General features: G+C 33.9%; 12 protein-coding genes across 14 annotated transcripts; 6 read left to right on the top strand and 6 right to left on the bottom strand.

Annotated features, from left to right (window-relative positions):
• Positions 1 to 7,717: 7,717 nt before the first annotated feature.
• On the bottom strand, positions 7,718 to 12,467 carry LOC122579223 (ammonium transporter 2). Its single transcript, XM_043751344.1, has 4 exons — positions 11,734 to 12,467; positions 10,748 to 11,033; positions 9,948 to 10,051; positions 7,718 to 8,300 (listed from the first exon to the last, which is right to left on the bottom strand). The coding sequence occupies exons 1-4, from the start codon at positions 12,364 to 12,366 to the stop codon at positions 7,863 to 7,865; spliced, it is 1,461 nt and encodes a 486-aa protein (XP_043607279.1). The 5' UTR covers positions 12,367 to 12,467; the 3' UTR covers positions 7,718 to 7,862.
• Positions 12,468 to 19,309: 6,842 nt separating this feature from the next.
• LOC122610424 (L-gulonolactone oxidase 3) lies at positions 19,310 to 21,321 on the top strand. The gene is made up of 3 exons (XM_043783416.1): positions 19,310 to 19,996; positions 20,134 to 20,389; positions 20,477 to 21,321. Exons 1-3 carry the CDS (start codon positions 19,310 to 19,312, stop codon positions 21,292 to 21,294), a joined length of 1,761 nt encoding a protein of 586 aa, XP_043639351.1. The 3' UTR covers positions 21,295 to 21,321.
• A 591-nt stretch (positions 21,322 to 21,912) lies between these two features.
• Positions 21,913 to 32,601, bottom strand: LOC122611139 (TOM1-like protein 9). 2 transcript variants are annotated; one of them, XM_043784112.1, is made up of 10 exons: positions 32,224 to 32,601; positions 27,492 to 27,570; positions 26,182 to 26,280; positions 25,990 to 26,109; positions 25,743 to 25,894; positions 24,699 to 24,780; positions 24,411 to 24,496; positions 23,891 to 24,079; positions 23,227 to 23,696; positions 21,913 to 22,798 (listed from the first exon to the last, which is right to left on the bottom strand). In XM_043784112.1, exons 1-10 carry the CDS (start codon positions 32,322 to 32,324, stop codon positions 22,245 to 22,247), a joined length of 1,932 nt encoding a protein of 643 aa, XP_043640047.1. In that variant the 5' UTR covers positions 32,325 to 32,601; the 3' UTR covers positions 21,913 to 22,244. The 2 variants fall into 2 exon arrangements, with proteins under 2 accessions (XP_043640047.1, XP_043640048.1); XM_043784113.1 differs by having other exon boundaries at positions 25,990 to 26,103.
• Positions 32,602 to 35,231: 2,630 nt separating this feature from the next.
• Positions 35,232 to 36,605, bottom strand: LOC122610423. Its single transcript, XM_043783415.1, has 2 exons — positions 35,838 to 36,605; positions 35,232 to 35,729 (listed from the first exon to the last, which is right to left on the bottom strand). The coding sequence occupies exons 1-2, from the start codon at positions 36,603 to 36,605 to the stop codon at positions 35,232 to 35,234; spliced, it is 1,266 nt and encodes a 421-aa protein (XP_043639350.1).
• A 3,273-nt stretch (positions 36,606 to 39,878) lies between these two features.
• LOC122579648 (pentatricopeptide repeat-containing protein At5g13270, chloroplastic) lies at positions 39,879 to 42,383 on the top strand. The gene has a single exon (XM_043751857.1). It carries the CDS (start codon positions 39,959 to 39,961, stop codon positions 42,212 to 42,214), a length of 2,256 nt encoding a protein of 751 aa, XP_043607792.1. The 5' UTR covers positions 39,879 to 39,958; the 3' UTR covers positions 42,215 to 42,383.
• An 887-nt stretch (positions 42,384 to 43,270) lies between these two features.
• Positions 43,271 to 46,373, top strand: LOC122580256. Of its 2 annotated transcripts, none has more exons than XR_006320763.1 (4): positions 43,271 to 43,372; positions 43,468 to 43,614; positions 43,689 to 43,823; positions 45,874 to 46,373. XR_006320763.1 is itself a non-coding variant. In XM_043752536.1 (4 exons), exons 1-3 carry the CDS (start codon positions 43,281 to 43,283, stop codon positions 43,795 to 43,797), a joined length of 366 nt encoding a protein of 121 aa, XP_043608471.1. In that variant the 5' UTR covers positions 43,271 to 43,280; the 3' UTR covers positions 43,798 to 43,823; positions 45,874 to 46,373. The 2 variants fall into 2 exon arrangements, 1 of the variants encoding a protein (XP_043608471.1); XM_043752536.1 differs by having other exon boundaries at positions 43,671 to 43,823.
• A 794-nt stretch (positions 46,374 to 47,167) lies between these two features.
• LOC122579121 (D-amino-acid transaminase, chloroplastic-like) lies at positions 47,168 to 50,145 on the bottom strand. The gene is made up of 5 exons (XM_043751228.1): positions 49,787 to 50,145; positions 49,388 to 49,431; positions 49,029 to 49,207; positions 47,982 to 48,655; positions 47,168 to 47,424 (listed from the first exon to the last, which is right to left on the bottom strand). The coding sequence occupies exons 1-5, from the start codon at positions 49,938 to 49,940 to the stop codon at positions 47,333 to 47,335; spliced, it is 1,143 nt and encodes a 380-aa protein (XP_043607163.1). The 5' UTR covers positions 49,941 to 50,145; the 3' UTR covers positions 47,168 to 47,332.
• A 7,328-nt stretch (positions 50,146 to 57,473) lies between these two features.
• Positions 57,474 to 60,894, top strand: LOC122579414 (putative receptor-like protein kinase At3g47110). Its single transcript, XM_043751586.1, has 3 exons — positions 57,474 to 60,189; positions 60,274 to 60,665; positions 60,748 to 60,894. Exons 1-3 carry the CDS (start codon positions 57,489 to 57,491, stop codon positions 60,775 to 60,777), a joined length of 3,123 nt encoding a protein of 1,040 aa, XP_043607521.1. The 5' UTR covers positions 57,474 to 57,488; the 3' UTR covers positions 60,778 to 60,894.
• Positions 60,895 to 64,898: 4,004 nt separating this feature from the next.
• On the bottom strand, positions 64,899 to 65,657 carry LOC122610422. Its single transcript, XM_043783414.1, has one exon. The coding sequence runs from the start codon at positions 65,655 to 65,657 to the stop codon at positions 64,899 to 64,901; it is 759 nt and encodes a 252-aa protein (XP_043639349.1).
• A 12,692-nt stretch (positions 65,658 to 78,349) lies between these two features.
• LOC122609713 lies at positions 78,350 to 84,159 on the top strand. Its single transcript, XM_043782662.1, has 3 exons — positions 78,350 to 79,038; positions 80,072 to 80,152; positions 83,522 to 84,159. Exons 1-3 carry the CDS (start codon positions 78,645 to 78,647, stop codon positions 83,950 to 83,952), a joined length of 906 nt encoding a protein of 301 aa, XP_043638597.1. The 5' UTR covers positions 78,350 to 78,644; the 3' UTR covers positions 83,953 to 84,159.
• An 11,077-nt stretch (positions 84,160 to 95,236) lies between these two features.
• Positions 95,237 to 100,717, top strand: LOC122578922 (eukaryotic translation initiation factor 3 subunit L-like). The gene is made up of 8 exons (XM_043750973.1): positions 95,237 to 95,682; positions 96,712 to 96,870; positions 96,977 to 97,308; positions 97,829 to 98,168; positions 98,566 to 98,714; positions 98,858 to 98,951; positions 99,071 to 99,142; positions 100,451 to 100,717. Exons 1-8 carry the CDS (start codon positions 95,317 to 95,319, stop codon positions 100,493 to 100,495), a joined length of 1,557 nt encoding a protein of 518 aa, XP_043606908.1. The 5' UTR covers positions 95,237 to 95,316; the 3' UTR covers positions 100,496 to 100,717.
• Positions 100,718 to 104,367: 3,650 nt separating this feature from the next.
• Positions 104,368 to 110,768, bottom strand: LOC122578409 (aspartate aminotransferase, cytoplasmic). Its single transcript, XM_043750363.1, has 12 exons — positions 110,489 to 110,768; positions 110,341 to 110,412; positions 109,337 to 109,398; positions 109,159 to 109,242; positions 108,005 to 108,104; positions 107,753 to 107,873; positions 107,278 to 107,441; positions 107,041 to 107,178; positions 106,499 to 106,620; positions 106,278 to 106,372; positions 105,867 to 105,987; positions 104,368 to 104,633 (listed from the first exon to the last, which is right to left on the bottom strand). The coding sequence occupies exons 1-12, from the start codon at positions 110,678 to 110,680 to the stop codon at positions 104,549 to 104,551; spliced, it is 1,356 nt and encodes a 451-aa protein (XP_043606298.1). The 5' UTR covers positions 110,681 to 110,768; the 3' UTR covers positions 104,368 to 104,548.
• Between the last annotated feature and the right edge of the window lie 33,411 nt (positions 110,769 to 144,179).

Below are 144,179 nucleotides of genomic sequence, written 5' to 3'. Positions count from 1 at the left end.
TTAGCAATGTTGACAACATTCACATATAGGATACAATTGAATATTTCAACTAATGCAATAAAATTAGGCATGTGAATGACCTGGTCATAATTTTGAATGATGTCATAAAGAGGTCATACATTTCCAATTTATAAAGTTTGATTTTGAAAGACACGTGGAGATAGCGAAAGTACTTGCTACGGAAGCAAAGTGATTAAAAAGAGAGCATCGTGTATATATGTCAACAAATTAAGAAAATAAATGTTTCTTAAGTTCATTTTTGACAGATTTTAGAGCTTTTCATCATGTTTCTTCTTGATAAACAATATATGTAGACCCATGGAAGATTTAATAGATGATTTAATACACTTGCAATTCTGTCTAAACAATGCAACTTTAATGTTTCAATAATTATTCGGTTCATCAACACAACATGTTCCATTCTCTTTTGTAACAAAATAAAGCAGCTATAAAACGTTTGAAAACATAAAGTGTGATATACAAAGCCTAATCATAATTTCTGTAAAAGGCCAAATGGGCAGATCGTCATTGTTGGGCGAGGACTTCGAACATGTACTTTTCTGGCTAAACCGAAACGGGTCAGGTCAGGTTAGATTGGCCCAACCCATAAAAATTATACTAACAATAAAGTAGGAACTAACATAGGCATTAGAACATATATAAAAGAGGGGTATTGAATAGGCACTTCTTCAATTGCATAACTCTGGCAGGTGAAAGACTTTCACTTTTCTCACCAATTGAATTGAGTAATTACTTCTCACCATTCATTATTGTTCATTAAGTGCCGATCATTTATATATAAACAATAAGTAAACAAACAAATACAACATAAATAAATTTAACAACATTTAATAGCTTGCTCACACATACACAAAATTAAGAAAAGTAAGGAAGAAAAACATTACCCTCATCAATGAAATTCATAGCTCTTTAGAACTAAGATAATCAGAATTAACATTAACCTCTTTAATGAAATCCTTAATTACCATCATAAAGAGAGGGGTTAATCTTCCTTAGGCTTTCAACTTTATATGTATATAGATAGATAGATAGACAGACAGATTATAAAAAAATAACAATTTATTTTTAGAAGTATTAAAAAACTTGTAATAATTTCACTTAGCACCCTTTAAAATATTTTACCTACACTATCTTCTTAACATTAATAATTGCACTGTCAATACTTTATCTTTTAAAATATCTCCATTAACTCTTTACATCAATTAATTATACACCCAATTATCTGCACCACTCAATGCTTTATCTACCACCAATAGTCGCCCCCACCACCATATCATCGCTGGCGAGGATCACTATTGCATTGTCTGAGTAACGTGCTAGTAATGATAAGGGATAATGACCTATGAGTGTAGCTAAGTAAGCCAAAATGTCTATGTAATATAACCATCTTTAAAGCCGTCTATGCAATGCAACGAAAAACGTATTTGTGTCTATGTTATATATATAACCGGCTAATCTATAGGTTACCAGTCATCAAAAGGTTAAAACATGGTTTATTTCATACAAAATGACAAAAAAAAAACCCTACATGCTCTTTATACATATATACCCAAAAATCAAAAACCCCTAATTTCTTTTGTCTCTGTCGACCCAAACAGTATTCTCCCCCACCCCATCACTTAAAACTCCAGTCAACCACCACCACAATCAGCCCGTCCACCAGTGTTGGACCACCATCGAACCACCGTAACACCACAACAGCAGCCCACTATACCACCGCTGGTTATCACGAGTCTCCAAATCAAAACCATCTTCATCCAAGACAAATTCCTAACCACCAAAACACTCATTCCCTTTCCACCCCCATTCCCTTTCCACCCTTTCTTTTCCATGACAGCAATTACTCCACACTCACTACACCACCAGTTTTATATACACATATTTAGATCATGAAATGTGGGGGTCTTGTAGTCGTTGGTGTCGACACCAAACGAGCACCAAGAGCAGATCCGAAATTCGTTTCAAGTTTACCAAGTCCAGTTTGTTTTGTTAATTGATTCTTGTAACAAAAAAGTATGGTGTCTAAGAGGGTGTATATACATACACATGAAAATTAATAATATATCTGAAATCAATAAGATAACACAAGAAGATCTTCAAGAAGAGAAATTACGAGATATTAAACAATATCTCAAACAAGATACATGTCAAACAACAAAAAGATGGAAAAAAAAAGATATACGTGATCTTCAAGAAGAAAAACACAAGAAGTGGCCCGTTGTGGTGAAGAATAAAAAATATATAGTGATCAAGATCTGATGATGTATATAATGTACAGAAAAACATGGTTTATTTCATATAAAATGACAAAAAAAAAAAAAAAAAAAAAAAAACCTCAACTACTTGATTAACCATGGCTAATCAAAGGGAAATAAAACTAGTTTAGCCATGGTTAATCAAGTAGATGAGTTTTTTTTGTCATTTTATATGAAATAAACTATGTTTTAACTTTTTGATGACCGGTAACCTATAGATTAGTCGGTTGCATACATCACATAGACACAAATACGTTTTTCGTTGCATTGCATAGACGACTTTAAAGATGGTTACCTCAAAAGTTCATCTCAAATCATCAGGTATATATATATATATATATATATGTTCATATACCTAGTGTAATTTGAAGTATATTCATATATATACTTTTTGGATAATAATAAATCAACATAATTAATGTGTCTAAAAAATCAACCTAATGATAAGATGTTGACATTTGGAAGATTCAATTGATAAGATTAGGAAAGAGACTTAGTGGAATACACATGTCAAAATTTTAAGATTTTAGGTTGATTTTTAGACACACGTTTAGATCTATTAATCATTTCCTAAACTTTATATCCAATTCAATTTTAATGGTTCGACTCTAGCTAAATTAGTGTGCAATAGTTTATCGTGAGTATATTACGGGCTTAGCATCGATGTTGTTGACTGCAGCATAATTAGCTGTAGCAAGTTAAAAATCAAGGAGACATTATGTATATTTATAAAGTAAAAATGTTAAACTTGTAAAATATGGATGTTGGGTACAATGTGTTACACATTTTATTTCCTATATATCTATACTATTTAATAAAACAAACTACCCTTTTTATCTTTAAACTTTCTACTTTTGAAAAATCAAAAATACTATTTTCCTTTATTTACTAATTTAAACATCTTCATCTAATATATCTATAATACCCTTAATAAAATAATTTACAGTATAGATACCCCAACACTTAAAATAACTACAAATACCACTTTTAATTTACATTCACCAATCGCCTCCTTCATCACCGTCCCCACTGCCGCCCCCAACACCGTCACCACCACCACCACCACCTCCGCCATCACTACTCCACCGTCACTGGGCATAGATCTACTAATTGCAAATATAAACCATTTTTTTCGAATACAACAGATCAGATGATTGTTTTGAAAAAATAAAGATAAATACACAACATACTTTTGTATGTGTCTAAACTAACAAAACTACAACTCATAAGCACAATAAATCCATGTTAGAAAATCTAACATTATCCTTTCACAAGAAATAATGAAAAGGAAAATAATATCTAAACTTCCCGGGCTTCACAATATTAGATAAGTGGTCATCACATTATTTTTTAAAATTAAAAATCCTACAAATCAAATACGTCTAGTTAGGTAGCATGTTAGCAACAAAAGAAACAGAAAATTGATATATGAGAATCATGTTTACAAAAATTAAAGCTTGCTTCTAAATCTAAATCTAAATCTAAAACAGATGGTTTTCCAAAGAAAATAACATCAAGAGAGGTCCAAACCAAAAGGCTGGTCGCGGCACATATATTTGTGTTTAGTACGGCTACAGATGCAGCAATGTTGGCAGCATACGGTGCTCCTCCGTTGAAACCAGACCATCCCATCCATAATAACCCTGCTCCTGCAAGCATCAACAATATATTGTTTGGAGGAAACATTTCTCTATCACTTTTTAATCTTGGTCTAACTTGTAATAATACAATATACATACATCAATACCTATCAATTCATCAAATATAGTAACCTTTACTACCAGTGTATCTTATTTAGTAAAAATGATTGATTTTTAGTTATAAGGGGGCAAAACATGAATTTATGTTTTATTGGTGAGCTAATTAACTTTGGACTAATTTAATACGTACTAGATATTTAGAATTTTATAAAAATTGTGAAAGTTGCGCAACTGCCTATTAACCTGCTTAATTTTTTTTAAAACGTATATATATTTAATACGTTAAACACTTTTGCGGGTTTATCGTATTGAATTATTTAAGGTTTTTTAATATTTCGTTTATTTCTATTTTTGATTTGATTTATCCATATTTTTATAATGGTTTTATTTAATTGTTTTTTTCTCTTACCCTATATTACCTTTCGAATTTTACCACGTCGTAATCCTTTTTGGTTTTTCTTGCGCAGCTGCCTGCCAATCTGCATTTTTTTATTATTAAATAAAACATATGTGCCTAATATGCTAACTTTTAAGCGAGTTTATTATATTTATTTATGTTTGATATAATAAACATAAACATATATTTATATTCTTTTTTATGTTTGATATAACAAACATAGACATATTTTTATATTTCTTTTTATGTTTTTGGTTTTCTAGTCAATACCATTACGTATCACTATTTTTTTCAATCGCATTTTTCTCTTTCGTAGTTTATCCAATATGTTGAAAACTTATATTCAATTATTTTTTTATCGTACTTTTCTACTTTGTGATTTTAACTAATATATTGACAACTTACACTCAAAAGTTTTTTACTTTCATTTTTTATCTTTGTTTTATTGCACATATAAATTTAATGGATTCGTTATTATAAACTTTTAGAAACGTTTTTGGTATTGACTTTAGATAAATATGTGTTTCATATGTCAAAGCTTTTACTAATATTCTAACCACAATAATTGATACCACGTAATGCACAGAAGTAACCTAATGTGGTTTTGCCCTTATCTATAATATAACTAAAAGAGGCGGTTAGGGGTACACTTGGCACCCTTAATCTCCTTTTTTGTGCCTAATACTCGCTTCCGTCTTCTCCTTATTTATAATTTAATTTTTTAAATTATTTTCTTATTAAATAGATATCTAATATCTAATCTAATATAATTAATTTAATTTTTTTGTGCTTAAGTCTTCTTATACAAGATTTTACGAGCCACTGACACTATTTCGGTTCTTAATTCATGTCATCCCAATTGCTAACCCTAACCTTTTTGGGCTAATCTAGGTATTTTTATTTTTTTTTACAATTTAATTTTTTGAATTTGCAATACAATGACTCATATCTAAGATACTATATATGGTTTGATTCCTTCAATGACTCAAGTTCATCGTTGTCGCTTGCAAACTTTCGTGTCCAACAATGAATCGAAATTAAAGACCAAGTGCAGTTCATGTTGTTTTTATAACATGTACAACATATGAGGTTTGTTCAATTAAATTTATTTTTTCTAGTCTCCTCCCCTTTTTTTCTCATGTGGTTTCCATTAGTTAATTTCATTAGGCTTGAACATGTTAAGAATTGCTGTTGTTGGGTTAGAAGTATATTCCGAGTAATATCAAATGACCTTTTTTTTCTCTCTAACTGTTTTCTGTGTAATGATTTTGTCATAGGACTATTTTGGCTTATATTGTACGCTATATTGTTTGTTAGGTGTTTTAATAAGTGTATTGTTAACACACAACAAGCATATAAGGTTAACTTTAAATCGTTTAGTTTAAAAAGTGTTGTTTGTGTTTGTAGTAAGTTTTGATATAACAAACTGCAAATTTTTTATTTAACGAAAGTTGAAAAAAAAGGTAAACTGTAATCAGTATTTATATAAAGTTAATTTTCATATGTTTCATTCTTTTTTCGTATTGGTTAAGTTGTGATATTGGTCACAGAGATTTTGTCATCTCCACGATGATTATCATGTTTAATATAAAAATTGAACCTTTTGTGATTTTATGATGAAGGTTTTGTTGGATTGATGTATGTATTATCATGTTTAATATAAAATTGAACCTTTTAATTTGTGATTTTATGATGCGGGTATTGTTGTGTTGATGTATGTAATTGATGAAGCTCATAAAAGGTTCTTTCTTGATTGGCTTTTCATATGTTTGAAATCATATATATTTTTTGAATTTGGGTTTTAATGGATTAGTATATTTTGTATAGTTGAACCTTTTACAAATTTGATAGAATTTGATACATATAATGAGTTTGTTTATGTTTTGGATTTTGTCCAGTATGAATAGTCAGTGGAATAAGCGGAAACTTAGTTTCGGTTTAAAATTTTTAGTTTTCATGTAGCTACAGTTCTAAGGAAGAATCATAGCATTTAATCGAGGATCAATTAAGTGAATGGTGATTTTTTTTAGAACGACATTATAATATACTCTAACCTCTAAATTATACGCATGCATGAGATGAAACTAAAAACTCTCAAAAAACCCCTATTAATCCACCCCCACAAAATGTGAGAAGTGAGACTCGAACCCAAGTGGATCCTCCCAAGGTCAAAGACCTTACCAATGGGCCACCAACCCCATATGAATTGGTAATGTGTGTTGCTTGATATTGAAGTATTCCGTATTTTGTATTCCTCTTTAGCGTAAGGATTAGTTTATTACGCATTACTTTTTCGACTTTTTTTTTTTTATCTTTTTTGGATCGTTTTATGTTCTAATTTAGGTGTTAATTTTATTCAGTATCTATTTAATTTACCTGAATTCTAATTTTTTAGCTTTGATTAATATATTTTGAGACTACCCGTCCATTGAGCGGGCCTGAACACTAGTATATATATATATTTGAAACAAACCTATCAATGATATAATACTTTTTAATTAAATGGTTCAACTTAATTACACTAGAATAATCCTAATTTTACTAGTTTCATATATGATACCATGTACGGGGTATCCTTTGGCTGATTTTGATCTCATTCCATCACACGGATGATGAGATGCAATATTAATAAAACATCACGCCATCTTAAACTGATTTTCAACCAATTTATACTTTCACGTTATTGACCTTTCAAACTGATTTTTTTTTTCTGTTATTTAACTTGTGATTGTACACTAATTAAAGTTCTTCTTTTAAATGAAAAATACATCTATCAAGAAAAATATTGATATCTTTTTTATCTTTCAAGAAGAATGTTATTGCATTTATCACATCCGGTGTGCTCTTATTAACACAAGTTTTTTTTTTTGAAAGACACTAAATGGCAAATACCTCTCATACGGGTGCGTCCACTCTTCGATTCTTTACAACGCTCTAAAGGATTTGTCCCCCATGTGTTAGATAGTATACCGTTGCTAAGGTCCCTCACCCTCATGAGGAAATCACAATATGGAAAAATCCCTTGTCACCGGGTTAACACCCAATGGCTATAGAACACAAATTGGAATATCCTTTCTAAGTTATTAGTTTAGATATTATTGGATTCAGCTGGATAAGACTACTTTCTAGATATTTATATGTTTTAAAACTAGAGTCTAAATGAATATTGGGTTTAACTTTTTATGCTGGACATTTCATATTGTTTTGTTAATTCAACACTTTTCACATAGCAATGGAGGCTTGTGCTTTATATTTTGGGATCAAATGTCAAATTTAACTCTTTTCACTTACCAATGGAGGCTTGTGCTTATCATATTGAGGTCAAACGGATTAGAGGTCGAAAATAAACGTAACAAACTAACAAATATTATAAATTAACGATCTCAACATGTGTATTGCGCACAAATTTCAAGACTAGATATCAATATATACAAAAAAAAATAATAATATTCATAAAAAGAAAAGGTAATGGTGATTCATTATATGAACCTACAGGTTAATAGTAACACCTCTTGCAGCACCATTTCCATAATCATAATTTGGTGTTGTCTCGGCTGCTCCAAAAATTGAACCATGTCTTGTTGGATCATATTTTTCACCATCACCCCACAATGCATACGCTTCTTCTCCATGAACAGCATCATCACCGATCATCAACTCGTGGTCAGGCATTCGTAATGGCATAAAAATTCTAATTACTAAAAGAATGATACTTGTCGATATAAGGTTCCACCCGATCACAAACAAAGCTGCAACTATTTGTTTTAGGAATTGTTTACCGCCATTTCCACCATAAAATGCACCCCTTGAACCAGTAACTGGCAAAACTATGTCACATAGGACTGGCTCGGCTAGTAATCCTGTCAACAACCCGCCTAATAGACCAGCTACGGCGTGTGTATGAAACACACCAAATGTATCATCTACCTATATTGTTTAAAACATCCAACACATTTTTAGAAATAAGAACGTGTACACTGTTGGAATATGATCACATTATAATAAACACATGTCCGAAAATCATTTAAGCTTACGGAGTTACAGAAAATGACACGTTAACTCTATATTTAATTAGTATATTAAAGTAATATATTAATTAAAACGATCACTAAATAATTAAATAAACTATGTTAAAAGTTTAATAGTGTTTAATTAATTAAAAGAGAAGGATTAAATTGTAAATTAGAAGTTTCCTAATTAGACAGTAAGGGGGGGGGGGGGGGCGAAATTCGTAGGGGAGTTTTCTAATCCCATTCTAACTTGGTCACCAAGTTAGAAAACCCTTCTAATTAATCCCTATAAATAGAGATCAAAGGTTAAGGGTTTTTCATTCATTAAAAGCAATTGGTTTTGAAAACCCTAAACAAAATCTCTCTCTTTTTCTCCCTCTTGGTTCGATCGGCCGAAAAACCCAAAGGGGTTTTTGGTTCTTGGGGTTCGACTTTTAGGGTATTAGACAACAGGTTTGTAAGTTTGTGATTGGGTACTAGAATACGATATAGGGGTGTCAAGTGTTCGATCGTAGAGGGATTTTAGTTTAGACCCTATAATAATAATAATAATAATAATAATAATAATAATAATAATAATAATAATAATAATAATAATAATAATAATAATAATTATCAACATTATATGGTATTTTAGTTATCTACTATCGTATCAAATACACAAAAAGTCAGCAACATTTTTTAAAATAAAATAAATTATTAAATAAATGCAAATAAAAAACTTATAAAGTCTAATTAACAAATATAAGAAATAGCAAACTAGTAATTTGATATTTGTTTTAATTTTTTTTTTTTTTTTTTGATATATTCTTAGAATGTAGATATAAGTTATTATGTTAATTGGAGTTTAATCATCAATTGAATTATTTATAAGTTTTAAACTTTTTAGTGAAAATATGTTTTTAGTAATTTAACTATAAATAATCATGAAAAGCTAAAAAGTGTTAAATTTTTTATTGAAGTTATTTATTTAATAAGATTTATCTTTTTATGGAAAAGTTAAAGGGTATTAATTAGTTATGGATTTTTTAAAATTGTAAGTTAATTAAACTTTTTCTACAACTATTAATATAATTAATAATTAAAAGGTTTTTTTGTTCCAAATTTTTTAACTTATAATTTTAATTATGATACATGTAAATTAAAATTTAGGTTAACTAAAATTTTTAACTTGTTAAGAAGTGGTTAGGTTAATAGTCTTTTATTATATATAAAAAAAAGTTAGTTGTAAGATTGGTCCCTGTAGTTTTTTCATTTTAGCAAATGGGGGTCCTTGTGGGGTGGAAAGTACATAAATACCCTCACACGTACTGCACACGTGGACACTTGACGGCCACCTTTAACGGATCCGTCAAAATTGGACCAACTTTGCAAAACATTCTCAAAATAAGGACCCCATTACAATGATTCTTGAATAGGGACCTCACTTGCTAAAATGCACAAACCACAAGGACCAATCTTGCAATTAACTCGAAAATAATTAAACACCCAAAAGTTCTTTCAATCAAGATATAAATGCAAACAAAGGAAAATAATGACAAGGATATATTGATATGATATGTACCTTTTGAAGCCAAATAGATTTCTTGTGGAGGATCATCATCGAAAACCATGGAATGCTACCTGAGAGTATTCCCATTACAATCGCCGCCCATGATTGCACCACCCCTGCACCTCAAAAACACCTCAAATCATCATGTAAATCTATATGACTATGTATATATACTTTTGATCCAATTCAATTTTAATGTGGTTCGGCTACTCTAGCTAAACTACTAGTGCTGTACAATGTTTTAACGTGAGCATATATATAATTGCAAATCTAAACCATTTTATATGATATAGCAGTCATTAGTCAAGGAATAAAACAGATGAGATAATTGTTTTGAAAAAATAAAGATAAATACATAACGATCCTTTTGTATTTGTGTGAGCTAACAAAGTCATAAGCACAATAAATCCATGTTAGAAAATCCAACATATCCATAAATAATGAAAAAAAGAAATTACGAGTAATATTTGAACTTTCCGGCTCCACAATATGATATAAGTGGTCATCAAATTATTTTTATTTTAAAAAGTCCTAAAAGTCAAATGCGTCTAATTAGGTAGAATGTTAACTACAAAAGAATCAAAAAATTGATATTTGAGAATCATGTTTAAGAAAATTAATGCTTGCTTCTAATTCTAAATCTAAATCTATTACATCCTATATATTTTGTATTTGTTGAATGCGTCATATGGTGAATTTCTGTTGAATGAGATAAAAAATGTGGTAATGTCAATAACTTTAAAACAAGCTAGAATTAGATAAATTTCTAGAGGAAATATGATTGAAAAACAATATATAGAAATCGTGCTAACCTGCTCCAGGGGTAATGCATACGAGACCTGTCATCATACCTTGAACGGCCCCAATAACAGATGGTTTTCCAAAGAAAATAACATCAAGAGTGGTCCAAACTAAAAGGCTGGTCGCGGCACATATATTTGTGTTTAATACGGCTACAGACGCAGCAATGTTGGCAGCATACGGTGCTCCTCCGTTGAAACCAGACCATCCCATCCATAATAACCCTGCTCCTGCAAGCATCAACAATATATTGTTTGGAGGAAACCTTTCTCTATCACTTTTTAATCTTGGTCCAACCTGTAATAATACAATATGCATACAATACATATCAATGCATCAAATATAGTAACCTTTACTACCAATGTATCTTATTTAGTAGAAATGATTGATTTTTAGTTATAAGGTAGTCGGTAGCGTAGTCAGAGCATCAGGTTTAAGGGGACCAAAAATGAATGTTATATTGGTGAGCTAATTAACTTTCGACTAAATTAATACTTACTAGACATATAGAGTTTTATAGAAATTGTGAAAGTGTGATAATTTTTGCCTCTAGGTAGCTTCGATACTGGTCGGTAGTGTAAAAACAATGCATATATTGTCAAAGTTTTCTGCAAACAGTTGGTTTCTCAGGAACTTAGCAAACCACTTGGCAGCAAAGCATATTTGTTATAATATCATATTGGATAATTGTCTTCGTAAGTCTTGTGTCCACATTGCTTTAGATTATTCTTTAAATTATTCTCTATTGGTAGGTACATATGTGAACTCTTGTCTCATACAATTATTAGATTACAAGAGTGGCTTTTACCTAACTGGGAATTAAGATAACAATCAAACCATAAAAACTTTTTACTGTACATAAAAATAAAAATAAACAATTAGCCCAGCACTGAATTAATAAATATCATGATCCTAACGCTATTAATTTATAGAGGTTTTACTGTATTAACTTGATATGATATACAAAATGTATAGATGGATAGATATAGATACATACCCAATAGGCTGCAGTGAAACCAGCAATCCCGGATGATAGATGAATAACATAACCACCAGAATAATCAATAACACCCCAATGATACAAAAAACCACCACCCCACAAACTAAAAGCACCAACTGTATATGAAAAAACCAGCCACAAAGGAACAAAAGCCATCCAAGCTCTAATATTCATCCTCCCAAGAACAGAACCAGCCAATAATATCATAGTTATAGCTGCAAAATTAAATTGAAAATAAACAAGTGTTGCCATAGGATAAAACGGCTTACTTTCCGATTCCAACGTTCCGTTTTTAAAATTATGTGTACTTTCTGGCACCACGGCTTGTCTGATCAGATACTTCTGACCCAAAGCCGGGGCGCCTTTTCCCCAAAAGGGAAATAGCTCATCACCAAATGCCATTCGGTACCCAACTAAAACCCAACATATAAGAACAGCTGCAAATGCATATAGGGCCATGAACGCAGAGTTCACGGCCCATTTTTTTTTAACTATCGACGCGTAGAGAATTACGAGTCCTGGCATGCTTTGTAGACCGACTAGTGTCGATGCTGTTAATTGCCATGCGTTGTCGCCTTTGTTGAGCCAGTCCGGGACCGCGGGCATATGGGTACCGTATGCGTTGGCCATATATACGTTGGTTTTAGTAATTTTTGGTTGGATCGATATGATACTATGTATGGTAATATGGCTTTTTGGTTCCAAATATGATCGATATAATGATGGCTTTTGTTTAGATATTTAGGATGAAATATGATAAGAAAAGAAGAGGAAACACGTTTTGGTCAAAAGTCGTCGGTTAAGACTCTAGTCTATTTCAAAAAGTCAATGATTATAAGTTGTAAAACGAATGTTTTAATATGTATACGTGTTTAAAATCATTATAATATGAATAAGTGTTTAGTGCGAGGTGTCTGGTTGAACCTTTGAAATTACCAATTTTTTAACGGTAATTATAATCTTACTCCTAAAGTAAGCGTGAGATCAAGCCGAACTTTTAATGAGCTACTGATCGAGTTCATTTAAGTCGGATACGAGCATAGTGGTTTTTGAACTCGAAAACAAACTTACTACTCAATCGGTTAGTTTCAGGAATCAAGCTTCATAAACTAATATTCAGTTCGGCTTGTTTGAAAGTTCGTTAAGTGATTCAGTTGAGTCAAGCGAGCTATTCGAGCTTCACGACTCACATGAACCCAACGATATTATTTAAAATGAGTTTTATGAGTTTTTTAACTATCAAATTGGAAGCCGAGTTCACGTAGATAGACAAATTTAACTCGAAATACAATAAAATGCAGTGCAAAAAAAAAAAAGAACATCAACAAGTCGTCGGTTAAGACTCTAGTTTATTTCTTAAAGTCATTGATTATAAGTTGTAAGGTAGAACAAGTCGTCGGAATCTTGATATGTCGATGGTTGGTTTTCATAAGCGAGAAAAAGACGGGTTACTTTCGCCCAGAACGTAGGATCCTCTTGATAGTTCTCCCACAACGGATCGTTTGACACCTCGTGCCAAACTTATTTCTTCAGACCGGGTCCACACTCGTGCCATTTGAATTTGGAGCAGAAAATATAAAAGAATGTATAGAATATATAGAGAAAAATATAGGAAGAGATAGTTTTAGTTTATATAAAATGAATGAAAAGTGGGTATATATATATATAAAGATTTAAAAAAAAGAAATTGTCAAAATAGCCGTTAACGGCTACTTTTTTATTGAAATTCGAAATGTGTAGGGTGATGTATATTGATCGGCCAAGCAATTTTTTGACCAAAGTCGCCCCTCGAGGCGGTGTACCGGGCGGCGAAGAGGGCGGCACGGGGCGGCGGTGGGCAATTTGCCCCCTCACTCTGAATAGCCTAAACAAATAAATTTCTATTCAGCTTGGTTCACTCAAAAGTTCATTTGGTGATTCAAAGCGAGCAAGCTATTCGAGTTTCACGAGTTACGTACATTAGCCAAACGATTCAAAACAAACTTACTACTCGATCGGTTAGTTTCAGGAGTTGAGCTTCATAAACTAATATTCAGCTCGACTTATTCAAAAGTTCGTTAAGTGATTCAGTTAAGTCAAGCGAGCTATTCGAGCTTCACGAGTCACATAACGATATTATGTAAAATGAGTTTTATGAGTTTTTTAAATATAAAATTGGAAGTCGAGTTCACGTAAATAGACAAATTTAACTCGAAATACAATAAAATGAAGTGAAAAAAAAAAAGAAAAAGAACATCAACAAGTCGTCGGTTAAGACTCTAGTCTATTTCTTAAAGTCAATAATTATAAGTTGTCTTTATTCTATAACTAAGAGAGGATAGTCGAAATATTATGTGGTTACTCCCTTATCATGACAACTAAGCATATTTCATACATGTCTTTTTTCTATATATTTTCAATTATTTTTCTCAATTTATATTCCAACTCATATCTTAATCATCATCATCAATTATTAAATTTTTTTTTTATCACCCATTAATTAATATATAAAGTATATGTTTATTTTTTAAAAGATATAGATACTTAAAAGTTCTATACATGTAAATCAAGATAGATAGGTAGATTGCAAATGTTTGTCGTAATCTTTTAAAAATATTTAATACATTAAATATGTTTTAAAATATATATTGGTTATGTTTGGATATAGATTGCAATAAGCAAGTATAGTTATACTATTTTTTTTTAGATATGTTTCTAAAATAATTTAGTCGTAATATTTTAAAATATTAATAGTTTGATTATATTTCAAAATTAATATAATTAAGTTCTTGATATAGATTTTTTATTTTTTTATGATTTATTAATATTTATGTTTCGTTAGTTATACTTTAACAAGTTTGATAAATATCATATATTCATAAATTATAATTTTATTATTGGTATCAGTTGTAATCTCACTATTTTTTTATATTATCATAAACTATGAATATAAATGTAATTATTAGTTATTTTTAATTTACGTTTTCAGTTAGTCTTGCACAACGTGCGGGTTTAATCTAGTAAACGAATATTTTGATATGTATACGTGTTTAAAATCATTTTTATATGTAAAGTAAATTACACTTTTCATTCTTGAAGTTGACACGTTTTTCACTTTTGATCTCTAAAGTGAAAAAAATTACAATTTTGACCTTAAACTTGGCCAGTTTTTTTCAATCGTGGTCATTTGGCCAGACGAAGTTAAATTTTGGTCGTTAACGATACATCCCGAGGGACTAAAAGTGAAAAACATGAAAACTTTAGGGACGGAAAATGTAATTCATTCTTCCATTCATCTTCTCCAATAAGATTCCGGATTCCGGTCATCTTCTCCGATGGACTCACAAACTTATTATTTACACCCAATGACCAACTCCATTTCTAGCTAGCCATTGACCGACGAAAAGGGTGGTTGCCCCCTCTCCCTTTATCACTCTTTCTTGCCACTTCCATGATACGTTGTCATTTTCATGTTTGAGCCAATGATTTCTAAACTCCCCATTCATTAATCAATCAACAACCATTCAAAATTATATATTATGTGCTCTATCATCTGCTGCTGGTGCTCAATTATATTCATATCTATATTTATATTTCTATCTGGCTGGCTGGTTTGATGTTGAATGTACATTACTAGCGATGATGATACTTATCTGCAATATCTTATAATTTTTTTCCCAGCATAAATCGGATAACGGGTGAATTCGAGTCGTATCTTGGTTGACTGACTGTAAAATTTTGTTTGTAAACAAAAATCCACTCGTACGTATGAAATTTGATATCGTATCATTTGAGTAAATGATTTTGTTTGTGGTTTAGATTTTGATTAAAAGTCGAGTTTTTATTAGGTATCGTCAGAAAATAAAGGAAAATTCCATCGGAAAAGATTATCGGAGAAGATGACCGGAAAAAAAATGGAAGAATAAATTTAATTGTATGATTTTCACTTTTCGTCGGTCCATGGCTAGCTAGATATGGAGTTGGTCGTTGGGTGCAAATACTAAGTTTGTGAGTCCATCGGAGAAGATGACCAGAATCCGGAATCTTGTTGGAGAAGATGAATGGAAGAATGAATTACATTTTCCGTCCCTAAAGTTGACACGTTTTTCACTTTTAGTCCCTCAAAGTGTAACGTTAACGGCCAAAATTTAACTCCCTCTGGCCAAAGGACCACGATTGGAAAAATTGGCCAAGTTTAATGTCAAAATTGTAATTTTTTCACCTTAGGGATCAAAAGTAAAAAATGTGACAACTTTAGGGACGAAAAATATAATTTACTCCTATATGTATATAGGACTATAGGTGTCCAGTGCGAGGTTTTTGGTTGTACATTTGGAATAACCAAAATTTTAAGTTGGAGTTGAACTTGAAAGAGAAATTTATTATGGATTAGTTTCACGAATAGAGCTTGATAAATTAATATTCGGCTTGGTTCACTCAAAAGTTCATTTGGTGATTCAAAGCGAGCAAACTATTCGAGTTTCACGAGTTACGTACATGAGCCAAACGATTTTATTTAAAGTGAGTCTTATGTGTTTTTAACTACAATATAAGAATGGTTAATTCATACTCATAAATCATGAAATTATTGGAGCTCGAGCTCGATTAAATAGATGATCTTATCAGTTCAAGACCTCATGAATATATCCTAAACTAATCTTAAATTCACTCATGTTAAAGATTGGACTTCTCTCGTAGAAGCATATTGGCAAATGGCAATTGTCTAAATGGTATATTTGATTCCTATTAATTTGTTTCAGTATGCTTAAGAAAGTAGGTTTGATAAGCATTTTTCAAAACAAAAACCACAACCCTTAATATGTATAAACGCTTTTATTATTGGTCGGAAAAATTAAATTAAACAGAAACATAGATACTTATATTGAGATGAAAATAGTTTATAGTTTATACACCTTTAACAATGATGTTAAGATAAATGTCATAAATCGCCTATGTAGCCGGTTAATTAATCATCACTTATGATCCTTGTGTTTTCTAATTTCTTCCATCAATTGGTGTGTTTGGTAAGGGAAAATGAAATCAAAGAAATGAAAATTATTTCAATAAATGTTGAATAGTAGTGATCGAGGTCTTAAAAAAGGCAGTGATAATCGTACCATAACATTTGATACATCTACCACATTGTACATATATTATAGCAAACTGTACAAGTAAGTAATGTATAAAAATGATAGATTAATTAAATTTTGTGGTACGAATATCAGTTCCTTAAAAAATGGAATGACTAAATGGAGATTTGACGTTAAAGGTCGTCGTTGGTCTTTCTAGTTTGGAGGCTGTATTATGCAGTGGGTCTTTTCGAATTTTCAACTGCACGGCTGCAAGTTGTGATTATTTAATCATTTAATGTGAATGGAATGGATCGTAAAAGAGACATGATCTTTAGCTATCGACAGTGGAACAGTGTCGGCTTATTTGGAATTTTTTGTTTTAAAAATCTTAGAATTTGGTTTTTAAATAAAGTTGACTGGTATCTAAAGTAACGAATTCCTTTTTACAACATCATTGTTTGATTAGATATGTATTGTTCTGTCATTGCATTTTTACGCAACTGCTTTAAATTCATTTTGGTCATTCCGGCTGAAACTAATTTTAAATTTTGTTTTACTATCTACCCTAGCTTATCAACCCGGATGTTACCCGGACATTACTATGATATTTTTTATTTTTAAAGCATATATAATCGTTATTAACGTTAATTAATATAAAAATGATAAACTTGATGTAAAAACTCGTAAAGTTACAACTTATTTTATAAATAATAAAATATAAGAGTCTAGTGAACTATTTATAAAAATAAGTTTGAGACAATAACTTGGATTTGAAATGTACAATAGAGACATTAAGATAAAAATTTAAAAATTTACAAAAATAACAAATTTAAAAACTTAGCTTGCTAATTTTAAACAACTTGCGATTACCCATTAGAAATGATAAAATATTTATCTAAAAAATAAAAATTGAAAATGTAAATATGACATCACAAAATAGGTTTTTTTGTAAGATTAATTTTAAAAATTGATTGTGATAAACTATATAAATTTTCTTATATAAAAAAATAGATTATATGATTAAAGTATTTTTCTTATTTAGCAAAGAGATAAAGATTAGAATCGTTAAACTTAAAATAGAGCTTTTTTTAACCATTATGGTATGACATTATTTATGAAAATTTAAAACATTATTTTTAAATAGTTAGAAAATATTAAACACTAAAAGAAAATAAATAACTGATGTCATAATATTATTCTTGTATGGAAAGTATGAATTATAGAAAGCCTTGGTGATGCCACATATGTAAAAAAATTTAAATGATTACCTCATAACAATTTTCTTTTTATTTATATATAAGATAAGATTTTTACATTTTTAAATTATAGTTGTTCACTTGTACCAATAACATAGATTTTTTTTTCTAATGTGACACATGTTTACAGGGTAAAAGAATTTATAAATCTAAAGGAGAAAAATTCAGACAAAGCCCAGGCCTGATTCTAACCAGCCCGATCTGCCTTATTCGATTTAAACTTTGGTTAAAGAGTGGCCCAAACCCGATTGAGTCTTTATCTTTGTAACCACTAACCAGTAGGCAGTAGTCCAGTATGGCACCCGCCTGCCGCAGTGCTGCATACCATTTCTACATTTAGTTTTTTTTTTTAACGGCATTTCTACATATAGTATTCTATCTATCCATTCATCTGTACTCCCCTATGAAAAAAAATGATTGGGTGGTGTTAAAAATTTAAAATATTTTAAACATACAAATTTACTTATTTGCCGCTACACACTTATTATTCTCTACCCATGTTCTTCCATATTTTACAACTATCTTTCTTTGGCAAACATGTTCCTCTTTCTTTGGCAAACAATCAAAGAAGTAATACACAAACTGACCAAAAATAAAGAGTCAAAAACAAGATAATCGTGACATGAGAAACCCTGTCCATGGTATCCGCCGCAACGTGCGGGTACCATACTCGTTAATATTAATTAGACATGTACCCGAGCACATCGCCGCCACCACACCACCACCATTGTCACCGCCGCACATCGCTGTCGCCACACCTTCGTTGCTACCACCATCACCGCCGCATCAGCGGGCATCCGTCTAGCTTACCAAATGAGCTAATGCTAGTTATTTAAACAAATAAATCTTAAATAAAGGATTTTGGTAATAAAGTTACAAGTAATGGAACGAAGTTGATGTGTCAGCAAAATGACGTATTTTGAATTGCATTAGACTACAAGAAATACAAACCATTCCTACCACCAAAGGTTGGCGACGTCGAAATGCTCTATCTCACCACATTAGATAAGTACCTACATGCTTGTTAGAAATCATAAATCATTCTGATTCATGTGGTTCAATTTTTGTTAAAAAACAAGAAACGGAACACAAAGGACAAAACGAAGAACTTTTTAATTGTATTACTAAATGTTATTAACAAATTCGTTTGTCCAAACTTCCATTCTTTGTCTTTCTTTTTAAAAGCATCAATCACTAAACATATATAGATTGTAATAGTAAATAAACACATCAAGTATTCATATATCCTCCCTTTAGAAAATATACATGGCTAACCCGAAAATTGCTTTGTTTTTGTTCCTAATTACTTCATGGACTTCAATAACAATCATGATCAGCCATGCCATGCCGCCACCACCACCTATCCAGTGCAATACCAGAACCTCAAGCTGCACCCTCCACAACTCGTACGGTATATGGGGCGATAGAAAAGATTGTTACGCTTCGAGAGTCATTTACCCAACAACACAAGACCAACTTCTTTCAATCGTTGCAGACGCGACAAAAAACAAACATAAACTCAAAGTAGTCTCCAAATTCTCACATACCATACCAAAGTTTGCTTGTCCAGCCATTGGAAACTCATCGGTTCTAGTTAGTACTGAGAAATTCAACTCAAAAATTGATGTCAATGTTGATGGACTCACTGTGACTGTGGATTCAGGAGTTGGTCTTCGGGATTTGATAAATAAAGTAGAAGATGTAGGATTGAGCCTTGTAGCTGCACCTTATTGGGAAGGTGTTAGTGTCGGCGGGTTAATTAGTAGTGGTGCTCATGGGAGTTCTTGGAAAGGTAATGGAGGTGCAGTTCATGATCATGTGGTTAACATTGATATAATTGTTCCTGGTTTACAAAATGAAGGTTTTGCCAAGATTCTTCATTTGGATGCTACAAATAATGAGTTGTTTGATGCAGCCAAAGTATCATTAGGTACTTTAGGTATCATTTCCAAGGTATGTGATCCACAAAACCTGCAATTTTTGACAAACCACAGAGACGATTTTTGTAATTAACTCTATCAATTATTATGGCTAGTTTTCAAATAGGTATTTGCAAAAGAATTTCTAACATATATGAAAAGTACATATAGGTAACACTAAGTTTGGAGAAAGGGTTCAAAAGAAGCATAACCTTGAATTTTACCGACGACGTTGGCTTGGAGGATAGGTTTATGAGTCATGCCAAAACTCATGAGTTTGGGGACATTACGTGGTATCCCTCCAAACACACGGCTGTTTATAGGAATGATGATCGGGTTCCCTTAACAACAAAAGGGGATGGTACCAACGACTTCCTTGGATTCCAGTCTAATCTCATTGCTGTCTCTAAAACTACAAGAGCAACCGGTATGTTCAAATGTCTTCCTCTTTTCTCTATACTGTACTACCAAAGTTCAAATAAGAACCTAATGATATATACCATTCCATGAGCAGAGAAAGCATTGGAAAATAAGAGAAATGTTAAGGGAAAGTGTGCAATGGCAAGTTCATTCATAGGCTACAAGAAACTAATAGCGAATGGGTTGAAAAATAACCTGATCTTCACAGGATACCCGGTAATAGGCCGCCAAGGCAAAATGCAAACCTCTGGCTCATGCTTATACTCATCAACAAGAGACATTTTAAACGCATGTGCTTGGGATCCACGTATTAACGGATTAGTTTTCTATGAAAGCACTGCCATTTTCCCAGCAGAAAAATTCGCGAACTTCATCCGTGATGTCAAGAAGTTAAGGGACTTAAATCCAGACAACTTTTGTGGTATTGACATATACAACGGAATTTTAATACGTTTCATCAAGGCATCCACTGCATACCTAGGCCAACCTGTGGATTCAGTTGTGATTGACTTCAACTACTATCGAGCCGACTCTGCAATGACACCTAGGCTAAACCAAGATTTGATGGAAGAAATGGAGCAAATGGCATTCTTGAAGTATGAAGCAAGGCCACATTGGGCTAAAAATAGGAAAGTTGCATTTACAAAAGTTGAGAAAAAGTACAAATACTTCAATAAGTTTATGGCAGCTAAGCTGAAAATGGATCCACAAAACATATTTTCAAGTGAGTGGTCCAATGAGTTGTTGTTTGGAAGTCAAGGAGGAGAGGATTACAATGGATGTGCATTGGAAGGGGAATGTATATGTTCGGCACATAGGCATTGTAGTCCAAACAATGGTTATTTTTGTCAGTCTGGTCTTGTTTATACACAAGCTCTTGTTTGTAGATACTCACCCTCATCTTATAGTTGATTGTATAATTTTGTTAATATCACTAATAAGCTGATCCTTTTCTTTTCAAGTTGTCTTTAGGCTGCCTCAATTACATCATCAGTCTATATATCCCTTGCGAATATATCAAATTCCCATGTGTATATTTACAACTTGCGAGTGAACCTTGCATCTCTATTATAGAGAAAAAAACCAAGGCATAAAGAAACAAAGATGTAAGTCCTAAGATGTTTATAGAAGAACATCCAATCTATTGATGTCTATAAAAATAAACACAACAAACCTAATACATTTGTTGGTCTACAAAAAGTCCACCGAATTTAAGTTCCAAGTTACCTGGTATCTAACATGTATAATATGTAGCACCATGTACCATAAGACTGTATAGTGACCCAACAAAGATAAAATAGATACCAGTCTACCAATAGAAGAAGGTGAAGTCAAAAATTCATATTCAAATATCAAAATTCACTAGATTTTTTGAGTTCTAAACGAGTTTACAGCAGATCTAGCAGCATGCAAAGCGTGTGTGAAAATATTTGTGTTTATAACTCTATTGCTCGGGAACTACAAAAATGGCATCTCTTGTTAAGACATCGAGACCAAGAGAAAACGGATAGTATTAACAAACAATAAGTATGAAACTGAACTAGAAGGTTCGGTTATAAGAATGAAGTCAAATGTTTTATACAGAAATTCCAGACAGATGAAACAATATGAAAACCAGCACAAAACAAATATAGACCTTATTGGAAAGCGGTGTTTTCAGCTCGCATATGTTCTCCCCTCAAACATGTAATGTACATAAATCCAAGGAAAATAAAATTTGGAAACAAATATAAAGCCTGGAAACAAGAATATAAACTAAAAATGTTAATCAAAGATTAAAAAGGATTTTTATAAAAAAGAAAAAAAAAAAAAAAAAAAAAGCAAGTATATAGGGCGATAAATCATACGGTAACATACTATTATCAGCTTTTGTTTGACTTAACTTTGGAGAAATCAACCAAGTCTCCAAAAAGTTTGTCTTCTGCCTTCATAGGCTTTCCGGATGGCACATGTACATACGATGCATTAGCCATAGACGGACCTGTGTAAACTGTACCAGTGTTGAGAGATAACCCAGACATTCTTTGATCAACAAACTGAGCATTTTGCTGCGGGCCATATCCATAACCGTATCCGTAATTGTTGACATAGCCGTAGGGCTGTGGCATATGATTAGGGTACATTTGCTGAGCTATTTGCTGAGCCATCTGTTGAGGATACATTTGAGGTTGAATTTGTTGCTGCGGAATCATACCCATCATTTGTTGTCCTTGAAATTGTTGTTGAGGGTAGACAGCCTGGCTGTTCAATGCCGGAAGATGGTTGTTAGTAATTGGCTGCTGCATGTACATGTTCAGTCCCTGATCGTTGGGTTGTAGCCCTTGCTGCTGTGAGTATTGAGGACCTCCTGATGGATTATCATCTGTTGTCTGAGATTCCCAGGGTGGCGGTGGTAGTCCATCGCTTGTCGGAGCACCTATTATAGCACTCAAAGAGCTTAATACTTGGAGCTATATGAAGCAACTTCATCCAATTTACTATAGAAGGTGGTAAATTTGGATTTTATTTTAATTCATAATGAGTCAATCAGTTAAACTAAAAAGATTAGCTAGAATGAATAGGGGTTGTCTTAGAAGTCACTCATGGCATAATCATGTGTTCCACAACCTCTTAAATTCTATTTCTAACTTTGGTATCAGCTAACTGTTTTCGCATATATAACCGATGCGATAATTGTTTATGATATTGTCCTGATTCCCTTCCTGACTGAACCTTTCATAGTTGGTTACCTCATCACCCCCTATTTATCTCCGTAGCAAAGACATTTACGCCAAAAGTAAGCAATATCTGATGTAATTTTATTGACATGGGACGATGAATCCACAATACATAGTTTTTACTTACCATAAGATGGTTGAGGTGGATCCTGCAATGACGGCTGTTGAGATACATGCCCATTCCATGATGAAGTAGCTCCTTGGTTAAATGGTGTTTGATGCTCATATTGGGCTGGTGGCACAGTGTTTGGGGTATTACCATTTGTATATAGTGGAGATTGATTAGATGGAAAATTTTGGGGCTGTTGAAATTGAGGTGAAGAAAATGCTTGTCCAGCCGGAACACTTGGCATACTATTTTGTGAAAGCATATCAACAAGGGCCAAGGCATTGTTCTGAGATACAGAAGTAGTAGACTCAGGTTCACCCATTGGTACAATAGCTAGGGAATTTTCAGGTGTTGGTGAGCTGAAGTCATCACCACTCAAAAGGTCAAACTTGGGGCTGACTTTTGCTGGAGTTTCTGCTGAGGGGTCATTTGTTGTAACTGGAGTTATAGCAAGTAAGTCTGCAACACCACCACTGTCAGGGGTAGACCTGCATACAATGGAGATCATATATACTTAAGCAGCAATGTTATAGCCCACTAACAACATACTATTATAACTAACCTATAAAAAAAGGAAAGAAAAAGACACAGCTTTTCGCCTGCTCCAATTTCGATGATGAAACATTTGCATGTAGGCCAAAATGATACTTTTTGAAAGGGAAGAACATAAATAGTTGATTACCTTGGTGTAGGTTGTGTGGTGTCTCCTGTATCAATAAGAGGAGAATCAACAGGTACCAATGCTTTACTGGTTTCAGGCTTTGAACTTTCTGATGGAACAGGAGTTCCAGAAACAAGTGATTCATGCTTAGATAGAACCCGCTGCAGGTCATCATTCAAAGCTAAACCCTGACATAATAGTGATTCGTCCCTGTCACAGTTAAAAACTAGAATGTAAGTGTATCCACAAAAAGTCAAACTGTTCCATTCATTAACTGCACAGATAGATTTTAAAGTAAACACCACAAAAATGAAAAGATCAACACTCTAGCATCATATGTCGTTCTATATGACTTCTAAGTTTCCATGGCAAGATGTTGAAGCATGATGCAATGAGAGAAGTCATCAGTGGCCATAAATATAGCTTGGAACAAACGATGATAAAAATAAAACAAAAATAAATGACACAAGCATTTATGAAAGTTAGGAGAAGCTCATGTTGATGCAAAATGTGGTGAGAAAAGTTGTATAAAAGGCCTTACGAAGTTGAGTTCACAAGGTGTACCACTCTTTGTTTGTAGGTACGACACTGGTCCACCAAGTCTACGATGACCTCTTGCCTGAGCCCCTGAACCCAATACACAAATGGAGGCTCAGTTATTATACATAAGTATCACAAAAATGCATGAATAACAACGTTTAGTGATTATTAAAAAAAATGGATATAGTAACCATGTAGCTCTTCATGATTTAGCTACAAGATAAGCCACAACAATAGATACACCAAAACAAAATAATAATTACATCACAATTTCAGTTATGCACTTTACCTCATTCTTTTCTGGATCTATTGCACTCAACATTTCTGCAAGGACATCCATGATACCACGTGCATTCTGGAGCTCGGTCAAGCTAAAAGGAAAAATTTTTAACAGACACAGAATAAAGAAATTGATCAACAAACTACAAGAATGAAGACAACTATGTATAAGATGGTGCAGAAACCATTGAAAAAGAGATGCATAGTTGTCAATTTCTCATTTCAGACACACATATCAAATGGTGACAGATCAAGGTGATGTTCCGTTACATCAAAAGACTAAAAGAAATATTTGTCACAAACATACAGTGACAACTCCCCTTGGCGACTCCATATACCTTTTAGACAACACTATAAAGATATATTTGAAGATATATGATTGTAAAATATATGCAAATGAGTCTTTCTGAAGATATCTATACTTCAAGAGTCTATACTTTACTTTTTTGATTCTTCTGATTTTTTATATTTATTTAAGCTTTGGAATGCGTGAAAAACATATAAGGAAGAAAAAAAATGTAGACATTCCCCAAGAACTTTTGCTGGTCCAACTCCCACGTCGCTTACAGAAACTGTTTCTACAATTCAAAAAAAATGTATATGGAGAGAAAAAGACTTTGAAGTGTACTGTAGAATTGTAGATGATGATTAAAGCAACAAGGAGAGAAAGCTAACACGTTAATATAATTCAAACATAATGCTTCTAACAGAGACACTGCTTGTCTTGATACATGGCATACACTATAACAGGATTACCCATTCATAGATTACTGGTTGGGCATGTGCTTACGGACATTACTGAAATTTCCTATATACACATAGGCGTATTTAGCAACATTATCATATAACTTCACACGTATTTAGCAACATTATCATATAACTTCACATCTAGTGCAAATTCACAGCTACTCAGTATACAGTATCAGACTATCAGGTACTGATACTCAAGCAAGCAAATATTAACAAACAATCAGAATATCAATGAACAGCTAATAACAGTCATCTTGAAACATCTGCAGGAAAAAAAAAGCCAGAAAAGGACTTTATAAAATACCTTAAAGATGGAAACTCAGCGTCCGCAGACGACTCAGCTGCTGCATTCCCATTTTCTGGATTATTTCCATATGATGACCTGGTCTGTGTTTGTGGGTTTGTCAAGACAGGTGCTGGTCTGTCAGACTTCTGAGGAAATACTGCCCCTAGACGCTGAAAAAGGTAATCAAGTCCAATCTTAGAAGCCAAAGTAGAGTGTTCCAAAAGATACTGAACATATATGCCATATTTTTTCTCAGAGCACTTACCAATAACTCATGGTATGCTGCGTAATACTGAGGATACCTTGCTCTTGCCCCTCCAAAAGCTTCTTGCCAAGTATCTATTAGAATTAAGATCTTCTCTTTTACATGAAAATCAGGCTGCAACTAAGAAGATCATGTCATGTTACAAAATACCGATGGATGTAAACAAAACATGATACTTAAGCAAGCCCTAACCTTTTTCTTAACTATTTTCACCATCTCATGAAGCAGATCTCGCTCAGCTACATGCATATGGACAAAATCTCCGCAGTTCTTCATAATTGTTTCCAAAAGCTTAAACACAATAGAAAATTGAAATTTTTTATGAGAATACACTGAAAACAGATACTGCTCTAAAAAGCAGTACTGACTACTGGGTAAACAACTTTGAAAGGAAGTTGGTGTAGTTCCGATCAGATTCTTACACATCAAGTCCCACAAACAGATAAAACAAAAGCAGATAAGAAGAACTCTTCTTGTAAACGAAAAAATAAATAGAATATAATGCCATTCTATTGATTATTCTTGTAAACTAAAGAATAAATAGAATATAATGCCATTCTATTGATTGATAATAAAAGCTTGCAAATAAAAATATACAATTGAAAGCCAATCACGATTGCTAATTGTTGACCCAAGGTTATCTCAAACTATAAATTTCATTATATAACCAAAATTAAAACTATCTAAAAATCAAGATAATTATAATTATATTTCTCTAATAACATGGAAAGTAAACAACACTGTTCATATTTCAATCATCTTATAAACTTCGGGCGGAAACCAAGAAAGTTTGGCATCTATAAATCAAGCTTTTGAAACTTATTATACAGCGGACATCTGAAAACAACGATGACCAAATTCAAAAAAAAAAAAAAAAGAAAAACGGACATAGTGAGAGAAGAAAGTGAAGGCAACCCCTTTCTTCGTCATAGACAGGTTTGAGCATCATTCACCCTCCCCCTTCTGCAGATCCAGTGACATGTTTAATATATGGTAAGACCTCTAAATTATGAAAAACATATTAGGATTGGTGCCACACTTGCGTAGGATGGTATATTTTAACTCTTAAGATTTGACATACTCAATTTCATGAGTGTACATACTTAATGGGGGAAAAATCGAATTATTAATGTTATTCTTTGGAACCATAAAATTCTCCTTAATTTGTGTTTTTAAAGAAGATAAATTACATAAATTGAAATTATTAATGTTATTCTTTGTTCAAAAAGAATTTATAGTTAGTGGACATGAAATCATATAGTTGTTTATAATAGTTGTTTTAATATACAAGATAATTAGAATTTATATTAGTATCACATGGAAGATATAACATGAAAGGAAAAAGGGTATACAAGTAATTAGGTAGGATAACTCAACAAGGTGTAATTACAAACTTCGAAAGCAACAAACTAGTAATGCTCAAGAATAACTAGAGATTGAGTCTATCTAATTGTGACTGGTAAAAATTCTACACAGATAAACAAAGTAGTTTTTGTGCTTACAGTTAACGCAAGAAGCTGAGCTTTTGGATTCTTGCTTCCAAGACGTTTTTTTATGCCTTTCACAACATCCTTGGCTTGCCTGAATAAACAATTCCATTAATGTTAATACCACATGGATTAACAGCCATATAGAGAGTCCAAAAACAAAAATGATTTTATTCTATATCAACAATTCCATTAATGTTAATACCACATGGATTAACATGCTTTCATTCTTATGCACATCCTATGTAGTTAATAGCAGCGCTATATAAGGAAAAATAGCGGTCAAAATAGCAGTTCCGCTATTATCGGCGCTATTTACCGCTATCACTCCGATATTTTGATTTCTAAATAGCGGTGATATCACTGCTATTCAAGGTTTTGTTCATAGTAATAGATTTTAAGACTTAAAAAAGGTTTACAATAGCATAATTGATTTGGAAAATAAAGATTTCATAGATTTAGAGGTAGTAGAAGAAAGTCTAGATGGGAAAGATGAAGATAGGATCAGAAGCATCACAGAAATCGTGATAGTTAACTACATAACACCCCTTGGACTTCTATTAAACCCATCAAAAATTGACATTTTGAAAGACTTGTGATATTTTTATTAAATATATTAAGTATTAAGTATTAAATATTAAATATATAGATATTGCATAATATTTTTAGTACCGCTATACCACTGCTATATCACCGCTATAACTGACGAGAGCAAGTACCCGCGCATTGCGGCGGTGAGATGACGGGGGTGATAGGTCATAGAGTGTGATAGCCAAATACCTTAGCCGTACGGGCTCCGCCCTCGGATTTAAAAATTCGTTGAAAATATATCGAATGACATCTCTAATGAAAGAGCATGAAATTTTAAGAACACCCATATAATTTTTATAATTTATCAATGTACGATTTTTGAGATAAAAGATTTTGAATGAATTGGAGGAAGAAATGATTTATGGAGGAGAGAAAAAAAAATGATTGGTTGAGATTTGAGGAGAGAGAAAGGGTGTTAGGTAAATATAGAATTGAAATATGGGCATTTTGGGAATGTAAATGTTGAAACTTAAAATGTAAACAGGGAAGATCTCCTTTATAATATAGTATAGATATATCATATATCGAACCTTGACCGTTATACCGCTATTTTAGTAACTAACTACTTAGTGTACATCCCTTCACTTCATGCAAGTTATGCAAGCTACTGAGAAGTTTGGAAAGCACAAGGCAATTTATGTATAACCCACAAAAGAATTCTTGACAATTGACAAACCACCTCATAAACATAGAACTCATCCACAAAGAAATTATAGAAATCCTAACATATTCCTGTATAAAGTTTTTCGAAGAAGTCATGTATTTGATATATGTATCTATCTGGGGTTTTTTGGCACTAAACATGATCAACCAAAAGAAAGAGTCATATTCGCAGGACATGCTATCCTAAGTAGTTAAGGACCAAAACTTCGGTGTATCGATCAAGGACTGGTATTTGAAATATCGGTTATTTCAGTGGTATTTCAGTGGCATTTCGGTAATCTTAATATTATGAAAAATATTATATACAATTATATATATACCAAAAAGATTGCAATTATATAAGTTAATACTCAATCTAAATATCAAAGTCAAGCTTAAAAGTGTCGATATTTGATAGATTAGTGTTAATACTTGAAAAATTGAGTGTTTCTTATGTTGTTGGTTAGTTTGGACAAAAATAATTAAATATAAAATATAAAAAATCTGAAAAACTGGTATACCATCGAAATTTGACCAATTTCGGTGAGATTTCGGTAAATTTCACCAAAAATCTCGGTACCGAAATTTTGGACAAAAATCTATACCGGTATACCAGTGGAGGACCAAAAACCGAAATACTACCGGTATACCACCGAAATTGACTACACAGATGCTATCAAAAATTAAGAGAGTGACTAGCAGCGACAAATATATCAGCCAGAAAGAGCACATAGATGTGTATGTATATATATACATTTGTCTTATTAATTGTGATTATTATTTAGAATTTAAAAAGCATAGGTATATATGTGGAATCGCAGTATTAGCCCACGTTATGAATATTAAGATGGAGATACGGGAGCATAGTACATCAATCTGGCTAAACCTCCACACAAGAGGTGAATCAAATATTTATAAACTCATGGAGACAATAACAGCCACCCTCTTCGCTTAAAACTAAAAGGTGACCGTAACTCGCTTACTCTTGCCTGACATTCAGCAAAAGTTATATGTAGTCCCCCAAGGATCCACCTTCCACATCAACCATTCCCATTTCTCAAATATCATGCAATGACAAACTCCGAATGGTGAAGATTATGATGCTTCATGCTTCTAGAAGACAGCCAAGGTCAGAAACAAAGCCAATGAATGTAAGATGCTGCCCAAGACAAACATACCAGCAAAAACATTTACTTTCATGAGCTACAGCCTGGCACCAACACAGGGGTAAGTAGATTTCTAAATGAAACTACTCATACAGTTATGGTAGACACAAGGTTCAACAGTCACTTAATTATAATGAAAATGAAGTGCTGAAGGCTGATATAAGGAGGATAATAGGCGTAGTGCAGAAAAATTCTGATATACCTCAAGCCGAAGCTCAGTCACATATAATATTGTGGTGTCTGGAACCCAATCTGTTGGATAGAGAGTGAAATTCAATACCATGCCCAACATTCGCTATATCAACAAAGGGCAAAGTAGACCGAAAGCAATCTTGTGGATTATGTGTTGGCCAGAAAATGATTTTACCTGAGGTTGACATCAACATAAATCAATGTAGAGGATTTTTCGGGTTCCAGAACACAAGATGATAATTTGACCTCCAAGATGTGATACTTGTCAGGCAGCTGGCCAAGATATCAAACACCATAGAGCTGCCAAGGGAGCAAGTGCATGAGCATGGTAACCTTACGATGTCAGGCTGTCAGCAAGTTAATACTGGGAAAAATTCCAGCATGGAATAGCAGCAGTTGGTAAGACATGGTCAAACATAAACAAGCAAGATAGTAGATCCTAACATGGTTAGAGCCTGTCCTCCACAATCACGAGCACCAAAAGAGAATATTACATAGAAAGGCAAGCTAGAATTATTGCTAGCAAAGATAGAGAAGCAGATAGAGAAAGAGAGAGCTGGATAATGATTCTTCATATGCCAGCAGGGATGGTACTTAGAAGTACAGTGGCGCAAAGAAAAGAGGAATATGCATCAAGGGGGGGACTACATGAGTCTTTGTGCCAAAGAGAAGTAGAAAATCTTGCAGAATCTCCTCATCCATTGGATGCATTCAGTACATTTTTCAAAGCAAGTAACATGGTGAAAATGGAATCGGAAAAAGAAAAAGTGAAGAAGCCATATATATATCAACACATGGAAGTGGAGACCAGGATAAAGACCATGTAGGCATGTACCTACGTAGGTATTCTTCTTATGTTCAGTACTATAGCATATTAGCATGACATATCACAGAAGTTCAATAAGACATGTAAACAAAAAGAAATCAAAAGCTTATGGCTGGGAACACGATTTCAGTATGAACCATTTTGGACATGAGACTATCTCAGAATCTAAGACAATTTTTTGCAGAAATAAAGAACCGATATTGGGCAATTGCCTCTAAAACAGGAAGAGAATACTAGAATAGATTAGGGACAAGAGGTTAGGGACAAGAGTGCCAGTGATTCAGGGTTTTTGTCTCACTTATTATGCACATACCTAAGGCAAACTAAAAAACAGCATTATAAGCTGGGCTACTACTTTATAAACAAGATGATTTCATTGTGAGTTTAATGTTTCTAAACAGCTCCAAGGATCCATCAAAGCGTGAATGAGTTTAGGAACTGTACCGAAGCAGATGATACTATGCTAACTAGGTTGGCTTTCAACACATCCAATTACAGAAGCCAAATGGAAGGCTTCGGGTTAGCAGATATGTTGATAGTTATATTTAGCGAACCATTTATGTTCCCTATTCCATTGGCTGCTTCATGAGAACCAATGTGCTATAATATTCCCCAAAATCCATAATTCCTAAAGAGCTACTATTCAAAGCAAGGACCACCTAGTTGCGCTCTACAGTCTATATGTCGGAAACAAAAATATCCAAAAGGTCCCATTGTGAACTCATAAGGACTACCATTCAAGCCACGGATTTCCTAAATGTACTTTCATAATAAACAAACACCGTGAACTGGGACATCCATAAGTCAGCTTTGATATAGTTAGATTTTCATCTGATTATGATACATTGTATACTTACGATTGATAAAGAAGAGAATCGATTGGGATATTGAAAAACCATAGACTAAGTTGCACGCAAGCTACAAACTATTCTATTGGTTAACGCCCTTGCATATGTATCAGGCTTTTATTTTCCTTCTTCCCCTACCGTAATCCAAGTTCATTAAAATGTAAATTCTAGTTGACGAGAAACGTGAAGGTATTAAGCTGTGTGGAGACGATTGCACTAATGACTATACAAAATACTATCAATCACATTTATACCAGTCGATAACAAAACAATGTCGGCCGGGCCGACGGAAACCGCCTCAAATATAAGTGAGAGGCAGGGATGAGAACAATCTAGAAGTCCAGATAAATAAAGTAAGCAAAACATATATAAGTTCCCAATTTCAATTCACTAAACAACTAACTGGAATAAATTCATAATCATAACACTAATAATTAATAAAACAAATTGGAGATAAAAAGAATAAAGGAAGGGATACTGACGCAGGATCGTGGTTGCAGATATCGCAGATCTCAGTATTCATGGCCCAATCAGGCCCAATTAACATACTGCTTGTTGCTCTTTCCACCATTGAATTCACCATTTTTTTTTCTTCTTCTTTCTTCTTCTTCTATTTGATATTTGATATTATTATTTTATAAAATCAAATCCCCCACCCACCGATCTTCTTCAGATCACAAATATCTAAAATGTTATTTATCAAAATTCAATCAAATAAAAATAATATAAAATAAAAAATAATACTGGTAGTAGAAGTAGTAGTTGTTTATCTCTAAAATCCTGTTTGTTTGATTTTGGTGGGTGGGTTTTCGATCTGTGATCGCTGTTTCTTCTTTCTAACTATTTTTAATTATTATTATTCTTTTTTTCGTTTCATTAACCGAATAATAATTATAAAGTTTTATTTAATAAAAATATAGGAAAGAAAAAATAGCCAATTAAGTTATGCCACGTGTTTTGGCTCAAAACCACTGTTTTACGGATTTTTGCTTGAAAAAAGAGTTTGGGATCATGGGGTGATACAAGTCAAAAAAAACAATAGTCGGTTTTTAACCTTTTCCGTCTTGTAATCTTCTACTTGGGGTTTGCTATAATTGGAATGTTTTAGATCGTGGCCGGTTTCTAAAGCTAAGATGTTTTATGTGGCTTGGGTAAATATGATCTTCATCTAATTAGGTCTTTTTTTATAAGGAATGGAGTCCTGGAGAGTCCTGACTGTCATGTCAGCAGGACTCCCTTCAGGATTCTCCCTGCCTATAAGACAAACTTCTTTAGAACTTTTTCGCCACATCATCAATTCTTTTATATTTTTTTTTATTAACAAAAACACATTTTATTATTAAACAAACACATTACATTATTTAACAATAAAATACCACACATAATTAAAAATACCATTTTAAATATCATTTCATTGTTAACATACCCGAGTATATTTTCTAAAATGTCAAACTAATATACCATTTTTATAAATATCAAATAATGTAGGGTCTAAATTATAAATTTGTTTGATAAATAAAAAAATATGAATCTAGTCATCTCTATCTCTTTCATTGCCATCCAAAGTTCCAAGTTCCAAACACTGCAACTTCTATAGTTCTATACATACAATTTTCTATCTCTATAGTTTTCTATTACCATAATAATAATAATAATAATAATGATAATAAATAATAATTTATACAGCCCCTACCCCACACGCTACCCACTCTCACGTGTCCTTCATAGTCTCTGGGAGGACTCCCGCTCGAAGACGCAAGGCTAGGACTCTCCATGCCAACAACGTCCTGCGTCCCAAGCCATGAAGACGCTCGCGTGGACGATCTATAAGCAGAGGCCTTAAAAGATTCACATTAGTAAAACATGAATTTAAATGTTTCACTTGATTATTAAAACACACATTATTGAAAACTATCTGATATAATACCTCATGTTCATGCCTATAGGTATCCCCAATGGAATAACCATGTTGATGTGCACGCCGGCGTCCTCAAAATATTGTAGGTTCAAAATGTCACTCGGTTTGTTTAAACAAAATGCCCACATACATATTAAAAGCGTTCAATATTAGTGCACCCTCAAGGTTTAATAATTTCTTTATTCTTTATATTTTTCTTTTTGTGTATATTGAGTCAAAGTTTAACTCTAGTAGTATATTATCTGTGGTCAGAATGAATTTGATAGCAACATTTATATATGCGAGTGTGTATTTTATTAAATGTAAACACTTTTTTCTTAAATAACATTAGGTGTTTTTAATTTAATATGGATGATGATGTGACATAGGTAAATTGAATTCCAGTGTGTTAGGTTGCAGACAAAATAATTTCAGTATGTTGATTCAGTGTTTTAAAACAGTCTGCTGATGCGCTGAGGTGACCAAAATGCTTAGACATATTGTAATTAACATTGGAAATGACCTTATGTCCAAAGACACGCCATGATTTTGAGTTAGAAATGGCAAAAAAAAAATTTACCAAACTATTTAAAAGCACCGAAGTAAGAAAAACAATCTTACAAAAAACTACCGATAAATAACAACAAATACAATAGGAAACAAACATGAAAAATGTTGCAAATCTATATACCCTTATAAAAAATTTTTAAATACTTTCAAATTTTGATATGGGAATGATTTTTTTTACTTCTCTTAGTCAACAACTTAATTAACAAATTATTTTTAAAAATGACTAATGTATCTGATTATGTAATTTTTCAATGCATAATTAGTAATTGTGTTGCTCGTAAAAATCACCTAAGTTTTAAATTTATAAAACAAAGATACACTAATGTTACACACCAACACTGTATTCTGTCACATAAAACCACTCAGATTTTGGAGATCATACGAGTCTTTCAAGGCACACCTCCATCGTTCTTTTTTCTTCTCTATTTATAAACGTTTCATCCAATTAACGCCATTATTGAGATGAGCAAAAAGCGAAATTCATAAAGCAATGAGCAGATCTACTTTGCCAACAGTTTTCATATCTCTCAAAATTCAAAGATTGGATAGAGATATATAGTACACAGTCACACTTTGTTCTCCATTAATGATGAACGCATTTTTTTATTGTTTAGGTGGTAACACACTAGATGTAGGCCACTTCAATTAAATACTCGTATCTTATATTGTTGATGAAATGGAGATGGTGACAAACAATCTCAACCAGCATTAGCCACTCTTTATAAGGAACGGCGTCTAACCCACGTCTAACACTATTAATCAGTTTCTCTCTCCTCTAGACACACCCCTACTTATAACCCTCATTTCTAACCCACTTCTAACACTATTCATCCATTATTATATTATTTCATTTTCATTTTTCACAAAACTAAACAAATCCATTTTATTAAAATTAAAACACATTTTATTATTAAAAAGCACATTACAATATTTCAAAAAAAAAACATAAAACAAATTACATTTATTTTAAAACTTAAAAATTAAACTAAAAAACATAAATTGCGTAAAATAAAGTACTACGAATTAACGTTGACGGCCGCGTTCCGGGAGATTCCAAACATGTTCAATCAGAGCATTGCGGAGTTCATGATGAGTCTGTCTATCGCATAACTCCCCGTACATACGAAGTTGTGTTGAACACCTTTCATTCCATGTGCGAATTGGGAGGACAGTATTAGTTATTAACTCTTCTTCAAACGCTGTGATTGCGCGCCCGTTATCTTCAACGATCATGTTGTGTAGAATCACACAACATAACATGATACGTTTTATCTTGTTTACACTGTAGGCCCGGGCTTGTTGCTCAACAATCTGGAAACAACCTTGAAGAACCCCGAACGCTCGCTCGACATCCTTCCTTGCAGCTTCTTGGTATCTCTTGAACTTGGTGGTTTTCGGCTCCATCGGGCACTTGAAAGACTTGACAAGGGTGGCCCATTCAGGATATATACCATCAGCTAAGTAATATCCCTTTCCAAAGTGGCGGCCATTCACCGTAAACTCTACTTTAGGAGCCCTGTCCTGAAGTAAATCGTCGAACAAATCTGACTCGTTGAGGACGTTGATGTCGTTGTTCGAACCAGCAGGGCCAAAGTAAGCATGCCAGATTCACAAATCATATGAAGCAACCGCTTCAAGCATGATTGTGGGATGACCCTTGTCGCCTCGAGTGTACTGCCCTTGCCATGCCACCGGACAGTTCCTCCACCCCCAATGCATACAATCTATGCTACCAAGCATACCCGGAAAACCATGAACCTGCTCATGTTTAGCAGTTATCCATTGGATATCTACTTCTGTTGGCCTTCTCAAGTACTCTTCTTGATACAAGTGTATGACACACTTGCAAAAAGCATCTAAACACTGGTACGCAGTATCTTGCGCCATTTGCAAGTACTCGTCCAAAGCATCAGCCTTATAGCTATACGCTAACTGGCGTATTGCTGAGGTACATTTCTGGAAAATGTTAAAATCAGGATGACCAGAAGCATCTGTCGGTGCTTTGTGGAAAAATTGAAAATGTTTCGGTAGCGGTTGAACGCTGTTAAAGGAGTGTATATCTCGCGCTATGCGGAGAAACATTTCCTTTCGCATTCTAAACCTTCTACGGAACATGTCGGGTGGGTAGGTGCAGTTAAGCGCAAAGTAATGATTGTATAAAAGTTTTGCAGCACCAAGGTGATCTCGATTGATCACCCTTCTAGTCAACTTGGGTGCTGAAGAACTTGAAGCTGCTTGGCCCTCGTTTTCTTCTTCGTCAAAGATAACGTTAAGACAAGCAGTTATTGCCTCAGGATTGAAAACTGCATTCATCTGTGAAACAGCTCGATTGATTGATTCGTATTCGGTTGCTTCGTAATCAGAGCTAAAAGAGGAGGAAGCTGATGAATCAGACATTTTTTTGTGAATGAAATGCTTTGAAAATGAGTAAATTATGTATGTTTGATAGTGTGATGTAAAATGGTTGTATGATAGAGGTATATATAGGAGAAGGAAAAAATTTTATAAAAAAACAAAAATCATCAAAAGTAGCCGTTAGTTTTAAAAAAATTTGAAAAAAAATGTTTTTTTTTATTCGGCAAAAGATCCGTTGGTCGGACCCCACACGCACCACCAGACGTGCGTTTGATTTCGGACGCAAGCTCCCCGACGCCAGCTTAGACGCAGTCGTGCTACTAGCGTCTGACTCGTTGGCTGCGTCAGACGCTCGAGAGACGCACAAAACGAGTGCTATAAGGACCGGCCTTATACCCACATGATACAGTGGAATCTTTAAAAAAATTGTTGTTAAATATCATTGGCGGATCCACAAGGTAATTAGGAGGGGGAAAGGCCCCTATCTTTTAAAATTCCTGGATTCGCCACTGTTAAATATGGCATACCTTATTGTTGTGTGGATACACGAATAAACCCATAGGTGGTATATATCTATATTTCATAATGAAGCAAACCCATTTCCCCCATTAAGTAGCGAGTCAACGATAGAGAAAGTGAAGGAGCGTATGTTTTGTGAGTAGGTTAAATTTTAATTTAAGAGTAATGTGAGTATTTTAGAGGGTGCGTTATAAAAATAGTAATATAAGTAAGGGTATTTTAGACTTATCAAGTTATTAATTAAGTAAAGTGAAACAAATGAGTTTGCTTTATAATAGAAAACTAGCTAATTAACCCGGGTTTAACCTGAGCTTATTAATAAAAGTTTTTTAATATTAAGTTACGTCAATGTCTAAGAACTGTGAGATAGTTCAACCATATTCATGATCTAGAATTAGTATACTTTATATTTCGAATATATACAATTAGCTTATTAACCTGGATAATATGCGGATAATTTAAGAAACTAAACTTTAAAAGAATTTGCGACGACAGTAAGCTATTTTTATAAAATGATGATGTTATAACAATTGTCTTTTACAATATTTAATATACTCGTGCTGATTTATAATATTAAGACGAAAACAAATGATGATACTATTATTGAAAATTGACATATAGTCGTTTAAAAAAAACAAATTAGATAATTACATTTTAATTTACATTGTACTTAGGCATAAAAAGAAATAAATCATAAAAAAAAACTAGAAATTGATTTAAACTTTAAATAGGATGATGTCATAAATCAAGAAAATAAAAAAAACAATTGATATAAATAAGTGTAATAATGACAAGTAAGTATTATTTAAAAAATAATGATGTCATAAGAATATTGTTTTATTTATATAAGAGATAAGAGATATATATAATATAAACATAGATATAGAAATATAGATATTAAATATGTATAATTTAAACATTACTAATTTGCACTTAATTATTTTTTAGAGAAAATGTCACAAATGGTCCCTATGGTTTGTCACTTTAGCGTTTTGCCCCCTGTGCCTTTTTTTTCATTGCTACTGGTCCCTGACTTTTTCGTTTTCATTGCCAGAAGCCCCTGACATTAACTTCTGTTAAAAATGGCCGTTAAAACCCTTCACATGCTAGCCACGCGAGGGTATAATCGTCCTTTTAGTAACCACATGGACTATATGTGATAAAAACTTTTTTTATTATATATATATATATATATATAATTTGTATAGAATGATCCATATTCCTTCAAAAAATTATTTATTTCTATCCGTTTCTTAACTTAAATTCTATGATTTTATCCCATATTCTCTGTTTCTATCAATTCATCTATCAATCTGTTTTACACATATAATAAATATATATATATATATATATATTTGTGTACTTCTGTATCTTTGATCTATACAGGAGGTTATATTTTCTCTTTTCTTCTTTCCCTCCTTTCTGTTTTCCTTATTTTTCTGTTCGCCGGAAAACCCGAGTTCGTCGTGAAAAACTTCTCCCTTTTTGGCGATGAATTAACGTTAGAGATGGATCATTTGAATTGCTTATCTTAGATCCATTAGCAAATCCATTCGGCATGTATACCGAGATGTAGGATCCGATGCAGACCCAGTTGTAGACCCGGTTTAGTGGGTCCAATTAGTAGATCCGATGGCTTTTTGAACCCCGCGCCATGGAGGAATGGATTGATTGCTCTAGATCCATTTGCTAGACTCGCCGTTTGCTGACACGAATGTAAACCCACTCGCTATTCTCACCCAGTGGTAGACCTGGTTGTAGGCTCCATAGTAGCCTTTGTGTATTTTGAATATATGTTTCTGTTCCAAGGTTTTGTACACTGGTTAAAGCACATATGTTTAATACACCGGATTTTTATACCGAATTAGTGGTGTCTATATGTGATCTTGGTGTGTATGTTTATGTGTTTGTTATGTTTATGGCATATATGTGTATATATATGATATAATGATAGGTATATTATACTGTACCTATAAAATTGAAATGGAAAGAGAGATATGGAAAAAGAAAAACAGGGGGCAATTATACCCTCACTTGGCCAGGTTGTAGTGATTATGGTGGTGGTTGGAATAAGGAAGAAAGAGGAGGAAGAAGAAAGGTGTTTCTTTTATGTTAATGGACAATTATACCCTCACTAACGGTCTTAAATTAACAGAAGTTAGTACTAGGGGCTTCTGGCAACGAAAACGAAAAATTCAGGGACCAGTAGCAACGAAAAAAAGTACAGGGGGCAAAACACTAAAGTGATAAACCACAAAGACCATTTGTGACATTTTCTTTATTTTTTAATTCAAATCTTTATATATAACAAAGAAGGATTGTTTTTTAGATGTAATTTTAGAAATATTAATATGTGTTAAAAGCACATAATTTTTAAAAATATTTTTATTTCATTTATGATGTCATATTTAAAAAAGTATTTTTCTCTCATTTTTGTATAGCATTAGGCTTTCAACCGCACATAATGCATAATGCTTATTTAAATTTTTAATCTTTTATTTGAAACAAAGAATTTTTTTAATTATTTTATATAATATTATGAAATGCCTTTTTATTAACGTAATAGGTATTTTTATTTTATGTATCATTGTGTTAGACAATTCACTATTTGCATATCAAGTTATAAAATAACAAAAATTACATATATTCGTTTACATTTGTTTTTACAAATTTAATTAAAAGATCGAATTGAACCCGAGTTAATTAGCTAATAGTCATTTTATTTGTAAATTTTTTAAGACTTTACACTGATCCACACTGGACTGCACCCCATTTGTATCTGCAACTCTGCAAGAAAGAAGCTGCTATCTTCAACTTCTTCCATAAATGAACAAAGCAGTTACTTTACTTTTTTGACATTCACAGACCAAACAAACATGGCTTCAATTCCTCCCCCACCCTCTGACAATATTACTACTCAATCTTCATTATTTAAAACTGCAAATTTCACCAAATTTTCTCTAACATCAAATAACCCAAAAACATCTCTGCCTCTTCAACAACAACAACAAAAAGATGGCCTTATAGAAAACCTTCACTTGGTTTCGCTTTCGAAACAAGGCAAAATCCAACAAGCACAGAATTTCATTATACAAATGAACAAATCCGGTGTCCCCATAACACTTGATTCCTATGACTGTCTGCTCAAAACATGTACTGATTTAAGGTTTTTGTCAGCTGGGCATTTCATTTTTGATCATTTCAGACAGAGTTCTCTTAGTTCGGTGTCTGTCCAGAACCGTGCGTTACAAATGTACTGCGAATGCTCGAGTTTTCTTGATGCATACAACCTGTTTGATGAAATGACTCAAAGAAATTTGGCGTCGTGGGGTATACTTATATCTGGGTACTCGAAAGCAGGTCTTGTAGAAGAAGCTGTGAAGTTGTTTTCATCTATGGATACTGTTAAACCGGATATTTCAATCTATTTAGACATTTTGCGGTCTTTAGCAGACTCGTCGAGTTTACACCTTGGTAAACAGATGCATTCACTTGTAATCAAGAATGGATATACTAATATTGCGAAAATTGATACGACTATATTAAATATGTACGCAAAGTGTGGGTGTTTTGAGGATGCACGATTAATTTTTGATAAAATGGCTGAGAAGAACACTGTAGCGTGGACTTGTTTGATGGTCGGTTACGTGCAAATACAAAAGGGGAAACAAGTTCTAGACTTGTTTCTTGAAATGATAAAAGAAGGCGTTCCACTGGACGAATATGTGTTTTCCATCGTCTTAAAGGCTTGTGCTTTGTTAGAGAATTTGGCAATCGGTCTGCAAATTCATGGATACGTGTTGAAGCTCGGGATGGCTAATGAAGTTTCAGTTGGAACTCCTCTTGTTGACTTTTATGTGAAAAGTGGAGCTTTAGAATCGGCTACTCGAGCCTTCAAAAACATATCTGAACCAAATGATTTTTCTTGGAGTGCTTTACTCACTGGCTATTCCCAAGCAGGCGAGTTTGATGAATGCCTCAAAATATTTAAGTCTTTGAAAAGTATCAATGCAAAGCTTAATTCATTCATTTACACTACCATTTTCCAAGCATGCTCAGCAGTTGCAGATATTAGTTTTGGTGCCCAAACTCATGGTGATGCTATAAAAAGAGGTCTTGTTTCGTATTTATACGGGGAGAGTGCCATGATTACTATGTATGCAAAATGTGGCAGATTAGATTATGCTCGTCAAGTATTTGATTCTATTCAGAAACCTGATAGCGTGACATGGACTGCTATAATCGCGGGTTATGCTTACCATGGCAACGCTTCTGAAGCTCTACGCCTTTTCAAAAGTATGCTTTCTTATAATGTGATGCCAACTTCTATAACGTTCATTGCAGTTTTTACTGCTTATAACTATTGTGGGTTGGTCGAAGAAGCTAAAGCTTGTCTTGACTCCATGAGTAGTTTTTATGCCGTGGAACCAAGTATTCATCACTATAACTGCATGATTGACATATATGCGCGTGCTGGGCTATTAAATGAAGCGTTTGAAACGATAAAAAACATGCCATTTGAACCCAATACCATGAGCTGGAAGTGTTTATTAGGGGGTTGCTCGATTCATAAAAATCTTGACATGGGAAAAATAGCAGCTGAAAACGTTCTACTACTTGATCCACATGACACATCGGCTTATGTTCTCATGTTTAACTTATATGCTTCGTGTGGACAATGGGAAGAAGCAAGTTTAGTTAGAAAATCAATGGCCCTTCTGAAGTTAAGAAAAGATGTGAGTTGCAGTTGGATAAGTGTCAAGGGTAAAGTGCATCGGTTTGTAGTCGGGGATAGACATCATCCACAGGTGCATGAAATTTACTCAAAGTTAAAGGAGTTTGACTACTTAAAGAATGATACTAAGGAAGTGACGTTAAGTGAGGATGACGTTTTGTTGGAACGTAAAGAACAACTTCTTGACCATAGTGAGCGACTTGCCATTGCGTATGGTCTTATTTCAAAGGGTAAAGGATCTCCTATAACGATCTTCAAAAATCTGCGTGCTTGCAAAGATTGCCATGAATTTGCAAAACATGTATCAATGGTTACTGGACGTGAAATTGTTATTAGAGATGCTAACAGGTTTCATCACTTCAAATCAGGTACATGTTCTTGTGGCGATTATTGGTAAGGTGAACTACTAGTCATTCATAGCTCAAATACAAGTACAGAAAAAAAGGAAATAAAGTGATTATAGGTTATGTTTTTGCTAATTTACTGTTGATAGTGAATTTGATACCGAAATCATAGATTGATGTACCTTTTGTATTAATAATACATTCTCCTGTTGTCAAAGAAAAGTTACAGTATTGTGTTCTAATTCAAATACCATATACTAATATCATTAGTAATTAGTAATTCTTACTAGATGTCAAGTATTCTTTTTTGCTTTTATACCATTTTTTGTTATTTATGGTAGCATCATCGGACCATAAGCTTATGTCCATAGGTCTCAACGTTACAACTTACAATGGATGGTTTCACACACTTCTTAAGAAACGCAACATACAAATCAAGGAATGATTTTATTATCCACTTCTTTTCATATCCTCCAAAACTAGCTTTCTAAGAGACTCTGTCACCACACCTGCTTTGCCTGTCAAGTGTCAACCAAATCAAAAGAAAAAGGGAAATTAAGTGGCAACTTCCCTGTGCATATGAAATGTCCAACTTCATAGCAATCATGCCAGAGTAAAAACAATGTGATCATTTTAATTAGATCCCACACACAAAACCAACTGGTATCGCCTACCTTTTCTTGAGATTGTGGGATTAGTTTCAACAAACAAGACCTTTTGTATAGCTTTTGTGTTCATACGAAATGAGAAGATCGGCAATTTCAAGTGGGCGTTACACTGTCTTAGACAAACACTAGATGGCTATATGATGCAACGTACATATCAAATAAGAACAAATTTTAAGTACATATCAAAGAAGATTCCTTTTTCCTGCCTGTTTCCTCTCAAGTATCAACCCCCCATGCAAGGACAAGGTTAAATAGATAACCGTGTTGACAAATGACAAGTAGCACATATATATAGCCCCACAACTATATATAAGTAAAGAAGCTATAATTTCCTTCCTGTTTCCTCTGATCAAACCGTCCAAATACGTAAGAGTTGACCTGTTTTTGATCTCTATTATAAAGCAGTATCGTCATCATGCCATTCTTAAAAACCATCCAATCGCTATACAAAATGAACATGACCACTCAAATGGAGAATTCAAGCATTATTCTTACTACAGCAGGACGTCCTCCCGCCCCCCATGATCTAACCCAGCTTCCTGAGTATGTAAACCAACCTCCATATTCAACTGATGAATTATATCGAACTTATAGGTTTAATCGTGGTTGTTTTGTTACATGTTTACTAAATTTTGAAGGTCACTAGCTCTCATCAGTAGTAGTCCTGAGACCGACGTCTTACTCCTTATTTCAAGTGATATTCCCACTACCCAACCAGCAGCACTTGCACAGCTTGTCGTTCCCATCGCTGAAAATGAGCATGACCACTCAATTAGTACCATCGAGTAAGTATGATCAAATACTTCATATAAAAATGGGTCAAGTGTTTTGCTTTTTCAAGGTTTAAATCTCCTGATAGGCAAAATGAGCAGTCTGTGATGATGACACCCTTAAGCATCCAACATTCAGCACATGATTCGAGTATTTTGCCCGAAAGAGGTGAAATCATTGCATCAGCTTCCACTTGAAATGGAGAGCAGAGCAAAGATCTAGAGTAAGTTCTCTTTACTAGCATCGAAACCCAACTAAAACTGAAGTCATCATGCGTAGCGTCGAAAACCTTCAAGCATTAAGGAAAAGAATCGTGTTATAACCGGTTATTTTGTTTTGAATCCAAATACAACACAATATTTCAGTCTAATACAAATTACCTAATCATAAATGTTATGTGATTTGGCTAATATATCTTACAACCTCCACCTTGTTAGCTAATTCACTAATTTCAACAACTTTTTTTTGTTGTTGAAGGGATACCCCAATTAGCTTTTAGATACAACATCAGAAACGTTTAACAAGTAGCCTGCATGACACAATACCATATTATTTACTTCATATATACGACACCCGTGTATATGTGGAACAATCTATGGGAAGGGATTTCATTTGTCAAGTTGGGTAAATGTTGATCCTTGATTTAAAATTAACCAAAACATGACATTTTAAAATCAAAGGTTAAGATTGCTCTAACTTGACCAATCAAGTTATTTATAACTTGATGGAACCCCTTCCCGCAATCTATAATAGCAAAACACATACCAAAAAAAAAAACAAAACTACATACTAGGGATACAAACACAGCCGGCTTAACTATATATATAGGTTAGGCATGGGCCTAAGGCCCCCAAAATACTAAAGCCTCCATTTTTATATTTTGGTTTAATCTTTTAGACTTTAGACTTTTGTGTTAAATGCTATTACTATACAAGGGTAACAAAAATGTCTAAAAAGAAATGGACAAATAAACTTTATGACCTCAAGAATAATTTTTAGGAAAAAAAAAAAACATCACACAAATAAAGTTACAACCTTCAACGGAAATAAAAAAGGAAAAAAAAAAAGAGAAAACTAGCTATTAAGAAATCGAAAAATTTGACAACTGATTTTTATTCTGATTTCCAACAACGAGTTAGTGATTAAATATTGATTATATGAAAGACTTTCTCCTAACAAATGGTGCATAATTTTGCTTCCTTTTTGTGTTTACTTTAAGTTGTATGTTAATCAACTAGGCCCCCAAAATTAATGTCGTTTAAGGCCCCCAAAAAGTTTAAGCCGCCACTGGATATAAATAAACGAGATGACCATCTAGTCTAATATTTAGTAATTAATGACTCAATTGAGTCAACATGAGATCGAGCACGCTCTCTAGAAGAGAGCTGTTGAGCACACTCCGGCCTCTCTCTAGATCTGAGATCGAGATCTCTTCTTTTCTTTCGGCTTTGCTCCGACTAACCGTCGAGACTATTTTTTCAAGGGTAATACCCTGGGCCGGAGGCCCCTTCCACTATGGTGAATCTGAAAGCAGCCTCTCTACCTTTGAGTAGGGGTAAGGTCTGTCTACATCATACCTCCCCCATACCCTGGCTTACGCCGAGATTGGGTACCGTTGCCATTGCCGTTGAGTCAACATGAACCAACTAAGAGTCAAAGGTGGAGATTTTTCTTATGTCCATTTTGACGTAAGTGGTATGAGTTGTTTCATCCCTTTTGGTAGTCTTCGCCGTCATAGTCTCGGAACGATTTTAGTTTGTGAAATTTGTTGTATCGCTAGAAATTGTTTCTCTTTGTACTTGTGATTTCACGTCTAGCAACTTGCTAGCTGTGTGTTTTTTTTAATATAATATCATTATGCTGTTAAAAAAAATGTACTCCCAAAACTTGCTAATCGACAAGTTTTGGCAAAGAAATTCGACCAATCAAAACACACCATGTATACACGATAAAATTTGCCAAAATGTTATAAAACATGCCAAAAACAAAGTTGTGGTGCCAACTCTTGCCAAAACTATCCAAACAAGAAATATCATATATTAAGTACAATAGTACATAATTGATAAATCTGTGAATTCCATATTACAGTACAGTATAAATTCTTTTGTAGATGCAAGTGAATTTCTATTTTATATCTAGTTTAGCCACACTTTCATTCATACGCGAAATTGTGAATTAAGTTCACGTTTTAGTGAATAAAAGACTTTTATTATATATGCATTTTTTACTTTGTAATTTATATTATACACAATTACACATACATATTTTGTCAGAGTTCACGAGAATTCAAGAGTGTTGCAACATTTGTATGCTGGGACCTTTTGCTTCCTGTATGTATCATTGCTGGGATTTATACAAGTGAAGTTTGAACACACACACTCCTCTCCTTTTGTACATCATGGTGCCTTTATCCTCATGTCACTTGTTGCATTGCCGAGTGCAATAATGACTTCAGGGTTTATATTTTATGAAACTGATCCAATGAAAAATACGAACAGGAAAATCCTAGCCGCGTTTTGTTTATTTTCGACCATGGTTGCACCGCTCTCCCTTATCCTGGTGTTGTACCTTTCTTACAAGCTTAACTGGATTGGATATTTAATCATACTTGCATTTTTTGGCGTCTTCATTGCATATGCCTTTAATGCATTTGCAAGTTCACTTATGAAGAAAACATGTATCCACTATAAAGCTTATGATCAGATGGTCTAGAGGGATTTAATCAAATTTGTTGTATTTGTTGATTTAATCAAATTTATTGTATTTCTTTCAATTTTTTTGTATTTATGAACATAAATTTTGAATATGGTCTTCATTACTAGTGCAGTTAATTTTGTGTTTTGGTTTCGCCCCACATTGAAAAGCATGCAAGACTTTTGTTGAGTGAAGATGACATTTTGTTGGAGTGTAAAAAACAACTTCTTGACCATAGTGAGCGACTTGCCATTGCGTATGGTCTTATCTTAAAGGGTAAAGGATCTCCTATAACAATCTTTAAGAATCTGCGTGCTTGCAAAGAAACATGTATCAATATGGTCACTGAACGTGAAGTTGTTATTAGAGATGCTAACAGATTTCATCAGTTCAAATCAAGGACATGTTCTTGTGGCAATTATTGGTAAGACGAACCGTTGGTCATTCATAGTTCAAATACTAGAAATACAGAAAAAAGGAGATAAAGTAATTATGGGCTGAGTTTTTGCTTATTGACTGTTGATGGTGAATCAGATACAGTAAACATAAATTGATATTGATAACACACTTTCTTTCCTGTTGTCTAGAAAAGTGACAGTATTGTTCTAATTCAAATACCATATATCAATATCTTTAGTAAATGTTACTAAATGCCAAGTATTCTTTTTGCTTTTGAACGTTCTTTTTTTCTTCTTTTATAATTCTGGTAGCATTTTCAGACCATAAGCTTATGCTCATAGGTCTTAACGTTACATAGTATGTTTGTGATAATGCCGCACACTTCTTAAGAAACGCAAACAAACAGATTGAGGGACGATTTTATTATCCACTTCTTTTCAAGACTTTTATGATATCTTTAACACCAACAAGAGATAAACAAACTAGCCGTTGTGACTCCCATTACCAATTAAAAGAAACTGGTGTATAGTTTTACATTTCTGCAACTAGAAGCACTTTCTGCACACATCTTAAACTTTTCTACAAATTAATTTACGACCAATCGACCATAGATTTTTTTGAACCATAGGATGACTAAACTTAAGGAACAACAGTGCGTACTGTTGATGGGCCACTTTTCATATCCTCCAAAATTAGCTTTCTAAGAGACTCTGTCACCACACCTGCTTTGCCTGCCAACAGAATCAAAAGAAAAAGATAAGTTTCAGTTTCCCTGTACTGTTGAAATGCCAAACTTCAGAATAATCTTGATGAATAAAAACAATCACCCAGAATACAATGTATAAAGCATACTTTTACATATGGTAGATTCATTTCATGACAATTGAGTTGCTTCAAGTGGAAAATGAATAAGTTCGGAAATGGATAACTTTATACAGGGCGAAACGGGTCAGGTTGACCCAAAATAAGTTTTGTACAATATTTGACCACATGAAGCATACATTTTATCATTCTAACCAGTGATATAGGTGACGTGCCAAAAGATACCTTTGATACGTCATCTATTTTCCCCATTTACAATGGTACAATCAAGCTTCAGACAGTCAAATAATGTTGCAATTACCTAATCGGACAAAAGCTGATAACTTCTAAAATGGACATTAACCCTTACACAACTTAAAACACCTAAAGAAAAATATGCAGCTTTTTGAGTGATTTAGGAGTCCTTTAGAAAATAAGCTAGAGTTCGAAGATTCAATTGTGTAAATATATTATGAAATTCATTTACCATTTCCTATGACCTGATCATCCCATTGCAAAACTGGTCGAACAAGAACTCCACTACCAATCAGCATCATTTCTTCTGCTCGTTTTCCTTCCTCCACAGTCACATCTCTAACTTTCACCCCTCTAACTTTTCCTTTTTTTACCAAATCACCCACAAGTTCCAAAACCCTCTTTGCTGTACACCCACTCAGTATTTTATCAAAACGTGGCATCAAAAGCTCACTATCTTGGGTAACAAAAGCCACATTCATGTTAGGCCCTTCTGCAATAAACCCTTGTTCATCCAGCCAAATGGCAGCATATGCACCATTTTCTTCTGCTTCCAGTTTTGAAAGAACATTTGGAAGATAGTTTACACTCTTCATGGTAGCAAACTGTGGTGGCTTTATTGGAATAGATGATGTAATTACTTTGATGCCCTTGTAACTAGCAGGTGTCTGATCTTGAATAACAATTGCATAAAGAGCTGATTGATGGCAGCCCGAAGGAGAGAGTTGGAAATCACCAGGACCTGAAGAAAGCCAGTATCTTAATGATCCGTTTTTGCAAGACGAAGCACTCACGGTTTGTACAAGTATTCTTTTTGTGGTCTCTTTATCAAAAGGAGGGTCTATTTTTGCCTTCATTGCTGAACCCAAGAAACGATCAAGGTGTTGCTCCAACTCATACAGGCATCTGGTGTATTTCATAGAATAATGGAGCAAAAGTTCAGTTATCCTTTAGTCTTGAGATAGATTGCTCAAATGTCTTTATTTTCCGACTTTTGAGAGAATGACGGAATGAGACACTTAAGGCACAGTGGGTAACAGGTCAAACTAGCTCAAATTTTTTTATTTTGTTGAAAAGTTTTTATTAATCCCATATATTTTCCCAAAATCATCATCGGAAAATCTTTACAATATCGTTCTAAACCACATAAATCATATTAATCAAAATGAAACACTTGTAGAAATATGCATATAATGTCAAGTTTTACATTTTCAAGAAGACTTATTTGGTGGTTTGATCATGCTTACAGATTGCTGATGCAAAAGGTAAAATTTCTTACCCGTCCACTATGGCGGCTGTATCAAAAACACCATGTCCTCTATGAACCATATGATCATCCATGGGAATCACCATGGCACCTTGATCAGTTATAATCCCACCAAAAACACTCGAGTACATAGCCATATATCGTTGTGTGCTCTGATAACTTTCTCGATTTTTCCTCAATCTTTCTATTGCCTTAAAATAGATCAGCTCATCAATATAGAAATTCTTATACAAAGGGTCAGTTCATTATCTGATCTCATTCTACCAATCTACCATTATATTCCAATAAACGTTTTTCAACAAGCAAACGCTTTTAATAACTTGAAACATATAAAAACACACGAAAACTTGATTTAGACATTAAGAGATTACCTCTGCAGCAGAAAGAAGTGGAACATTGTGTACAACAGTATGTTCTGCAAGCACCAAATAAAACGTTGGTAAGAAAAAATCGACGTTATATATGTTTTAAACAGAAATGATCATGGGTTTGAAGTATTCTTATCAGTTTTGTCACCTTTCAAATACAATCTCGTAAAAAAAAAAAGGATAAATGGGTGGGAACGTCTAGTCCGGTCTTGGTACCCAAAACACACACGGCATAGAACTGATTAACCAAACACTCCCTAATTAAATCTAAATCAAAATCATAAATCAGTTTCTAACTAAACTCTCATAAGTAATCCAATGGCTTTTTTGTCTCTAAATAAATCTAAATGCAACTAACATGTTACAATGATGATCAAGTAATGTTTTGAGGATCTTAATTACCAGTATTCAATGAGCATTTGAGCACAAAATGATGATTATGGGATGATCTTGGAGAGTGAAATTGGGGACTTCTTCCTCTTCTTGAATATGAATATCTCAAAGGATTGTTTGTTTTCAGTTGTGAATTATAAATGGGTTTCATCAGAGAAGCCATTGAGACTAATAAGAGGATTCTGATTATATGAATTTTGTTGAATCAGAAAAAAAAAAGGCAAGGTCTCCTCTTTGTTCTTACTCTTTGATTCTTTGTTAATTAATTAATGTTTAATGTTAATTTTCTCACATAATGACACGGCTGCCGGCGAGCGTCTATTTCCGTCTTAAAAAAAATTTAGTTGTGACTGTAGGTGGGAATATGAGATGCGACAATGTAGATTGGATCAAGCGAAAAACATTATTAATATATATACATGGTATCCGTATAACGTGACGGTGGTCTTGACAGTGACGTTATAGGGTTGAGCCAATTGTTGGTAGTATTGAGTGATGTAGATAATTAATGTAAAACTAATTAATGTAAAGAGTTAATGGATATATTTTAAAAGGGAAATGATTAATCTTCATAACAAAATAGCCTAAAAATCCTAAAACGGAACAACCTTGAACCTTATGTAACACTGACCGTTCCAATCATCAGATATATTAGTGGATAGTAACCATTATGTGTCGTTACTTTGTGGGCTGTTGCTGGATCATAGAAACCTCAACTTACGATGATGGTCTACCGTTTTAAAAGACTAACCCGAATCTCCTTTTATACAGATGGAACAACCTTGAACCTTATCCCGCCGCAACGCGCGGAGTAAAATTTTATTTATAAGTAATTCGAAAAAGAAGACAAGAAAAGTTTCAGTTTTTTATTTTTGAGTTTTTTTTCTAAAGGAATAGAAAGTGCAGGAAAAAAAAGTGTGGATTTTTTTTATTCAAAATTGTCCTGTCAAATATGCCTTTATTTGATACAGAACCGTTGTGAGAGGGAGAATCAGTATGGGAGAAGCGAGAATTGAAAACTTCAAGTAAGAAAGGAAAGATTTGTTTCTTGCATATATCTTTTTCCATAAAAAGTCATTAATGCTAGGGCATAATTGCTTTGATTGAATGAACGTAACCTTGGTTGTATTCTTTTCAAACAAACCCAATGGTGGGCGAAATGTTGCCAATTGGTAATAGCCGAAGGCAAAAAGAGAGAGATAGGGAAGAGGGGATTCATTATAGTTAATCCACTTCACGTTGTATCCCATAATTACTAATCAATCCACTCGAGACGTATTATCTACTCATCCACAACCCACTATACCATAATCCCGCCATAATCTTAATAATCCTTTCCACATTATCCTCTCCACATTATTATCCTCTCCACGCTATTATCTTCTTCATATTTTCCCCCCTTCCACAAACTACCCATTGTAATCAAGTAAGTTTTATTTTGGATTTTTTAAAAGAAATCAATTTAGTTTTGTACTTTTGTTTATGGGAGTGAATATTACTACCACACCTTTTAATAAATTTACCACACTCATGCATCATTTACTTGTATAGGCTATTATCTATACTCCTTACTAAAAATTATATGAGGTGTTGAAAAGTTTACATGTTTGGAACATGTAATTTTACTTTTTTACCCTCACTTCTTCTTTCATAGCCATCCTCCATCTCCCAATAAATATCTCATTCTCCTAATAAATACAGATCAAGATATGATATACCCGTGGAAGAAAAAATACAGTCATGCTTCCTTCTTCAATCACGATAGTCACGACTTGATATGCCCTGTCTATGGTATCCGCCGCAACGCGCGGGTAACATGCTCGTATCATTTGTATATTGTGGTAAATTAATCAATTCTCTTTGTTTATTGGATATGGCAAATTTTATTCTTGTTTTTTTGGAATTAATCCTTAGAATTTTGTGATTTCTTTTGTTTTTTTATGGTACAAAGGGTAAATAGAGAGTTTCATCTTTTACGCCTGCCTTATGCAGATAATTACCCCTTTACCCATCTCGTTTTATAGAATCTCCTTTCTATAACAAGGAAAAAAACATTCAGACACCCGACAACCAAATCCAACTCTTTATACCTGCAAACATCTTAGATCACCACCATCTAGAATGGCCACCAACCACCGTCGTCTACAACCACCTACAACCACCGCCGTCTGCAACCACCATCTGTCACCGCCGTCTACAACCACCACCGTCTACACCCACCTCCAACCACCGTTGTCTACCGTTACCGGTTCCAACCACCGTCACCTACAATCACCACAAGAATTATCCCTTTACCCATCTCTTTCTATAGACTTATTCTTTTTATAACAAAAAAAACATTTAGCCATCCGACAACCAAATCCCAACCCCCTATACCCCTAAAACTCTCCAAGCACCACCACCTACAATGACCACCAACCACCGCCATCTACAACCAACTCTAGCCATTGTCGTCGTCTATAACCACCTCTAGCCACTGTCGTCTACAATCACCTCCAGCCACCGTCGTCTACAACCAACTCCAGCCATTGTCGTCGTCTACAACCACCTCCATCCACTGCCGTCTACAACCACCTTTAGCAACCGGCGTCTACAGTTACCTTAACCAAACCACCTCCACCTACAAGCACCGCTAGGCACCACCATCTTCAATCACACCAATGCCTAAAATCACCACTAGCCACCGTCGTCTACAATCACCACCAACCAACCACCAGCGTCTACAATCAAAATCCAACTGCGTCACCACCATCTGTGGCTGCCGTCATTGATGATATCCGAAGTATAACACCGCATCACCCCTGGCTGGTTGTCGTCATTGATGATATTCGAAGGATACCACCGCATCACAACCACCTGTTGTTGCCAAATTCTACACCATATAATGAGGTTATTATTTTTTGACAATTGAGTTTTGACATAATCTACCTCTCTTCTGAAGTTTTTTTTAATTTAGGAAATTGAATGTTGTGATACTAAATATAATCTTTATAAATTTTGTAACCATCAATTTGAGAAATTTTTTTAACTTTTCATTATTTAATTAATTAAAAAAAGTTTCAAATAATTTTATTACTAAATAATTTTTAGAGTTAATGACATAAATCGTCCATGTGGTTTACCAAAATAGTCATCTTTCGTCCTTAAAAATCTAAAACCTCAAGGACAGTCCTTTATAAGAGGATAAGATTCACGTTTGGTACTTTACCTATTTGACTGTCACTTCTCTCCGTTAAACCCCCCACGTGCTTCCCACGTGAGGGGTATTCTAGTCATTTTTACTCTAAAGGACGAAAGGTGACTATTTTGGTAAACCATAGGGACGACTTATGTCATTAACTCTTTACAAAAACCTAATATTTTTTCATCTTTTTGTTTCACTTACTTAAAGCCTAGATATTCTAAAATTACATACATATATACACATACATAAACACAATAATACATATATCTCTATTTGAAGATCAATCTATCCAATTTCATTCATCTATTTAAATGAAATGGCTACCATTAATCAAAGGCAGAGAACACAACAAAAAAAGAATGAATGAAGATGGGGATACCATCACTTTCCTGCAAACCACTGCTGTGCCTTTTAGGCCATTAGACCGTCGAATCTTTCAAGCCATCAGTTATATATATCTAAATGGTGACGACGAAGATGGGGAGGTCGACGTTATAGTGATCGAATTTTATAGATATAGATCTGGATATAAATATCGATCAGAGGTGGGGTGCGGTGGTTGGATTAAATATATATGGACCTGGATATATATGGTGACAACAAATTTTATAGATTTAAATACAAGTCAGCGGTGTGGTCCCCGACGGATATGCGTGCACAACAACATGTGGGTCTCCATTTGCGACTGCCAGATGTGGTGTGGTGGGTCGAATGGGGGCTCACGTTAGTGGTGGTGATGAATGGGTCTGACGGAGTTGATGATGAGTAGGGCTGGCGGCGACGGTGAATTGTGAGATGCCGACGGTTTTTGGTGGTGTGGTGATTAGCAGTGGAGGTAGCGTGGGTCTTATATGGCAGGTGGTTTTTCGATGTGGTGATGGAGGTATGGGGTAGGTGTTGTTGATGTTGATGTCCAGTGTGTGGTTTTCCGGTGAGGTAGCCGGAAACTCCAAAAACAATTTCAGAAAAAGGTACAAACTGTAACTTAGAGAGAGAGAGAATGATAGAGAGAGAGGGTGACAAAATGAGATATATGAAAAATTTATAGATATATGTATAGATATATACTTAGAAAAAGATAGATGTAAATGTATAGATATATCAATAGAAAGGTTTAAAGGATTGAAAAAAAAGAGGATGATTTTTTTGTTGTTGTTATTATTAAAAGAAATAATTACACCTTTTGGTTTTTGTAATGAGTTAATGACATAAATCGTCCATGTGGTTTACCAAAATAGTCACCTTTCATCTTTTAGAGTGAAAATGACTAGAATGCCCCTCACGTGGGAAGCACGTGGGGGGTTTAACGGAGAGAAGGAAACGGTCAAATAGTCAAAGGACTAAACGTGAACCTTATCCTTCTATAAAGGACTGTCTTTGAGGTTTTGGATTTTTAAGGACGAAAGGTGACTATTTTGGTAAACCACATGAACGATTTATGTCATTAACTCTAATTTCTATTTCAGACCCAATATTTAATATGATTAGAAAACAATTGAACATAGTTTTATAATTTTAAATTTATAAATATATAAATCACCAATTAATATCGGTTTTCATTAACTTGTATCTCAAACTTTATCTTTTCATTCTATCATTAATCTCAAATATTGTTTTTCAACGGTATATTTAGTCTTGGAATTTTGAGTTTAAGAATTCATCCCTTTTTTTTTTCCAGCAAATGATACATTGTTAAGCCATTAGCATAGTTGCAAAGTGGTAGAAAAAATCCTAGGGCTACAATGAAACATATGATGCTAAGTTCAAGTCAGCCGCCAACCCAATCTACCACAGGTTTTGGGAACAAAGATTTCATATCACCATCCAATTAACCAACAAGTTCATCAACAATTTCCAAACGAAAATACCCCTCCCAGTCACAAACACCATCAAAAATTTATCAACAGCTCATATGTAACTCTACATAGTATTTGGTTTTATAACAATGTCTTATTATTGAAATTTATTATTGTTTTTTTTTATAAACAGCTCATATATAGATGATATAATGTAGGTCATATATAGTACTTAAGTTACTCTCAAGCTTTCCACCACATACGAGGAAGTCGAAGAGGATGGTTATGATTTTGTTTACAATGGTGTCCCTAAAAACCATGGTGTGTTGAAAAAAAAGCCCCCATGTCGTTATTGTGGAGCAACAAAGTTTAAATTTGAATTCTCCACGATTTGTTGTATGGGAGGAAAGACAAAGTTGGGTGTCACATGTGTTCCAACAGAACTGTATAATCTCTTTACGGCTCAATCAGAATTGGGAAAGATGTTCAGGCACCACATACGTTCGTACAACACAAATTTTTTGTTCACTTCAATGGGTATGACTGCTGGAGTTTATACTTTTTGTGTTCATTGAGGAATGTATCACCAGGTTGATCAATTAGTACCGAGGGACGGAACACCTAGGTATTTACAGTTGTACTTTTATGATGCGGACACCGAAGATCTGAGACTTAGATGGCCAAATCTTGATAAGAACATCGTAGTTCGCATCTTGACACGTGCTCTTGCTGCAAATCTATATGCAACAACCTTTCGCAGCATGGCTCATTTGGGACCTCTTAACAGCTATAGAGTCACTTTGAACACATCGGTTGAACTTGACCAAATGGTGTACAACCGTTCTACAACATTAGAGACAATAAATAGGCTTTCTGATGATATTTTGTTAACTTTAGTATAGAGAATTTCAACTAACTTTTATTTTAAACCTTTTATGATAGAGAGTTGATTGCAACAGGGTCCATGTTCATTTTTTCACATAATCAACTAACTATCATTCTTGAAATTTCTACTGAATTTTATTGTTATAAGGGTCATACGTGGTCTGATTATATTTTAAGTTCAAAGCGGTCTAATTGTGTCTTTGTGGAATAACAGTTTAAAGATTATATATTGTGACCAAATGATCATGTGTCCTGTTAACCTTTTTGATGATATATATTTTTTACCTTCTTATCTACAAGTTTTTACCTTATTATATAGAATTTCAGAAAATTTACATAACACAATTTGACTACATGTTGCTGGGATATGGGTTGAAGGAAATGACAACATGATACCAAAATCTCCTTGATAACCTTGGAACTAGAGGGTGTCTGGTCTTAGATAACATTTGTATAAAGAGATCATTGATGGCAGCCCCAGGGAGAGAGTTAGAAATCACGAGGACCTGACGAAAGCCAAAATCTTAACGACCCATTTTTGCAAGAGGAAGCACTCAGAGTTTGTACAAGTATTCCTTTTGTGGACTCTTTATCAAAAGGAGGGTCTATTTTTGCTTTCATTGTTGAACGTATCCAAGAAACCATCAAGGTATTGCTCCAACTCATACAAGTATCTGGTGTATCCCATAAAATGATTGTGCAAAAGTTCAGTTATCTTTTAGTTTGGAGATAGATTGCTCAAGTTTCTTCATTTTTAAACTTAAAAAGAAAAGCAGAAACAAATGAACTTAGAGTTAAAAAATACGTAGTTTAGGCACGAATATGGTAAAAATAGTTAAAAACAGTTAAAATTTCAATGCCGGTGAAATAGGTATAGTTGACCTCTAAAAGCTAGATGGATGAGGTTTTTCATATTCAAGTTATCATGGGAAGGCGAGTCTTTCTGACTCTGGTGTACGTGGTTTAACCGAGGTATCCCGTGGGATTTTTCGAATCTCTTTTAAAATATTTTAGAAATACTGTATGAAGTAAATCATGATTAGAAACTTTACCAATGCGACCAACAGAAGATATAACCCAAATCGACCCACTTTACATGTATTTTAAAAGATGCCATTATATACCAGAATTAGTAACCCAATTCCATCTAGTGACACTTGCCATGCTATCATTTTAGCATCCGCCATGCTATCAATCAGAATGAAACCTATTTTTGACCGTACACCACCAAATATGCTTTAAAGTGTTGTACAGTATAATACTATATAGCATGTTTAGTGGTGTACAGTCAAAATATGGTGATGCACAGATCACTTCCCTTTGTGGAACTATGCATAAAAAGTCAAGTGTTACAGTTTCAGTAAGACTTATTTGGTGGTTTGATCATGCTTGCAAATTATGCAAAAGGTTAAATAACTAACCACATGATCATCCACTACTACACTAGTTTAAAAAAAAAACTCTTACTTTTTATATCCGTAATAACTTATTAATAACAGTTTTTAGGGTTGTTATTAACATTTTTCAGATATAAAATATCATTTTTTTATGTGATAATTTGCTAGTGATCTGATGATAACTAGGCTTATATGACTCATGTCTTGCCTTTTAAAAAGAAAAAAATATCAGTCATGTCTCCAAAGAAAATTCCACCTTGCATTAATGTAGACCTACTTTCCGCACAGTGCCCACATAGATAATTAGTATTATTTCTGTATTGGGTCTAGTCAATTAAATGTGTTCATCAATGTGAAAAGGAATTTGATAAATGACATTCACATAACAACTTGCAAAATCTAAGGATAAAAAACTAGCAATGTACATGATCTGAAGTTCATATCCAAAAATGAGCCCACTAATTTGTTTATCATCGTATTATTCCCCTCGTATTTCTTTTCTATTTTATGCTATTTTTGTAACTTTGACTACCGCTTCTGCTGGCGGAAATGCGAGTGATCATGCGGCGTTGTTGTCATTTAAGGAGATGATTATTCATGATCCATATGGAGCTTTAAGCACATGGAACAATTCCATACATTTCTGTAATTGGCATGGTGTTTCTTGTGGAAAGCGACATAGAAGAGTGATTGTCCTAAGACTCGATTCGACAGCCCTAGAAGGCTCTTTATCCCCCCATATAGGGAACCTAAGCTTCCTTCGTCATCTTAATCTCGGGAATAACAGCTTTCAAGGAAGCATTCCTCACGAACTTGGTCGTATATCTAGGCTACGTGTCCTCGATCTTGAAGAAAACAAATTCAGCGGATCCATTCCAACTAACTTGTCTGGTTGTTTTAACCTTGAAGCGCTTGGACTTGCTAAAAATATGCTAGTTGGAAACATACCCAATGAGATCAGTTTCCTCTCGAAACTTACAATAGTTACAATTCATAAAAATAAGCTAACAGGTGGGATCCCACCTTCCTTAGGGAATATTACTTCAATGGAAGCGTTCTCTGCTTACGGAAATCCATTTGGTGGCACTATTCCAGAGACATTAGGTAATTGGAAAAACTTGACGCAAATTGGCTTTGCTGAATGCAACTTACATGGAACCATCCCTTATTTTCTTTACAATCTTTCACTTCTAACTGCTCTATCCTTCCCTACTAATAACCTTACCGGTAGTCTTCCTCCTACCATAGATCTCCCTAATCTCGAGTGGCTTGAGTTAAATAATAACAAATTAAGTGGACTTCTTCCACCGTCTTTATCTAACTGTTCGAAATTAAACATACTTGAAATAAGTTACAACAGTTTCATAGGGAAGTTGACCATCGACTTTGCAAAACTAAGAGATCTTCGTTTCCTGTTCTTAATTGGTAACGACTTTGGACGAGGAGGAGATGTGAAGTTCTTAATTGATTCTTTGAAAAACTGCAGCAGCTTAATAAGATTGGGGCTTACAGAGTGCAACTTTCAAGGAATGGTTCCACAATCAATAGGTAATCTGTCTCAACAACTTGTTAGGTTACGCTTGGGAGGAAACCGATTTTATGGAGCTATCCCTTCAAGTATTGGTAATCTAGTTGGCTTAAAATATTTATCTTTAGATGCCAACCAATTCTCCGGAAGCATCCCCTCTACCATTGGTATGCTTCAAAACCTAGGATTTGTTGCTTTAGATGAAAACCATTTTTCTGGTCCAATTCCAGAAGTCATTGGGAACTTATCTTCATTGATTACGCTTCGTTTAGGTTCCAATAGACTCGAAGGTCACATTCCAACAAGCTTAGGAAATTGTCAAAAGCTGTCGGAGTTGCACCTTCATGACAACAAACTCAGTGGCACAATACCTAAACAGCTTTTCCAACTTCCCTCTCTATCGATAACATTTAACCTTTCTAATAACAACCTATCTGGTTCACTTCCAAATGAGATCGGAGACCTCAAGATGCTGACCGCACTAGATATATCTTATAATAATATATCGGGTGATATTCCAGTTGGGCTTGCTGGTTGCACAAGTCTTACATTCTTATCCCTCAAAGGGAACTTACTTCAAGGCATGATATCATCCTCGTTACGTTCGTTGAGAGGATTGGAGGTACTTGATATTTCTCATAATAATCTATCAGGCCGAATTCCCCAATTCTTAGAAAGTCTTCCATTAAAATTTATGAATTTATCTTTTAATGATTTTGAGGGTGATGTGCCAGTTGTAGGAGTGTTTTCCAATGCAAGTGCTTTCTCTATTTTGGGAAATAGTAGGCTTTGTGGGGGTTTGGTTGAACTTCGGTTACCCAGATGCAAAAAGACAAAGAAACAAGAACGAAGGTTCTATTGGATCATAATAGTCATTGTAGTTACATTACTGCTTTTTGGAGTAGTTTGTTTAGTGTATGCTTGCCGTAAGAAGAAAAAGAACAGAGAATTTCCTCAAACATCAAAGAATGAAGGCTTCTTAAAAGTGTGGGTACCGAAATGGTACGGGAGAACAGGGGGCTACTTCCACGCTAACTTTTTTACCATGAAAGTTACATATAATCAACTTCATAAAGCTACCAATGGCTTCTCTGAAGCCAATTTAATTGGCAAGGGTGGGTTTAGCTCCGTTTATAAAGGAATCCTTGAACATGATGACAAATTTATTGCGGTCAAAGTTCTACATCTACTGATTCGAGGAGCACACAAAAGCTTTATAGCAGAATGTGAAGCATGGCGAAATATTCGACACCGAAATCTCTTAAAGATAATAACTTTGTGTTCAAGTGTTGATTTTCAAGGCAATGATTTTAAGGCTTTGGTTTACGAGTTCATGCCCAATGGGAGTTTAAATGATTGGTTGCATTCAAGTGCAAGTAAATCTAAACTTAGCCTTATTCAAAGAGTAAATATTCTCATCGATATCGCATCTGCACTTGATTATCTTCATAACGAATGCTTAACAAGAATTGCTCATGGAGACCTGAAGCCAAGCAATATTCTACTTGATAATGATATGGTTGCCCATATTGGAGACTTCGGTTTGGCAAGATTTCTTGGAACAAGTTCAAACAAACATAGCTCAACAGGTGTTAAAGGAACAATTGGATATGCACCTCCCGGTAAAGTTAATGCATTTATATATGCTCATTTTTATTTCGAAATATTTATATTTTTTTAAAGTACCTTCTTGTTATAAATTATAGAGTATGGTCTGGGGAATGAGATCACTAGCAGTGGAGATGTCTATAGTTTTGGGATATTATTATTGGAGGTCATGACTGGGAAAAAGCCGACAGATGACATCTTTGATGAAGGGCTGAGCCTTCATAAATTTGTTTCTGCAACCTTTCCGGATCATGTAATTGATGTTATTGATGAGAGCGCAATTGTTATGCAAAACACTAAAGCAAATGCACAGAAAGTGGATGAGTGTTTGGCTTCAATATTCAAGACTGGAGAACTGGATGAGTGTTTAGCTTCAATTTTGAAGATCGGAGTATCATGCTCTGTAGAAACCCCGTCATGCCGGATGAATATCAAGATTGTTGTCGAGGAGTTGATGCGTATACTAGATATATTATTGAAAGCTTTTCAGGTACCAATTTTACTCCTTTTACGCAATCCTGTTAGAAAACCACCAGAATGAGTAAGATATTTTGTTCTATGTTTGCATGCAGGTACATCACCAACCTTCAGTGGCAAATTAAAGATGGAAAATTAAAGGTTGCAAGGAGTGGGATATGCAATAGGTAAATAGTTATTACTTTTTCCATGTCTGTATGAAATACTATGAATGTGATTTAATTAATTACCTCGTTACGTAAGTTTATTAGTTTCATGACATAAGAAATTTAAGTAATATTTCTGTTTGTTTAAAAAACATTAAGTGACTTTTACATTTTAAGTGTATAATGTTTTAGAATGTGCTAGTGTTTAAAATAATTAATATTTAAACCCAAGAATGGTTGCACCAGCAACAAAATCCACCAAAGCCTATATTAACATGCTGGTACTTCTGTCCAAGTCATTGGAAACCAATATGAACCCAGACAATAGCAGCAAAGGGCAACCCATAACGACAAAGATCCAATCATTTAATTTTTCAGTTTGCGCAATCCGCCGACCATATGCTCTAATCAAACCAGGTCCCTTTCACGTATTGTTTTATGAAAATCAGTAAAAAGATATTTTCAAAGCATTTTCATCATTCTGAAAGGTAAAGATATAAGTACATCTACACAAATATCTACAATCTATTCGATCACTATGAAACTAAACTTTATTGGTTGTAATGGATCAATTCTTATGTTGCTGCATCAAAAAGCTATGAAAAATTTATTATTTTATTACATTAAATGAAGCACAAACAAATGTACGTACCTTGACCTTCAGACACAACTTCAACAGAACTGTGGCATTACCACTTGATAGCAACCAATTCAATACAAACTAATGAACTATGTATCTTTTGTTCTCTGTTTATTTCTTTCTTTTATACTTTCATTTTGGTACTTCGTCTGTTGGTCGTTAGCAAATCATCATACATATGTTACATGAAAACATGATTACTGCTTATGTCATTGATAACTTCTTGTGTCATTGATCTACATGAGAATCCGGAATCTAGTTCAGCTAATGATAGGGTAGGTTCATGTTTTGTGTTTATGGTCAAAAGAGTATAATGGAAACAAATACCTAGTCAAAATTAGATTTAACTATTGCAGTAGTATTTTGGCACGCCGATTTTTATTAACAAAAATGTAAATAAAACTTGGACAGCAAGTGTTTTAGGCCAACCAAATCCAACGTGTTCCTACATGTACCCAAAGATTGCCCATTTTCACCCATCACCAAAAGTGCCAGTTTTATAACACGGAATCAACAATATAACCAAGTAAACCAACTACAGGGATCCCCTTCCCCTATCACCAATAGGTATCCATGACCCACAGCTCTACAACTGGCCTAGAATTACATCTTCCACCCCCTGAGATAGTTTTGTTGATGAAAACATACCCGGAATCCATTCATGCTTGGCCCCATGAAACTTCAAAACAAAAGCCACTTATCATCTCCATGCTTTTAATCAAGCCAAGTACAGCCCATAATTTGCATGTCAAAGCAAGACCTTCATAAACATAAGCTCAAAGGAATGACATGATACTTATCATATTGAGCCTTCTCGTCATTACAAAACTATTGATTCTATTGCTTTTGGTTCACATCACAAGCTTCCCATGCTTATAATTGTTTTAAGTGTATCATAAAATTGGTTCACATCACAAGCTTTCCATGCATGCTTATAATTGTTTTAAGTGTATCATAATGTAAAAGTCGTACATTATATATAGTCAAATGTCTCAGTTTTCAGAGGTTACTCGCTATGATCCAAGAAAGAGGTTGCAAAGATTTAAATTTATTATTTTTTCCTTACAGAGGCTAAAATTGAAAAAGAAGTTTATGGCAAAGTTAACTCAGCTTTCCCTTAAACTACTTCTGCTATAATTTACCTAAAGAAACATTTATACATTGGCCTAAGTTACCATGTTACGCATGTAGGGTATACAAAAAGCTCAGTAATTAAAACACAGTTTTTAAACAAAATCTGTATATATAAATACAGAGGCACAAATCTCTTAGCATATAACTTCCATCTATAATTGAAATGTGAAAAGATGGAGACCTTCCAATTACAGCAACTTGAAAAAGAGATAAAGAGGGCAGATTGTCGAAAAATGGTGAAGTGGGTAAATTACATAAAAGAAAACCATGATATCTTAAAACAAGTTCTGCACATTTACCTACTCTCGTCCTAATTAAATTACTTAAATATGTTCAACTACATATGTCTACGTCTATTTTATTGACTTTTGTTACCACCTTGACCTTTGTCTGCGGGAAGCAAGGGTCTACATAACCAGTGGAAAATGCTATCCGGAGTTACTTTCAAATAAGTGGACTCTCACTATCTGTATCTGTATCTATATCTATATCTATCTTAATTTTAATATATACTATAACACAGTTGAACTAATTACTAATTAACCAATCACATCGTTCGATTTCATCAAATTGACTTTTGATGATGTAATCATTTAGATAAACTATAAATTAAAAATCCTAATAATCATTATCCAAATATATTATTATATTAATATCTATATTAATTTGTAGAAAAAGTCTTATTAATTTATACTTTTTTGTTTTCCATCAATAATTTACATTTTTTAGCCCTGAATACTTAATTTATATTAATTTTTAGCCATCAACTTGAGAGAATTTTTTAAAATTTACAATCATTTAATTAAATAAAAAAAATTTAACATGTGAAATATTTTATACAAAAAATTATTTAAAAACCTAATGACTTATTAACAAATATTAGAAGAGTCCTAATTGTTATCAAAGAATATAAAAATAATCCTAATTGTTATCATATTATCATAGAACAAATGATTGAAAATAAACATATGCGTGTTATGAACGCGTATCATGATTAAATACATATACTTGAATGTCAAGTTCGGGATCACAAATATGTTTATATTTTAATTCTTAATTATTTTTCCTAATAATATCACATTATGAGTACATCTGTTTCAAAATATATTATAATGGATAAATTATTATATATAGCATGTGTCTTGTGGAATGACTACGACAAAAAATTTCATCAATATGTCTAGGCTAATAATGACAGTGAGTAACCTATGATTATTATACTACAACTTGCAAAATATAACACTTAAAACCGTGTTATTTTTAAAATTGTAAACTTTTATGATTTAAATGTATGAAGATCTAATATTGTTAATATCGTAAATCTCGTGTCCAGTGTTGGACACGGGTATAAAATCTAGTATCTATACTATATTATAAAGCAAATCCATTTTTCAACTTTCAACTTTTCAACATTCAATTTCAACAATATACACATGATAATGCATGATGTACCATACATCAATGTCTACAACTTTCTCTCTTCCATAAATCATTTTATTCCTCTAATTTTTTCAAAATTTTTATCTAAAAAACCGTACATCGATAAATTATAAAAATTATATGGATGTTCTTAAAATTTCATGTTGTTTCATTAGAGATGTTATTCCATATACTTTCGACAAATTTTTAAATTCGAGGGTGAAGTCCGTACGGCTAAGGCATTTGGCTATGACACTCTATGACATATCACCTCCTATGACCTATCACCCTCACCATCTCACCGCCGCAACGCTCGGGTACCTGCTCTCGTATAAAGATTAATCAGCACTTTACAAGCTTATATAATAAGCATGTCTACATAAATCAGGTTATCTCTACCAAACATTACTTGGCTACTTACGTTAATGATTAAGCATGCTTTACCGGACAGACCATTTTGTCTCACATAACAAAAACCATTTTGTGTCACATAACAGAAAGTAACCAGAAAGTAGTAATACAATTACCGCCAAACATAATAAAAATTAGACACATTAATCCCACTACCTTGTGTGCCTGCCACAATGGTTGTAAGATTATACCTCCACACTTTGCAATGCAACCATATCATGGCCTGCAATTTATACCCATAAAAACACTACAAAATTTCATTGATCAATCAAAAGTAGACTTTCCATGTAGGACTTCACAGAGAAGGTTACACTGTGTCCAACAAACCCGAGATCCTTGATCCGTTCCGAGCAAGAGTCATAAGCGAAAAGAGAATGAGATCCATGGTCAACTATAGGTTCGCAATTCTTCATAAATCCACGTACCATACAGAAAGGTGAAACCCGTGTACTAACAGTGAATAGTTTTGTAAACGATTTAGTAACACCTTGCCCCATCATCCATACAACACAAATTTCAGGTTCATGATTTCAAGCACGACAGCAGACTCCATTCGCTTAGAGATAGATAAAGAGGCCTTATCTAGGCATGCTAAATTATCTGGAAGGCATACTTCTTCGAATCCCTCACTACTCAAATCAAATGACATAATCAGATTGTGAAAACAACATCTACCATCTACGTTAATCCTCTCAAAGGCATGCCAATAAATAAACCCGTCAAGAGCAACCTGAGACCAACAAAACCTAATCGAATTACGAAAAGGGATATTGTTTCTTCCGCTACATGATGGACTTTTCCAAATCCCCGAGCTTAAAGTAAAAACCTCAACACGTGAAGGGACGTGAACTGAAGTGTCAACTCGATATCCAGGATTATTAATCTTAAAAATCTTAGGGTCCTTAGTTTGAGGACTAACCCCAAAACCTAAAATAGTTCCACACCCTTTATACAGAACATTCAGCACAAACACATCAACACATTTTCGAATCCAAGGATTCCAGAGAACAACCATATAACTTATTTTTCTGTTCTCAGAAAGACACGGTCGGTTTGGGTCATAACCATACAAGCAAAACAAGCCGTAAGAGCAACCGACAATTCTTGAATCTCTAAGATTGTTAACAAAGTTAGGAAATTGGTGTTCGTCCAAATTATCATCAGCAACCGAAACATACTTGTATTTGGGAATGTCATAGATACGTATAGAATGAAAGTAATACCAAATAGGATCAATCATCAGTAACTTAAACATCTTTATATTCAGGAATTTTTTATCTTTTTCAAAAGGAATGTACCTTAGTAGCATATTGTTAGAATATTAGCACATAAACATATAACAATTCACAAGTACGCAGCGAAAAGGAAACGTATATGCAATACTATTAATTAACAAAGAGAGAATCAAAACGTGTACCTTTGTGCAAAGCTTCCAATATAATTATTAATAATAAGATTATTATTATTATTGTAGGGTTTAAAGTAAAACTCCTCTACGATCGCACACTAGACACCCCTTATACCGTATGCTAGTACCCCGATCACGAACGAACAACCCTTTGTATAAAAACCCTTTGGATCGAAAATTCCCAAAACCGAAAACCAATGTTGTCGACTTACTAAAAACAAAAACCCATAATTGATGCTAGCATTAGCATTAATTATATATATGTTTTACAAGGAATTCGTAAGCAACAAAACCAAAAATTCAAAACTCTTTTGATTTTAACTTACGGCCGAACCAAAGAAGGGAGGAAAAGAGGAGTAATTTTCTTATGTGAAGTAATGAATAAACCCTTAGAATAAAGCCTCTATATATAGGGATTATTTAGGGTTTATTTACTTGGTGACCAAGTTAATCAAGACCCCTAAAAGGCTCTCAAAAACCGGCCCCCCATATGGATTTAGAGCCCAACTCTAATTTTCATATTTCACATTTTAATCCTCCATTTAATTAATTAAATATAATTAACCCCTTAATATATTTAAATTAATCATTTCGTGATCTAATTACTTAATATATTACTTTAATATAGTAATTAATAATATAGAGTTACCGTGTTATTTCGTGTGACCCCGTAGGCTTAAATTATTTTCGGACATACGTTTATACTTAACATGATCACACTCCAACAGCTCCCACTTGAGCATGTTATTTTATAAAAGTAATAACATTGGTTAGCGTCTAGCAACACGCCAATGCTCCCGGAAATATTTAAGAATAGATTCTTAAATTGCCAAGTTGAAATGATTTAGTCTTTTATATCCCTTTGTTCAGATACCCTTGTTAATTATGAATATGGATCAATGTCATTTCATAATTTAACGATTATGTTTCTCATTTCTACAATTAATCAAGATTACCAAATTAGTCAAGACCACCTCTTGAGTTCATTTGGATGTGGCCACACAAACATCTTCAATTAATTAATGAGGGCGCCAAATGGTATCATACTTCAGTTGCAAATTGAAGGAACAAATCCTGTATTGACTACAAGTGTCTGGCCATGTTGTTTCTTAACATTTCTGAAAATAGCCCTTTATTACTGTCTTGTTCAGGACAGTTAGGAACTATATCAAGAAATGCAATCTACACATGCATAACTCACTTGTATCTCAAGTCAAAGGATAAATAAAGTAACCATTTCACGAATTTCATTTAATGACGCCGATCCATAAAATGATAATTCGTTCTGTGGGGTAAGTCCAATATTCACCTTTTGAATATCATGTGAGTTTGGTACGATCCACCATCTTCAAAATATTCCCTTAAATATTTTCACCAATCTCTCACAATTGTCTTACTTTAATTATATTCTCATATAATTAATCGACAATAGACATTTAGAATATTCAGCTAATATTCATGGATTTAAACATGCAAATATAGGACACAATTATTATAAAAATGAAACCACTTATACCGCGTATAAAAATTTATTTATTGAAATAACAATTGTTTAACATCCCATTATCAAAATACCAATCACAGATTTACATGATATAACTTAGCAATAACCTATGCCCACAGCATACTTATTAACCTTTCCTTTTGACAATACCTTTGTAAAAGGATCCGCTAAGTTATAATCTGTGTGAACTTTTAGTAATTTGATTTCACGCAATTCGCTTTGCTCACGAACGTAGTGATATCTTATCAGGTAATGTCTGACATCTTTCTGAACCCCAGGTTCATTGGCAATGATAATTGCTCCGGAATTATCACAGTATAGTTCCATAGGTGTGTTATTTGAGGATTATCATATTAAAATCCAAAAACAAACTTTCTAATCCAGACAACCTTCATGTCGTCTTCTCTGAGACGACAATATACTCAGATTCTATTACGTACATAGCAACTGTGGTTTGCTTTTAGCTTAAAGCATTCCATTGTGTCTTCATGTAAAATGAAGACGTATCACGACTGATATTCTTGATTCATCTTCATCAGTCATGAAATCCAACATCACAAATTCTATTACCATTTGAATTTTGATCAGGATTTCAACCATACACCAAGAATAATTCTTTAGTAGCCCGCATCTACTTAAGAATACTTTTCACAGCAGTTCACTGATCCACTCCGGGATTTTGCTGATATCGGCTAACAATATTTTGAGTGAACACAACTTCAGGTCTAGTGCATCTTTCCGTGTACATGATAGATCCCACAACCGAAGCATAAGGAACTCTTTGCACACGCTCCACCTTTTCAGGTGTAGAAGCACCGTTCTTGCTAGATAAATTAAGTCCTTCTTGCATAGGCAAATTCCCGCGCTTAGAATTTTCCATCTTGAATCTCTTCAAGATCTTATCAATATAAGCACTTTGACTTAATCCAATCAACCGTTTATTTCTATCTCTATAGATTTTGATTCCAAGTATGAATGTTGCTTCACCCAAGTCTTTCATAGCGAAACACTTTCCAAGATAAGATTTAACGTCTTTCAACATTGGCATGTGATTTCCTATTATCAATATGTCATCGACATACAAGACAAGGAAAGTAACATTACTCCCACTAGCTTTGCGATATACACATGGCTCATCAGGATTCTGAACAAAATCAAGCCTTTTGATCTCTTCATCAAACCTTTTATTCCAACTCCTTGATGCTTGCTTTAGTCCATAAATGGACCTTTGAAGCTTGCATACTTTGTTGGGATATTTAGGATCGACAAAACCTTTTGGTTGTACCATATAGACTTCCTCGTCTAGAAAACCATTCAAGAAAGCGGTTTTGACATCCATTTGCCATATCTCATAGTCATAGACGCTGCTATGGCTAAGACATCCATTTCCTCATAATCAACTCCAAAGAATTGAGTATAACCTTTCGCCACAAGACGAGCTTTATAGGTGTGTACATTTCCATCCATGTCGGTCTTCTTCTTGAAGATCCACTTACACCCAACGATTCTACCATTTGGTGGAAGATCAACCAAGCTCCAGACTTGATTGTCTTTCATGGATTTCATTTCCACATTCGCAGCTTCAAGCCATTTGTCAGATTCCGGATCTGATAATGCAACATTGAAATTAGGAGGTTCATTCAAATCTCCTACTACGTGTTCTTCAGACTCAATCATAAGATTTAACCTTTCACGAGCACATATTGTCCTTGAGGACCTACGAACTGGAATCGCTTTATCTTCAACTTGCAGTTCACTTAGAGATTCATCTCTTTGAACATTTCCCCCCCAAGTTGAAGATTGCTAGTATCTTTAGAAGTTGACACATCTTCTTGATGCTCATCAAGTTCAACAATCCTTCCACTGTCCTCTTGAGATATGAGTCTCCTTTCAAGAAACTCAGAAAATCAAAAAGTCTTTGACAATGTTTCCGGTAGGAAAGTAGAAGTAGTAACCCATCGTTTCCTTTGGGTATCCTACAAAGATGCACTTAACACCACATTCATGCAGTGTCTTGTCAACCTTGGTTGGAACCATATTCAGAATGCATGCAACAATCTCTAGAGCATATTCCCAAAATAAAATGGGAAAGTCTTAAGGTTCATCGTTTTATCTCACCATGTTCAACAAGGTTCGATTCCTCCTTTCACATATACCCTTATATATAGGAGTAAGCTCTAGGATAAATCCACAAGCTTTTAGATGATCCTTAAACTTTTGGCTTAAGTATTCTTCATCTCGATCCGAACAAAGAATCTTGATGGTTTTACCGAGTTGATTTCCTACTTCACTTTTAAATTCCTTGAATATTTCGAAGGCTTCATGTTTATGTTTAATCAAGTAAACATAACCATAATGACTGAAATCATTCATAAAAAAATGAAGTAGCTAGTACCTTTCCTTGACACAAGTCTAAATGGGCTACATACACCGAATGTATTAGTCCAAGTAATTCCTTAGCCCTCTCCGGTTTTATGCGGAAAAGGTATCCTTGTCATCTTGCCGAAAAGACAAGGCATGCATTTGTCAAATGATTCATCATTTGATTTAACGATCTCTTGTCAAATGATTCATCATTTGATTTTAAGATCCCTTCAATTTGAAGTATGCATTTCTTGCTAACGACAACACATTTATCAAATGATTCATCATTTGATTTCAAGATCCCTTCATTATGAAGATTTCCAATGTGTTTCTTGCTAACGACAATCCCAAAAAACACGCAATTTATCAAATGATTCATCATTTGATTGCAAGATCTCTTCATAATGAAGATTTCCAATGCGTTTCTTGCTAATGATAATGTCAAATCCATGCATTTATCATGCATTTATCAAATGATTCATCACTTGATTGTAAGACACTGTCCCTTTGAAGTCTTTAAATACCTTTCTTGACAAAATTAAACAAGATGACTATGTCAAAAATAATTAGAGTCCAAGTTAAACTTGACTCTTTGCTATTGAATTATTATTTGTATAACAATGCATATAATTCAATTTTGAAGATACTTGAAGCACTTGCCGAACCAGCTTGCTTCTTCTTCACATTCAACTCAGCTAGATACTTTAGCCGTATGCTCCTTTTGCCAAAAGGGACTTTTAAGGTTTTGAGACAAACACAATTTGTTTTCTCTTACCAAAAATCTTGCCCTTAGCTTACGATTGTTTTGCTTTCCGAACCTTTCCCCCCTTGATCATAAGAACTCGGGATGTAGCAGATTTCCTTGGAAGCTCTTTCTCATACTCAATTAACATGACATGAAGTTTAGCTGTGGTTTTACTAATGCTATGCATATTACAATTGCGCACGAACTCCTAAAAAATCCGCTTTTTAGGTTCATGCCAATAGTAATATGCAGATGATAAGCATAGTTTAACCTTTCCAATTTCCCATGAGTACCTCTTCAACTAGAGTACTTGAGGACTAACCGATGTTCCATGCTCGTGTCGCAAGTCATGAAGTTGATCAACTAGGTCAAACAACTCCACTCCGGCTTGCTTTTAGTACAAAGACTTGAGTTCAGTGAGCATATCACATGGAAATGAATGCTCAAATTGCTTTTGAAGGTTAGCATTCATGCTTCCCAACATCAAACAAGCAACCTCATAATGTCTATCGTACCGAGCATTGTTTGCAGCCAACTTTCAAGTTGAAGCATTCGCTCCCAGAACAACGGTGTCTGCTCATCAATGACTAGAAACCAGTCATTGAAGTTTGGCTCCAGAAAGTCTTTTCCTTTCTAGAATCGACCTGAAAGCCGATTGGTGTATGTTTTGAGAACGATTTGTTGTTGCCATCTTCAAAACAGACAAAAGTTCAATTATCGATATTTTTGATAATTAATCCGTAAGAAATGTAATTTACCCTTGTTAAATTCATCTAACAAATTACTTTCACTAAGGCTAGGATCCAACTTGACATACAATCATTTCATCAGTTGATCTGCTAGAAATGACGGTATTCAAAAGGTAATCGAGAATCGATAATTGCATTCATGCAACTCCTAGAATTATGGGACTTACAACAACACTGTAAAGGGGTATTAAATGTTTTGTAAACACGTTTTGTCCCATCTTATGCCACGGGTTAAGGTCTCACCTCTTAACTCGTTTTAAGTCACCCAATTAAGAACATGTAGATAGTCCACCGCTGTCTCACAACGAGTGGTAATCCACCTTGAAGAGATACAATTCACCTACGTCTCTCGTAGAGCAAAAAGCACTGGCAAGTGTTCTTAGCAAAGTGGGTGGCATTGACTTAACTTTAAATGGGTAATGCATTTGATGTGAATCAAAAGTTTATGTTTGAAGACTCATGCATAATCTTCGAAACATAATATTTAATAAAACTATTTGTATAGTCTTAACAACGCAAGAGAGCTCGGTAGCTCTATTTGAACGCACAAAGAAGCGCAAGGGCAAAGGTTTGTGATGGACGCAATTAAAAACCCGCCCTTTTAGAAGACTAGCGCACTCCGACTTATACCTCTCTTAGAGTTTGTTCAAATGGGTGAGCCGGTGTATCTCAAGGTTGTAAGACTCCAATTTTATTAATGAAATCTCTATTTCGATAGTTCTTAGTCAAGTTTATTTCAAAAACCAATTTTTGCATCACCTTTATACAACTTATAAACAATACAAAAATTAATAAACTTACTAATTTCCGAACTACTTAATCAAGTAACAAGTAAAGGTAGGCCACCTAAACATGGTCACTATGGTTCATGCATATATTTAAACCCGGCTCCCCCTTCTGAAAAAGAGGACCACATGCATCAAGTTACCTTGATTGCGTAAGCCTTTAAACAAAATAACTAACAATTAGCACATAAACACATAAAACATGCTGACTGGAAATTTCCAGTAGCTTCACGACCAGTTTAAGCCTGTTTCTAGTCCGATTCAGCTTTCGACCAGAACTACAAAGTTGTAGCCCTATGAGTCTATAATCTACACTCCGAATTTAGGCTTCTAACTCATTACCGATTAAAAGATATGAATTTTTTAGTAAACTGTCGCAAACCAGAAAATTTACACGAAATTTCACATTGTCACATAATTATCTAATAATTAACCCTAATTATTGGATCATCATGCTTTGCAAAAATATATCTCTATATATCCAGTAAAATCACAATTAATTTTTCATGAATTTTTTGTGATTTTACTATTATTTAACAACTTTAAATAATTAAGATACACATAATCATGCAATTCATCACATAAATCATGTCAATTCACAATTCAAAACTTGTTTGAGGGTTTCAATCTCCATTGAACAAGGTTAAAACTTTAATTAAACAAAAACCCTAATTTTTATTTAATTAAGATCCGATTTAATTAATTAAAAAATAAGAAAAACAACCTTTTAATTATTTAACAATTAATTAAAATCAACCAACCCTTAAACCCTCCCTTCAAGTTTTGATCTTTGTAATTAATAGATCACATATGTGGCTCGTGATACCACTGTTAGAATATTAGCACATAAACATATAACAATTCACGAGTACGCAGCGGAAAGGAAACGTATATGCAATACTATTAATTAACAAAGAGAGAATCGAAATGTGTACATTTGTGCAAAGCTTCCAATATAATTATTAATAATAAGATTATTATTATTATTGTAGGGTTTAAAGTAAAACTCCTCTATGATCGCACACTAGACACCCCTTATACCGTATGCTAGTACCCCAATCACGAACCAACAACCCTTTGTATAAAAACCCTTTGGATCGAAAATTCCCAAAACCGAAAACCAATGTTGTCGACTTACTAAAAACAAAAACCCATAATTGATGCTAGCATTAACATTAATTATATATATGTTTTACAAGGAATTCGTAAGCAACAAAACCAAAACTTCAAAACTCTTTTGATTTTAACTTACGGCCAAACCAAAGAAGGGAGGAAAAGAGGAGTAATTTTCTTATGTGAAGTAATGAATAAACCCTTAGAATAAAGCTTCTATATATAGGGATTATTTAGGGTTTATTTACTTGGTGACCATGTTAATCAAGACCCCTAAAAGGCTCTCAAAAACCGGCCCCCCATATGGATTTAGAGTCCAACTTTAATTTTCATATTTCACATTTTAATCCTCCATTTAATTAATTAAATATAATTAACCCCTTAATATATTTAAATTAATCATTTCGTGATCTAATAAATAATATATTACTTTAATATACTAATTAATAATATAGAGTTACCGTGTCATTTCGTGTGACCCCGTAGGCTTAAATTATTTTTGGACATACGTTTATACTTAACATGATCACACTCCAACACATATGAGTCTGCGATTGACGGACACAGTAACTAGTAGCAAACTTGGGGCTGTCGATAAGTGACTTCCATTGTTTTGAAACAGACCTGAATTTAAGCAATGTTTTTACCGGAACCATTTCGATTATTTCTACTTGCAATTCCAAAGGAATGTTGTCTGACATAATTTTTTTTTTTTTCAACTTCTAGGGTCTTTACATTTTTTTTTAGGGGATAATGCAGTGATTTTTTTTGAGACTTGTTAGTTGTTGAGAAAGGTACCGTGACAAGATACAAAAGTAAAAAATAACAGTATTTGCTACATAGCCCATGAAATATGGATCAATGATGTTCTTTCACCGAAGTCCAAACTCTAGGTTTACACATATACTCTGTTCATATGTGTGACATCCGTCACCAAAACCGGTACTTTATTATAGTCTCTAACTTAAATTTCAAATTTCTTGACTAGTCAATGTGCCTATATAGTCTGACAAGTGTAGAATTTTGGTGAATAAAATCAATAATTATCAAAGTAATTTTTATAATCAATACAAGTAGTAAAATAGTAATAATAATAAGATTATACATCAAAAATGGTGGAGTATAACATTTAGGGGGAGAGGGGGACGACCAAAAGAGAAAAAAAAAAAAAAGAGAAATTGTATTTCTATTAGAACTCTTGTTAAATTATATATTAATATATCCTAATTACATTCAAACTCTAAAACACTTATCCTTATAATAAATATAAGTAAATACCTAAACAAAATTATAGCCCATTCTTGTTCTTTTTCTCTTGCCGTCGAACCAAACCACACCACAAAGAGCAAATTAAAATCATCATTGAGCCATGTTTTTATAAACTTTATTTCAAAGCATTCATTCTAAAGATTACTTGGATTTGGTAAGTAATATAATTTTTGTTATGTTTTATTTTTAAAGGAATTTTCATCATATAAAACCTATGTGAAAAATTCTTATAAATTATATCTATTCTATTTTGTTAAGGTATTTAAAGAGTGATCATCACTTGGAGTAAATTATTTATCTTTTCTTTTCATATATATAAATTTATCTTTATATTTATCGATCTTTTATTTTAAGTAATCTATTTGATGAATATATATATTATGGCAAAATATATAATAATGAATGAAAAGTGTTTTTTTTAAAGGTTAAATCAAGAGCTTGAAGTATAAATCATATTAATATTAAAAGTTTACGTATTATTTGTGGTGTAACAATTTATATAATATAAGAACTCTAATTATGGAAATCATAATAACATATGTATATAGGTGTTGGAAGATTTGAAAGTATATATATAAATATTTATTTGTAGTAGTCTTTAAAACAATAAGTTTGAGTTATTTCAGAATCTGGACAGATTTGGTTTGCCAACTTGAAAAGGTCGTATCTTGGTCATGGAAGATGGTTAAGTCACGTTTTTGGTGTCTAAAATTATGTTCAGGAAGTCTACTTTCTGGTGGAAGTGGTTTCATATCAAAATATGAAGTTTAAGGTTGTCAAACGAATTTTATAACAAAACTGTGCAAAGCTGAGTTTTCCGAACAGATTTAGGTCGACTTCAAATAGTCATATCTTGGTCGATTTTATGAACTGGAAGATTATTTTTTTCCAGAAACATTTTTAAGATGTTAAGAGTATACAGTAAAAATTTGGATTTTTTTTTGAAGCTTCGAAGGCCCTTAACATTTATAAAACTTTTCTGCGCGCAAACAGTGAATTTTCAGACTAGTCTGTGATAATGGAATTTTAAAAAAATAGTTAACGTGCGAAATAAATTAAGCAAAAATTTATGAAAGTATATAACACTCTAAGGTTACAGTGGTTAAGATTTGAAAGCTTGAATTGTTCATTTCATCCTAATAAAAAATAGATAAAGTTACAAAAATTTCAGTGAATATGAACTTGTAGAAACCAATGGTATATCATTAAAACAAATGCACTATATTAAGTTATGTGACTTGTAACTTAATAATACATGACAAATCAGTTGTGAATATTTTGAAAGTAGCCATATATGTATATCATCAAATGCGGGTTACAATGGAAGGTTATTGACCATGTCCATAATTGTAACTTGTACATGTATATGTTGTGTAGATTTTAGTGATCTTTTGGACTTTGCACAACTGCTTGCTGATTAAGGTGAGTTTCGTGGCCCCTTTTTATTTTATTTCTTTGGGGGAAAATGATGCTTAAAACACTTTTCATTTTTTTACTAGTTGTGCCAAAACTTGTTTGTTTTCTTGGACAAATACGTGTAATTATGAAATGTGTATGCTAGCTTGTTTGTGTTGATTCTATGATGCAATAGATGTTTGTTGATATCTATTGAAGACTATTTGAAATCTATCGACCAACTATATACTCCAGCTGGTAGTTGTTGGTATTACAGTGTGTGATTGAGATGTTGGCAAGTAGTGATGTGATTGTGTTGTTGGCAAGCAGTGATGAGTTTGTGTTGTTGGAAAACTATGATGGCATTGATCGGTATTTGGTATGCATACATGCTACTACATGTTTATATTTACACTATTGTCCAAACCTCATATATCATGCACAACAAACTCATTTATATTCCTTTAAACCTACGAACTCACCAACGTTATGTTGACATTTTCGAGCATTCATTTTCAGGTAATAACAATGCTTAAGGAGAGTGAGCATATGGACCTTAGGAAGACTAATAAAGAGATCCTTCATGGACTCCTAGATTGCATTTGAAACATTGAACACTATTTGCAATTGCTACTTCTTTGCTATTTTGAGGCGTGTTGCCTAGACTTTCCGCTTGTGGAAATTACTTTTATTTGGATTTCATTTAGTGCTACTCTATTATAAATCACATGTGCTATGTTATGTTTTTTTGTCATATCCTACAATTCCGCCTAAGGTGGGGTGTGACAATATGTCATTTGATAAGCAATTGAACAAGCTTTTTTTTGCTAAACAAGAAGGTTACCTGCACAATATGACGGTGTGGCAGCCACGGATGGAGGTGGTGGCAGTGGTAATAGTAGTGACAACGTGGTTATTAATGTAAAAGTAATTGATATAAAAGCAAATAGTGTAGTTATTTTAAGGATTAAGGGATATATGTTGTAAATAATCTAATTAAGAATATATTAGTGGAAACTATTTAAATAGTAAATAAAGAAGATATGAAGTTTGGATGATAAGGGTTGGAATTTTTTTTAAAGATATTTTGGGTAGATGTAGTGTGTGGGTTGTGAATGTGTTAAATGTTGAAAAGAGGAAAAGATACTTTGTTTTATAGAGAAGTAAAGAAAAAGATATCTAAGCACTAATAATAATAATAATAATAATAATAATAATAATAATAATAATAATAATAATAATAATAATAATATTGGATATGAGTTTATCCTCTTTTCATTCTCTTCTTTCTTTCGGGGAACTTGAAAAAGATGCAGTGACCTTACTCAAGCGAATCAAGAAGTTCTCCGCTGCACAAGACATTAGAGCACGTGCTGCTGCTCATATATTTAGTATGATTAGTTTTGCTATAACTAGAGGAGTAGAGACCCAGGTAGTATCTCGGGTTCCTACTAATTTCTTGTAAATCCTATTAATTTCTAATAGAAGTAGTGTTTATAATAATGATGATGATGATGATGATGATGATGATGATGATGATGATGATGATGATGATGATGATAATATAATGTAGTTTTAAGAGGTTGGTGATTGAAAATCGGTTTAAAAAAATAAAAGCAAATGGGTTTTGAAGTTAGATAATTAACTTATAAACCATTGATTAGAGGAAAGATGATAGAAGATAAAGACAATTTTTTGGTTGAGAAACATGTTGGTACGTGTAGATTCTTTAGATAAGGAAAACATGGGATGCATTATTACAGCAACGCGTGCGTTGTTACATTATTATGATGCCAACCAAGTCAACTAAGGTTTAGGAATAGAACGAAATGGACAACCATACATGGCTCATATGAAATAAACTCAAAAAAAAAAAACATAGAAATACATTAAACCTTCAATATTATTATCATCTTATAAAAACCTCTAAAACAAAAATGAAAAAAAAATATGCGAAAAAAAAATCCCTTTTTTGATTATTGATAAACAAAAATAAAAAAAAGTTAGATTCAAATTCATAATCTAACAATTCAGAAACACAAAACAGAAAGGCAAAAAAACAACATATTGAACAGATAGATAAAAGAAAAAGAGAAGAAACCGGTTGAACAGATAGATAAATGAAAATTGACGATATTTTTCTAAGTATAGAATATCCAAAACGTTTTCTCACACTTATGGTTTAAATTGTTTTAGGACGTTACAACTTGTCACTATAGAGAATCGACTCATGACTTAGGCTAAAACCGATAATAACTATAGCCAATTGATCTTTGATGGTTAATTTCATACGTACATCTGAATTATTAAAAAAAATAAATAAATTCCCTGATGAGAATATGAGATACCACAAAATAACTAAAAGCTTTATATAAAGACTAAAGATTTGGTTAATAGTAAACCAACCATTTTATCATAAACAATACAGTCAAATCGAAAAAAAGCGATCTAACCCGGAAAACTATCAAACCGAACAGAACAAAACAAAAAGAATCCAACAATGTTTTGTTTTTAAATCGGTTTGTGGCCAAAATCTCACCCTTTAACAATAATTTTTTTTATAAATATAATTGACTTTTGATAATGTAATTGAGCAAAAATGAGAATAAAAAAGAGAAGGGAAAACGAGGAGTAATATCACTCGAGTACATCAAGAGTTGTTGTAAACGTGAAAAATAATCAAAAACAATTAAAGCATCATCCACCGGTCATCTACCAATTCCTTTCCCTTCCCCCCCAATTTGTTTCTCATTTCTAGGGTTTATAAACATTCTCAGATCAGCTCACTTTCATATATAAATATAAATATTATATTAAATCATTCAAATTGTACAACCCACTGAGCCACATAATAATAATAATAATAATAATAAGCAGCAGCAGCTGGTTTTAACAATAAATAAAAGAAATATGACAATTGGAGACGCATTAAGACAGGCATTTATGAACAATAAACACGAATACGACAGTCTACAAGATAAATCACTAATTTTGAATAATAATAAGATACAAAGACTTTGTATCATTGTTTTTACAGTGATGATTGCATTTTCAATATTAGTTTCAACAATTATCAGTTTGAAAATAGTGTTTCCGGCTGATCCCGGAAGACGGCCGTTTTGTAAAGATTTAAGGATATTACAACAGCAACAGCTGCCTGTTCTTTCTATTCATAGTAATTTTAGGGATGTTGAAGGTGGGGCTTTTTCGCTTACCGATCAAGAGACTGTTGATTATTATTGGATGGTTGTTTTTCTTCCTTCTGCTACTATTTTCGTGTTTTCCGCTCTTTATTTGTTTGCAGGTCAGTCTGCAGTCCCTACTGCATATGTTTTCCCATCTGTTTTATATATATATAGGTATATTGTGTGTGTGTGTGTGTGATTCGTTTATCGGTTCAAGTTACTGACTTTATGGTTTAGGAGGACTAGAGTAAGTAGTTACTTGTGCCACAATTGTAATATAGGTAGAGAGCTATGTACAACAATGCCGATTGGATATATTGTGTGTGCGTGTGATATGTTTATCGGCTCAAGTTACTGACTTTATAGTGTAGGAGGACTAGTGTAAGTAGTGCCACATTTGTAATTTAGGTAGACGGCTACCAAGTTTGTAATAGATCATGACTAATTTTAGAAGCTGTGGCATACTGAAAGTATGTGAGGCTTGTAATGTGTACGAGTTCTGTTTATTGCTTATCGAAAAGTTAATGCATGTATTGACCCTATGCCCATCTCATATTCAACAAGATATATATAGAAGGGTGAGAGGGAAGCTTTTGTACATTTGATTGCTCTAGCAAACATGTGTAAATCATCCAAATTATTGTGTGTCTAAAGATATTATAGTTTGGTGTTTTTTCTTCTCACTTGCAAATCAAATTTGGAACTCAGACGCAGTGTAATGCCTCCTAAGATAGTCTAGAAATACTTATTAAATTTCTGATGATTAGCATCCAAACTTTTTTTGAATGAAATGATATATTTGCTGCTAAAATAATCTAATTGTTTAAAGTAGGTTGCATGGATGTGCTAAAATGACTTATTATATCGTAACAGAACTATATGGTATTTTTGTTTGAGTGGATAATGCATCTAATGTTTCTACTCTAGAAAACATTAATTGAGAGAGAATTACTCTTCAAGATTTGGAGTGCAGACATCCATCTGTTTGAATATACAGAATCATAGAACTATGTTAAATCATGCATTACTCAGTGCTGTTACTCCAATATTAGTTATGTGACTTTTTGGCATGCTTCCATAGTTCCATGTCTATTTTTTTTGTTGGATATATGCAATTTAGCATTGTACTCAGTCAGTAAAAATGGTATGCAGGAATTGCTGTATCTTATACTGCTCCAGTGAGACATGGGTGCCTCAAGGTGGTTGAGAATAACTACTGTGCTTCTAAAAGAGGTACCTTTATGTATCTGTTTTGACTTGATTTCTGTTTAAATTGAAGCCAAACTCAACTTTTTCTTTCTTTCAGTTAAGTGTGTATATTACTGCTAGTTTTTTTTTTGTTTCAAGTATGGATGGGGAAATTATAGAGCTAATTAGCTACTCAATGGAACTTTAAAATTGATAAAAGTTAATGATTGAGCAAATTGGTTCTCTTTGCCAGTACCATATAAATAAAAATATCAACATCTCAATACCCCTCGAAGTACTATAAGATAAAAAGATAATGAAGAAAACCATGCATAAAATCTTGTAATTATGGGCCTTGTGGTCACTAGTTTACTAATTAAGCTCTTTTCCCCAACCAAGACTCTAATAGGCTCGTTGATGATTGGTATTATAAGTGACAATTCAATTACTCCAATCCGTAGTATGTGGGTTGAAGTATATTCAAAGAAACGAGAGTGTGAGAGTAGGTGTCTGTAGAGATGAACAAGAAGTCTGGAAACCTGAATTCGCCTGAAAACGACTCAGAACCGGTCTGGCCCGAGCACAACTGGTTGATTTTGGTCTCGGTCCGGTCTGGTCCAAATCTGGCAAAAACGGTCTGACAGGCTGACCGGAAGTTGTATATGTTTCTTTTGGATTCTAAGTTTCATGCGACGTATGAGTATTTTTTGGTTTGCTGACCATCCTTATACCCCTTGGCGCCCTATTATGGAAACATCTTCCATCACATTTCATCCTCAGTAACCAGCAATGACTCAATCTTGTTTCCATATTACTATGTTAGCATCTATCTATGCAACAGTTGTATTGTTTCCCTTTGAATAAATCTGTATGGGCAGTAATTTTACGGTTCCCAGCCGTAACTTTACACTCAAGCCATGGAAGTTGAAAATTATCAACGTTTCATTTTTTTGGTGTCACTTTTAGAGATCAAGAAAAGACATCAAAACTTGAAATTTGACCCACTTTGAATTGTTAAAGTTTTGCCTTAAAGTTGGGCTAGTCTTCATCGGGCTGTCCCTTGGTTTTCCACTTTTTCGGTCTTTGGTCTTTCCTGGTACGGGCCTGTCTTTTAACCGAGGTCACCCTTAAGTTGCCCTCAAACAGTCTTTAAAACCTATGAACCTGCATATTCGAATACTCTATTTCTTTGGTCCCCAAATGGCTAACATTAAATATTTAGATTCCCAAAGTTTGTCTGCTAGTTAATTTACAACTCCATTAAGTGCCGATCTTCCTATTTATCTGATTTTACTTATTTGAGTTCTCCGATTATTTATGTGTCTTCGCAAGTAGCCAAAGAGATTTGGCAGTTAGAATCTACATAGGTCTTACATTGACAGGATGCTTGGGATTGCAATTTTATAAGTGCGTATTAGCTTATCTCTTTTTAAAATGCAAGAGGAAGTGCCTGTTTGCTTATCATATACTTAAATTAATTTGAGCATCAGTTGATTTCTTATTTTAGAAGTGTTCAAAATATACATGAGCTGATAATACAATCCCCAACTCCCCTAAAAGTTGAAGTGTCGCCTACATGTGACAAACACGTCTTTTTTGTACATAGATGACAATCACCTAAAGATGCGCCAGTTAACGGCTTTTGTATTTACTTGAATGATGCCATTCGTCTCGTCAACAAGCAAATAGAGAAAGGGACCATCTAATTGAGACGGAAGTAAGTGTCTGTAAAGTTTGAAAACAAGCACAAAAGATTAACGACCACAGTGTCAACCACACAGTGTCATGGAACTGAAATTATTGGCACTTGTACTTGAATCTACACTCCCTTCCCTTCCGTCTTACATCAAGGAAACCTGAAAAGTTAAGTAATGCTATTTTATTTGTTTCTTAGTTAGTCTAAGTCAACCTATATTATCCACAATGTACACCAGATATCCAGCCTTCCTTTAGCGAAGATAGTTATCATTGACAACATTACTTTTCAACACTATCATATACAACTTAATCTCCTGGTCCTTCTAGGCTGCCCTGAAATTTCAATTGGTGAAGTGATAGAATCTGGAAATTCAGAACTTGATTGAAAAGCACTTAAAATTGATGGCCCGATTCGAGAGGGGCTAGTCTACAAGAACATTGATAGTCAAATATAAATCCAAGCTTCGCATATAGAACAGGAAATGAGATATCTAAATACTCAGATAGAGCAGTCACTAATCCTAAAATTAACCCCTTCATTTCAGGCTTTCAACCCCTTACTCACCTCCTAGCATTCAACCCCCCTCTGATTCAGCCCTAAACTTTTGCTTCTGATAGATTGGGAGGTAAACTGCTCCTTTTCCTTTTCCCACTTCTTTTTTGCCACCTAAAATGGATAGTCTAGCAGTAGCTGGATCGGACCAGCCAACAGCTAGGTCCAATAACCCAGTTGGGTCTGTATCATGCAAGTTTCTGGGATTTGCTTTTTAATAGGGTCATAGTCAGATTCTCAACCTTATTACTCATGGTTGGAAAGTTGCATCACTTTTTTGGTCAAAGATGTGGTTAAGGATTCTCTTCTACGAGAGTACTCAGCTTTTTAAACTTTTCTAGTTTCTAATTTTATTTCAAGATGACCCCTTAAATTCTACTTATTTCCAATCTCACAATCTGTCAATTGCATCACATTGAAGTCCATGTTCAATTAATCAATTTTGTAGCTAGGGTTATATATCAGTAATTAAACCATCCTTTTCATAAAAAATTTATTATATCTTGTGGATGGGATTCATATTCCCGCAATAAGTGTTTGTTCTGTGTCAAAAACTTGTAACCTGAATGTTAGGTTTATGCATGAAATTTGTATATAGTAAATGGCTCAGATGACTGATATAAACCAAAATAGATTTGTATCAATAATTAAGAAAAGCAATAAAAGGTTCTTGCAATTCGAGAAGCAAGGATCTCCTAAAAGTCTTAATGACTCAATTCAATTCATCCATGATTGAAATTACAACCTTAATGATATATTAATACTAATCCAGTAGCTTAATTAGCAAGTTATCTATAATATACCTTATAAAAGAGAAACCCCCTCCCCCAAAATCTCAAAAGATGAATTGATGTACCCAAAATACCCCTCTTCTTTATTCGCTAATTTAAACATAATACCCAAAATCTCAAAAGATGAATTGGTACTACACACTCTTTTCCTCTTGCAAAACTATATTTAAAAACATAAGTGAATCTTCGAATAATATAATTTAGGATGTTGTATGCATTAAAATTAGACTTTGGGAGACTTATGACCCGTGAAAGTTTGAACTACCCATTTGACCCATTTCCCTTTCGTCTAATTGTTTTTGACATGTTTGATAGATGAGATAAAAGATTAGTCAAATTTATAAGCAAATGAGTTTCTTTCGTGATATGCAGGAGGAGTTCGTTGTCTATCCATTCTAAACCTTGTGTTTGCCATCATATTTGGTCTTCTTGCATTATTCCTGGGTTCAACGCTCCTGACACTTGGGAGTAAGTGCTCCATACCCTTGTTTTGGTGCTATGAGATCTCATTATGGGGACTAGTTATTCTGTATGGTGGGACCGCCTTCCATCTCAGAAGGAAAGCAGCCTCAATCCTTGACGGGAGTGACTTTGTAGCACGTAATCTGGGATTGGAAATGTTGGAAGCTAATCCTGCAGAATTTACACCAGATGTGGAAAGACGAGTAAATGAAGGGTTTAGATCTTGGATGGGGTCATCGTATCTGTCGTCTGACGATGATGAAGAAGAAGAGATTGATCCGAATTCTTATCAGGAAGTTCAGCATTTGTCTCGTACTAATTCAAGCAGGCAAAAAATGTGAAGTTTGACTTTGGCTGTACCTTCAGAACTCTCGCAAATCACCCTATACAAGAAATATTGATGAGACATGGTTCAAATGAATGTTGCCAAGGAAGGAAAGGAGTAAAGCATCATTGTAGGTGAAATTAGATAGTCTTGTAGAGTTATACAAACTTTTATTATGACCAATCAATTTCATTTACCACTTATGCTAATTGGCATTTGCTAAGTTCATTCTTTCCTTATAATAGTGACTCTGAGCTTTTATTGAAATTCCATTTATCACCCGTCTCCTCCGGGAATCCATTAAAGGGACTCTGGTGTCATGAAGGACCGCGGGACGCTTTTTTTTTGCCCGACATACGTAAAAAGCCCTAAGATATATGGACACTTAAAGTAGGAGAAAAAAAGAACTAATTGCATTTTGGTCCCTGTGGTATCATACTTTTTGCAAGAATGGTCCAAACTTTTAAAAAGTTGCATTTTTGGTGCCAAAAGAGTGATTTTTTCGCAAGAATGGTCCAAAGTACAACGTCCATCCATTTTATTCCGTTAGTAAGCTCATGTGCTTGTCACGTGAGGGGTAGTTCTGTCATTTAAAGCTCTCCCACTCACCTCTTCTTTTTCGTGCCCTTTTTTTTTCCAGATCTACACAAAATATATCTATAAAAATAATCTAACACCACTTTATATATCCAAATACCAATACATATCTATTCCACCACCACTAACAAAGGAAAAATAACACCACCTAAATTTAACACCTAAACTTATACAAATACACACAGATTTGTAAGTAAAAGTAAGAATTGGAAAGAAAGAAAGTAACAATAGCAATCAGGTGATAGAAACAATAAACATTCACTTCAAATTTTGTATCTCCAATCACATTAACAAAGTTCCTAAGGAGTTCACCTAAACTCATACAAATATACACAGATATGTGTTGTCGGTCTTTAGAGTTCAAAGGAAAGAGAGTGGGACGAGAAGAAGAAGCAACCGCAGGTACATATTTTCTCGACCATAACCATCTCAGATCTACAGCAGCCGCGGGTACATATATTCTCCACCATCAACATCTGAGATCTATCACCATCTCTTTCAAACACTAGCGGTGGTTGTGGTGGATCTTGGGACGGTGATGATGATCTGAAGTGGGTTTTTTAAGATTTAAAATTTAGAGATGTTTGATTTAAAGAAAGATTTGAAAGTTTATTCTGGCAGCCATTTACTATTCCGGCGGTTACTTCATCAGCAACCACCACCACTTCTTTGAGGGTTTTCTCTATCTATACATACTATAATAAATATATATATATATATATATATATACACTATATATATAATATATGGGGGATGGGAATATAAGGTTGTCGGGTATCTAAGCTTAGGTGTGGAACACTCACATATTGTTTTTTTAATCCATAAAAATCATGGGGGCCCATACATTTATTCATTAAAGAAGAAATAATAAAATATTAGTATGTGAGGGGTTCCACACCTAAACTTAGGTGCCGGACAGCCTTATATTCCCTTTTTCATATATATATATATATATATATGGGGGAAGTGAAGGTGGTGCTGTTAGGCACTTAAGTTTGGTGAAATACCTCTCACATGCTAATTTTTTAATATGGGAAATATCATGGGGGCCCATTATTTATGTATTATATATTATAAATTAAAAAATTAGAATGTGAGAGGGATTTCACCCAAGTTGGGTGGTGCTGTCTCACACCTTCACTTTTCCCAATATATATATATATATATATAATATCTAGAAGATATCATAAAGAGGGAAGAGGTCGGTTTGTATGGGATGAATTGGCAAGAGATTCAAAGGGAGTTAAGAGCCGCAAAAGACGAAAATGAAATTCCCTTTGATTTTGGATTGTGTAAGCATTAGAAAATATGTACTCCGTATTATATGTATTCCAGAACGAAAAAGAAAAATGATGAAGGTCGGTGGAATTTTAGATTTAGGGTATGTATAAGTGTAAAAAGACAATTTTACCCCTCACGTGATACTCACGTGACCACTTGAACGACAATAATTAAACAGAAGTTAGCTTTTGGACCCTTCTTGCGAAAAAATCACTCTTTTGGCACCAAAAATGCAACTTTTCAAAAGTTTGGACCATTTTTGCGAAAAGTATGATACCACAGGGACCAAAAATGCAATTAGCTCGGAAAAAAATGAAACTCAAATCTTCCCGGAGCACAGTACAAAGTCATTTTCATTCGCAACTTAAACTAACAACATTTTATATTGAAAAATTGAATCCTCTCTCTTACACCTATGAGCCCAACTAAAACCAACTTTGATCCTTTTGTTAACTAGCTAATTCTTGCGAAAAAATCACTCTTTTGGCACCAAAAATACAATTTTTCAAAAGTTTGGACCATTTTTGCGAAAAGTATAATACCACAGGGACCAAAAATGCAATTAGCTCAGAAAAAAATGAAACTCAAATCTTCCCGGGGCACACATTTTCATTCACAACTTAAACCAACAACATTCTATATTGAAAAATTGAATCCTCTCTCTTACACCTATGAGCCCAACTAAAACCAACTTTGATCCTTTTGTTAACTAGCTAATCAATCCGGGTTTACCCCAGTTTTTTGAATTGAAATTTATAAACAAAAAGTAATAATAAATTATCCTGATAACTATTTGTGTGTAGAAAAATAAATTATCTTGGATAGTTAAGACTAAAGAATAGAACCTGGTATATACCAATTTTCTAAAAAGCGACACCTCTAGTTTAGCTTTTCAATTCGATATGACTATTGACTAATAAGTAATAGATGAGATAATTTTGGTGTCGTTTGGAACTCTTGTACAAATGCATTATAAACATAAATATATTGATGTTTACTAAACTCAAATAAGCGATCAAACAAAAGATAATCCAAACTAAAGTGCAAACTACATTCCCAAAGAAACAAATGTACGCGAAGAAACAGAGTACATTAGACCTTCAAAAATAGAATGGGGTATTGTATGAACTGAAAAGGTTGGAAGGCCTTTTCTACCATTTAGGTAGAAACTGGAAGCAGCCTTTCTACTTAGGTAGAGGTAAGGTCTGCCTACATCTTAACCTCCCCCATACACCGTCGAGGTATTGAGGCCCAAAACTCGCAAAAGGCGGCACTGAGCAGTTACTTACTTACTTACTTTTATTGTATGAACTGAAAAAATTGTCATCATGGGGAAATAAGATGTTATTCATTCTCTTCCAACGAACGCATAGCTACCAAAATATGCAAATTCCTCAATGACACCCTCCCACCCCAACCTCATGAACGGCTCAAAAGCTGCAAAACTGATGTATCCATCAAACTGTGATAGAACGCAACAATTTAAGGTAAATCAGCACCAATGGGCATAATTAAAACAAATCCTCTAAAACAAACGGTGTGTTACAAACAAATCCTAGATCTTTTCATGCTAACATAGCTATTTTTCTCCCACTTTACAAAGACGAGAGCGTGTTATGTCATGATCTATTTGTATTTTGTAAGTCCCACTACAGTTGTTTATACATAACTTCGTTAAATACAATTAGAGTCATTAAACTTGCTCCCACAATGTGCCTTATCAATTTGTGAGCATCATTATCTTTCAAGCTCATACCACCTTTTTTTTTGGCAATATGTCTCATAGTATGAAAAAAACCTACTTTTGAGCATTTTCATGAAGTCGTTTGTAGTGACTTCTCATTTATTCTTCATTTCTCTTAGCAATTTTTTTTCCTTTTTTTTTTGTGATATTTTGAGCTTAAGTTGCATCATATAATTATTTTATTCGTGCCTAAATTGATGTTTTTAACTTAACATTTGCCATGAATATTATCTTCACTATCCATAGACCATGCTAACATAAGAGTTACATCTTCTTTTGTAGAATCTCACTTGTTGCCTCATTGTTTTTTTATAAGGTTTGGGGGCTTTTTTTTTTAGGAGAACCTGATTTGAAATTATGGTGTTATAAACACTCAGATAATCTTCTAGATCTTCAAGATTTAAAGTATAATTTCGATCTATTATCGATAATAAGAAATTTAAAGTATTATGAGTACAGAACAAAAAGCTTTATGAAAATGTATAAGTCTATCAAAATAAAACAATAAAATTCTTTGTAGCTATTCAAAATATTTTCAATAAACAATTATACCATGTTTTTTATAATCCCTAATTAATAATATAAATCCCCTCACTTATATATGAACGGGATGTTTCTGCTGCCCAAAGCTTTTAATCATTTATACTAGTGTTGTTAGATGTGGCAAGTTTGAACCATGGAACGTAATCATTGTATGGTTTTGCTTTTGAATCACATCATTGTGATGTCTACGTACTCTATTTAAGTGGACAAATATATATTTTCAAGCTTATAAATGGCATATATGAAAATAGGGAAAATCAAATATGTAGTTGACTTGATTCCAAAGTTCATAGATTTGCCAATCATACCATATAGATGATTGATATATTACAAAAATGCCCTCTTGATTTTTAAAGTGACTTCATTGAAAAATAATACAGTTAATTGCATCCTAAATTAAGCCCATGAAATTAGTTACTTCAAAATAAGGTCCGTTTTTTCAAGCCATTACTAGACGTGGGAAAAATATCCGGTTTCAAAAAAACCGATTTGGATTATCTAGGAACCGGAACCCATTGGAACCGGTTCCTAAAGAACCGAATCTTGTTCCTCAAGAACCAATAGATAGGAATCGATTCCCTTTTTTTTTCAAAAAATCGGTCCTAAACCGGTTCCTTAGGAACTCGTTCTAGAAACCAAACCCAAGAACCGGTTCGGAACCGATCCAGAAACTAGTCGTTAGTGGTCGTTAAAAGTAGCCGTTTTTGGTCCTTTTTGACCGTTAGGAGCCGTTAGTTACCTTTTTTTGACCCAGTAAATACCATTTTGCCATTATACAACTAGTATATATATGTAGCATCATTTAGGATTGTGTTTGCACTTTCCATCACTTACAAACACTCTATATCTCTTACAAAAACACTATATATTCATATATCTCTTACCAAAATCACTATATCTCTACATATTTAATATTTATATATCACAAATATATATATATATATATATATGTATTATATAATATATACCAAATCTCTCACAAAATGGAGCCTAATTCAGCCTCACAAACGCAATCTACCGGTGTTGGTACCACAAGCAAGGCAACGGTGGTGCTTATAATAACGGAAAATAAAAGAACGGCTCCCGTATTTGAACACTTTCAATTAGTTAGGTTAATTATTGTCACAACCTTTTTGTGAAAAATGCAAACTCGACTTTGGAGAAACATGTTATATTACATTGTGCGGTGAAAAAGGCACAAGAAGCGGGTAGCACCTCACAAGGTCAACAAACATTGGGAAATGATAAAACTATTCTTCATTATTCGACGGAGGTGGTTCGTGAAGGACTTTCCAACTTGACCATTAGAAAAGCTTGGCCATTCAACCATTGGGACGATCCAGATGTCACTTCCACATTTCAAAACTTACTCCAACTAAGGTACACTACTCTAACTCGCTCGACATTAACACGTACATGTATGAAAAATTGGAAATTGGCTAAAAAACTACTTATAACGGAATTTGAAAATTTAAATGGTAGTTTAAATTTGACAACCGATGTTTGGAGTGTTCCTCATGGTTTGCCCGGTTCATACATATGTGTTACAGCGCATTGGATAAATCCTAGTATATGGCAAATGATGAATCGCACGATTGCTTTTAAAAATTTTGCATACTATAAAATTGAACAAAAGTTTTTTTCAATATCATTTGATAATGCAAGTAATAATACAAAAGCGGTTGACTACTCGAAACTTGTATATACTCCTAGTTCTGATGGTATTTTTTATCATGGTCGATGTGTTGCACATATTCTTAACTTGGTCGTGCAAAGCCGTTTGGGTGAAAAAGGTGATTGAAATTGTTGAGCAAGACTTTGTAAAGATGTTAAAGGCGGTATTTTTGGTGGGTAAGACTAGACTTAAGAAGTATATCAAATTGTGTAAAGAGATTCGATATATTTGACACCTCATTTGTAACACCCCGCTAAAGCGGAATATACGGGATGCACAGATAAGCACAATTGCACACAGTACAAGTTCCAACACAGCCATTTCTATATTTAAAGAACAGAAGTACGATTGTTATTACAGATAATGAATGAACTTAGAATAGTCAATATCTGGAAGACAGAACAATTGTCTTTTAAGAACAGAACTTGAACTGATGTAGCAAGGAAGATCTTCATAGCTCCTGAACTTGTATGCTCGAACAATCGCCAAATGTATGAGCTTAGAAAGGAAGACTCCTAAGCTAAAGAACTATGAACCTAGCCTGAAAAGCATGTAAGTTCAAAGGTCAACTACGAAAGTAGTTGGTGAGATTCACATAATGTACTTTTAGTTCACATATACGTATGTATGTATAATAAGAACAAGATCATAAGTTTTGTACGTCGAACCAATGTACTTTGTAATAATAAGGACTAGGTCAAGATCTGCATAAGTACTTTATGATAGTAAGAACTAGGTCAAGAACTGCACTTTGAACACAAGCACTTTATAATAATGTGAACAGAACAAGAACATATAATAAACTTTAGTTAAAAGTTTTTCACTGCTAAACTGATTGGCCAGAACTGAACCTTAATGTAATAGTATGCTCATATAGCTCAAGTACGTCAAGTAAGATCTATGTCAGAACAATGACATGAACAAGAACAAGTAATATGCATCCTCCTGAACTGTGGAGAATGAGGATGGGTCTACCCTAAACAGCACTGTCCATAATTACCTACGGTTCATTCCCTGAACTGGGATATGAATTTATAGTAGTGAACAAGAACTGAACAAGTACATGTACGAACTAGAACATAATAAAGATCAAGTACAGTAGTATAAATGTATTTAAGATCCTGCCCATTCAAGACTTAAATACTCCTTCAAACAGTTTAAGAATCATTTCATAAGTAGTTCAAGATCAAGCTCATAATATAGTACGTAAAATAGTTCATGAACATATGTACAAGTACGAAAATAGTTTTCATGCTTTTCAGTCCCCGATAAAGAACTTTGAACAAATGTACGAAAGGGGGATTAGTGAACTCACAGTGATCTGGTACAAGCACAAGTAGTATTAGTACAGAGAACAAGCACAAAGATAGATAAGTATATCTATCGAAATCCAGGCACGTCTTGATGGATTCCTAAGCACATAATGATCATAAATAAGTACATATATTAGTTCATGTGATCATTCAATCATAGTAATGTCCTTGATGAACTGATGATTTGGTCCTTTGAAGATCTTTGGACGTTTTGACTCAAAAGAGTTTTAAATGAGCTGTAAGTACATGAACTGGACTCGAACTGAACGTCTTTGAACTCACAAATAAGTACTTATCGTGTTAATGAGTTGAACATGTCTTAAATGATAAACTTTTAGTCTTTAGAACTCATTTTAATTGATCATAGAACTCGTACTTTGATAATCAAGATAAAACATGTTTTATTCGCACTTAATTAGGGTTTGCACTTTGTACGTTGCCATAGATCGAACCATGATCTAGCTTTGATGTAGATGATCAGCCTTAGATGTGTTTAATCGAGTCATGATGTTGTTAAGAACTGATTAGATGATTTAGGATCGAGTGTGGTGTGATTAAGAACAAGTACGTGTTGTTTTATGTTTGTACAAGATCGTCTAGGGTTTTGGCTGCAAAGTCGTCTCACTGGACTTGCAAGATCGTCCTGATGTCAAGAGTTCAAGATCGTCCTACCCTAGGTTAGGATCGTCCTAGGGGCAGGCTTTAAGATCGTTCCAAGTACAAGGTAGCTCAAGATTGTTTCACAAACCAAATTCAAGATCGTTTTAGTGTTTAGCTAGGTTTCAAAGTCGTTTTAGGTGTACAAGACCTCAAGATCGCCCTAATGAACATGAACAAAGTCGTCCCATGCTTACAAGTACAAGAACAAGACTCATGATCGATTCATGATCAAGAGTTTGAGCTAAACCAATCCAAAGGATCGATTACCCATTGAACGTACCAACCACACCTCAACACCACTCAAGATCGAACGAACTTGAACTATGAACCAAAGGGCTGCCTAGGACGATCTTGGGGTCAAGATCGTCCCACCCAGAATCGTCCCATGATCCCAGACGAGCTGAACAAGAACAGAACGTGATTGGAGGATCTAGATCGATTTCAGGACTTGTTAAAACATAGCACTAGTTCATATATGCACAATAACACTAACCCATAACACTTTTAATGCTTTTCAAGATTAAATAACACATGAACAAGTCATGACACTCAAGAACAAGTTGTGCCTTCATATTCAAAAATGAGTTTTGTAAATTAAAGTATGTTATGACCCAAGTTTGTTCACACAAATGTTGTTAGACACATTTAGACACAAACCCATTAACTATTAACACAATTTCCAATCAAAATTGGACCAAATCATCAAGAACATGAACTTGAAAAAGTACACTTTTAATTTGATCAAATACTTATAGTTTGTTGTTGTTACCTGAGATTTGATTCCAGAAACACGTTTTGATTATCACAAGGATGCTAGAAGTACAAGTGATTTCTATTTAACAATCCAAAATCAAAGGATGAATTTAGTGTGTGAAATGTGGCTGCACTATGTGTTTTAGTGTGAGAAGGTAGAGAGAAGAAGAAGATGAATAGTGATAGCTTTCTCTTTCTAAGGTTCTCATCTTTTCAATATATACATTTCCCATATTTAATGAACCCAATAAATGCAAGGACCATTTGCGAACATTTTGAACTAGAACTTTAATGAACATGAACGTTTATGAACCGAACTTTAATATTTCATTGTACATAATTATGAATTCGTCATATCAATCAGGATTTAAGATCAAATTGACCTTCATATAAGCACATAATTGAGATCTAAAGCACGTCAAGAACTTAGATAAATTGAACTGTCTGGCCGTTCTAATGGCAAATGTACGTTTTTAAGAACTTAATAAGAACATTTTTAAGACGGTTGTTACATCATTGGGATTGTCCTACTAGATGGAATTCTACTCTTACAATGTTTGAATGTGCTTTACGTCAAAAACTACTTTAAAACATTTTCATGATGATATAGTTGACATTCGTTTGACACCTTCTAAGTTTGACTATTGGGAAATTATTCAAACTTTAGTAGATTTACTTGAAGTGTTTAAAAATGTCACGGTTTTGGTTTCGGGGGTTTATTATTCTACTAGTCATTTGGTGCTTCATCAAATTTATGAAATTGGTGAAAATTTGGTAGAATATGAGTGTATCGATGATGGTATATATATAGACATGGTGAAAGACATGAGAGATAAATTGAAAAAATATTTTATGGAAATGCCCCCAATTTTTGCATGTGCCGCCGCAATGAACCCCACGTTAAATGTTAGCGGCGTTGAGGCACTATTGAAAAAATTAATGATAGTTTGGGGTGTCATGAAAATGATGTAAACTTTTCCATGATGACAAAAAGTGAGTTTAATGCGAATTTAGAAAGATTGTATAAGGTTTATGAAGTTAGATATGGCTCAAGTTCTTCTACTATTCCTAGTCCTTTTGTTACTACAAAAAAAAGCAAGGATTCAAAGATAAACCTATACAATTATGAATTTTGTTATCTAAACAACTACCAAACGTCAAAGAAACGATGCTTCAACTTCCAACAAGAACACCGAGTATCATAGGTATATCGGAAAACTTTTTGGTGAGCCTTGGAGTTGATGCTTTCATGAATGTGGATGTATTGAATTGGTGGAGGGTAAGGGGAAGTCAATTTCCCATTCTATCTATCATGACACGTGATTTACTAAGCGCTCAAGCTTCAACGGTGGCTAGTGAATCCGCATTTTCAACTAAACAAGATTTACACCGGCATCATTCGAGATGTGTATTTGCTACAAAGACCACTTGGACGCCATGGAGCGTAGACAAGACAAATCAAGCCTTGAAGATACTTTGGACCTTGAAGATACTTTGGACCTTGAAGAACATATTCACAATGAAGAATTTGAGGAAGGTACATCCTTATCACTTTCCGATGAAGAGATTGCACTTGATGAAGCTCAAGCTCAACAACAACCAATCGCACTTGATGAAGATTGAAGATGAAGATGAAGACTTTTGTTTGATTGAAAAGTTTGTATTTGTTTCTAGACTTTGTATTTGTTTCAAGAAGACCATTTGAAGACCAATCAAAATAAATGAAGACAAATGAAGACAATTTGAAGACAAATTTGAAGACAATGAAGATTGAAGACTATTTAATTTGTTTGAAGACACTCTATTTGATTGAAGACTTTGAACTTTATTGAAGATTAAGATGGTCTATAATAAAAGTATGCATTTTCGACGAAAAAAAAATGAATTATAGGGAATTATTAGTGAGTTTTTAATTATTTTAAATGTTTTTTGTAAGTAACTTAGAGTTCTTTGTATCAAATAACTAGATCTTATCATTTTGGAAGGTATGTTGGGTCTTAGGCTCGAGCCATTAGCAATCAAGTGGCCCAAAATCGATTTATGATGAAAAAGTGGCCTTAACGGCCGTTAAATGGATTATTAGCGAGTTTTCAATTTTTCGTGAAGTAACTTGGAGTTTTTTGTGTTAATTCACTAGATTTTATAACTATGAAGGTATTTTAGGTCTTAAGGCTTGGGATGTTAGCAACCAAGTGGCCCAAAATTGATTTACGATGAAAAAATTGGCCTACACGGCCGTTAAATCCGTTAAATGAATTATTAGTGAGTGTTCAATTTTTTCAAGTGGTTAATGTGAAATAACTTGGAGTTTTGTGTTAATTCACTAGATATTATCATTATGAAGGTATTTTAGGTCTTAAGGCTCGGTGTATTAGCAATCAAGTGACCCAAAATCGATTTACGATGAAAAAAAGACCTTTAACGGCCGCTAAGTTCTGGAAAAAAAAAATTTGGAACCGAATCCGGAACCGGTTCGGAACGAAACCAATTCGGAACCTATATTTTCGGTTACATCGGTTCAGTTTTTCAAGACCCAGAACTGTTCCGAACTGGTCCGGTCAAAACCGAATCTTTTTCGGTTGACCCGAACCGGTTCCAGTTCGGATCCGATGCCGACGTCTACCATTGCCATTACTCCATTAGTAGCATCTTGAGCCCAAATAAACAATCGGTCCACATCCTTCCTCTAAGGCCCAAAAACAAATGCTATTATGATATCCTAAACTATCCACACTATCAAATCAAACAAACCCTAAAATTTCTATCCAAACCTCCCTCTCTACATCAGCTACAGCAACAGAACAGAACACAACAATGGCGGGAGGTTACGAACACGAAGACGGACTACCATCCGGCGGCGGCGCGGTGGATGACGGCTACGACCCATCACGCGTACCAGACCCAGTGAAATCATTCGTGGTGCATATGTATCGACACATACGTGAGAAAAACGTGTATGAAATACATCAGATGTATGAGACATCTTTTCATACATTAAGTGACAGGATGTTTAAGGATATGCCATGGCCGTCAGTTGAAGCTGTCGCTCAGTATGTCGACAATGATCATGTGTTTTGTTTGTTGTATCGTGAGATGTGGTATCGCCATTTGTATGCTAGGTTGTCTCCTACTCTTAAACAGCGTATCGATTCTTGGGATAATTACTGCTCCCTCTTTCAGGTTAAAAAAAAAATCTAAAATTTTACTTTATATATATATATATATATATTTTATACTGTGGTTGCTTGCTAGGTTGTTTGTAGTTTTAGGTGAATGATGTACAATTAGATATATTATTGCCTTTTTAGTGATTAGTTGTAACAATTTAGGGATACTATCCATTAACTTTAAGCAACTTTATATATATATATATATATATATATATATATATATATATATAAAATACATTACCAGAATAGTATTTGTGCAATTCGACAGCCAAGGGATAGATAACAAGAAAGCTGATAGTCTTTAGGGATGGAAAAAAAAATATATATCTGAACTAGATGATAAAACCGATACTGGAAAATTTCAGATCGGGCCGGGGTTAGCTTAATGGGGCACGGGGCGGGTTAATGGGTGGTTAACGTGGATTTTCTCTGGGTTCGGGGATTTTATTTATTTTTTGGGTACAATAAAGGATAATGGGTATTGGGTTGATTTAGGGTGAATCGTCTGGTCTGATAGGGTGCCTCTATATAATAGTATATGGAATATAAATACTTTTAGGGTATATTTTGGATTGCATATTTCAAATTGCTTATATGTTGAACACACAACTATTTTTTTTCAAAGTGCTTATTGTACTTAAAAAGCAAGCACGTAAGCAATTTCTTTTTTTGAGCGTTTATATTCTGTAAAATTAAGCACACTTAGATAAGCAATCCAAAACACCCACACATATGTGTGTGTGTGTGTGTGTTAAATGTATTCTAATGACGCTTGTAGACACATTCTTTGGCTCTTAAATCTGTTTTGATGAGTGTAATTTGAGTTCAAATGCTTTGGCACAACATTCACTTATAAACAGATTTGTTGTTACTATTGCTCATATCGTGACCAAGTTATAAGGAAAACTAGCTTTCATACATAGCGGCTATGTACGGTTCAATAGTTCATATTAGTATCTGCATGCAGTAAGAAGGCACCGACAAGAGTGACTTTTCTCACTTGGGGTTTAGTATTTGATTGGTTTTGTTTTATTTGTAGGTGGTGTTGCATGGGGTGGTGAATATGCAGTTGCCTAACCAGTGGTTGTGGGATATGGTGGATGAGTTTGTCTATCAATTTCAATCCTTTTGTCAGTATCGTGCCAAAATGAAGAACAAAACTGAACAGGAGATCGCTCTACTAAGGCAGCATGATCAGGTAACCAACTTATCTTTTTGGTTGCCTCAAAATGTTACATTTTTTTCCTTTTCTCTATTTGTATAACTTTTTGCACAAATATTAAGTATACATTAACCATTTGCAGGCCTGGAATGTGTATGGCGTTCTCAACTTTTTGCAAGCATTGATGGAGAAGTCTTCAATTATTCAGATTCTCGAGCAGGAAAAAGAAGGCGGTGAGCAGTTCACAGCAACCGATGGATATGATTATAGTGGTGGGAGTAATGTCTTGAAGGTCCTGGGTTACTTTAGCATGGTAGGTTTGCTAAGAGTCCATTGTTTATTGGGAGATTATCAAACTGGACTCAAATGCCTACTTCCAATTGACATTACTCAACAAGGAGTTTACACCAGTGTTATTGGCTGTCACATTGCCACTATTTATCACTATGGGTTTGCAAATCTTATGCTGCGCAGGTATTGTTCTTCTTTGTTTACCTTCATGCCACTGTATTGTCAATTCTTTTAGTCTGATTACATGAGTTAGGATTTGGTTTAAGGTATTCTGGATGGGTAAAAACTTTTTAGATTTTGTTATGCCTTTTTTTGGGTAAGAGGGGAATCGTACCCGATTTTGTTATGCCTTGTAATACACAATAAGTTACCTGATAAGGAACGGAGACTTGAATTCTTACTACCCCTGTGGTTCAGTTGATGCTAAACTCGTTTTTTCATCATTCATGTATGTATGTGGTAACCAAGTATGGAGGTTAGGGTTGGGATCTTAGCAATGAATACATAAAAGTCGATTGACATCTACTCATTTAGCATTTTTTGGTGTTTCTTTCATTATCCACTTTTTCTAAATTTTGTTTTTATGATGGTAAGATTAGAGTGAATGGAGTTTTTTGTCCTTCGTAAATAATTTAGTTGGACCATCCTGTACTTGCATCTTTCTCAATTAAGAAGCATAGATTATGGCATACTGGTATTGCAGGTATGTGGAGGCCATACGTGAGTTCAACAAAATCTTGCTGTACATTTACAAGACCAAACAATATCACCAGAAATCACCACAGTATGAGCAAATACTAAAGAAGAATGAGCAGATGTATGCTTTGTTAACTGTCTGCCTGTCTCTTTGTCCCCAAGCTAAACTTGTTGATGAAACTGTGAACTCTCAACTATGGGAGAAGAATGGGGATAAAATGTTGAAAATGCAGCGATACGATGATGAGTCATTTGGCGTCTATGATGAGCTTTTCTCATATGCATGTCCCAAGTTTATCACACCTTCTGCACCAAGCTACGAAGAACCACTTGTTAACTACAATCAGGTGCAAATTTTCTGCCCAAATGTAATCACGAACCTGCATTAGTTTGGTGTGCAGCTGAGTTTTTTTTATCCTCTTATTTTTGACCTTTTTTTTTTCCTATGAGGCTTTGAAATCCAACTTTAGATTAATGCTTGCTTGCTGCTTGTCACGTTTGGCATCTTTTTTGTTCGCCTCGATTTAAATGCCCACTTTGAAAATCCACAGTTTTAGGAAATCATAATTATTACATCAAATAATAGCTAGTTGACACTGTTGCCCTTGCCTCGATTTAAATGCCCACTTTGAAAACCGGTTGTTTGGTAATTTTTATCTTGTTTTCAAAAAGTAATGAATGTAAAATTCTTCTCAATGCTTCTTTGTTAGTAACTTTTTTGGGATGGACTTCGTATTTCTATAGGATGCATATAGGCTTCAATTGAAGTTGTTCCTTTATGAGGTAAAGCAACAGCAACAACTGTCAGTCGTGAGGACTTTCTTGAAAGTGTATTCGACTATCTCTCTTGAGAAGCTTGCAACCTACATGGAAGTGGATGAAACCACTTTAAGGTCTGTTATTCGGTTTATTATAAATTATACTGATGCTTTCTGTTAAAAAAAAAAATTCCAACCCTGGTGGGCTCAGGTATCATTATTGTTTTTGTTACTATTTTCCTTGCCTTGATCAACGTCTTTGGGTTTACACATTACAGGTCAATCTTGATGACATATAAGCACAAAACTCATTCTGTTGGCGCTGATGGGAAAATCATATCCAATGCCGATATTGATTTTTACATTGATGATGTAGGTTACCTCATTTTAGTTTCATTTCATTTATCTAAAGAAACTTAGGCAAATGGTCTTGTTATTCATTTCTATGTTATATCATTCTTACATTTTCATGTATCATTATGTTTTTGTAGGACCTAATTCATGTTGTTGAAATCAAGAAACCCAAGCTATATGGCGATTACTTTTTGCGTCAAATTGTTAAGGTTTGTCAGTTAATCCATTCTTTTTAGCTTAAGATATAAATGGGAACTACAAGATGGATTTCGTGCTATGAAAATTATCATGTTTTGGTAAGTTATTTTGCTGTTAATGTTTTTTGGAAAAGTTTAATGGGATTTGCCAGGTGCTTGTGTTCTTGAAATTGCTATGTTTCCCATATTTATTGACAAATTGGGCAAGCTGCTGGTTTATAAGTCATAACATGACATTATTTTATGGTTTGAAGTGGTATGGGTAATTGAATAGTTCAGTGCCAGACATGTTTATAGTCTAATAATGATCTCAGATTCCCATTAAATTACTTCAGGAAGTTTAATTATTTAAAAATGCACTTTTGGACGACTTAAGCTCTCTGCACTAGTTTAACTCGTTTAGTATTGAACTATTTTGCGTGATTTTTGCAACTTCCAATAATCAACTGTATTAATATGTTCATTAGCAAGTCTGCAAAAGTTGCCAATATTTTCTTATTATCATTAAAACTGTTTACTTTGCTAAGCTGATGGGCATTAATTTGGGCTCACCATTATTTTCTTTTTTAAGAATTCTGAATATATGGAGTTACGGCATGATTCACTGAAAGTGGGCTTAAGAAACACTTCCATTAACACTCTTTTCATAGTTTCATCAATTTAAGTTCACAAAAGAAAACAAATTTACCTGATTGTCTCAGATTTCCAACATCAAGCATCTAAAGTGGCTGTAAAAGATGTTATTTATATAGTATAAGTAGTTAGTACCTGATCATGTATTGCATTTGAAAATATGCGGAGACTGTGGAGTGTGGAACATACCTTCTGGGTGCTTATGAATTATTTCTCAATTTGTTAAGACCAGTAGGCTGAAGATACACTTTTATGAGCACCATATTACTAGCATTATTAATGCAGAAAAAAACATCTTTGTTATGCCTTTGAATTTTAGCAGCAAGTATGCAAGGTGCATTCTGTAAAAGACATTCTTTATCTAGTACAATAATTTAATACCTGATTAGACATTGCAGTTAAAAGTACTTTGACACCGTTGACCATTTACTTGTGGGTTATGTTCTATTTGTATGGGTTGAATCTAAAAGTCCAGCTTAAGGGACCCAGAATAAAATCAGGCATAAAAGACTAAAAGCTTACATAGAACCTTGTAAAGGGTGTATCTAAGAAAGTTGTATTACTTTTATGTTTTTTGTAGTAAACTAGTAATGCAGTTTTATAATCACGTGTCGACTTTCTGAAACACAGTACCATTATCATTATCGTTAATAATTAAATTAGTATAATACATTTTCATTGTTGCAGTTTGAGGCAGCGATTGGTGATCTGGACAGAATTAAGCTGGAATGAATTTTTTGTACTATTCTCTCCTTTCAAGGATAGATTTTTGTTGCCTTTTTCGGAACATTCAGGTTTTGCATTGTTTAATAGTGTTGGCTAATTTTCCAGCTACCAAAAGTTGTATTAGGTAGTAGTATGTTGATCTATTTCAAGAATGTTGTGTGCTGGATATCTGTGACCATGATGTTTGAACTTCTAGTAACCTGCAATGAACAAGCTCATCGCCTCTCATTGCCCCTTCTATGTGTAATAGTCTTTTTACTTTGCTAAATTAAACTGGGACACCCTTTAGAGAGGCATGAGAACGTGGGGATGAACGGTGGAATATCGGGTAATGGATTGTTGGGTAATGGAGGTCGGGTAATAGAACTGGAAGAACTCAGCCTATCAAATTGATTAGTTGCTTACCTGATAAGTTTGATGGGTCGGGTTATTGGTCTGGGTTGGTACTTGTTGAAACCTTTGGCACAATATGGGTCAGTCAGCACCGGTTGAAATGGAATTCGGCATGGTTGTAATTATTATTTTTTACCTATTATAACAGAGTTGATTATTGAATGAAGGTCAAACCCTTAATATTTGTGTTTTTGATTTAATAACATTGAGGCTTTTTAATTTTCATTGGAAGCATACAATCTTAAATGTATCATTCAAAAGCCTCGATCTAATCCGCAATGAGGAATGTTAATTGTGATATATCAATCTGACATTTGGCGGAAAAAGGAATAAACAAAGTAGTCATGCCCAATAATCATTTATATTTATATTGAAAAATGATAAAGAAGCCTAAACTAATGAGCCTAAAAACAAACCTAATAAGGAGATAATGATACCTGTCCTTGTTTTTAAATCCCCCAATTTTTTTACTATAATTCCCGATATATCCCTGTCTTCTTTATCATTTTATATCTCCCTCTTTTGGTTTTATATCTTTTTTTTTGCTCCCGTAAAAACATTTCCTCCTAAATCTGCCTTTAACGGTGCCAACCACACCTTTGCATCGTCTTCGATCATCTCACCACTTATGATTTAAAGTGGTTTTACAATTTGTTAATTTTAGTACTATAGCAACTCTGCAAATGATTATGTACAGTCATACAATGATCATTCATGTTAATTGTATAAATTATGCTTTTCAAAATGGTTTATAGATTTTCAGATGATGTATGAAAATTTGACAAAGGTTTTTTTTCTAAATATATTAACAAAGCTTTTTATGTAAAACAATAACAATAATACTAAAAAGTTAACATAACAGAATGCATATGTATAAAAATGGTGCACGTATGTGATAGTGAAATAGATAGGAAATGAAGGTTTTTGTCGTAATCAATTGGCCGGAGACAAAAATATTGGTATCGGAACAAATGAGAAAAATGCTATAAATAGTTAATATTTCAATGAGGGTATAATAGGAATTAAAATTAAATGAATTCTAGACTTTCAAAATTGGGACAATTGTTGTAATCTTATGGTTATGCCTACTATTAGGCTAATTAATTTAGGCTTCCTTATCACCTCTCATTTATATTTATATATATACTAAAAACCAAATGGTTTTTTACAAGTTTCTATGCACATGGTACAACTACACATACATGTAACTTTGAACTCTTTACCTTGTAACCCCTAAAGATTTTACCTTTTACATTTAAACCCATCACCTTTTATTGCTTTACATTTTAACTCCCTAAAGTTTTCTCTTTACTTTTTAACCCCTAAAGTTTTTTCCTTTTACAGTTTAGCCCATCAACTTTTACATCTTTACCTTTTAACCCCCTAAAGTTTTTATCTTTTACATTTTAGCCTACTAAAAACCAACTGGTTTTTTATAAGTTTCTATGCACATGGTACAACTACACATACATGCAACTTTTAACTCTTTACCTTTTAACCCCCTAAAGATTTTACCTTTTACATTTAAACCCATCACCTTTTACTAACTTTACATTTTAACTCCCTAAAGTTTTCTCTTTACTTTTTAACCCCCAAAGTTTTTCCTTTTACAGTTTAGCCCATCAACTTCTACATCTTTACCTTTTAACCCCCGAAATTTTTTATCTTTTACATTTTAGCCTATCAATAAAATGCTTTATTGTTACAATGTCAAATAAATGTTTGTTGGTGACTTTATCAAATTTGTACCAAAACATTGTCATCTGAAAAAATAATCTATTTGAGTCTCGCCGCAAGGTGTGTAATATAATCTGCGGCAACGTGTTTAAGCTTAATAAATCATTATCCACGACGTTACTATAAAAGCTCCGCGGTAACGCGCGGGTGTTTATTTCTAGTATATACTAAAAACTAACTTACATTTTACAACTTTTTATGCATAAATTACAACTACACATGCATATAATTTTTATGTCTTTACCTTCTAACCCCTTAAACTTTTAATCTATTACAATTTTTTCCATCTTCACCTATTTACCCTTAACTCCTAAACTTTTAATCTTTTACAGTTTTGCTCATAAACTTTTACTTCTACACCTTTTAACCCCCTAAAATTTTTTATCTTTTACATTTTTGCCCGTCAATAACATGTTTTGTACAAGAATACAATACCTAAAGTATAACTATATTTAACTTTTGTTTCTTTACGTTTTAACCAAGTTTTTATACTGGGTTCTTATGTTTCTCTCAAACAACTTCCATTTATACCTAACCTGTGTTTGGTGTGACATTTATTTTTCTTTAAACTGATCATTCTTTGCCTATATTGTTAGAGTGCCAAATTAATGTTTGTTAGTGACCTTATCAAATAACATTGTCATCTAAAAAAACAATATACTTGAGTCCCGCTACAAGGTGTGTGATATAATCTACGACAACGTGAACTACGTTTAAGCTTAAATGAATACTTATCTGTGATGTTACTATAAAAACCCTCGCAGCAATGCGCGGACGTTTATTTCTAGTTCTCTCTAATTCTCAACTGAGTTTGCAAGGATGTGTACAACTTTTTAAGGATGTATTACCATTTTAAAATGTTGCATCTCCCCACGGCTATTTTGAATTTATAGTTCGTAACAAGTTGGAATTATTTCTAATGTTGTGTTAGGGGCTTTGGACCATGTGTATTTGAGTTGCACATGGCTATTTTGAATTAATTCTCAATAGGGTCTGGCAACGATTTTCATATTTCATGAAGGAATACCAAGATATTATGCCATGATGCGTTTGTGCTAGCAATAGATGTGGGTATCTTCTAAATTCACTATATGGGTCCCAAAGGTGAGTTTTTTCTAAGGTTTCGGATTTGAGTCTTGAGTTTCTCATCTCAAAGTATTTTTCACAAGATGGAGTTAGAGGTCCTAAAATTCATGATCGTTGACAAACTCATTTGACTTTGATGATCACGACTATCGTGTTCTGGAGAATTAGGACTCAGTTTTAATGAACGGAATAAGTGTTAACTGAATGTGTTCACCAATTGTTTCAGAAGCACAAGTAGTTTTTTTGGATGCCAAAATTTCACATGTTCAATGCTAGAATGCAATTATAGTTGAAACACGATTATCTGATTCTCTACCAATATCTATTTAACAAAGTACAGTAAAGAAGAATGTTTTCCAGAAGGAAGAGATTGTCAGGAATATCTTTGTTTTTAAAAAATAATAAAACACCAACAAACATTCAAAAAGCAAGTAAAAACCACCCCCTATGCAAAATCAGCACCACGTTGTCATCACACAGCCAGACTCAGTCATCTTATAAACACAACTTTTTTTTCTTTAAAGTTTGACTAGATACATTTCACCATACAGTCGTTTAGATTTTGAGAAAGTTCAATATAGACATTACACAATTAGCCCATACAAAACCAATGAAAAGCGAAAGGAAGTTCTTTAACCGAATATTGCCCAGAACAACTTCAATTGCTAAAGAAAGAGAGAGTAATCTCACATTTATTCCCAGATAATAAACAATAAATATACTTTTATTCTAAGAGCACTATTAAGGTCATCATCTATATTTTGTTACAACAATTTATAGAGATCTGCAGAGTGGATTTAGATGTATGAAAATAGAACGAATATAAATGTAGGTATAATAAACTCAAACAACAGTGGTCACAGCAGCATGCATGGCATCTGCAAGGTGAGGGACCGTCCTAGAGCTTAATCCAGCCATGCTAATACGCCTGCACATTTATATAATCAACCAACTTAGGAAAACTGTACATTTGATTTATCATTTTTAAAATGAGACATGCAAAATATATGTGATTATCTAAAAGGAACACAAGGATTTCTTATATAGATGCATAAAATATAGATTTTCCTATATGGCTATATCATGTTGCAAAATATAATCAAATGAAACTTTCTTATATCATATTGTCCAGTGAATTGCTGACTTCTACTGACAATCAATGGGAGAAGTTTACCACCAGACTATTGCTATGGGCCAAACTTGAAAACTATAGCTAAAAACATAACATGCCACATAGCTTATGCTCTCTCTTTATAGGTTGGCAATCATCCTAGCAACAATTTTTGTATTCACTTTTCAACGTATCAGTTAAAAGGACCCTGACAAAAAGTGTTAAGCAGGTCAAGGTCGTGCAACCCATTTTGAGCGAAACTGAGATTAGAATCAACTTTCACCTGCCTGGCACACCTGTTCTAACTTGTTGGCAGAGGAAAAAAAGTCTCACCTCCTCAGGGATGCTATAAAAGGTCTTTTTGAAATAACTATATAAACTTAATGAGTTAATGCTAGCTACCCAACAAGTCTAACAAGTTAAACTGTGATCACCCCATATTTTTTTTTTCATAGTAATTCTACCATGCAAACAGTATTCCAATTCATTTAGTTTTAGTGTTAATTTTTCAATTACGAAGAAACCTTAGAAATCATAAAATATTCTTTCCTCGTTGGCAAGCACATTGAGGCTTATGAAAAAGGCTACCATGTAACTTCTATGACATACAGAACCTGGGTGTAAATAATTATATCCAGAACGACCACTGATTATATTATGGAAAATGATAAATCCTCCTAACTAAATAGCCTAATAATCCTCCTAATACATTAAGAAGGTGACATGTGGTATTAATTCTCTTTCCTAATCTTGCCTCCTGATTTTTCCAAATGATTAATCCCCCTAACTAAATAGCTCAAAAATCCTCCTAATCATAAGATGAAGACAAGTGGCAAAATCAAGGGATAAGATTAGGAAAGAGAATTAATGGAATCCACATCCTAATCATAAGATTAAGAAAAGTGGCAAAATCAAGGGATAAGATTAGGAAAGAGAATTAATGGAATCCACAAGTCACAATATTAGGGTTTTAGGAGGATTTTTAGGCTAATTTTTAAGAGGATCCATCATTTCCCAAAGTATAATTATGTGAAGTTTGAAATTTATTACCCGTCAGACGTCATGTAGATGTGGTATTCTTTGGTCATGAAAGCGACTTGCTTCGTATTAAGCCCTGTGAAAGTAAACATTCCAATCTGCTTTAAAATGTGGCTCCAGTCACCAGGTGTCCCTGCCAGCATATACAAACAAAACAATGATCATATTTCCAGTCCTAAATATATCTACTGCAAACAGCTTTAAATGTTTTCTGCTGATGTTTTACACTATAAGAAAAACATGAGCCCGCCGCTCCACTAAACGGTACTATTTAGCCATCTTCAGTATAACACACAAATAAGTATCTTAAACATCACCCATGTACTACTGCATATGAAATCTACATCTAAGCTGTAAAGTTTCACACAATAGGCGGCCTCAAAGACCCCAGTTTAGAGCATTAGCATAATAAATGAACAGTACCTCTAGCAGATAAAGCATCAAAAAGTTGCTTGCGCATGGTAATAATACGGTCTGCCATCGCCTTCAATTCAAGTGTCCATTCATGGTACAAGTTTCTACAAGTAGAGCCATGGTAAATTCAGGAATTGAAATAATGCACCAGCAGTTTAGAATTTCTGTTGGCTTGCATAGCTGAGTGGTTTACCCATCAGAAGTGCAAACCTGATAAGGTAAGTCATTACCTGTCTTTAAGAATGGTAGCAACTATTGAAGCACCATGAATGGGTGGATTCGAGTACATGGGCCTTATCACAAGTTTCAATTGGCTCTCAACACGACTTGCCACATCAGCAGCCCTACAAACCTGTTCAGAATTAAATAATTCAAGAATCAAAATATTGGTTACATGGACTTCATGTAGAAGTCTTACAACCTTTTCTCTTTAAGAGTAGATTGTCTAGTATCCCTTGCTAGCACTAAGGAGTGTCTCTCAACTTGGGAAAATAATATACCCCCAATAAAAAAATCAACCAACTATATTTGATGTTACAACAAAGATACTGAAGAATTTATGAATAAATTATAGATTGATAGATAGCTGAATTTCACATATGTTTGTGACAAAAGGAATTATATAATATTTAATATAGATTTAGAGTTTGCGGGGAGCTTCGAAAATCAAAATTTTTTTAACACCATTGTTAGGAGAAGGAAAGACAAAAGTTCACACATAACAGATAAGAGAACAAAATATTTCTAGTCGTAGTCCAAAAACTTCACTTACAATGCTCAATGCACCAACCCTTTCTCCATATAGCCCTAAATTCTTCGCATAACTCTGAGCTATAAAACATTCGCCACCATCACCAACAAACATGCGTACAGATTGGGCATCCTTATCCAGACTTCCGCTAGCAAAACCCTATATAAGGCAAGTCATTATTACTACAAATTATTCTGACAAGTAATAATCTTTGTTGTCATAATTCACATGAAATCAAATACAGAGTTTCAAACCTACCTGATATGCACTATCAAAAAAAGGTAAGAGACTTTTGGATCTAATCAATCGCCTTATCTGCTCCCACTGCTCAAGTGTTGGATCAACACCAGTGGGATTATGAGCACATGCATGTAGAAGCACAATGGCTCCGGATGGAGCAGATCCAAGATCTTCCTGTAGGCCTGTAGGGCACAAAATCACTTGTATTATGAATGAAAAACGAAATGATCATCTCTGCTCACTAGATTAAAACATTAAAACCAATTTAAAATATGAGTGATCAAGTAATTATGAAATTGATTGTGTGTTTGTTGGTATGTTCCTTTTTCATATTGCCCACTTATAAGTAAATAACTAAGAAAAAAGAGAACATGAATGGATATAATTTGCATAGGAATCATAAATGCCAAACATACAGAAAACAAAATGAGGAGACAAAATAAAGAATAGTTCCATATATTTAGGTGTTGATAGATGAAATACAGTTGCAAACCTTGGAAATTTAGTCCACGGGTTGCTGGATCATAGTAGCGATAAGTTTTCACAGTCAAGCCTGCAAGGTTGAATATTTTTGTATGGTTTCCCCATGTCGGATTGGGAATATATATAGTATGCTGCATAAGTGAAAGTAAAATAGCCCAAAATAAATTACTAGAAGAAGAAAGTATAAACTAGTAAAAAAGATGCACATGATATTTAGCCATTTAGGTATAGGTAAGATAAAATAACACCGTCACATTTTTACTTGATAATAGTGTCTGGCCAGAAATTCTGCTCCAACTCGCAATGAGCCAGTACCAGACAAACACTGAACTGTCGTAACCAAGTTTCCCCGGATGGCATGACTGCTCAACGAAAGCAAGACATACATTAATTACATACACCAATCTAAACTAGTCTATAAGATTTAAAGGTTTCATCAATGTGGAAATATGCATAGATAGAGTACTACAACACTATCTAATGCCATAATACAAAGGGAAGTTTTTGTTTCTTTAAATGTTACTACATTAATATATAATTAGGACTGTGTTTTGATTACTCAATAAACAGGGACATAAGTATCTATAGATGGTCAGGTCAGAGAGTTGACTTACAGCCGTAGCTACACAAGTTACTGTACCTTTCGTTTTGGGGATTACAATTACTATATGTTTTTTCTTCCCACACCATAAGTAGGCTTTTTGTTTCCAAGAGTGACATGCATATATACTCTATCACTATCTAATGAATTCATATTGTCCAAATCCCAAGACAGATACAACGACATAGCGGTTTAGTTTTAACTAAAGGTGCTGCTCCTGATACAAAAATATTCAATGAAAACCGGAAGTGCACTTAAATGAGCATCAAAGTAACAAAATCAAGTCCCTCCTCTATTGTATTCTCCCCAACTGTTATACCTCCGTTCACCATCATCACCTTGACAGTTGAACTAACAAAATGATAGCAGCATTGATTCTGCTCTACAGGCTACTCAATTTATATAATCCCCTGTACACAGTAGTTCACTCTGTCCTAAAGTAAGCATCATATTTTTGAGTTGGAACATATAGCAATAAAAGGTTCATTGGACGCATCCTTTAACTAGCAGACTGATCTATCCCTATATCACAACAAACTACACACAATTATTGTTATTCACTTATTCTTGCTAAGAAATTTACAAAAATCACTACTCAAACGACCTTACTAAAGTGATTGTTGAATTGCATGACACTGAGAACATATTTTGGGAGGTTCTAAAAGAATGTGGAACTACTTTGTACTAGAAACATTTCAAACAACCATCAAAAACTATTTGCTTGTATTGTTGTATAAGTAGTCTGATGTCAAGTGATGAGTATTTCAAAAGATGTAGGCAGCAGAAACGACATAATTAACAAAAATTATCCATACCTGTCCTCCCCAAGTATAAGTTTTGCACTTAATTTATTAAAATCTGCCAATCCAACAATGGGAAGATACTCCTTGACACGAGTCCTGCAAGTAACAGTTGTTGCAACTCATCAGTTGGTTATTAAAATTCCGTATATATGGTTTTACTTTCTCAGGTTGAATGAGCAATAAAGGTTACCTATCGTTAACAAGTAGATTCTCTGCTTTTCTGACGACATTCAAGACGAGAGGTTTTCCTTCCTGTTGTATCAGTATTTAAAAACACACGGCAAATGAAACACGAAAAAGACAACCCTCCCTCACTAAGCCACATTAAAAGATTTTAACAATTAGAAAAATCTAGACCCTATGCTCATGAGAGATCAAAAAGGGGGGACATTCCAGTAAAAACGCTTTAAAATAATAACGCTAAGAACACTTAAAAAATTGATGCTTTTTGCATCTCAAGTAAGCACTTACATTGATGCATCTATGCAGATTCACATTATTTGCCGAAAAAATGAACATTCATAAATTTGATCAAGATGCATTCAAAACGGATGCATAGAACCAAAAGTGTGACTTTTTGGGTTTCAATGGATCAATGTGTTATTAAACACTTAAATAACGATAATCTATATCTATACTATATTATAAAACATATTAACTTTCAACTTTCAACATTCAATTTCAACAATATACACATATTAATGCATGATGTACCATACTTCAATGCATACAACTTTCTCTCTCCTCCATAAATCATTTTACTCCTCTAATTCTTTCAAAATCTTTTATCTCAAAAACCGTACATCGATAAGTTATAAAAATTATATGGGTGTTCTTAAAATTTCATGCTCTTTCATTAGAGATGTCATTCGATATACTTTCGACGAATTTTTAAATCCGAGGGTGGAGGCGTACGACTGAGGCATTTGGCTATGACACTCTATAACATATAACCTTCTATGACCTATCATACTTTATGACCTATCACCCCATCATTTTACCGCCGCAACGTGCGGGTACTTGCTCTCGTTATTTATAAAGTATGTTAATCTTTTAGACTTACAATGCATCAAAATGAAGTTGTTGAGATTTAATTGGAACAATATATATACATACATACAATATATATCAATATATGAGTTGAATGAACAAAAATTAGGCATTTTAATTAAAGAAACGGAGGGCGGGAGGGACCTCAGTACGATAAGCACCAACGCCCAGGTTCAGCTTGACTGGACTCGGGTCTTTGTTATATGCAACAGTTACCTGCATATTTCATATCATTTTATCATTTGTTTACAATTACAATATAATAAAGTAATCATAATATTGTGAATGGTACCCCGAGAATGGGATCCTCTGGAGCACCAACTATATTGGAAAAAACTGATTGTCCAGCAGCAGCAGTTGGTGAGGATGATATCATAAAACTTCCATTTTCTTCTTCTTCATTATTAGTTGTTGTTGTTATGAGGTGACGTGCCACGGTACTCAGCCTCCGATCAGCTGCTGCTGTTTCAGATGACTTTTTCATTTTTTTCAACTTTTTCTTGTTTACGTTTTCCTTTTTCTTTTTCTTGTTTTATTATTTTTAAGAAATACTCGTATAAACGTAACTACAATTTATTCACGTCTGTATATATAGTCGGTCAGTCATTCAGATTCATCTGATCCAGACGGAATGTTTATTTTTCAAAAAATAATGTAATTTAATGATGGGGATAAAATCAAATAAAGATGACGTGGCATGTAAAGTCAAGGGTGACGTGGAAGAAGCTGGTGCACGACGGGCCCACACTCCATTCCACACCGTCAGAGATGGCACGGAAATCAATTTAAGCGAGAGAAGTAAGCGACTGCGCGATTGTGTTGTGTATGGGAAAGGTTTAGGATTTTGGCACATTTATTAAGAAAAACCCTAAACTTTATCTCAATTTCATTTTCAAGATTTATCCTATTTCCTTTCAGTGAGAAATATTTTAAGAAACTAAATGGAAAACGTGTAATGCGACGTCGGTATTGTTAGACCGTTCGGAATATCTCGTTCCTTCTCAATTTTTTCATCTAGAACGCCCCTTGAACGCTTAAACTCGGCCCCAAAGGGTGTCCCGCTTTCTTAAAATGCGTGCCCAGTTGGTTTTGTAAAGCATCCGAATTGATGAATCTTGTTCGTCTTTTCCGAATTTTGAACCGTTCAAAATTGTATTTTTTTTAAAAGAAATTTTAACCCTTAAATCTATACTTTATATATACACATACAAAACCATTTCACCATATATACTCATCTTATCTCCTCTTCTTATATTTTCTTCATTCTTTTCTTTATTTTTATACTCTCAAACAACAAATGGCTAGACTTTGGACTGTATCTGAGCGTACGAATTTAGTGAGAGTTTGGCTAGCAGTAACGGAAGATCCAAACATAGCGAATTACGAACAACAAAGAAGATTTTGGAGCTGTGTAAGGGAGGTGCTTATTAATCTAGAAAATCATCGAGGCAAGCAAAGGACCATTGAGAGTTTGTGTGGAAAATGAAGGAAGATGCGCAACTCAATTCAACATGTTCGACCACATCTATACTCGTTTGAACAACGGAGAAAACGAGACACGCCTCGAAGCTGCTTTAACCGAGTATCGTCTTACACATCCTGATTTTCTCTACATCACGGAGTGGGAATTGCTACGAACAACTCCAAGATTTATGATGTGATTTTATCAAAGATGTTTTAGTTATTTATCTAGAGAAAATAACCTCAATACCCAATTTTTTATAAACTTTTATTAATTAACCCAAGTTTTTTTAGATTATCACAAAATACCCATAAAAATCGCAATAAGTTTGGAAAATCGCAATAAGATTATGAAAATCACATAAAGATGATGAAAATCGCATAAAGAACATTAAAAATCGCATAAAGAACTTTGAAAATCTCATAAAAATCTTTAAAAATCTCATAAAGAACATTGAAAATCGCATAAAGATTTTCAGAATCGCATAAAGAACTTGATAATCGCATAAAGAGCTTAAAATCTCATAAAGAACTTCTAATGGTACAAAATCTTTACGAGATTTATAAAATCTTTGTGCGATTATGTTAAATCTTTATGCGATTTTGTTAAATCTTTATGCGATTTTAGGAATCTCATTGCGATTTTATATAATCTTGTTGCGAATTTGGGAATCTTATTGCGATTTTTGAAAATTATTGCGATTTTGTTGGGTATTTTGTGAAAATCCAAAAAAACTTGGGTATATTGATATATTTTTTAGAAAAATTGGGTATTGAGGTCATTTTCTCATTTATCTATGTTCCAGTTATTTATCTTTGTTTTTCGTTTTTTATGTACGTTTAACTCTATGTTTTACTTATTTTATGTATGTTTTAGTCTTATTATTATTATCAATCTTTTACCTATTCTATTTAATATATCTATGTTTTACTTATTTTATCTAACATGAAATTAAAAGATTACATTTATTTCAAAAGATTACATTTATTTTAGACACGTCACAGAAAATTAAAACATTACATGCAATTAAAACACTACATAATACTTAACACTTAAACATTAAACAAAAATTAAACACGAACACGAATTAACCACTTAACGCCAGCCGTAACAGAATCGGTCGATGAAATGCCACTGTCACCCTCATTACGTCGCTGATATTCATTGTGATAATCTTCCTCTTCCGATTGAAAATCGTTGACGTATTCTTTACCGGGGTTGGTCTCATATCCTTCAGGTCTCCCGTCATCGTGAATTCGATTTTGACCTGGAGCACATGGCCTAAGTTGTCCGCTTTCGATTTGAGCCATGGTAGAATCCCATACCTTGTTCAATTCTTCGTTAGTGAAGTCGTCTGTTGATTGCAAGTTTGGGCGGGTTGAAAATTCTGCTGTCAAGGTGAATTCAAGACGTGGTGGATGCAATCCTTGAGGTTCAACTCGGGGCTCGATGGGTGACTGAATGGGGGTACAACTTGCTTCGCCTCGTGCTCTTCCTTGTCCGGTTTGCGATTGGATCGGGGAACGACTTGCTTGCCCTCGTGCTCTGCCTCGTGCGCTGCCTCATGCGGGTTGCGGTTGTCCGACAAGACGAGTTGGTTGATTGCGTGCTCTTCCTCGCCCAGAATTCATTGTGAAAGGTGTGTGTGTGTGTTTTCTGGATTTTTTTGAGATTTTTGTTGTGTTTTTGGAATGAGAGAGTGGGACTATTTATAGGTGGAAAAATAGAAATTTGAAAACTAGCCGTTACGATTTCAAACTATCCGTTAATATTCAAATTATGTCTTTATTTAGATTATTTAAATATAAGAATAAGAATAAAGATAAAAGGGGGAATGCCCTTGGAGAGAATGCCATACTCCAAGGGGATGCCCTCGTGATTAGTATGTATCACATGTCATCAAATTAGTGGATGTAACATCCGTCGTTTAAAAATATGGATTTCCAAAAATTTTCCTTAACGGCGTCAAAGAAAGCGGAAGTAAACTTTAAAAGACTAAACCAAAAGAATCTGTTTGGTTCATTTATTATTTGGTGTTACTAGCCATATCATAAAAATAAGTTCAATTGGAAACCCATTGGTTGCCAAACATTAAACAGTCGATCACAATATCAATTCATAAATTCTTAACATAAAACAAATGTCTAAATGTGCAGCCACTCTTGGTAAACTATAGTCATCCTCAAATGCAATCTACCCATGCCTGGCACTTTAATCATCATTTAGCTCAAGCTTGCTAAACCTGAGGGAGCAACACATTTCAAGAAATAAGTGTTAGCTAACGAATTAGCTAAGTAACATAACACGTGGTTTATAAAGCATTTGTCCATTTAAAACTTTATAGAAAAGTCATTTGAATCGTTAAGGCACAAATCACATCATACATTACATCTCACATATCATTTCATCACATCAAACATCTTCATATATAGGACGGGTCATCCTAAATGTGCCTAGTCATCTTTTGCATCTTCACAAATAACATCTATCTTTGTAGTTGTGACATAAGTCACACCCGACTAGATGGACAAACCTTACGGCTATACATCAATGTCGTTAAGGAATGGCAAGCCAATCCCGGAGTAATCCGTATGTTCAAGACAAGTGGGGCGGGTCAGACCTCCCGTATTACTCTTTACATATTTGACCATGTTGCAAGGAGCCACCCAAGCAACTACATCTATGCACCCGCCGGGCAAGGGCATGCACGGGTTAAGCTTACTCACATCTAAATTACGATCTCGATTTCACATCTCATATAGTTTTGGTGTCCACATTACCTAAACGTCATCCCATAATCATCTTTTACGTTTAGGCCCTTAAATGTGCATGTGTCATGGAAACTTAATAAGTCTAGTGAACTAGATGAACAAGCCATGTAGTCATGCACATTTCACATATCATCAACATATATCACATTTCAATGTATCTCAAGACATTACATAGCATTTCATAGCATATCATTACATATCATCTTTCATTGCATAACATAGTTCGTTACATATCGTATTTAATAACAACTCGAAGCATTTCATATCATTTCACATCATATCACAATGACACATATCTTAGGGGTAGCTTTTATGCTTCAATATGCATATACATAACCCATATCACCTCCCGTGTAATCCCGATTAACTATCAGTAAACAAGATATCAAATGGGAAGTTATTATATGAAAACCATGTCTTTGTTGGACCCTCAGTGTGTCAAAGTAGTGTATTTTACCTCGTAAAAGCGCACACAAACCATAACTAAGGCTACCATGCAAAGCAAGTATTTCCGACTACCTATAATAAACATAGGATCAATTAACGAGCATGAATCAAGCTAAACCGGTTTATAGTCTATATACGTGTCGTATAATAGTCTCTGTTGACTACTTTCATCTATTGTAGACTACTATACCCTTCTGTAGACTACTTGACTCATTTGTAGACTACTTGACTCTTTTTTAGACTACTTTCATATTTTGACTACTTTTAGTTTTGTAGACTACTTTTGGCATACAAGACGACCAAATGAGAGAAAACTCAGTTCTTAACAAATGTATAGGACTCAAAGAGCTTTCCAGAAATGTAAGGTTCATCTCCTAACTCATTATTTTAAAGGAGATACATTTCTTGCAATATGACTAAATTTTCAGACCTTATAAACTCTTTGTTTTACAAAAGATCTCAACCATCAAAAATCCATGGAAATTAAACATGACACCTACAGTTCATATATACCCAAAATATGATTCAATTGACACTATGAAATCATATATTGATTCATGGATTCATTACACATTTTACAATTGTTTTGACACCTAAAATAACCTAAATCGACCAACAAACGCAATTGAATCCCAATCAAACCTCTAGACCAGGTGTGAACCCTATATTGGTCATATTTGAACATTAAAATGATATTAACAATGATTTCATACCTGTAGAAAATCTCTAGATACTAAATGATTGCAATAACAATCACCGATTGACTCCAAATTGTCAAATCTAACCACAAAACGATTGCAATCAACCATTACTCAATAGGTCCAGGTATGCACGAATTATATGAATGAAAATGAATGGTAATAAGCAAGGATTACCATCTATACCTTGGAGGATGATTAACGGATTGAATACGTGCATCGATCGATCATAAATCCACTCGAAATCGCAATAAACGCACTAGGATTGCTCAAGAGACCAAAGGGGCAGCTAGGGTTTGAGAAAGAAAATGAAGAATCTGATCTTTGAATGTAATTAGGGTCAAATTAACCTTTAATCCCGTTTTTAAGTTTCACCCTATGTCAAAACTAGTCCCTAGACTTCCTTATGGCTTATATTAGGCTAAAAACACCTATATGGAATACTTACAACTCGTTAAACACTTGAAGCACCTCTAAAGGCATATAAATACACCTTAAATACATTAGTACATCAATCATTAAGGCATTTAAGCCTCACATGTATAGCACATTAAACACATCTAAGCATTAAATCTGCTAGAGACCTAACAGACACGTAGTATTGACTTAAGGACTCAAGTCAACCGTTAGATAAAAAGTTCGGGATGTTACAATTACCTCCCCCTTAAGAGGATTCCGTCCTCGAAATCATTTCGCCACTCCTATATAATTAACTTATCCGTATCTTTAACTTTATCATTTCATTTCAGGATTCCCTTAGGTTGTTCTTTATATTAGCATAGCCAAACTCATTTAGCTTCTTACATAGTATTTTCTACTTTCACGTTACATTTCAACCGTTTCGTCATTTTTTTGGTTCAATCTTTAAATCATAACAAGTAATCACCTTATTTCTTCAACCTTCATAACTAATACACATATTACATTCAGCGAAGAGTATTCATTTGGCGGATAAGACCTTCTGACACATATCCTTATTAATTGCTACTAAGACTCACATGATTCATTGAACAAAGGGTCAACTCGCCATAACTTTTGATGCATAACATATCCCTCCATAGAGTCTTATGGTTAGACCGTTATACCCACTTTGTTCATAATAAGCTTTCTTTGCTCACCACAAAACCTTTAGTCAATTTTGAGCTAACCAGAACACTTCTTTAACGATTCCATCTTTATGAACATTATCTTCATGATCTTTAGCTCCACAACTTTCCTTTCAATATCATGTTGTATCAGAAGTGACATCCAACGCCTATGGCATAACCATGGTTGTATATGAACACAACAATAAACCTCGATGCACCATCACACAATCATCTGATTTTCCTGAGTTTCTAAATCATCCTTTCTCTTTCCCATCAATCTAGGAGTGATAGGCATCATTTGAGTTCACCATTCCCTTTATACCTTGCCAAAACATCTTTGAATATTATTTGCATAACGGCCGTCTTGATTTGAAGGATCCAACAATTAACTTTCACACTTTAAGAGAACTTCTTTAACATACATCTTTTCTTTCATGTCCAATGAAACGGTGCAATGGTTCACCAGGAAATAAACATTCCCGAACAACCTGTCTACTAATGGCTCATATCATATCATTACCTTTAGCTTCCCTCACAACCTTGTCTCTTAGTCCATGATAACGTGACTCTTCACTTCCATTAAAGGATCATTAAATAATTATTTTGTAACAAAACTTTCGGTGTCTAATCTTGGCTTTTAACCCAATCACACGCAAACATATAAGATTTGCTACACCTCGTATCATAATAGGTCGTATCACTTTTCAGGCGGCATCCAAATAAACATGTGACCACGGTTCACAAGCCGCCTCAGGTGTAACAACCCTCTCTTTTAATATTATATATGTACTAGTTATGTTGCTTATGATCCCGCAAGCCATAGTTATATTAGAAGCTAGTGGATAATGCCCCTAAATTAGCAATCTAAAGCTATTATTTAGTTCTAAATTAATTTGATAAAATGCCATTGAACAAAAAATTTATTTTTGATCAATCAAGTTATAAAAATAATAATGAAAGGCTCACAAGTTGAGATAACCATCATAAATTCTTGTAAATGTCCAACAATTAAAGTGTACGTAAACACAAATATATATAATGACCATCTTAATAAAGATATTCATAAATCTTCATGAACATAAAAATACTTGAATAATAATAAGCGTATATATATATATCCAAATAAGTGCAAATTTATAATAAGAGTTAAGTGACAAATTAAAAACATAAGAATATATATATATATGCACATACAAATATTTTCAGCGATATATGTTTATGTATTGTATAAGAAGACAACTTGGTACCACAACTAGTACCTTAGGTACTATACATGAACTTGTACAAACTCTCACCTCATAAACTAACAAAAAAAATGAAATAAAATCCTTCCAATTGAAAGGTGATTTACGGCCCTATGCCCATTCCCAACACCTCACAACCAATTAAAATTTACCTAGTCCTTTTATTCTCTAAGACAATGTACTACACATTACATACATACTTACATACAAATACTCCCCTTTTCTCTACTCAAAAACCGGCCCCAACCATCCCAACACCCCTCCACCAATCAATAATCAACTAAGCAATAAACTCTTACACTTCCAAGGTAACTTGAATACTTTTTCACTCCAATACCACTTCTCACAGTTTCTATACACTCACACAAGTATTTTCTCTCAAAAACTTTTCTCTCTTCCCTCTCCTTCTTCATTTTCGGCCAGCCAAAAACAAAGGCAAAAACAAGGCAAAATCCATCTAAACTTATATTAATAATAAGGGTCTTAGGCTAAATTATTAAAGGGTTAATTCAAGCTAAGGTTTAAGGGTGTTTTGTAAGCAATAAGAAGGGTATTATTGGGGTTGAAGGCCACGATTTTTCTGCCCATTTTTCTTCATCAAACCGAATTCAAAAGGCTATAAATCTTCATCCTTTTTACTAGATATATCTTATTTATGTTTATATTCAAATGTTTTTATTAAAAGTCAATGTTTTCTTCTTGAATCTATGAAAAACACACTTGATGAGGGCAAAGTTGATAGGATCTTTCTTCCCATGCTCATGCATGTCGAGATCTAGAAAGGAGATCCAAAGATTCAACTAGTTTAAGACCCAAAAGTGTTATTATCTATTAAATAGTTTGCAAAGTGGCTTTATTTTGAAATATGAACATATTTTTGTGAATCTTGATGTAAATATTTCTGGAAATTTTCATGAAAAGAAAGTTTTTATATTATTGGATGACGTATTGATAAAGATTTGTTATTAAAATGATGAGATGTGAACATGCATGATAGATTTAAGAAGGTTGGATTTTTGTTGGATTATGAGATGAAGCTAGGCTTGTTCTAAATTATAAAGGATATAAGCCTTGGATCAAACAAGTTAAAACAAGCTAGAACCTACGAATCGAAAGCATGTAAAAATGCATTTTTAACACGCACTTGCACCAAACTCAAAAGATCCTGAAAATGTCATAAACCTACTGGAAATAGGTTGTTTTAAAAGTATAAAACTCAAGTCTTTTGGTTCATGACAATAACAAGCTTAAAAAACATCTTTTCGGGTCAAATAATCACTAACCGAAAACACTAAATTGCACATATCACACCACCACCACTATCACGACTTGGAACAATAAAATATGATAAACCTTCTGTAAATAATGAAACAAGGATAAAAATCCATTTTGAAGCACTTTAATTGCTTAAGAAATGAGGCTAAAATCACTATTTCAATAAGCGATTTTTAAGCTTAAAGTCCTTAAAATAAGCAAGACACAAAAGAGGTTGAATTGAGATGACTTTAACTTGATAAAAGTTTCCTAAAAGGCCTGGGATTTTTGTTCATAAGGTTGTGTGGTGATTTCTAAGAATTTCCATGATTTATTGAATTTTAATGGTAATTAAAAGATATATAAATAGATAAATAAATTATATAAATCATGAATTTGGTTAAACCTTCATAGCCTTCTTAACCTCCCCCATACACCGTCGAGGTATTGGGGCTCAAAACATGCGAAAGACGACACTGAGCAGTTACTTACTTTTTCTTCATAACCAATGGTGAAAATAACTAAAAACTACTGGATAAAAATAATTAAAATCCAAGAAACAAGTGTTACATAATTTAAAGATAAATAATTAAGTAAAAATCACTAGTTAATCACTATTATTAAATTAATGGAAAAATACACAAAATAAATATATAAAACATAAAATTATAAGTTAAAAAGCATAAAAATCAGAATATAACTCAATTATAATTATTCATAATTTATAAAGGTAAATATGATATTTAAAAGTATTTTTAAGGAATTATTTAATTAATAAATCAATAAAATGAATAAATAATTAATTAATTACTATTAAACTAAATGAATGATTATAAATCAGAAAATATACATAAATATCCATATTATAAGATTACTAATGTCAAATATTATGATTAAGCAAAGCATACAATGGAAACCATGACAATCAAAGCCAAGTTACTGAAATTCCAACGAACGTGTAAATACGTATGATGAGAAAATAATCTTCTCCACCAAATATCTTTTAACCAAATAATGTAAGCAATATAATACAATTGAGTTCCATAATTAAACAACAACCAAAGATGGGCAAATCTACTAGTATATATCTCATTATCTAGCATACTAGTTCATGTCACACGAACTTACGTCGTGAATATATATATTATGGTTTAGGCTTGCTTGAGGAGCAACAAACCTAGACGAAGGAATCATATTTGATCAGCCCCTATCACACTCAAATCAAGTGAGTCATAGCCCTCTTTCAACTCTTTTATATGGTTTACTTTCGGGATGAGAAGCATGATAAATAAAATTGTGTTCTTTTATGAAATGATAATTTGAAAGGATGTTTATGATATGGAATTTATGTTGTATGTTCAATGTGATATATGTTATATGATAAGCTTGAGTACTGTCAAAGTCTAGTCTCCGCTACACTACTATTAACTCATTGAGGCCTATAGTTAGAGAGTTGCGCAACTAGGATTCGTCCCCCCACTCTCGAAGATGGTGACAGGTTGATTGGCCGCCTACGTGGCCGCCCTCAACGGCTGCCGACCTAGGGGTGCTCTAATCTACTTTATATTTTAATGGTCGTCTCCATGGCACGACCCAGTTATGGTTAACACACATGATATGTGTCATTATTGTCATACAATGGGATATTATATTGGTTTGGACGTGAAAGGGTCTTAGTAGTGGCTCAAGTTAAACTCATCGGATATGTGAATATAAAAGTTATAAATGATTATTTTGGGATATATTCTGGACTTTATTATGGTTGTTGAACATACGGTTTGGGCAAGTAAAATTGTTGGAAACTCTTGGAAGTATTATGACTTATCATATAATGTTTTTCGATGAGATGAATGTATGTTGTTAGTATAAAACCTATGAACTCACTCAACTCTCGTAGTTAACACTTTATCTTCATGCTTTTCAGGTCTAGAGCAGTAAGCTAGCATTTTGACGCCTCTTGGATGTAGTACTTGTTTGATGCTTGACGGTTGTAATGCAAACATTTGTCTTTTGATCTTGGATTTGGTTTATGTAATGGTTTCTAAACGTCAACTTTAACATTGTAATCTTTTGAATTTGAATGGTGTTTAAGACTTTATGTTGATGTTTAATGTTTAAATCTTTTGTACCATGTCTTCCGCCCTAGTCGGGGTGTTACATCAGGTACAACTTTTGGTCATTTCGTTCTCGGATACCAAAATCTTACTTTTAACTTATTACCTCGTGATGGTTTATCTCGACTCTACTGACTATGCTACAGTTCTACTACATTCTTTGTCCCAATGAACATTACCTTGAGCTGATTTACCCTAGTCAAGCACTCACTATAACCTCGCAACCACGAACTTAGCTAATAAATAGAACTTTATTACTTTCAACATTAAGCGTCAGCTGCTCCCTAAGCTTTTACTCACTTTTGACGAATTTAACACTAAGCCTCTTTGAGTTGGAAATCGTAGTAACGCTTTTACGCAACATAATGTTCTTCATCATACTTAGAATAGGCAAGATTTTTCATTGATAGACGTAATGACTAAGCGATCTAGAGAAAACTTTAGACTTGATTCCTTAAGTTCATACACAACAGGGTCTTTCGTTATCATGAAGGTATTTTGAGAAACTCAATATGGTCATAATGACTGTAAGAATAACTTTATTAGGACTTTCATCGTCAACATATGGTAGCAACATCGTAAATCTACCTTATAAAAGAAATACCTCCCCAATCGAAAACATTAACTTCTTCCTATAATGGAGCACATAACGGAAAACGCGTTTGCATGAAAGTAGCACTAATCACACATCAATTGAAGGTTCGACCTCACGATGGCAACAAAACCGGGAACATTATTAGAACGTCTAAAAACTACTGGTGGCCTCGTCTTTAGAATTATAATCTTTGCCTAACATGAGTAATCATATAGGCAAGAAACATTATCAATTCGGAATCAAATGCTCTGAAAAACTTTTACTTCATATGATTTAAGAAACTATAAATAACCTCATCATCATACCTCTAAACTTTTCTTAAGGGAAAACGTTTTATCTTGAGGAGCAGTCATACATAAAATTTTATACACATAAAGGATATCAACATCACCTTTACACTCATGCTATATAAGGAAGAATCTCCACATGTAGATACTCGTCCCAATCATCATATATCATCTCGTAGCGAAATCAAAACTAAGCGAGTCGTAAATCCAAAACAGTCCAAAATATGCGCCGCATGACTCGAGCATCTTAAACAGTAACTTCTATGCATTTGCACATGCCCCATATAAACTTAAAAACTCAGAATATGCGCCGCATATAACTTTTGTGCGCCACATATCATCTATGATCAGGAAAGATAATTTCAAACAAAATCTAAATGTTTTCCTTACGCTCAAGCACAACTTTAACACTTCACAGCTCTTGGTTAAGGGTTCAATCGACTTTAGTGTTAACTTCTTTACTTGGTTCAACTTCATCATTCTTTAATCCATAGATACATGACTACTCTTCACGTGGTTAAATATGCTACCATCTAGTAATTCCATCATTCTCATCTTCACTTCATTCGGATCAGCACTGACACAGTCTCACAAACACATGTCGTGATACATTTACAATTACGTTCGCGGCTGGAATTGTAACTGTATCCTTCTATACGTGTGCCCGATAACCCTTCTATGCATCAGGTACTTATAACCCTTCAAGTATCCATCAGTAACTCTACTCGTCAAACTTCAAGTCTATGTCGTTTAAGCCAGTGGGCTCAACAACATAATACAACACTTCATAGAAATCTTACCAACTTCGTTACTTTCTACTCTTGTCAGTAGAAGCATGGCCATACAAACACGCTCGTGTCGTGATACACCTGCAATTATGTTCCGGACCATAATTGTAGTTATATCACTCCACATGCATGTTAATTACCATATTATCACATTCTTTAATTTATTACATTCACACAATCCTTATCATCCATACAACATCTCATTTCCGTTGCGGTCCTTGTCACTAACCTCGTGGGTTGGACACCATTGAAGGGACACCATTTCATCTAATCCAACAAATTTTCTTTCATTTTAACCACTTCACACATAAATTGCAGCGCTCATTTATCAAATTCAGTTAGATAAATAGCACGTCACCTCAGAGAGCGTCTAGCGTAGCAATTGAATAATTTAGTGACGGGGAAGCGAGAAACGCAAGAATAAAGGCTATAAACACATTAACATATCATCAATCAATCATAATATAGCCTAAATCCTACACTCTCACTCATCCCAACCCGTCATAAAGCATTTCATCTTAAAGACTAAGCATACCTACTTAAGCCCTACTTGTCCTCAATCTGTTTAAGTCCAAATCCTATGGTAAACCTATAGTCCTTAGTTCACTTAAACCTGTCTCTGATACCAACTTGTAACACTCGTCGTTTTAAAATATGGATTTCCAAAAAATTTCGTCTAACGGCGTCAAAGAAATCGGAAGTAAACTTTAAAAGACCAAACCAAAAGAATCTGTTTGGTTCATTTATTATTTGGTGTTACTAGCCATATCATCAAAATAAGTTCAATTGAAACCCATCGGTTTCCCAACATTAAACAGCCGATCACAATATCAATTCAAGACATAAACATCTTAACATAAAACAGATGACTAAAATATGCAGCCACTATGGGTAAACTATAGCCATCCTCTAATGTAATCTACCCATTCCTCACACTTTAATCATCATTTAGCTCAAGCTTGCTAAACCTGAGGGAGCAACACATTTCAAGAAACAAGTGTTAGCTAACGAATTAGCTAAGTAACGTAACACGTGGTTTATAAAGCATTTGTCCATTTAAAACTTTAAAGAAAAGTCATTTGAATCGTTAAGGCACAAATCACATCATACATTACATCTCACATATCATTTCATCACATCAAACATCTTCATATATAGGATGGGTCATCCTAAATGTGCCTAGTCATCTTTTGCATCTTCACATATAACATCTAACATCTTTGTAGTTGTGACATATGTCATGCATCTCATATAACATATACATCTTTGTAAGGGTGACATAAGTCACACCCGACTAGATGGACAAACCTTACGGCTATACATCAATGTCGTTAAGGAATGACAAGCCAATCCCGGAGTAATCCGTATGTTCAAGACAAGTGGGGCGGGTCAGACCTCCCGTATTACTAATCACATCTTTGACCATATTTCAAGGAGCCACCCAAGCAACCACATCTACGCACCCGCAGGGCAAGGGCAAGCACGGGTTAAGCTTAAAACTCTCACATCTAATTATTTACGAGCTCGATTTCACATCTCATATAGTTTAGGTGTCCACATTACCTAAACATCATCACACAATCATCTTTTACGTTTGGGCCCTTAAATGTGCACGTGTCATGGAAACTTAATAAGTCTAGTGAACTAGATGAACAAGCCATGTAGTCATGCACATTTCACATATCATCAACATATATCACATTTTAATGTATCTCAAGACATTACATAGCATTTCATATCATATCATTACATAGTAGTCATGCCTTTAGAGGCGGCTAGGGTTTGAGAAAGCAAATGAAAAATCTGATCTTTGATTGTAATTAGGGTCAAATTAACCTTTAATCCCGATTTTAATTTTCACCCTATGTTAAAACTAGTCCCTAGACTTCCTTATGGCTCATATTAGGCTAAAAACACCTATAGGGAGTACTTACAACTCGTTAAACACTTCAAACACCTCTAAAGGCATATAAATACACCTTAAATACATTAGTACATCAATCATTAAGGCATTTAAGCCTCACATGTATAGCACATTAAACACATCTAAGTATTAAATCTCCTAGAGACCTAACAGACACGTAGTATTGACTTAACGACACAAGTCAACCGTTAGATAAAAAGTTTGGGATGTTACAGTAGAGGAGGGGCATTCCCATAACACTCTACTCCCATTAGTCTTAATGGGTGTTGTTGTTAATGGGTGGCGACGGTGGTGGTGATAGTGACGGGTAGCGGTATAATTATCAATGTAAAAGTAATTAATTTTAAAAGGTTAACAATATGTTGGAAGCTTCTAAAGGTGACGGTGGCGTGGGTTTTGGTAGCCTACAGGATATGAACGGTGCTTAATTTTCTCTATAAAAGGAAATGGGGGGTTGTTTCTAACCCAAATACTTTGTTGGTTCGGGTTATTGCTTATATACATGGGGAAGACTGTATCTATAATCTTTCGGCAAATAATAAAGGCCTTTGGAAAAGAATTGTTCTATTGGCGAAAGAGTGCATGAGATACTTGCCTCTAATCAGAATGTGATTGCACTTGATATTGGTAATGGGCAAAACATGAAATTGTGGAAGGACACTTGGTGCAGTGTTTCTACTCTAGCTTCGTTATACCTAAGACTTTATGCTAATGAGTCCAAAAAGGACTATATGATCAGCAGTTGATCAAGTAATTTGTGTTGGGTTTGGAAGTGGTGTAGACCTCTTAGATCATCTCGTAAAGTTGGAGCACGAAGACTAGTGGGTGTGGAATTTCAATGGCAAAACTGATTTCTCTATTGCGCATCTCAAGCATTGTTATGATAACCATCGACTCCCTACATTGTGTTGGAATATGATCACGTTATAATAAACGCATGTCCGGAAATAATTTAAGCCTACGGGGTTACAAAAAATGACATGTGAACTCTATACATTTAATTATTATATTAAAGTAATATATTAATTAAATGATCACTTAAATAATTAAACTATATTAATTAAACTATGTTAAAGGTTTGATAGTGTTTAATTAATTAAAGAGAAATGATTAAAATTGTAAATTAGAAGTTTCCTAATTGTACAAGAAAGGGGGGGGGGGTCGAAATCCTTAAGGGGTTTCCTAATCCCACTCTAACTTGTCCACCAAGTTAGAAAACCCTTTTAATTAATTCCTTTAAATAGAGATCAAGGGTTAAGGGTTATTCATTCATTCAAAGCAATTGGTTTTGAAAACCCTAAACAAAAGTCTCTTTCTTTCTCTCCCTCTTGGTTCGATCGGCCGAAAAACCCAAAGGGGTTTTTGGTTCTTGGGGTTCGACTTTTAGGGTATTAGACAACGGGTTTGTGAGTTCGTGATTGGGTACTAGCATACGGTATAGGGGTGTCAAGTGTTCGATCGTAGAGGGGTTTTAGTTTAGACCCTACAATAATAATAATAATTATTAATAATATTATTCGAAGCTTTGCGCAAAGGTACACATATTCTATTCATTACTTTGTTAATTAATATGATTGCATATACGTTTTCATTCCGTTGCGTACTCGTGATTTGTTATGTGTTTATGTTCATATATTCTAACGGTGGTATCACAAGCCACCTATGTGATCTATTAGTTACAAAGATCAAAACTTGAAGAGGGGTTTAAGGGTTGGTTCAATTTTATTAATAATTAAATATTAAAAATTGTGTTTTAATTGTTTTATTTATTATAAAAAATTGAATTTTTAATTAAATAAATTAGGGTTTTGTTTAAATTAAATGCAACCTAATTTAATGGTTAATTGAAACCCTCTAAGCAAGTTTTGATATTATGAATTGGCATGTTTATATGATATAAAGTGTATGCTTGTGTACTTGTTTTATATAAAGTTGTTAAATAAATAGTAAAAATAATAAGGGATTCATGCAAAATTCCTTGTGATTATTACTAAGATATAGTGATATAAAAGGCATATCATGATGATCCAATAATTAGGGTTAATTATGAGATAATTGTGTGACTATGTGAATTTTTCGTGTGTTTTTTCTGCTTTGCGACAGTTCAATAAAAAATTCATATCTTTTAATCCGTAATGAGTTAGAGGCTGTGCTTTGAACTGTAGATGCTCAACACATAGGTAGTTCTGGTTAAAAGCTAAATCGGACCAGAAACAAGTCTAAACAGGTCGTGAAGCTGCTCGAAATTTCCAGTCAGCAACTATGTACTTATGTGATAATTGATTGATATGTGTTTAAGGCTTACGCAATCAAGGGAACTTGATGTATGTGGTCCTCTTCTATGAAGGGGGAGTCGGATTAAACATAAATTACAACCATAGAGACATTTTTAGGTGGCCTACCATAACTCGTTGCAAGCTTAATAGTTAATAGATTAGTAAGTTTATTATTTTGTGTATTTATTAAGATATAAATGGTGATGCAAAATAGTTTTGAGAAAATATAAACTTGACTAAACATTATCGAAATAGAGATTTTTTAAATAAAATTGGAGTCTTACAACCTTGAGATACACCGGCTCACCCATTTGAACAAACTCTAAGAGAGGTATAAGCCGGAGTGCGTTAGCCTTCTAAAATGGCGGGTTTGTAATTGCGTCCATCGCAAACCTTTGCCCTTGCGCTTCTTTGTGCGTTCAAATGAAGCTACCGAGCTTTCTTGTGTTGTTAAGACTCTACAAATGATTTTATTAAAATTATGTTATGAAGATTTGAATGAGTCTTTGTACATAAATTTTTGATTCACATCAAATGCATTACCCATTCAAAGTTAAGTCATTGCCACCCACTTCGCTTAGAGCACCTGCTAGGTACTATTTGACCATACGTGAGACCGTAGGCGGATGGTATCTCTTCAGGGTAGATTACCGACCCGTTGTGAGACCAACGATGGACTATTTACACGTTCTTAATTGGGGGCCTTAAAACGAGTTAAGACGGTGAGACCTTGACCCGTGGCATAAGATGGAACAAAACATGTTTACAAAACACTTAAACACCTCTAAGTGTTGTTGTAAGTTCCATAACTCTAGGAGTTGCATTAGATATGCAATTACTAATCGTTACTTACCATTTTGAATATCATCATCTCTAGCTGATCAACAGATGCGGTGATGGTATGTCAAATTGGATCCTAGCCTTAATGAAATTAATTGTTAAAAGTATTTAACATGGGTAAATTACATTTCTTAAGGATTATTATCGAAAATACCGATAATTGAACTTTTTGTCTGTTTTGTAGATGGCAACAACAAATCCTACTCAAAATATACACCAATCGGCTTTCAGGTCGATGCTAGAAAGAGAAAAACTTTCTGGGCCAAACTTCAATGACTGGTTTCGTCAGCTGAGAATAGTTCTAAGAGCTGAAAGGAAATATGAAGTTCTTGAAGAGGAGAGACCCGTTGTTCCGGGAGCTAATGCTACAACTGAAGAGTTGGCTCATTACGCTGCTCAGTACGATAGACATAATAAGGTTGCTTGTTTGATGCTAGGAAGCATGAATGTTGAGCTTCAAAAGCAATTTGGGAATTATTTCCCATGTGATATGATCAAAGAACTCAAGTCTTTGTACGAAAAACAAGCCGGAGTGGAGTTGTTTGATCTCATTGATGTACTCCATGACTTAAGGCACAAGCAAGAAACACGGGTTGGACATCATATATTGAAGATGAAAACGTACATTGAGCAATTGGAAAGGTTGAATTATGCTTACCCTTCTGCTGTTAAGATTGGCATGATTCTCAAGTCTTTATCTAAGGATTTTGAGGAATTTGTGCGCAATTATAATATGCATAGCATGAATAAAACCATTGCTGAACTTCATGCTATGGTTAATGAGTATGAAAAGAAGCTTCCAAAGAAATCTCCTATACCCCAAGTTCTCACGATCAAGGGGGAAGAGTCCAGAAAGGAAAGCAACCAAGAGCTAAGGGCAAGAAAGATGGCAAGGGAAAGCAAAGTACTTCAGTCCCAAAACCAAAGAAAATGCCTCCAGCGAAAAAGGAAAAACAGGCTAAGGACCAAACTTGTTTTCACTGTACTGAAGTGGGACATTGGACGAGGAATTGTCCTAAATACCTAGCCGAGTTGAATGCGAAGAAGAAGCAAACTGGTTCGGCCAGTACTTCAAGTATCTTCACAATTGAATTATATTCCTTTTCTAAGCGCAAATCATGGGTTTATGACATTGGGTGTGGTACTCATATCTGTAATTGTTTACAGGGGCTTAGAAGGAGAAAGAAGCTGAAGCCAGGATCTTTACAAATGTTCGTGGGCAATGGTCTACCAACGGTTGTAAAAGAAATAGGCGACTATCATTTAGTTTTACCTTCTGGTTTAGTTATTGTTTTAGACAATTGTCACTATGCACCATCTATTACTAGAGGTGTAATTTCAGTTTCTTTGTTGAAAGACAACGGATTCATTAATGTTTTTAATGACATTGGTATTTCAGTTTCTAATAATAATGTTCATTATTTTGATGCTATTGCTTGTGATGGTATTTATGAAATTGATATGCGTTGTTGTGGTTCAAATAATTCAATGTATAATGTTAGCAAACGAGTCAAGCCCAATTTGGACTCAACTTATCTTTGGCATTCTCGACTTGCTCATGTTGGCAAGAAACGCATTGAGAGACTTCAACATGAAGGGATATTAGAATCAAGTGATGAATCATTTGATAAATGCGTATCTTGTGTTTCCGGCAAGATGACAAGAAAACCTTTTCCAAATAAATCGGAGAGGGCTAAGGAGCTACTTAGACTAATACATTCGGATGTGTGTGGCCCATTTAGACATGTGTCAAGGAGAGAAGCTAGCTATTTTGTCACTTTTACGGATGATTTCAGTCGTTATGGATATGTTTACTTGCTGAAACATAAACATGAAGTCTTCTAAACATTGAAAGTATTTAAAAGTGAAGTAGAAAATCAACTCGGAAAAACCATCAAGATTCTTGATTCGAATCGGGGTGGTGAGTACTTAAGCCAAGAGTTTAAAGATTATCTTAAAGCTTGTGGAATCATTCAACAACTTACTCCTCCATATACTCCACTGCATAATGGTGTATCGGAAAGGAGGAATCAAACATTAAAAGGTTCGATCCATGATGAATCTTACAACTCTTCCATTTTCGTTTGGGATTATGCCCTAGAGACTGTTGTATGCATTCTCAACATGGTTCCAACCATTAAGGTTGACAAGACACCGCATGAATTGTGGCATGGGAGTGTTCCCAACTTGTCTTACTTGAGGGTCTGGGGATGTGAGGCTCTTGTGAAGAGAGATACGCCTAACAAACTTGAACCTAGATCCATTAAGTGCATCTTTGTAGGATACCCAAATGAACCAATGGGATACTACTTCTACTTTCCTACCGAAAACACTGTCAAAGTTTTCAAATTTGCTGAGTTTTTTGAAAAGAAGCTCATATCTCAAGAAGACAGTGGGAGGATTGTTGAACTTGATGAGGTTCAAGAGCAAGATGCATCAACTTCTGAAAAGACTAGCAATCATCAACTTGGGGGGGGGGGGAATATTCAAAGAGATGAATCTCATGAATCTCAAGTTGAAGATAATGAAAATGCGATTCCAATTCGTAGGTCCTCAAGGACAATACGTGCTCGTGAAAGATTAAATCTTATGATTGAGTCTGAAGAACACGTATTAGGAGACTTAAATGAACCTCCTAATTTCAATGTTGCATTATCAGATCCGGAGCCTGACAAATGGCTTGAAGCTGTGAATGTGGAAATGAAATCCATGAAAGATAATCAAGTTTGGAGCTTGGTTGATCTTCCACCAAATGGTAGAACCGTTGGGTGTAAATGGATCTTCAAGAAGAAGACCGACATGGATGGAAATGTACACACCTATAAAGCTCGTCTTGTGGCGAAAGGCTATTCTCAACTTTACGGAGTTGACTATGAGGAGACCTTTTCTCCCGTTGCGGACATTAGAGCTATTAGGATCATCTTAGTCATAGTTGCGCACTATGACTTTGAGATATGGCAAATAGATGTCAAAACCACCTTCTTAAACGGTTTTCTAGACGAGTAAGTCTATATGGTTCAACCGGAAGGTTTTGTCGATCCAAATCATCCCAACAAAGTGTGCAAACTTCAAAGGTCTATTTATGGATTGAAGCAAGCATCAAGAAGTTGGAAAAAAAGGTTTGATGAGGAAATCAAGAAGTTTGGTTTTGCTCAAAATCCTGATGAGCCATGTGTATATCGCAAAGCTAGTGGGGGTAATATTACTTTCCTTGTCTTATATGTAGATGACATATTGATAATAGGAAATCACATTCCAATGTTGAAAGACGTTAAAACTTATCTTGGAAAGTGTTTCGTTATGAAAGACTTGGGAGAAGCAACATTTATTCTTGGAATCAAGATCTATAGAGATAAAAGCAAAAGGTTGATCGGATTAAGTCAAAGTGCTTATATAGATAAGATCATGAAACGATTCAAGATGGAGAATTCTAAGTGTGGTCACGTTCCCATGCAAGAAGGACTTAATTTATCTAGCAAGAACGGTGCTTCTACACCTGAAGAGGTGGGACGTATGCAAAGAATTCCTTAGCTTCGGATGTGGGATCTATCATGTATGCGGTAAGATGCACTAGACCTGACATTGCGTTTGTGCAAAATATTGCTAGCCGCTATCAGCAAAATCCTGGAGAGGATCATTAGACTGCTATAAAGAATATTCTTAAGTACATGCGTGCTACTAAAGATTTATTTTTGGTATGTGGAGGAAATTCCGATACATAACTCAAAGTGATTGGATACTGTGATGCGGGATTTCAGACTGATAGAGATGATACAAAATCTCAGTCGGGATACGTATTCGTTTTAAATGGAGGCGCGGTGGATTGGAAGAGCAAGAAGCAAACCACAGTTGATATGTCTGCTACAGAGTCTGAGTATATTGCCGCTTCAGATGCCGCTATGGAAGTTATCTGGATCAGGAAGTTTATTTCTGGGCTTGACATGATGTCCTCAAATAACTCACCTATGGATCTGTACCGTGACAATACGGGAGCTATTGTCATTGCCAATGAACCAGGAGTTCAAAACAGTGCCAGACATTACCAGAGAAGATATCACTATGTTCGAGAGCAAATCGAATCGGATGAAATCAATTTACTTAAAGTTCACACAGATTATAACCTAGCAGATCCTTTTACGAAGGCATTGTCAAAAGGAAAGCTCAATAAGCATGCCGAGGGCATAGGTCTTAAGTTAATAGGTTATCTCATGTAACTCTATGATTGGTATTTGGATAAGGGATGTTAAACAATTGTTATTTCAATAAATGTCTGCTTTCATTTTATAATATTTGTGTCCTATATTTGCATGTTTAAATCCATGAATATTTATATATATTCTAAAATGTCCATTGTCGATTAACTATATGGGAATATAGTTAAACTAAGACATATCTGAGAGATTGGTAATATTCTGGTGAACATATGAAGACGGTCCTGCCAAACTCACATGGTATCCATAGAGATGCATATCGCACTTAACCCACTTAACGAATTATCATTTTATGGATCGACGTCATTAAGTGAAATTCGTGAAATGGTTACTTTAGTTATCCTTAGACTTGAGATGCAAGTAGGTTAAGTGTGTATGGATCACATTCTCTAGATTTATTTCTACGCTATCCTGAATAAGGTAATAATAAAGGGCTATTTCAGGAATGTTGAGAAGTAGCATAACTTGACACTTGTATTCAATACAGGATTTGTTCCTTCAATTTGCAACTGAATAATGATACCATTTGGCGCCCTCATTGATTAATTAAGATGCTTGTACGGTTGTACCCAAATGAACTCTAGAAGTTGTCTCGATTAATTTGGTAATCTTGATTAATTGTTAAAATGAGAAACATAATTGTTATATTATGGAATGACATTGATCCATATCCATAATTAACAAGGTATCTGAAACAAAAGGGATATTAAAGACTAAATCATTTCAAATGATACTTTAAGAAACTATACTTAAATATTTCCGGGAGCATTGGCGTGTTGCTAGACGCTAACCAATGTTATTGTCTTTATAATAACATACTCAAGTGGGAGCTGTTGAAATATGATCACGTTATAATAAACGCATATCCGGAAATAATTTAAGCCTACGGGGTTACACAAAATGACACGTAAACTCTATATATTTAATTATTATATTAAAGTAATATATTAATTAAACGTTCACTTAAATAATTAATTAAACTATGTTAAAGGTTTAATAGTGTTTAATTAATTAAAGAGAAAGGATTAAAATTGTAAATTAAAAGTTTCCTAATTGTACAAGAAAGGGGGGGTCAAAATCCTTAAGGGGTTTCCTAATCCCACTCTAACTTGTCCACCAAGTTAGAAAACTCTTCTAATTAATCCCTTTAAATAGTGATCAAGGGTCAAGGGTTATTCATTCATTCAAAGCAATTGGTTTTGAAAACCCTAAACAAAAATCTCTCTCTTTCTCTCCCTCCTGGTTCGATCGGCCGAAAAACCCAAAGGGGTTTTCGGTTCTTGGGGTTAGACTTTTAGGGTATTAGACAACAAGTTTGTGAGTTCGTGATCGGGTATTAGCATACGGTATAGGGGTGTCAAGTGTTCGATCATAGAGTGGTTTTAGTTTAGACCCTACAATAATAATAATAATTAATAATATTATTGGAAGCTTTGCGCAAAGGTACACATATTCTATTCATTACTTTGTTAATTAATATGATTGCATATACGTTTCCATTCCACTTCGTAATCGTGATTTGTTATGTGTTTATGTTCATATATTCTAACACATTGAGGGTAATGAAGACCAAATGGAATAAATTAGTCCCAAAAAAGATTAATCTATTTGTTTGGAGACTAAGACGCGATTGTCTCCCCCATCGATGAGTTTGTTTGCTAAAGGAGTCGAGATTAATTCCTTCAGGTGTGTTAGTTGTGACAATGGGGTCGAGACTTGCACTCATATTTTTCAACGTTGCAAGCTAATTAAAGAGACGAGAAACTTCGTGTGTATTTGGACGAAGATGAATATCCCCGATAATCATCCTAATCGGATCTTATGTTTGTGGGACGAGCTAAAACTTCCCGTCACAAGTCATCACAAACTCAAAGCTATAATTTTTAATTGGTGGTGGTATACTTGGTAAGCGAGAAACAATGTCTTTGACAATGATATTCACGAGAGCAGTAACGAAATCTTTAACTCTATTATTTCGTTCTCTTATCTTTGGATTGATAATTGAGACAGGAGAGATACTACCTCATGAGAGGCTTGGAATGTGAAACCGTTTGATTGTTGACATCCGTGTTTCATTATTTAGTTGGTATAATCGAGTTTTCCTCAGGACTTGTTAGGGGTCGCATCAAAAATATCACGAAGGTTCAACCGGTGGTTGGACCTTAGTTGGTGGGGTTTTTTCTTGTGTTTGTAATTGGCATAAGTTTTATCAACTATTTTGCAATCTTAGCAGTTAAAGTTTTAAGTAGGATCTAGAATGTGTAATTTGTTGTATTTCTAGATATTGTATTGAAACATCTAGTACCTTGCTAATGGTTTTTTATATATAGTTTACTTTATTGTCGTTCAAAAAAAAAATTAATGTAAAAAGGGGTAATGTGACAATTTTAAGGGTTGAGAGATGTATGTTGTAATAATTTCATAAGGAGTATTATAGGTTTATTATGTGCAAATAATTAAATTAAGAGAGCTGTTTAATTCGAGTAGGTAGATATTGAAAAATATTTCGCGGTATTTTTGGTAGATTAGCCTATAGATCGAGAAAATGTTGAAAATTAATACTATTTTGAGATTTTTTAAAGATTGAAAACTTAAAACTCGAGTAATTTGTTTTATAAAGGGATAAAGTTTTATTTAAAAAAACTAAAAAACTACTTCGAGATATGTTTTAAACAAAATCATTTATAAAATTAATATATAATTAAGAATTTTAAAAATGGGGATCCGTCTTACGAACGGGATATTATGCGCTGACCTATATAGCAAGATCCTTCACTGGATTGATGGACTATCTTGCTAAAGAGGCCAAGCGAAGCCAAATTTTATTACATCGCGACTTAAACCATGAAAATGAGATGGATATTGTGGAACGAAAAATCGCCAAACTTAAACCATAAACAAAATATATACAATGGAATGAAAAATCGCCAAAGTAAAACCATTAAAATGAGATAGACACAATGGAACAAAAAATCGCGAAACTTAAACCACATAATGAAATAGATACAATGGAACGAAAATTTGCCAAACTCCTATTGCGTTCCATGGAGAATATAACCTTGTTACTATGCTCCTAAATACTCTATCACAAATTCTAGAATCCTATGAGTATAAGTTCCATGGAGAATATAACCTTGTTACTATGCTTCCAAATACTCTATCACAAATTCTAGAATCCCATGAATATAATTAAGTTCCATGGTGATAACGATAGCATCTAGTCATCTACCCAACTTTTCAAGTCGGTAGGATCCCAACGAGATATATCCAGCTTTACCCATTGGGCCAATATAGCTCTAGTTAATTTTTCGAGTATTGGTGCAGTTTTGCGAAAAGTATGTTCAACCGTCCCCAAAACCATATATACAACAGATTGGGCAAGCCATATCACACTGAGTTATTGAAAGATGTGGGGTATTGTATCTGCCCCATTGCACATACCAAAATAACCTGTAAGGTTTGCATGTTTACATACCAAATTTGTCGAATTTTTAGTAGAAGTTTACATGTAAGTAATCAGGGAATTTTTCACTTCCTGTTATCAAGGAATTTTTCACTTCCTGTTTCTCCCGGGATTAGGTAAGGTTCGAATTATTTCAAATGCAAATTAATTTTATGAGACCTTAGTTAACCAATGGAATCCACGTCTAACCAATAAAGAATATCCACGGCTAACCAATGAATTCTAAGAAAATGCAGGGAAGATAGGTCGATTAAAATTGGATATAATTAATGATTGTTTATTGATAGTAAAGTATACCTCGCGTCATGAATATAATGTTTGAAAGAGTTGGAGAGTTAGTTGTTTATTTAACTTCCTGGCTATAATATGACTGGCTTAGTTAACATCTTTCATAGATAATCCAATAACAAGTGCGTACAAAACAAAGTTTCACACTTGAAAGCTTATGGTATCTAACAATGAAGTCTCGTCTGTTAGGCACTGTTGCAAATTTGATACGTGATATACACATGAACTCTACTAAGCTCTGGAGGTAATCTCAAGCAATACGCTATTGGGCCAATGTGCTCCGTTATTTCGGATGGTCCAATGTACCTTTACGTTAGTGTTCCTCGTTTGATGAACCTAACTACCCCTTTGCAAGACGAAACTTTCAACACTTGATCACCAACTTTGAATTCCAAATGTTTTCTTCGATTGTCAGCGTAACTGTTTTGATACCTTGAGCTTTCTTAAGGTTATCTTCAATATGCACAATATTCTTTCAATGGTCCATTATGATTTCTAGACCTATCAGATACTGACTTCTTGCCAGGCGAGTGGAGATCAACATTTTCTTGCATAAGGCATCTAAAGGTGCGCACTGTAAATAGTAGCTATTGTTGTCTGAGAATTCTATGAGCGGTAGTTTACGCTTTAACTAATTATGTAACACCCCAACAAGGCCGAATCATGAGGGTTACACCAATAGCACAGCACGACATGGAAGTTATGTAGAGCAAAAACTAAATGCATAAATAGGATTCAATAATCCATACAAAACATCCAAGAATACCAGTATCGGTTCATACATGAACATATCCCTTAATCGGGATAATGAATCACGGATCCATGAAAAGGTCCAAGTCCAAACTAGCATGCAATGAAACTTCCAATACATCTTTAATCCACATGTTTACCTAAAAAGTGTACTAAAATGCGTCAACATAAAGTTGGTGAGTTCGTAAGGACAAGTATTAGAAACATGTGTCGGGATAACAACCGTTTAACCTTGATACGAACATAACTAGATCATTAAATGATCATATAACCTTGAAACCTTGATTTGGATCGATAAATGATCACACAACCTTGAAACCTTGATTGGGTCATTAAATGATCTCATAATTGGGATCGTTAAACGATCACCAAGCGTTGAAACCTTGATTGGATTATTTAATGAACCACATAACCTTGATACAAACGCATAACAATCATACAACCTTGATTTACAATTCAATCGAATACATAACCTTGATAACATAGCCAAACATTCATACAACCTTGATTTACAAAGAAAACAAACACATAACCTTGATAAACTAGCCAAACGATCATACAACCTTGATTCACAAAGCAAACGAACACATAACCTTGATAAACTAGCCAAACGATCATACAACCTTAATACACAAGCAAACAAACACATAACCTTGATAAACTAGCCAAACGATCATACAACCTTGATTCACAAAGAAAACGAACATATAACCTTGATAAACTAGCCAAACGATCATACAACCTTGATTCACAAAGCAAACGAACACATAACCTTGATAAACTAGCCAAACGATCATACAACCTTGATACACAAGCAAACAAACACATAACCTTGATAACATAGCCAAACAATCATACAACCTTGATTCAAAAAGAAAACGAACACATAACCTTGATAGACTAGCCAAACGATCATACAACCTTGATTCACAACTAAATGAACACAAAACAATCATACATCCTTGATTAGACCGATAAATGATCCATAACCATGATTTGATCAATATTTGATCATTTAACCTTGATACGATCTTATAACGATCAAACCACTACTGAAACACCATGTACCTACACTTCGTACGACTCTGCATTTAAAGAACCTTTGATGCTTATATATAGGGTCACCCGCAGCCTTCCCACCACATCTCCAATTCTTTAAATACATCATCGTCTTCCATGTATGTACAACTATCCTAATCTCAACAAACATTCATAACCACAAGCATAATCAATCGAGCAACAAGTCTATACTTCAATCGAACAATCAATCAATCTATCAATCAACAAACAAACAAACAAGGATGTACACTTTTCAGCCCGAATCTCAATTGAGTAGGGAAGGTTACGAAACTCACATTGAGCGGCTATGAAAAGTTAGGACTGAGCTACAAGTGTACAATATCCATCACACGTTCACAACCTATAGTTATACATGCATACATATCAATACACGTTCATAATTTCATTATTCGAGACTCGTTTGATCATAAGAATCAAAATGATGTTTGTTGGATGGATATGAGATTAGGGGTATGTTAAGAATTTACTTCAACATGGATTTAACGAGTTAAAGACATAGAGGAAGAAAGTGGGCAGCAACATGGGTAAGAATGGTTTGACTAAAAAGTCAAAATTAACCAAGAACATCCAAACTCTAATTTGACACTTGAAACCGGTTTGGAATGCTTCAAAAATAAATTTTATGCTTTATTAGACATAAAATAACATCAATGAACATAACCCACTTCAAGAATTTAACCCATGACTCACAAAAGCATCAAAACCCGTTTTTGACCCACTTTGACTTTTGCAAGAACCCTAATTCGACCTAGACCTCGATTTGAAGAGTGTTAAGACATGTTTTGAGCATAACTTGGCATAAGTAATGTGTATGAAACTAACCCATACTTTAAAATCATTCCATAACCTCAATTAAGCCTCAAATCCGATTTTGACCTAAATTATCCAAGTTGTCAACCCTAAAATCGACCCATTAAGCTTTTGAACCAAAAATTGACTAAGGTTTGTTTAGAGTAGACTTGAAACATGATTATAAACATAATATGGTGGATTTGAGATGAGTTTTACTTACCAAAATTTCCTTCAAAGAGTCAAACCCGAATTTGAGCTAGATGGAAGAATTTCTTGGACTTTGACCTTCAAATCTTTGATATGTTGTTTAGAAGATCATGTTGATTATTATTCTAGTTTTAATCTTGCTTAAATTTCCATAAATATGATAGAAATCTAGAGAGAGAGAGGTATGTTTGTGTGAGTTCATGGAAGAGAATTAGAGAGAGAAAGGATGATAAGAAATGGAGGGTGGGAGGAAATAAAATCTGAGATAAAGGGGATGTGGGAGGCAATTTTAGATTCCAACACTTAGACTAATACTCTATGAATTAGCCTCACTCTGTCTATTTAGACTAATACTCTACGAATTAGTCTCATTCTGTCTATTTAGACTAATACTCTACGAATTAGTCTCATTCTGTCTATTTAGACTAATACTCTACGAATTAATCTTATTATGTCTATTTTCCACTTTCACCACTTTTAGACTACTATTAGAAACACGAGTTATACACATGAAAGATGAATCCGAAGGGAAAAGCAAGTATTACATAAATAATTAACAAAAGTCAATGGGTTAATCCATGGACTATCCACATCCACATTTCTAGCTTATTTACACCATGATTAGCATCGAACCTTAAATCAAACGATCAACCGATACACGACAAACACCAAGAACACCTACTTAACCACACTCCAACTCGATTATTTAATATCACACCAATTGGTTAATAAAATCAACACATATAATCACATAGTCAACAAGTCAAATTTCAAAAATGTTACAAATTATCTAAAATGTTGTTCGAAAAAAAAAAACTAATTATCTAAATATTATTTAAATAATTATCCAATAGCTATTTAATAGTATTTAAACTAGATTTTATACCCGTGTCCAACACTGGACACGAGACTTACGACATTATTAACAATAGATATTAATACATGTAACTCATAAAAGCTTATAAGTTCAAAGTTGAAGATATATATAGATTTTATGTGTTTAATTCAAATGTCAAGAATGTTAAGTTAATAGAAAGAAAACTAATGTAAAAAAATAATATTCGAAGCATATACCCTCATTCGGCAATTGAAAAACTTTTTTATAGACGAAATTTATTGTAATGTCTTTTCTCTTCTCATCTTTGTCACATATTAACACCTTAGAGCCCCTTCTCGACTTAACTCGAGATACTGCGATGTACAATTATTCTTGTGTGAAAGCTGGACTTTGTAGATAGAAACCAATTTTAATAACATTGTAAAATAATTATTTTAGTTATTTGTTTTTTATTAATTAAATAAAATTATGTAAAAAACTAAATGGCGACATCATCAAGAGTCAATTTGATGAAATCGAGCGATATAATTAGCTAATAAGTCATCAGTTCAACTGTCTCTATTAATATTAAAATATTACAATTAGTCAATAACTATTAAGATCTTGATATATTTACATTAAATTTAATTTATTATTAATTATATTATATATATATATATAATAGAACATATTATTAGATATATATTAGTTATTATTTTATTGGATAATATTAGATATTATTCTATCGGATATATATTAGATATTATTACTTATTTATTATATCGAAATTATTGGGTAAAAAGTGTAAATTTGTGATGTAAAACAAAAAAGTGTAAATTAAAGTCAAAATTGAAAACAAAAGTCAACATTAAGAAATCGAGAGCTATGATTGGTCGATAAGTTATTAGAGCAACTGTGTTTTAGTATAATAAAAGATAGTATTTTTTGTTCCGGGTTAAATATCCCGGAGTGTAAGTAACTTTCCAACTTTATCTATTGTGTGTATGCATCAAAAATTTTAAATATTTTATTAAAGGATCTCGTTAAACTGAACACATAATGTAAAAATTTATACGTGACAACTATATGAGTTGCCCACGTAAAAGTTTTTGATTGGCCAGCATAAAAATTTTACATTAAGTGTTCAATTTTAGGGAGATACTTACATAAAATGTTCAAAATTTTTTATGCATACACGCAATAGAAAAAGTTGAAGAGTTACTTACACTCCGAGATATTAAACCCTTTTTGTTCCTGATGATTTATCCAAAATGATTGTCAATTTGCCATATTTATTTAAGTCGTATTTTGTTATCGCTAAATAAAATTGATATTTCACAATCTTATAATAATTAATTTAGTTCACTAATAGGAGAAAAAAATAATAAAGTTCTTACCCAATAATAATGTAAAATAAGTATATTTTTCACCATGCACAACCCTTATGAAAAAAGAAAAGTTAAAATTTCCCATCCATTTCTCAATTTTCATCATGTTTCCTACCAAGGCTAAAGGAATTGATATGAACTTGGTTGAGGCTATTTAATGCCATGTCACATTTGAAGATGTGAAGTAGCTTGAGAAAAATGATGGGAGTAAAGTTGTCATGGATGAGTCAACTTCAATGATTTATGTGTCTAGAGTGTGTAGCAGTACTTGTCAAACACAATGAAGCGTCTTATGGGGTGGCATGTAAGCCAAGCAACCTGGACTGCTGTTCGGCGACAAGGGCTAAAGCCGCCGGCTAGCAGCCCCATAATTCAGCCTAATTTTGCACCACACGATTTTCTTGGCTACTACTTTGTGGGAAACGAGTAGTTAATTGATAGTAAATGGGTAGCTAAATTTGCGTTTTTTAAATGGTAGCTATGTGTTAGGAAATCTATAGAAACTTCCCACTCACTTGAAATGGTAGGAACATATATAATGATAGAAATTACACAATATATATATTGTGTAATTTTTACCTACTAGTAGTCTCCGGTTTGGTTTTAATTACTTGTCATATTCACCCTATAATATGTTGGGTCAATCTTGAGGGATCGGGTTTAATTCGGTTTGTTTATAGGTATGGGTCAAGTTAGTTCAAGTTATTTAGTAGGGATAGGAATAAGTTTTCTACATGTTTTAATTAAATAGAAAGTGGTCTATTTGAGTGAGATATAGGAAAGTTCACTTTAGCTAGTTTGTTATTAGTCTTTCGTCATAGTGGGTCTAGTAAAGCTATTTATAGCGTCTTTTCGTTTCACTTTAGTGAATAGAAAGTTTTCTTTAACATTTCCTTTATTTATGCATTTTCTCCATCTTATATTATTATCAATTTATCATATATACTTAAGAGTGAGTTACGGGTGTATATTTGGGGCCTACAATCCAACATCATCGTCCTGCCCAAGGCCTACCATATATTGTAACAAATTCCATAATGGTGTTGGGTTTAATCTTAACTAATAGTTGGTTTAAGCAATTTAATAGTACACGTAGTATGTTTTCTTTCAATGTTTCAATAACTAGAAGTGGCCTAATTAATTAGATGCATATTTTATTGCTGTACTATATTAAAGTAAGTATTTTAAGATCGCGCCCCGTATCTCGACCACCATTTTTAGTAATTTAACCAGGCAGATTTTGCAGCGACCCTCGCTGCAATAACCCTCGCCACGTCAGCATTCCACTCACCCGCTTTAAATGTTTGACCCGACTGTTACTCCACTTATTGCAGCAACCCTCGCTGCAATAAGTTAACCCGGAGCCGTTTTTAAAAACCGATCCACCCATCCATCTATTCCATCATTTTCCTTCCTCCACCCTTCAAAATATAACATTTTCTTACACTTTTTCTTCCTCCACCCATCTATTGCAGTACCGCCGCCAGCCACCACCGTGCAGTACCGCCAGCCTTCTCTTCCCCCACCATCTATTGCAAGACCGCCGCCAGCCACCAACGTCCACCGCCAGCCACCACCGTGCAGTACCGCCAGCCGCCGCCACCGTCCACCGCCACCGTAGTACCGCCAGTGTCGGGATTATCCTCCCCCAAATTCCGGCCGGTCGTCCTCCCCCAAATTTTCAAGCCATTTCAAATTCTGGTATGTATTTTATGCTTTTCCCAATATCCAAACCATTATTTTTTAGTATCTAGACCATTACTAATTTTTGCAGCAACCCTCGCTGCAAAAAGTGAAAAAATGCGGGCCTCCATGGTATGTTAGTATAGTTTTTGTATATATATCAGTTTTGTTAATTTGTTAGAATTATTAGTTGTTTATAGGATTTTAATAGGTTTGTTAGTATATTGGTATGTTATTATTAGTTTTGTTAGTTTTGTTAATTAATTAGTTTTGTTAGAATATTGGTATGTTAGTATAGTTTTTGTATATTTATTAGTTTTGTTAGAATATTGGTATGTTAGTATAGTTTTTGTATATTTATTAGTTTTGTTAGTTTTGTTAGGATTATTAGTTGTTTATAGGATTTTAATAGGTTTGTTAGTATAGTTAGTTTTGATTTGTTGATAATTTAGTGATTTGTTAGGAGCCACGAATTTGTTTTGTTAGTGATTTGTTAGAATATATATCTTTAAATGCAAAATTACGTAGATTAAAATTTGTTAAAAAATTGATTAAAATAAATAGGCAAGATTATGTAAAAATTTTGATTAAATAAACTACTTAAGACGTAATAAAATTTAGTTCAACAAAAATATACATAAATATTAATTATAAAAATTAAGTTCAAAAGTATAAAAAATTAAGTTAAAAAGTTAATATATTGATTTGTTAGAATATTTTAGTCATTAGTGTTAGGTGTTTTACTTTTTGGTTAGAATATTGACAAAATAAAAATGACGTAGATTAAAATTTATTAAAAAATTGATTAAAATAAGTAGCCAAGATTATGTTAAAAATATATGTATTGAACTAAATATACAAAATTATTTAAAAATTTTGATTAAATAAACTACTTAAGACGTATTAAAAATTACTATAAAGTTAAATTTAAAAGTATAAAAGTAAATTTATATTGTATAAACAGAGTTCTAAAAATTATTATCAAGTAAAAAAGATATATATAAAAGTAATTAAATTTGTGATAATTTTGTTATATGATTTGTATTTTGCAAAAAACGTATAATATAATTTGTATTTTGCAGTATAGATGGCGACTTACCATGGCGGTGATAGCGGCAATGAAGACCCACGTCGACCATGGTGGAAGATTACATGGGGCTGCAAAGGCAGCGGCGGTAAGGAATTTGGTTTTTTTATAATTCATATTTTAATTTAATATTTTTTTACTAACTTGTCTTTTTAGAATTTGGTTCTTTATAATTCATATTTTAATTTAATATTTTTTTACTAACTTGTTTTTTTAATTTTTGCTAGCCCCACGAAAGGGAAAGGGGAGGGGACCCTGTCAGAATTTAAATCTGGAGGCCGAGTTCGCGAAAAAAGGCCGCCTGTCGATCGACTTTGACACGAGCAACTTAAAAACGTGGCAGGCGATCGGCCCAAATTCTTCTATGTGTAAGAGCCTCATTGGCACATTGGTCCGCCACATCCCTCAGACATATGACTCCTGGGACCA

This window comes from Erigeron canadensis, chromosome 8 (genome assembly GCF_010389155.1).
Source record: "Erigeron canadensis isolate Cc75 chromosome 8, C_canadensis_v1, whole genome shotgun sequence".
Classification (NCBI taxonomy): domain Eukaryota; kingdom Viridiplantae; phylum Streptophyta; class Magnoliopsida; order Asterales; family Asteraceae; genus Erigeron; species Erigeron canadensis.
Note: the sequence above shows the minus strand (reverse complement) of the source record. Positions and strands in the feature narration are given on the sequence as shown.

Excerpts from the sequence above, each read along its gene's own strand:
- LOC122579223 (XM_043751344.1), bottom strand. The coding sequence starts at position 12,366 with ATGGCCAACGCATACGGTACCCATATGCCCGCGGTCCCGGACTGGCTC. Across the intron at positions 11,034-11,733 it reads GTTTCACTGCAGCCTATTGG|GTTGGACCAAGATTAAAAAG; the intron begins GTATGTATCTAT and ends GTATTATTACAG. Across the intron at positions 10,052-10,747 it reads ATGCATTACCCCTGGAGCAG|GGGTGGTGCAATCATGGGCG; the intron begins GTTAGCACGATT and ends TTTGAGGTGCAG.
- LOC122610424 (XM_043783416.1), top strand. The coding sequence starts at position 19,310 with ATGGCTAACCCGAAAATTGCTTTGTTTTTGTTCCTAATTACTTCATGG. Across the intron at positions 19,997-20,133 it reads CTTTAGGTATCATTTCCAAG|GTAACACTAAGTTTGGAGAA; the intron begins GTATGTGATCCA and ends AAGTACATATAG. Across the intron at positions 20,390-20,476 it reads TAAAACTACAAGAGCAACCG|AGAAAGCATTGGAAAATAAG; the intron begins GTATGTTCAAAT and ends TTCCATGAGCAG.
- LOC122611139 (XM_043784112.1), bottom strand. The coding sequence starts at position 32,324 with ATGGTGAATTCAATGGTGGAAAGAGCAACAAGCAGTATGTTAATTGGG. Across the intron at positions 26,281-27,491 it reads CTCAGCTTCTTGCGTTAACT|CTTTTGGAAACAATTATGAA; the intron begins GTAAGCACAAAA and ends ATTGTGTTTAAG. Across the intron at positions 23,697-23,890 it reads ACCACACAACCTACACCAAG|GTCTACCCCTGACAGTGGTG; the intron begins GTAATCAACTAT and ends CATTGTATGCAG.
- LOC122610423 (XM_043783415.1), bottom strand. The coding sequence starts at position 36,605 with ATGTCTGATTCATCAGCTTCCTCCTCTTTTAGCTCTGATTACGAAGCA. Across the intron at positions 35,730-35,837 it reads CCACAATCATGCTTGAAGCG|GACAGGGCTCCTAAAGTAGA; the intron begins GTTGCTTCATAT and ends GATTTACTTCAG.
- LOC122579648 (XM_043751857.1), top strand. The coding sequence starts at position 39,959 with ATGGCTTCAATTCCTCCCCCACCCTCTGACAATATTACTACTCAATCT.
- LOC122580256 (XM_043752536.1), top strand. The coding sequence starts at position 43,281 with ATGAACATGACCACTCAAATGGAGAATTCAAGCATTATTCTTACTACA. Across the intron at positions 43,373-43,467 it reads GATCTAACCCAGCTTCCTGA|GTCACTAGCTCTCATCAGTA; the intron begins GTATGTAAACCA and ends TAAATTTTGAAG. Across the intron at positions 43,615-43,670 it reads CACTCAATTAGTACCATCGA|GTTTAAATCTCCTGATAGGC; the intron begins GTAAGTATGATC and ends TGCTTTTTCAAG.
- LOC122579121 (XM_043751228.1), bottom strand. The coding sequence starts at position 49,940 with ATGGCTTCTCTGATGAAACCCATTTATAATTCACAACTGAAAACAAAC. Across the intron at positions 49,432-49,786 it reads CAAATGCTCATTGAATACTG|AACATACTGTTGTACACAAT; the intron begins GTAATTAAGATC and ends TGGTGCTTGCAG. Across the intron at positions 47,425-47,981 it reads TGATCAGGTCATAGGAAATG|GCAAAGCAGGTGTGGTGACA; the intron begins GTAAATGAATTT and ends TTCTGTTGGCAG.
- LOC122579414 (XM_043751586.1), top strand. The coding sequence starts at position 57,489 with ATGAGCCCACTAATTTGTTTATCATCGTATTATTCCCCTCGTATTTCT. Across the intron at positions 60,190-60,273 it reads AATTGGATATGCACCTCCCG|AGTATGGTCTGGGGAATGAG; the intron begins GTAAAGTTAATG and ends TATAAATTATAG. Across the intron at positions 60,666-60,747 it reads TATTATTGAAAGCTTTTCAG|GTACATCACCAACCTTCAGT; the intron begins GTACCAATTTTA and ends GTTTGCATGCAG.
- LOC122610422 (XM_043783414.1), bottom strand. The coding sequence starts at position 65,657 with ATGTTTAAGTTACTGATGATTGATCCTATTTGGTATTACTTTCATTCT.
- LOC122609713 (XM_043782662.1), top strand. The coding sequence starts at position 78,645 with ATGACAATTGGAGACGCATTAAGACAGGCATTTATGAACAATAAACAC. Across the intron at positions 79,039-80,071 it reads CGCTCTTTATTTGTTTGCAG|GAATTGCTGTATCTTATACT; the intron begins GTCAGTCTGCAG and ends AATGGTATGCAG. Across the intron at positions 80,153-83,521 it reads CTACTGTGCTTCTAAAAGAG|GAGGAGTTCGTTGTCTATCC; the intron begins GTACCTTTATGT and ends CGTGATATGCAG.
- LOC122578922 (XM_043750973.1), top strand. The coding sequence starts at position 95,317 with ATGGCGGGAGGTTACGAACACGAAGACGGACTACCATCCGGCGGCGGC. Across the intron at positions 98,169-98,565 it reads CACTTGTTAACTACAATCAG|GATGCATATAGGCTTCAATT; the intron begins GTGCAAATTTTC and ends GTATTTCTATAG. Across the intron at positions 98,952-99,070 it reads TTGATTTTTACATTGATGAT|GACCTAATTCATGTTGTTGA; the intron begins GTAGGTTACCTC and ends ATGTTTTTGTAG.
- LOC122578409 (XM_043750363.1), bottom strand. The coding sequence starts at position 110,680 with ATGAAAAAGTCATCTGAAACAGCAGCAGCTGATCGGAGGCTGAGTACC. Across the intron at positions 107,179-107,277 it reads TTTTTGATAGTGCATATCAG|GGTTTTGCTAGCGGAAGTCT; the intron begins GTAGGTTTGAAA and ends TGCCTTATATAG. Across the intron at positions 105,988-106,277 it reads TGATGCTTTATCTGCTAGAG|GGACACCTGGTGACTGGAGC; the intron begins GTACTGTTCATT and ends ATATGCTGGCAG.